At 38.9% G+C, this 116,070-nt stretch overlaps 2 protein-coding genes across 2 annotated transcripts; one reads left to right on the top strand and one right to left on the bottom strand.

Annotated features, from left to right (window-relative positions):
* Positions 1-6,454: 6,454 nt before the first annotated feature.
* SNX24 (sorting nexin 24) lies at positions 6,455-100,153 on the top strand. The gene is made up of 7 exons (XM_084305733.1): positions 6,455-6,611; positions 53,571-53,654; positions 58,930-59,034; positions 91,568-91,662; positions 93,407-93,439; positions 94,340-94,404; positions 99,121-100,153. The coding sequence occupies exons 1-7, from the start codon at positions 6,552-6,554 to the stop codon at positions 99,189-99,191; spliced, it is 513 nt and encodes a 170-aa protein (XP_084161859.1). The 5' UTR covers positions 6,455-6,551; the 3' UTR covers positions 99,192-100,153.
* Positions 100,154-101,792: 1,639 nt separating this feature from the next.
* On the bottom strand, positions 101,793-108,905 carry PPIC (peptidylprolyl isomerase C). The gene is made up of 5 exons (XM_084305431.1): positions 108,787-108,905; positions 106,031-106,144; positions 105,481-105,574; positions 103,675-103,859; positions 101,793-102,305 (listed from the first exon to the last, which is right to left on the bottom strand). Exons 1-5 carry the CDS (start codon positions 108,892-108,894, stop codon positions 102,177-102,179), a joined length of 630 nt encoding a protein of 209 aa, XP_084161557.1. The 5' UTR covers positions 108,895-108,905; the 3' UTR covers positions 101,793-102,176.
* Between the last annotated feature and the right edge of the window lie 7,165 nt (positions 108,906-116,070).

Below are 116,070 nucleotides of genomic sequence, written 5' to 3'. Positions count from 1 at the left end.
AATGAAATCTCATACAAAGTTTCTGAAAGATTAAGATCACCTGCATGGTCAAATGCTGATGTCCTACTCAACTGATAAATTACATCAATCTTAACCTTGTTGTTCATGGTCTCAGGATTAGTATAATATTAAAATCTTGCAAAAATTGTAATTAGGGGAGGAAGAAAAATCAGCCCTTCAGCTGAGAGTGTTGTAAGATAGTTGTAAGGGCTGCTATTCTACTTGTCTGTGTTTTCCTCAGTAGAAAATACATTTGCAGAGACTATTCATATCTTCTGTAAGACACTAGAACAGTTAAACATTTTTCTGAAATACAAAAGATTAACATTGGAGATGCTACTTTGTCCATTGTCATCTTAATGACATACTGATTTCATCAATGGCATGTATTAACAATATTAACAATTTAACTGATATTAACTGTTACCCGGGTAGTGAGAGGCTGTTGCTTTCAGCTAATCATAAGATGATAAGCACACAGATGTGTTTTGCTAATGGTCAAACATAAAGAACCAACCAGTACTATTTCTGAACAGATGGGAATATAACATCTTAACAGCAGCTGTAAGATCATATAGTCTGACATATGCAACAAAATTAGTGAATACTTTTAAGATTACCATCCTCCATTTTGTCTCTACAGAATTCTGATGACATAGTATTTCTGGGAATTTTCAAGAGAGGTTGGACAGACACAGTTATTTGAAAAAATATTTGTCAAGTTTTTAACAAGCATCTTAAAATGCTGAAGTACTAAAACCGTAAGCTTGTAGCAACCTGTGCATCAGTGCTAGTCATTTAGCTTGTAACTGATTATAAAAGCTCAAGTACATAGTAAGTTTATAGTGAAGAAACTGATCCACACATAACCCTACTACTTTAGCTTGCAGAGTGCTAATGAAAACTGACAAGCAGCTTGAAATTTGTTCCAAGGTGAATACTTCGAGAATTAGTCTACTACATTTGAATTGGATATGCAAGGCTCAAAATGGGTAAACGTACACATTCAGGATATTTTTTTCTTGAAGTATTTTCTCCAGCTTTCTTAGTGCTGAGTCTTCCCTTTACCACAGTATCAGAAATAGAATTCAGGATCCAGTTTCTTTTCTCTCTGATGGGAGAAGGAATAGCTTTCACATTAGTCTTCTAGCAGGGAATAGTATGACTATTTTATCCGCACTAGACAGCTGAAAACAAGAAGGAGATGTGTAGGCTTTTTTTCTGAAAACCAGAATCCTGTGGGAGAGCAAAAGTATAATAGCATTTCTGGAGTTCAGTGTCACAGAGGGTTACTAATACAAAAAATGTGTAGTCTTTTTTTGCATCACAATACACTAGTGAAATTTCACATGTGGCTTGCATAAAACTCTTGTGTTTCAACAATTTGATCATTTACTTTGTTTGTATTCCCCCCTTTAGTCCACTTATGAGACTCCACTTATAGTACTGCCTCTAGCAGTACTATAGTACTGCCAGCATGAGAGAGTCATGGACCTGTTGGAGTGGGTCCAGAGAAGGCCCACAAAGATGATCAGAGAAGGCTGTAGCACCTCTCCTGTGAGGAAAGGCTGAGAGAGCTGGGGATGTTCAGCCTGGAGAAGAGAGGCTCTGGGGAGACCCCATTGCAGCCTTCCAATACCTAGTGGGGGGCCTACTGGAAAGCTGGGGAGGGACTTGGGGGGTATGGTGATAGGACAAGGAGTAATGGTTTTAAACTAAAAGAGGGCAGATTTAGATTAGATATAAGGACAAAATCGTCTACTGTGAGGGTGGTGAGGCACTGGCACAGGTTGCCCAGAGAAGCTGTGGATGCCCCATCCCTGGGAGTGCCCAAAGCCAGGCTGGATGGGGCTTTGGGCAGCCTGGTCTGGTGGGAGGTGTCCCTGCCCATGGCAGGGGGGTAGAACTGGGTGGTCTTGAAGGTCTCTTCCAACCCAAACTATTCTGTGATTATGGAGATTAAAGACTTAACATCTTTCCTAGTATGATTAATGTCCTTATTAGCAGTTATTCGAACCAAGTGAATGGAGATATTGCTAAAATACATGTATTTTCCCTGAGGAACTCACCACACTATATTGTACGTGTTATAAGTGTTATTTCCCTGAATCTCCAAACCCAGGTACCACCATCATCAGTATGAATAAAACTAATGTGGATGAAATACTTGATTACTGCTGTAGAAGTAACTAACATTTGAAATGTTGAATAAAAGACAAAGCACTACATTTTTTTTTTATTTTTTTTTTTTTACAAATTTATTTTTTTTGGTCTAATTTAGTTTTTTAGATTACAACCACAAATTTTAAAACATGCCCATTCACATCTGTTGCTTTTTGAATTAAAAGTATATGGCCACTGAATGATGATGTGGTGGGGATTAAATCAAAGACATAGTTACCGTTCTTATACTTACATTCAGTCTACAGTAAGTCTCTAATTTAGTCACTGTTTATTTTAAAATTGAATATTCTGCTTTTTTATCAGTCAGTCTTCTACCTCTCCTGTATTATTTTTCTGTAAAGGCCGTATAAGGGATTTTGTGTTTTGGCATCTCTTGGGTTTGTGCTCCAGATACGTCATTTTCTTTCAAATTCTGGTGGAGATGAGCTGCTGGCTAGTATATTCTGTGCATTTAACTGAACAACCAGCATCCACTACAATTATGTCTACAGTGACAGGTTTCTCTTTAAATATATATACTATATGGTATTTCATTTGTAGGCTAGAACAGACTGTAATAATTTAAATCTTTGGCAAAATCTGAGTTTATTGCAACCATACGAGGAAAAGAAGTTCAATACTGAAACACGAGGAAATGAGGTTTCAGGGTTATTCAAAATGATATGCTGTAATACTAAGCCAATTCTTTGGTTTGTTTTTGTTTTTAGTCTCTAATCTTCTGCCTTCCATAGTTGAATGGGAATTGAAATTGCTAATAAGCAGAGTAACTTTTGACAAAGTGACTTCTGTCTGTATTACTAAAATAGCTCTTTTTTCGTTGTCGTTTCATTTTTTTGTTGTTGGTAGTGTTTTTGTTTTGTTTTGTTTTGTTTTGTTTCTTTTAGATTGTTTGTTTCTCCTTAAAATCAACAAGGAAATCACTAACATAGGGAAGGCAGGGAAAAAAAAATCAAGATCTGTCTGCTGTCATTAAGAAAACTGGGAAAAAGTGTCTCAGAAGAGGCAGCTCGGACAAAAAGATATTGTATGAAAACTAGGGTAAAAGAAATATGCAATGAGAATGGAAAGGCTTGAGGTAAACCACATGTCTGTGGTTTAGAGATACCAAGATAGGAAGAGCACAAGGAAGGAAGATGGCACAAATCACAAGAAAGGAAATGCTTTTATCTTAACTTTCACATCCGATGTGGTACTCTGGGGAAGGTCTCAGCAGGTTAGAGGAGCACTGCACCATGTGAAAGTCTGTCGTTACCTTACAGTAACTCAATTCCCCCCTGCCCCACCACCCTTCTCACACGTGCACTGATGCTGTTCAGAAAATTACTTTTTTGTTGGCTCCAAACGTTGTGGCCGTTTAGGAGGAGGAGCAAGTTTCTTGTTTGGTACAATGAGTTCGTGTGGAAAACTGTCTGACAGCTTTCCAGATTTAACCTTTACCACATCTTCGCCAGCATGGTCTGTACACTCACTGGCTGCTGAAAGTCCTTTGTAACTCTTTAGAAACAACTACACTGCCACCACAGCAAAGCTAGATCTTTTGAGAAGCAAGGAGGGTGTGAACTCCTTAAAAAGCAAATTTTGCTGTTCTACCCGAAGTTTTATGAAGTATGTTAAACTTTGCTACTATTCATGTAGGAGACCAGTATCAGTAGCACTACAGTGAGGTGCAGGCTTAAAAACGATCTTCCTGGTAGCAACTGAAAAATCAGTAAACTGATGTTCTGATCATATTAAGGACTGTCTTTTTAATCTGGTCTTTTGCTCTGACATGAACTTTACTTATCATTTTGATTAAAATTCGTACATACCTATTTCTAATCAGGAAACCAGTCGTTCAGAAAGTCCTTAAAAAGAGAGCATTGCTTAGTGGAAACAGATCTTTGAGAGGTGTCTGTGTCCATCCATCTCTCTCCCCCATGGATTCATTCCAGAGTAAGGAACGTGGAATTGCCTCTGTAGGAGGAATTGCACAAGAACAACTTTGGAGGAGAAAAAAAATAGTCCTTTTTTTTTTTTTTTCCAATTCAAAAATGTTTAGTTTTTACATACTGTGAAAAGATGATTGTAAAAATGCCACGTTTGCATTCATTTACTTACTGAAAGTGTGGCATGCTTCATTGGTTGGACATGCTAAATGATGATTCATAGCCTCTGTGATCATGGAAAAGTCTAGAGACAGGTAACAGTTGAAACAGTGGTGTATTTATCCATTTATTTTACATTCTGGATCAAGTTAGCTTAAGAATATAACCTAGGGCTGCAGCATGACCTGCAATCAAATGCAGTGTTAGTAATTCTGGGAATGCCAAAAGCTACAGTGGACCTCCTAGTGCCTGCTCCACAGTGGAATTTGAAGGCTGCCGGCATAATTGTTACCAGCAGAGCTCAACCATTTTTACAGTTTTCCTTTTAAGGTTACTGACATGATTTTAATAGAAGTTACCCCAGTTCAAATCCTGTTACATTTAGAATACATTCTCCTTTTGTGTGTGTGGGAGGGAAGAGGGGGATAATCACCATATATTGTTTGTGCAATTAACTTTCAAAAGCAAGAATTCTGGGTGGTTTTCAACACGTTGATAGCATTTTGTGAATTAATGTTTCTTAAATTTTTGTTCCTCAGCGTGTGAGACAAAGACAGTCCTTGGTCTGTCAGCCATGTGGAGAAATCCTATTTTTTCTTCAGCAGTAACTTTAGAGATTAACAAACTAATGATGATGTATCGTGCAAATTAAGTATTTAACATTCCAAAACATATTGATGTATTTGAATTCAGCTCACCATGTAATCTTCCTTGTTCCTCTTGGCTGATGCACAGTCAAAAGTTCCATTATGTACTATTGAATTTGAAGCCAGATTAATGTCTCAAACTTTTCTTCGTTAATAAGTTACATGGTATTAGGGCAAAAAGTAGCTTTTTGAAATTATTGGTTATTAGATGGCAAACAACCACAAGTATTTCCCCCGTGAAATTCTGCTAGCTTCGCATAAGTATCAGTGCATTACAGCATTCAAATGGTTCATCCATTTTGTACTTGGAGAACAGAAACTAAGATTAAAAGATTGGAGTTTTAACCAGAAACTAAAAATTATGATAGCATGGCAATTATACGTTAGCGTGCCCGTGTTTACTGGACTAATTAAACTATTAATATGTAACATATCTTCCCTTGGGATGATTATAATAATGTATTTGCCAGAGGTTGCTTTGGGGAAAAGTCAGATTCCTTGTTCAATGGCTTTACTCTCCGTTGTGGTCCAAGAATTTGACGCCTACAGCATGGGCAATGTCAAATGGCGCAATGGGACTGGGAATGAACATCTGTTTGCTTGTGTCACCTCTGCCTCAGAGCAGCACTAGGACTGTCTGCTGGTCATCAGCAGCTGAGGTCAGCAGCACAAGGAGCAGCATTGTGCAGAAACAAATGTCCAAGGACTGGCTAGCTTTGATTTCAGGACATTTTTTTATTATGTGTGGTTCTTCCTTTTTTACTTTTTTCCTTTTTTTCCTTTTTTTCCTTTTTTCCTTTTTTCCTTTTTTCCTTTTTTCCTTTTTTCCTTTTTTCCCTTCCCTTCCCTTCCCTTCCCTTCCCTTCCCTTCCCTTCCCTTCCCTTCCCTTCCCTTCCCTTCCCTTCCCTTCCCTTCCCTTCCCTTCCCTTCCCTTCCCTTCCCTTCCCTTCCCTTCCCCCCCGCTTGTTCCACTTGTTTTTAGTCAAAGCATTCTATTTTGCATTGAATTCTTCAGGTCGTAGGTCTTGCTTAGAGCAAAATACAATTAAATTTAGCTGGCAGTAAAACGAAGAGAAATGGAGGGAAAAGAGCTTGTAACTTTTTTTTTTTTCTTTCTCCTTAATGTTTCTAGTCCAGAATGAAGCCAATTAGTTCTCAGAAGATGCTTCTAAAAGCTGGTCCTAGAAACACCGAGCTAGTGTAGCCACAGATGTCAGGGAACAGCAATCGTTCATCATTTGCGCCCACTTTTAAGGTCGGTTTTTGGCTGCTTATGCAAAGGGGGAGCTGGGGGGCGGCCGCTTCTCGCAGGTAACTAGTGACGGGACCAGAGGGCACGGCCTCAGGTTGTGCCAGGAGAGGCTCGGGTTGGAAATAAGGAGACTATTTCTCCTCAGGGGGTGTGCGCGGTGCCGCAGCCCCGAGCTCCGCCTGTCCGACGCCCCCCCCCCGCCCCTTCTCCCCTCAGCGCCTCCAACGGCCGCGTCCCAACGGCCGCCCCGCCCCGCCCCGCGTCACGTGCGCGGCGTCACGTGCGGCGGGCCGATGGCGGCGGCGGCGCCGTTCAACGGCCGGCGGCGCCGGTGAGGCGGGAGGGCGGCGGCGTTGGCGCTGGCGTTGTCCGTGCTGCTGGTGATGGAGGTGTACATCCCCTCCTTCCGCCACGAGGAGAGCGAGCTGGAGCGGGGCTACACGGTGAGGGGGCCGGCGGGGCCCGCGGACCCCGGTTGGGCGTTTAAATCTCGCCGAGCCGTTAGCGCTAACGGCAGCGGGGGGGGGGGGGGGGTGTGTGTGTGTGGGGTGAGGGCGTTAACGGCCGCGCCGGCAAGGGGCGAGCTGCCTGAGCATCGGCCGGGGCCGCAGCGGGGCCGCGTCGCTGGAGCTCGCAGCGGTGACCGGGGAGCGGGCACGGGTCTGGCAGCGGCGAGGGGCGCGCAGCCGCCTGCAGCCTGCTGCGGCGCAGCCCAGACTTCGTAACTGAGGCGTTCCTCGTGTCGTTACTTGGCCTCTTCAGCCAGGGGTGTGAATTTCTGCGCTGCAGCCCGCTCAGAAGCGACCGCCGTGGGCAGCTGTACCAGAAGTCGTAGCTGAAGTTTCTCTGGGCCAGGCGCACTTGCGGGGAAGGCAGTAGAGGTCTGCTCTGAGCGTAGCACGGTGGTTTTCCGTTACGTCTCAAGGAGCTTGCTGACCGTACGTGAGCAGGGCTTACTCCCCTGTAATGGTAAATGTGCTGCTCTACTACGTAGTTTGGATAAGTGTTGTACCAGGGGCTGGAAATCACAGCCAGTGCAAGTGGGCATACCATAAGCCCTCCCTCCTGCAAAGCTGAGGTTGGTGAGACCTTACTGCTGCCCTGTGCTGTGCAGGAAGAGAAATTTACCTAAAAGGAAACAATAACAGCAATTATTTTGCATTGGAAAAAAAGGTGACTTCACTGGGAGACTTGGAAGCATGGGGTCAGTGTTCAGACCCCATCAGCTCTCATTTTTTGGGGGCCCGATGTAGGATTCATAGTCAGAGGCTATGGTTTTAGTAGATACTGTCCTAAAAAATGGGGGTTGCAGGGTATTGAAGACTTTCAGTGATGAAGTAGATGTTTCTCCAGTTCTGGGCTACCTGAGTCTGGTGAATTAGAAAAGATAGGTAAGAGGAGAAAGCGGCACTGTGAAGTGCTGACTCTCCTTGAAATGCAGCCTTCAAATTAAAGGGAATGGGTGACATTCTGGAGGATTACAAAGTTGATGAGTGAAGTACGTTTTTTCTATGAAATGAAATCATAGAATACCCCAAGTTGGAAGGGACCCATAAGGATCATCAAGTCCAACTCCTGGCACCATACAGGTCTACACAAAAATTTAGACCATATGACTGAGAGCACGGTCCAAACGCTTCTTGAACTTCTACGGACTTGGTGCCGTGACTACGTCCCTGAGGAGCCTGTTCCAGTGTGCAACCACCCTCTCAGTGAAGAACCTCTTCCTGATGTCCAGCCTGAACCTCCCCTGTCACAGCCTGACACCATTCCCGTGGGTCCTGTCACTGGTCACTAAAGAGAACAGATCGGCACCTGCCCCTCCACTCCCTCTCATGAGGAAGCTGCAGGTCGCTGTGAGGTCCCCCCTCAGCCTCCTCTTCTCCAGGCTGAACAGGCCCAGTGACCTCAGCCGCTCCTCATATGTCTTCCCCTCTAGGTCCCCAAGGGTATGGGTAATTCAATTGGTTGTCTTCCATCATCACCCTTATGTACAATATTAACCTCTAAAACAATATGGTGATGATCCTAGAAGTGCTTCTCAACCCAGTTGAACTTTTACCACTCTCTTTCCCACAAGTGCTGGTTTGCTCAGAATGACAGTGCTTTCAAACGTGGCTGAAACAAAGGGATGCCAGAGATGATGTGATTAATGCTGTAGAGGATGATGCAGGTTGGTGTGCATTGGTTCCCTGCCAGCCTGGTCATGTACCAGGAGGTCTCAGAGGGTGTCTTCTGTGCTGTGGTTGTCAGAGGCCATGACAGTGAAACGGTCTGAAAAGGTGTTTTCTTGAGGAGGGTGTTGTTGCTGGTTCTTGTTTCTAGAAGTGGTGATGGTGGTAACCTCCTGCGTGAAATGGCGGACTGTAAGGGACCCCTTTCTCTCTGCAGGTAACAGGACATGCTTCCTTGACATCTCCGGGCTTCTGGTTACTTCTTTGTCAGAACACAATGCGCTCATCCTGCCACCATCTCACTGCCTGGAAAGGAGAGATGGAAAGAGTGTTTGGCCTTTTCTGTAAGGAAGGTCGTTACCAACCGGCTGGCTTGCTTTCAGCTTGCTTTCCTGAAACCTGGTGGTTTTCTTTCTCTGCTTGGTACCACTAGGCAGCACTGGGAAGATGGCATAGTCAGAGACCTGTCAGGCACCAGCTGCAGGAGCAGAATGGAGTTCTGGAGAGGGTGAAGGTTACAGAAACTGGAAGCTGCTTCCCGGTTTCAAAGGGAAAACCAGGGAGAAATCAAGAAGTAGAAGGACCCAAGACCCAAGACCAAGTGGGGTCTTGGCCAATGAAAAGGTCAGGTCAGGAGAGAAAAGATTAGAAAGAAAAATGAGGTGAAATTCTGTAGTGCCACACTTCAGATAGTGCTCAGTCAACAAAGTAAATGGGGAGCTCACTCCCTTCTGTCTTTGTTTCAGGAGCTCAGCTTTACTAAAGTGCTCTTCTCAGATACAAAAGCCTAAAACTTTACACCTTCTCCTCCCCCTCAAAAAAATAATAAAAATAAAAAAAAAATCTTGAGTAAACTTGCACTTGTTCCAGTTTTGTTCAGGGCATATGTAAAACAGTGAAATACAGAATAAGGAAAATGTCTGTTTTCCTTGTGGACAACTAGATTTCATTGTCAGTTTAAATTGATGACACTACCTTCCAAACTATTGAGCCTGTGCTAATAAATGCAACAGTTGTTCATAATTTGGCAGTGAATGACCTTTAAATGTAGACGCTTACTAAGGATATCTCTAGGGAACAATTTAACTTCGAAATGACACCCATGTGTTCTTGTTATCATTTAAATATGCTCCCTTTGTCAATAACAGAATAATAAATACTAGTTAGATTTCTAACGTTGATTCTGATGCTAGGGAACTTGCTGAATAAATTAGTGTATGTTTGATTTATATTGACCAAAAATTTTTTACAGTGGTATATTGCAGGTCAAGGTGACATACATTTAAATGTGTTACAGAGCAGAGGGCATACTTGACTGACACATGTGCTTACTACGTTTTTAATTAACACTTCAATACTACTCCCAAAATTGCTCTTGGAGTTGCAAATGTTGTGGAAGCAAGATATGACCTGTAAGACAGTGAAGTGCCATAGATTTTTTTTTTTTGAAAGTATGTAGACTTTATCTTCACAGAAGCAGCAGTTTAATTACTAGGCTATACTCTTTGCTTATGAAGTATAAAATTGCACAGGCTTGAAGTTTGGTACAAATTATGTACTTCAGCATTCTTTCTTCTTAAAGCAGGTATGTACAGAGTCAAAAAGTGAAGCTGTTAGGTGTTCTTCCATAGGTAGCCCAAGACTAGGCCACTGTAGCAAGTGATAAAGGGGGAATATTTGTAAGTATTGTTGTTGTAAAGCGTGGAGTAATTATGTGAATGAGTTTACTTCAGAAACTTCAAGCATTACTATTCCAAGTCTTTTTCTGAACCTCTGGGCCATGTGAATTTGGTAGTTTAAAAAAATCAGAACTGGGTCTGCCTGCCTTGAGGAGGATACTGGTGAGGATGAAAACTTTGTTCTCACCGGTCTGGCTTGTGCAAGCTCACCAAGTGTTACTTTGAATCACAAATCCTTCTGAAAAGCAGCAACTCCAACCAAGTGCAAGGGAGATAAGTAGAAATGTTGGGTCTGTTGTTGCAAGTTAGATGCTCTTTTTGTCACAGTATCTAAACAAAGAGCTTTCAAATGTGGTGGTGTCTGTACAAGGGAGTCATGGCAGGTGTGTACACATATATTCTCTCTCCTACATCAGAAGAAGAGAATAAAGTTGATTTGAGAGATACCAATGATTCTGTAATGTCAGAAAAATGAGGTGGGAGACCATTGCTTTCTTCAGTTCCAGTGGAGGAGAATGAATTAGCAGATGATATAGAACCGATAATTTACGACAAAGATCAAAATTTATTTTTTGGTTAACTTGTGCATTTGGCAGAGCTGGTGATTAAATTTCTTTCCTCCAGTCAGTTTTCCTCTTGACAGACTTTGAGTCAGTGATATGAAACTGACTGCTTTGTGTGCAATGGGAACTTGAAGGGTATAAAGCAAGTCAAAAGATAATTTTGCAGTGCACTCAAAGGCAGCTAAGGCAGAAAAAAAAAGTAAAACCAAAGTGAAAAAACAGACCGATTGTGTACATAGCGATCAGTTAGAGTTGTTTCTGGTTTTGTGTTTGATCAGTTTGGGGATGTAGGCAGATATGACAGACATATAATTCCCATGATCTCTAATTGTTGTGCAATTGTTCAAAACCACTGATTCACAGTCACGAAAAGGGCCATGTCAGTGGAAAGGGCCGTGTAACATTTCTTAGAGCAAGAAATCACTCTCAATGTGCTCTTTAGGGAATTCAGCAGTAAAATAAAGAAGTAGCAGAATGATGACCTGTATCAATTTACCATCTGAAAGACCAAGAGTTGACACTTTCTGACAGGAAACCATAACTGCTAAGCATCCATTCCGCAGTTCTCTCACAAGATTACTAATTTGTGGTTTTGATGAGGAAGTTACATTTTCAGAAAGATAGGGGGTAGCAGAGCATTCAGACATGCGTCACAGTGAAGATGTATTTGAATTTCATTGAATCTCTGAGAGGTAGTAGTCACAAAACTTTGTTAATAACACAATGCTACCAGTGGAATTATTTCATCAGAGGGATTATTCATGCTTAACTGCTTGTGCTGGTGTTTTCTGTCTCTATAACATCAAGTTATGCTACTTGTAAAATCTTGTCAACAAAGATAGCGTTAATACGTTCTTCACTTCCCTGGAGGAGTGAGAATGTACCAGGCTTAGAAATCCAACATGAGGGAGGATGGAAATGGAATTACCATTTTTTATTATGGTAACACACATTTTAATTGGTCTTTGAACTTTTTAATGTCCAGTACAATTTATTTGAGGTTTAACTGTTAATTAGTTATCATTGTAATGTCATTTATTTTATTGGAATTTCAGTTTGTAATGATGCCATTTTTGGTAGGTGTCTGATGAGCCCTTAAAAAGTTGAAGATGTGGGTTTTTTTTTTTTTTTTTTTTTTGTCTAGAGCACTGACTAGGCTATTATATTAAGTAAGTTCATATTGAAGGAGCAGTTTTAGAAAACTGTATTTTTAATAATAGATATTTATTTTTACGATAACAGGAAATCCTACAAATTCTTCAAACCATTACAATTCAAAACTATCAGCTGGAAAACACTACCAGATAATCCATCCATTTATAAGTGATAATTTTTGCAGACTTTATGAGAATTTGAAAATAATTTGCATGAATACTTCGTTCTCAACCTATCTGTCTCCCTTTTTAAGTCCACTTTTGAAAGTTTAGTATAGTGGAATTTAAAGGGTAGCTTATGTGGAGGCTGAATATGCATTCAAATCTTAGTGGATCTTGAATAATGGTCTTTAAGTCTTGGTTGTTCTTGGAATACAGAAAAAAATAGGAAAGAAGTTGATGGAACTTTGTACTACAGCTTGGTGACCTGGTTGTGTTTCTTGCTCAATAGGCCACTGAGGACAAAGTTTAGCCAGCTTGGGCCCAGCTTTGCTGAGATGCAGAGAGGCGCGGAGAGGTGCATGTCCCCTGGCGTGCTGGGAAGGGGGAGACCCCAGCACAGGCAGCTGGCTGGCAGGGCGCTAGGAGGTGGGACCACAGTGCTGCCCCTCAGCCTGCTGGAAGTGCGCCTGTTCTGTGCCCCTGGGCAGGCTGCGAAGCAGTTACTGCATTTTGATCGTTCTTACTGTCAGCAGCCATCATTTTGCGTTATGGTTTTACAAGAATTGTAGGAGGATGTGTATCAACTTTTCATATTCACTTTTTGGTAAGCCTTAGATTTCTGTGGCTTGGGGCAGGCTAACATCGCGTTTTGTTAGGGTCCTCTGAAAGAGGATTTTGATGACAAAGCAGAAGTGTTGTCATCTACTTTGAAAGTGTCATTGCGTTCTTTATGGGAAATAAAAGGACTTCCTGATAACAAGTACCTTGTGGCTAAAACATGGATGCTCTCTTCCCTGGAATGGCATTTATTATTATTACTATTATTACTTCTACCTAAATACAATGCAACAAGCATTTCACATTTGGTAAACCAATAAATGTTGTGTGTTATGTTGTTTTAAATGAAGTTATATGGCACACTGCGGCAGTGCTTAGGTACCTCTGGGCGTTTGAATAAGATGGGAAAGAAAGAGCCTACAAGAAAGGGGCACCATCTGCGTTCCAGGTGCTCATCGAAACACCACTTTTCCTCCCATTCCTCCGCGGCAGGTGCGGTGAGAGCTCCCCCTCCTGTTCGTAACACTCTTCAGCCCTAGAAATGCATGTGTAGGAAATCTGTGAAGATGCTTTTGAGGCTGAAGCTGCCACCAGTGCGGGTAGGGTTGGTATTGTATCACAAATGACCCTCAAGCCTCCACAGCATCTTCCATTTAGTAGGTTATTTATTTGTGTATCACAGTGTTTGCAGGTCACAGTTAAGACCAGGGCCTCTAGGCAACAGTTAAACCGCGTGGTACAGAGAGTTTCAAAACTCATTCTTACCTAAACTGGTAATAGCTGATTCCTGATGAGATACTGTGAGAAGTAGCGTCTGTCCTTACCCTGCATCATTACTGCATTGCTATAGCATCGTTATTGCAAGACTACTCAATGCTTCAGTATAGTGAAAATGGTATGGGACTTCTGTGGTGGTCTTTTCTCCCACTAGTGTACCTTGAGAACTGTGAGATAAGAATTACTGATCTCCATTATTTTATTTTATGTATTCCTTGTCTCATCCTGCAATTGATTCACTTCTTAAAAATGGATTTTGTTTTTGTACAGGAGCAGAAGGTATTCATGTGTTGCAGTATTTCCAAACTGGAAAATAATGAAATCTAAAGTTTTCCTATCATCTCTTACATAAGGACAAAGAAAGTCTTGATTGTGGGGTGAAACAATCAATTGTTCAGCAGCAAATTTGTATTGATTACAGTGAACTGCTTTTATGAAAAGTGACCATACTTACCTCAGTGAACTGCCTTTACCTATGGCCTCACACTGGTCTCAGTTTCTTTGCATTTAGATTCCTGTCTTGTTACTTAGTGGTCAAGCTCTGTCCAGGAAGAGAACTACCTGGTCATGTGCCTTGCAGTCAAGCTGTGATGGTAATTACACTCTAACTTTCATGTTCTCTTGAGATGTGAAAACATAAGGAACATGTCTTCATTTTAATCATAAATTAAAGAACTAATAGATTTACAGGAATGTCAGAATGTTATAACAACATTTACTTTGCTTGAAACCTGTGAAGAAAAAACAAAATGTATTTGGAGTAGAATGCTATGTAACTGTAAAACAGATTTGGAGTTCAGTCCAATGCCATTATAGGATCAGAAAATGTATTAGCCTGTTGCTTTTCTTAGTTCTGCCAAATTTTAAGAAAAAATATGTTCTGCAGTGACATAAGCTACATGAAATTCCAAACTGTTCCATTTTTAAAAGTATGTTAGAGAACATTTAAAAGCTAAATTTTAATATATAAAAAAAAAATCCATTCTACCTCAAAAATACAAAGACCTAGCTTCTGTTTTTAAGTAATAATGAGAAAGTATAAAAGGACTGTAAAAAAAAAAAAAAATAAAAAGCATCCACTTTTGGTATTGAATAGAAAATATCAGAGGCTTTTCATTTTGCTGAGTGCTTAAAATATGGATGTGTGATGGGTAGCAAATCATTCTTTTTACCATTCACCGTGTTTTAAATCTGTTTTGACACAGATTACAAAACTCAAGTACAGATTACAAAGCTAAAGTGTGGCTGAGGATGCTATGTTTTTCCTGCTGTATTTTTCCTATACAGCACAATCTGGTTCTTTAATATTTTCAATTTTGCCTTCCCTTGGCAGAAATATTATGTCAGACTTGCAGGCTTTGTCATAAATTCTTCATACCAGTTAGGAAAAGGGAACAAATATTCTTCCCTTTTAAAACAGAACTTAATAAGAACTTACCAGGAGTGCTAGAAAGGGTAGTAATTGTCTTCTCTCAGATAAGACAATATTTATGTTGTCCTGAATTAGAGACAAAGTAGGATAATATATTTTAAGTTCATTGTTTTCAGTTAAGAAATCTTCTAACATTTTCTCTTTACCTTCCAGTGCATAATTTCTACCATATATGTATCCAAAAGTAAGTGTAAAGGGAGTATGTTGATAGGAATCATGAATAGTTTTAAGAATCGTTCTATTCCTACATGCATTTAATATTCATGTTTGAGTTTTTCCTTTACTACTAGATGGTTTGTGGCTAATTGCAGCTTTGGAAAATCTCTAAACCTAGTTCTAAGACTGAAAAGAAGGAGTAGCATCTGGTTTGTAACACAAAACCCTAAATTATAAGCCTGATTTTTGCACAGTCCATGGAAGAAGGAAGACGTTTTTTTCTGAAAGTTCAGTGTTCTGTAAACTAGGAAAAAGGTGACCAGATTTTAGTTGCCTAAGCCATGAATGCCACTGCTTCTCTGCTTCTTCTTCTGATCTTTTTTTTTTTTTTTTTTTTTTTGTGAATGCTATGAATGTCATTATTCTTCTTAAATTCAGTAGCCAAGATAATACTGCTAAAGCAAAACGTTTGATCTGCTTGAGTGTTTGAATAATACATTTTGTGAGCTGACACAGGAAAATACAGTTACTTTAGTTTAGAGATGCATTTGGTGTCTAGGTAAGAAGTGGCAATGTAGTGCACATTTAAAACTATTTTTTGCTACTCACCAACTAAATTGTCAAAAATTGCTGATTTGAAAGGGGGTAAAAACCTGCTTAAAGTAATCACAGATATAACTGTTATCTGTTAAGGGCTAAGAACTTAATGCCCCATTTCTCAAATGAGTTTTTGCAATAACGAGATAGCTGTATCACACTCCTAAGTGAAAAGCTCATGAACCTGCCTACATGGTTATTTCCAACCTCTACTGTGCTAACAAGCTCCCAAAGTTGTTGCTTATAAAAGTGGAAAATGGACCTGATAAAAATGTTTAGTCTGCAGGGCTGCATTTTATTTATCATATCGCAAAAGAACAATGTTTTGTTGCATCATGGTCAAAATAGAAGCGACCTTGCTTGTTCATGAGTGCTCAAAGCTTACAGATAAGAGGCAAAATAATAGAGTACAATAGAAAGAGTGTAGTGTAATTATTTGTGGCTTGTCAAGTGAAGCCCTCTCAGGCCCCAAGTGATTCAAATCTGGGAACTCTGCACAATTCTGTACACTAACCATAGCCAGCATCAGAGAAATCTAAGCCAGCTTCTCCGACAGTACTGAAATTGCATCAGTTTGTCATGCACTGAGCATGCCAGCTTCACACAATATCATTTGCTTGCAAATCGGCCTGGCCCCAACGCCCTGAGACACATTCTTTGGTATCTGACTCTTGGCCTGTGATTTGTCATGTCTCTAGTGCTATCGGCGTAAAGTAATTTTAATAGATTCTGATGGTTTGCCTGTGGAAGGTAAAGAATGCACTACAGATTGTGTCAGGTAGCTTTCTATGGCATGTAACGTGGCAGAGGCCCTCATGATGGTGATAGCCAAACGAAGAGTATGGAGAAATGAGAACCCTATTTTGAGTGGTATTTAATGCCCCCCTTCTCAACACCCTGCAGTGGACGTCTTTGCTAACTCAGCAGATACAAGAATTTGCAGCTTAACAATGCAACATTATTTGTGCTTAAGTGTTGTTTATGTGTCAAAGATACAGACAAAATTCAGTGGCTTTGTTTCTCCCTTTTGGGGAAAAAAGTGCTTCAAATGTAAAAATGTTAAGTGATTTCTATGGACTAAACTGTATATATTTGATTATTATTTTCTTGGTGTTTAACTCCGTTATTTGGAGCTTAAATACCCTCTAAATAAAATCACTGAATTTTTTAGCAATTATGTTCTTCAGTAGTGTTTTTTAAAAAAGAGAGAAAAACTTGTACAATTTCTGCCTAAATATATCTTATGTTAAATTACATAAATATACCTTTTAATATAGATTTCTGATTAATTTATTTGTAGATTTTAATTAGTTATCTGTGAATTGTTGGATAATTAGATCTTTGTTTACAGTAGTTTTCTTTCATTATGAAGTAAGTGTATGACATTTTTTTACTCTTTGTTTGACACCACTGAGATGAGATTATTTCACCATTGACAACTCTGATCTTTGCATCATTTTTTTTCAGCTGACTTCCTTAATTGATTACCACTTTGGTGTTGGAGCCTGCAGCATAGCTCTCCAGAATTCTGCTGACACCAATCGATTAATGTGAAGGTGTTAATGTTAGTGATTTCATCTAAGAAACATTCAAAACCATGTCAGTAATCTGTTCTTAAAAACTGCCAGATCATTGAATCTTGTTGTTTTGAACATGTTAGTTTGGGTTAACAAGAATTTCTCTGAAGTGTGGAAAAATATGTATTAGTTAGTCCTGTGGGAAGAGAAAATTTGTATTCCATTGTTGTACATCACTATGGCATACATGCACATACTTTAATATTTAACAGACTGTTTTAAAAAATGTTCTTATTAATATTCATGGTATCTCTGAGGAATTTATAAAAATGCCAGAGCACAATGCATTTCTTTTTCATTTTACCTAGGGAATTTCTGACAGCAATGTAACTCTGAGCACCCCGCTAGCAAGTCTATGCAAGTCAGCCACTTTCCTTTCCTCTTCAGCTTCCACATTTGCTTAGCAGTTTTGTTTAGCTAAGCTAAATGCTCAAATGAGCCTGCATTTTTTCACTCTCTGTTCTAAATATTTTCAGAAAAATACTATTGCATTATACAGTTCCTCAGAGAAACTCTGGGCTAGGGTCAGAACCCACTGTTGCTTTATTGTACATGAAAAGAAAGAAGGAAAAATTCTTTTCAAGCTTGAAGTAGACCAACTTTTGAAAATGTTTTGCTTTTATTCCTTGGTGGAGTTTTTTGTAGTATAGTTTCTATTGAAACTTACTGTACATTTTTGCATAGTGCTTAACTGAAGTGCTATACATGGATCACTAAAAGAGCTCTGCCATATTTTCTAGTTAAAAAATGCTGTCAGTTGTGGAAAGTACAAGTTAGTTGAGTCCAGTGCAGATGCTCTTAACATTTGAGTTTTATTTGTACTGTTGCAAGCTAAATGAGTTGTTGCTAAGCAAAGACCAAAGCCAAACCCCTTATATTTGCACAGGGGCAGAAGGTAGGCATGCATGCATACACACATGTTGTACATATGTGGCTACAGGTATTCAGAAGCACATGCGTATGCCAACACTGGAAAGATTTATTGAGCGTATTGCAGAGAGCTCTGTTTGTGGTCCTGTATGAGCTAATGTTTTAATGACATGGATGATGGGATAATGTCCGTATTTAAATTTGCCATCAACACAAAGGTGGAAGTAAGAGTGAACATGCTGGAGAACAAGAGTAGAATCAAAAATAAATTTGAATTGGAAATATTATTCAAGAAAGGAAAATAGGGTGCTAATTCAACAGGAACTGATGCCAACTGCTGATCTTAACAAATAATAATCAGTAACACAGCATAGGATCCAGCAGATCAGGTAACATGTCTTCTGAAGAGACGGGGTGCTTTTCCATCACAGGGTGGCCATGATGCTAATGTTAGCTGTACCCGCTGGGGTTTTGAAAGACGAATATGAGAAAGAGTAGTCCTTACCAATGCTGAGTGGAGTGTATACTAAGCTGGACACCCATGTCCAGACTTAAGTACTGCACTCTAAGAAGCATGGGAACTTGTGGGGAAGAGTGTCCATAAGAGAAAGCAATGTAGAAGGGCATATGACTATTACACTACTTTCTAGATTGATGATTGTTGTGAAGAATCAAATGCACCTTTTTTTTTTTTATGTGAAAGGAGAGAGCACTGGGCAGCAACTTTTTAGCAATCCTCAGTATAAAGGCTGTTAGAAAGACAAAGGAGGCAAATCAGCCTGCCTATTGAAGATGCTGTAATCCTCTGCTGGGCAGTTTCTTGTAATCTACAGCAGAAGTGAAAAAGATTTTTTTATGAAGTGGTGTTGAATAATGAAGGTACTGCAGCATGAGAGTAACTTTCAGAAGTAGAGTATGGAAACTCTGTCTGCATGAGGTTTAAATGTTTCTGTCAAGACTAAGAAGTATAGTTGGTCCTGCCTTGAGACAGCAGGGTGAGCTAGGTAACTCACAGAGATAGAGGACTAGAATAGATCTGCCTGAGGTTCTTCAGTATTGGGAGAGAATATGCAGAAAACTTGTGTAAGTAAATTCCTTGGAAGGTCTGAAGTAGAGCTGGCCATCTTCCAGCAAAGTCTTGTTAAAACTTATTTGTGTAAGCCTCTAGCAAAAACTCAGTAATTGTTCTTTGCATTATTTCAACAACTTTACCTCTATCCAGTCCCTAGCCTCTTATCACTTACAAATTCTGTGGCTTTCTACAGTTCCTGAGAGTTCACCTGGAGTAGCTCTGTTCTCTTCCCCTTGGAAATATTAGAGGTTCTCATAGTGGAATGGTCACTGAAAGAATCATGAGCTGCTGCCTCTCCAGGTAGAGAAGAAACATCTTTTATTTTCTTAGCCTTTTGCAAGGTCTTCCTGGAGGTAGTCATTCTTTCCGGTTCCCAAGTAGCATTAAATTTTGAGGCGAATGCAGTGATTGGGGCAGACTTGTCACACTAGATTATTTTTTGTGCATTGTTTAAACACTGCTAATACTCTTCAGTAAAGCATTTTGTTCAGTGTTTACACTGACCCCAGTGCTTATTTGTTTAGTACTTCAGCCTTATAAGCAGTGCAGAACTGGACCAAGTGTATCTCTTTCCATAACTGTACATGTACATAGCAATGAAGGGAGGTGCAGACTGGGGGGATCTGATTCTATAGGCTAGTGAAGAAGTGAAAAATATTTGGTTTGACTCTTACCTCGGTGTACCTCTTCCTGTATATAGTTTCTGCCATAAAATGCAAGCTCTTTAAATGTTTAAATTGCTAGATGGCTGGATTATGAAGAGATGCCTAGAGTGGTGTTTTACCTGTGAAGCAGAAAGCAGCACAGGGACAGGAATGGCAGGAGGGCTGATCAGAGCTCTAGTTGTCCATCCCTTTGTCCCTGCCCATGGCAGCGGGGTTGGAATTAGACAATCTTTAATGTCCCTTCCAACCCAAACCATTCTGTGATTCTCACCTGCCTGGTTTAAAAAAAAAAAAAAAAAAAAAGCATACAGGCAGGCTGTTATAAGAGGCGAAGGCCCTGCAGGAGCCTTTCCCAGAGTTAACACCTGAAAGCACAGATGTGTTCCACCCCAATCCTGTCTAATCTGAAGAGGCGTGAAGGCGGCTTATACGTTTCCTAATGACAGGAATCAAAGCACAAAGACCAAGCAGTTTGTGCCAGTTCCCATCAAGAGTTTTCAGGAGCTGATCAGAGACCTCTGTTTTAGAGACTAACAGAATATTCCAGGGGGATTTGTGTAGTGGCTGTTGTTGCTGTGTTACCTACCTGCAGAGTTTACTGAAGATAATGGCTAATCTTGTATTTAGTTAATGCATTAAGTACCTGTTTTTTGCTTTGTGGCTATGCTCTTCCTTGCCATTGTGGACTTTGGTGCTTAAAGATTAGTGCTATCGTCTTTGCCTGACATTTCTTACGTGGTGCCTGCTAGTGTATACCTTGCCTGTGGCCTAATGAAGGAGCCACTATGTAATGAATTTCTGGAAAGTTCTTATGTGCTTGGTCCTATGTTTGCTCTGTTGAGCCCTAACACTCTCTGTTGCATCTCAGACCATATGTTTTGCCAGAAGTCACAGGCAGAGCAAGGCAATAAAGCAGTGCTATGCCACCTGCCATTCCAGTTCCCTTCTGCTGCTCTTAGACACATCCACAGGTTGCTTAGCTTCATTTTATTCTCAATGTCTGTAATTCATTTATTGTTTATGTCTAGGTGTAGCTTTTTACCTTTAACACCAAGAAAACAACCAAAAATCTTCTGCAGTTCCTGCAAGACTAATACTTTAAAAAAGAAGTCTTGGTGCAAAATAGCTGTGCAGTAGTATGGCGATGTGCTTCTGGCCTGAGCACTAAATAAGCCCCTTGTGTTTCACTGCTGTCCTTGCATAGTGGGTGTTTGGTGCTGACTGAATTAGAAATCCTTAGTACACAAGGATCAGAGTTATTAACAAAGAAGGTGACTAAGATGAAAGATCTTTATTCCTGGTAGCTCATACAACCAATTTCTGTATTTCTCAAGGGAACAGGGTGAGATTATGGGGGACGGTGTGTTAAGTAGGCAATAAGAGTCAACGTTTACTCAGGTCCAGGTTGCGCAATTTTTATGACAGAAGCCCCTTTCTGCCTCCTGCATTATAACAGCTTTTAATTCTTATTCTGTAGACAGTGAAACATGATTCCATTTACAAATCATCAGCAGATTTGCGGAGGAGCATTGGGGACTGATTGATCAATTTATCAGGGGAGGCAAGTGAGTAGCCAGGCAATTTGTGTAGTGGCTGACAGCCTTTGACTGGAGGCCTCAACGCTGGATCATCGAGGCACTTAACTAGAATAATGAAGTATTAATTATTTTTTTCTTAAGAACAGTTTCAGCACAAGCTTATTTGGAGAGATCCTTTGGACACTCAAATCTGCACAAGAGACATTACGTTACTTTCTACTACCATAAAGAGGGAGTAATGGTTTTTAATAGGCTTATGCCCCTTCTGTTAGTGCAAACAGCTTGAAAACAGTCACTTTTCTGATGTAACACAAAGCTACAGACTCCCTGTTTCACCAAGAAGACTACAGGGGACAGAGGTTTTGAAAATTTAAGTTCTTCAACTTTTTGACAGGTTGTGGATAGTACCAGGCTCACCTCAGGCTAAACTTCTAACAGTGCTTGGCCCTCTTGAGATCCGTCTCTTAGGTTTATCTCAAAGCTGAGAACATGATTTTCTCCTGCCCTGGCAACTCCTCTGAACACTTTTGACACTCTTTTTGGAGACACCTGAATGGCAGAACTGCACAGGTTTGGTAAACCATTTCCTAGAGAAGCTTTCTGCCAGATTTACTTCTTGGTATCACAAATTGGATGTCTGGAATTAGCAGATGTTTCTGAAGTTTTTTGAATTAAGTGTTTCAGTGTTATTTCCACGTTCACAAAAGATGACTTTATTTTCAAATACAATTTCAAATCTCAATTTTATTTTCAAATACAAATTCAAATACAAGTAATATTACTTGTATTTGATTTCTGTGAAGAGTTGGCATAGTCCAGTAAGGATACAGTAGAAAAAATGGTGATAAGGAAGTTGGTAATGCTTGGTTCAATTCAGGTTTTACATGCCACTTGTCAGGCCTGGGATCAAATATGATGAGCAAGGCAGACCACGACAGCATTGGAGCACTTGCTCACTGAACGGCACCAAGATCATGAGAAATAAGTTTTTTAATTATCTCTGAGGCATTAAGCACTAAGGGATTGATTAAATTATACGTTATTTCTTGATGTTCATGTCTTTGGAGTGCATGGCTTTTAACCTCGGTGTTATTTTGTTTCTTTCAACATAATATTGTCTAAATTTTATACTTTCACAGGGGATGTTGTAGGACTCTGTGTATTTCAGTGGAAATAATTGCAAAGTTCACTGTTTGGTTTTGAAAAAAATGTCAAGTTACAGTTGTCTTAAATATTTCATAGCATGTCATTGTTGTTTTTTTCTTATATTCTTCTTTGTGTAACATTGTAAATATTTAAGTATGGCTCCCAAAAATAAAATCTCTATAACATGTGGAGATCCTGTTGAAGACCCTAGGGATTTGGTGTGCTAAATTAGCACTGGCTGAATGCATTTCAAAAACAACTTTGGACTGTAATTGTTCACTTCAACAGCCTTGAGTGGTCAGAAATGAAGAGTCAGGGTGTAGGCTAGACTGCACATGACCACTGAGAGTTCAGATGTCCAGACTTTGCCCCCAGGTTCCAGCTACCCCTGAGCATCTGGAACTAGTGGTGTTTTTTGTGAGCTCCTGGTATGAACAAGTCTTGTGCAGCTGTGGGCTGAGTTGGTTTAGATGCAGTAGAAATTTTCAGTAGCTACGGAATATCCCTCTTAATTTGCAGGGATTTTTAAGCAGGGAGAGAATGTTGAATTTTTGTCTGTTAAGCTTTCTGAGCAAAGGTTTCCTTTAGGAGTGGCAATTAACATTGCTTTCTAGAACTAGATTCTTGGAATGAATACTGGCTGAAATGAAGTCAAAAGCAAATGTTCCTCTTGTTTGGTCAATCTCCTGCATGCTTTATGTTGTAACTATATGTGTGTGTGTTATTAAAAAGCTTGATGGTCAAAGAAATGCACGGAGAATTCATGTTTAGTGTAAGCTTTACTGTTTCCAAGTTGGTTTTCAGCCTAGCTGGGTAATGACTTCACACAGTGTGTGTCTAATATAGAATTTGTTTTTTAAAAAGTGAACATTCAGCACTTCAATTAAACAAACATTTTAAGACTTCGTTTAAATTAATAAATGATATATATTAAGCGATACGTGTGCCGTTGATTAGGTGATCAATGTCAGAGCACGTTATTGGTCATCTGGCTTATTAGATAGTTGTGTATGAAACCAGATAGTATTTAGACTAATAATTAGATAATTCCATGAATTTGTGTGTTATGTATTATATAAACAGTAGCAAAATTAGTCTGATTCATGGGGGCTTATTGTAGTAATTACTATTCATGTGTAATTGGGAAAGCATGGTAAGTATATGTTTTTCTCATTTAAAAACTGGTAGACTGGAGTTTGTTTCTCCTAGATTTTTATAGAATTTTGGGGGGAAACATTTAAACTCTTAATAATAATGTCTGTCAGCCACAGAAACAGGTATATGGTAAGCATTCTTTACAAGCCCTCTGCTTGTTTATTTTGTTACTTATATTAAAAGGAGGAATTAATTTTTAAGAGTCCATAGGATGACTGGACTATTTTTGCCTCTGAATTATTACTATCACCCATTCTGTAACTTGAATGAAATATGTAAATTCTTTACCTGATGTTTGCCCCTGTAAATTAGGGCAGATTCATTCCCAGGAGTGATGGTTTCTTTCATTTTTTATCTTTGTTCGGGTGCCTAGCAGACCGGTAGGGGTCACTCTATGTATGCATTGAATATAGCAAGTATGTAAGTCACTTTAATTACTTTTTTTTTAATTGCATATGCTAACATACTTGAAAACAATAAATTCTAGAGAAGAATTGTACTTGTTATTTATTATATGATTCTATTATACTTGGGTTGGGACTGTCTGTACCAAACATAAAGAACATTTCATAACATTTCATGTCATAACATTCAAATGCAAGTCATGACATGCTTTTTAACACTTCATAAGCTAACTGCGAAATGTTGCACATGCCAGATACTGGATGTCTAACTTGATACAGCTTCAGAGTTGACTTTGAGAGTGTCAATCTTCACGTCTTGAAGAAAAGCTGAATAGTTTGAAAGCAGCTCTGCTTGGAGCTGCTGCACTTCCGTTCCCTAAAATTCTGAAAAGAGGCTGGTAAAGTCTGGTGAGACAGATCAATGGACTGCATAAATGCTTCAGTGATGTTTTCTTGTATTTCACTCAAAAAGTGAACTTTAAGGCCATTTTTGACAAGTTCTGTGGAAAGATACCAGGCACGTTTTTCCTTCTGAAGTGTGTATCTCTAAAGAGAAATAGATGGCTGATAATATCCTGCCCAAGTCTGGTGGTTAATCATGCAACTAGTTGATAATCAATGTGGTCACATCAAACCAATATATGAGATCCATCTGTTTCTAGTTTTTCTGTAATGGCAACATTGAGAAATATCCCTCTTCCTTCCATAAAATCTATATCTAAAGATTTGAAATATTTTCTGTATAAGGGTGAATAGGGATGAAATAATATGAACAACCTGATCTTCTCATAAATCAAGCGTTTATCAAGTTTTAAGTGAAATAGGAAGACTAAGATTTGTTGTTTGTATTACTTACTGGAATTTCTTAATGAGGGATACATTGTACATAATTATATGGAGCTAGCTTGTCTTTTAATTTTCATGTCCTCTACCTATTCTCTTTTTCCAGACTTATTGCAGTAGTTTCTGTACGTGCATTATTCTGTGCCACAGTCGTGCCAGTAGGTGCTTACATGTGTTATCTTGAGCCTTATCTCCGTGTTGAAGCCAGAAGGAATCTTCATCTTAAATGGTCTGTGAAGAAATTCTAGTTTTCCAGGAAAATCACCCCAGTGAGTTCCAAAACTCACTCTCAGTTCCTGGATTTGGGCAGGTCACAGTGGTCTGGCAATTTGCTTCACAAAAGCATAAAGAACCTCGTGGAGTTGGTAGAAATTGAGATAAAGAGTAAGAACATCTTTTTACTTTTCTCTGGAACAATAATCCTCGTAACTCCTGTCTGTCAGGATTAAACTGGTTAATTTCTGTAATACTTGTACAACAGGAGATGGGAGCAGAAAGAGATAGGAGAGTATGAAGGGGTAGCATTGCTTGTTTTTCTTTGCCTGATGAAGTATGTTTAAATTGATTGATAAGCAGTATCTGAAAACTTGTGCTGATCACTTTCAAATGCATTCCACCCTGACAACAGAACCAAAGGTCTGCATAAGCATCATCTCTTTCCATAATTTGGCTGAAATTTTAGTGCTTTTGGTAATTTGTGCATTACAATGAGGGATATCTTTGCTTCTTCCTTTCCTTAACTGTCTTCCCTTTTCCAGGCATTATATAGCATTGAGGCGTGGTGTAAACAAAGTGGTAGAAAAGAACATCATTCTTTACATTGCATTTTTATTCTACAAAACTGGTATTTTGGTTGATAAAGCATTCTAAGGAGTGATATCTCACAAGCACAGAAATATTTTCAAATGACTCATAAATATTTGATTAGCGTAGAATAAAAATGTATCAATTCTGTAACAAAATGCTATGACCAGCTTTTCAGCAACTGTTACTTGAATTAGTAAGACTAGTTCAACTTCACAGTAAGAATTTTGAAGTGTAGCATGAGATTGCTTTTTCCTTCTTGTAATGTTTGTTCACTGCATCTCCAGTGAAGCCATCATAGCTCAAAGGAATGACAGGTTTTCTTGTTTCCACCTGCCCCCAAGTATACTGGTTGTTCTGGTCATTTAAGCTTAACATTTTAACACCTTTACTCCATCAGAACTGGTCTTTGAAACAAAAACCCACTGTCATTTTCATTTCAAACACTATTGACTTTCATTATGTTTATCAAAAAATAAGAAGATTGAATATTTCTGCCTCTGCGGCATACATAGTGATATTCTGCAGTGGTTCATGTTAATGCTATGTTGATGGCATGCTGGAAACTGAGGTTATTAGTTTCAGTTACACAATTCTAACAGTTACAGTTGTACGTACTACTAAACCTGACTTACACATGATTTATACTGATGGTTAATGATAATTGAGTAGTGATAATTAGGAGAGTAATGTATGCTCTTTTAATAGGAATATTTTGTTAGAGCAAATGATTGATTATATTACTTCTTTCAGTTGCAATTCTTTCTCCAAAAAAACCTATCCATTCCAAGGATTGAAATAAGGTTTTCTTTAAGAGTTCAGGGGTCCAACAAAAATTAGTAGCATGACAAAATATCAGCATACTGAATTATACTTCAAACAACTTGATGAACCAGATAACCAGGAAAACAAAGTCATTTTGCTTCTTTATCCATGTTAGAAATATTATCATCTCTCTCTAAAATATACCCAAAGAATGTTTTTTGAAGTATTTTGACAAGAGCACCAAATGAGTGTGTTTGGAACCAGAAATTGTTTCCAGGATCCTGGAAGGATAAAAATCACACAGAATCACACAGAATTTCTAGGTTGGAGGAGACCTCAAGATCATCGAGTCCAACCTCTACCTAACGCTAACAATCCCCACTAAACCATATCCCTAAGCTCTACGTCTAAATATTTTTTTAATTATTTTATAAATAAATATTTTTAAAATATTTTACCACTTTACTGATTGCAGCAATGTTGCTATGGTTTTAAATGAATGTGTTATTCTTTTGCTTTACCTGGTTTTCTACACACATAAGTTTTGGTTATATTCAGGCTTTTTTTCTTCAGTCACAGCTGTCGTTATATGCCTTTTTTAAAAATTTGATTTGATTTTCAGGTGTATGTGTATACCCACTTAACTTAAAAAAAAATAAAAAAAAGTAAAAACAAACAAACAAACAAAACAAACAAAAAGAATCCCAAACAGTAATAGAACTGAGTGTTGACAACGTGGAAGCCACCCACCAGGGAGGAGAGATCTTCCTACATCATACAGTAGAAAATGTTATACTGGTGTTAGATGTTACTGCTTGTGCCCTGTACGGAAGACAAATCAGTAATTTTGGCAAGGAACAGAGTAATGTTGAAGCTGGAAGAAGGAGCGAAAAAAACAAACATGGAAGTACACCGCAGAAGCTGTTGCAGAGCCTCAAGAAATATGTGCCTTCAGTGTAAAGATGGGACCTTCTCTGAGTGGCATGTTTTGCAATGGAAAGATACGATTGTGATACATGTTGTAGTGACTAATGCTTTGGGATTCAAAACAGCAGAGAGAACTGTAAATTACTGTAAATTAGCAAACATTTTAAGTGTTTGTGACCACATGCACATGTTTTCTTAGTCTTTCAGGATTCCTTTTTAAAACGTTAGGTTCTTGGCTTATTGTAAACCTTTTTAAAGACAACAGCCTATGGCATTAAAATCTATACTTTTCCACTAACAAAGAAAGATGCCTCTGATGCATAATGAATCCAAGTATTAGTTTTTCCTTTGACTTTGACTTTAACTCTATTGAGTTTATCCAGGAAAACAAAAGTCATTGCTTCAGCTTAGTGTGCCTGTCTGGAAAGAAGTGATGATACTGCTACAGGCATGCTTTGAGCAATGGCTTGGGCATTTACCCAGTTCATATATCCCTGTCATAAAGAGTCAGTTTCTGTTCTTTTGAAGTCAGATGCAGTGATGTAGGCTTTCTGTGAATCATTCACGGGGAAGAAAAAGTCTTCTGTCTCTTCTGAAACAGAAACATGCCTGTGATGGATGTTTTCCTGTAATAAAATAAAGGAATATTAAAGTAATGTCCTAAATATGAACAAATCATTTAGATTATTGCATGCTGCAGTTAGGAGCTGGTAATTGCTTTAGAAAAATAAGAGCTGGATCTAAAAGGAATTAAGTTGTAGCTATCACATGTGAAAGTTGGTGTATGCTATCTAAAGACTGAAATAGCAAAGTGTGTTTATTGTAATTCTCTTTCAAATTCTGCATGTCCTCATGTATCCATATGTCAACAGCCTGTCATACAGTCTGTGTTTCCAGTCCTATTAGCTCCTACTCTATTACTGTAGAAATACATAGCTTCTTGCTTTTCCTGAGAGAACTCTCTCCAAGGTACGTCGAGCAAAAGTTGGGAATAAATACTAAGTAGTGTATCCCTGATTTTCAGGGCAACTCAAAGTAAATTACTGAATGAAAAGAGTTGTTTCTTGTGTTTTGTACAGATAGTTTGTACTTCAAATAAAACAGACAGTTCTAGATCCAGGGTTAATTTTCTTTTTTTTTATAATTGGTTATGAATTCCTGCCATCATCAGTATCAGTGTCAAGGCTTTGAGCCCAGATATTTATGTGTATCAGACAACTGAGATGAAGAGAATTTCCTGTTTTCTGTATAAGCACAATGTACAAGAACCAGACTTGGAAAGGACAAAATGTAATTTGTCTGCAACTTCTTGTCTAAAGATATTCTTCCTGATAATTTTAGACTTCTTATGAATAAAAGTTTATGTTGTAGAGGATTTTATGGCAGAAATGCAGAAAACGTCCTTGTCTCTTTTTTCTTTGTTTTAAAAAAAAAAAAAAAGGCACTGCTAAAATAAGCTTCTTAAATATACATAAAATATCATCCTATCTATGCTGTCCATTGTCTGAAATGCTTCCTCTTCCCAACAACTTCAAGAAGATTACAGAGTTTGCTTTTTAGACGTTTGGCATCACATATATTGACGGTGACTGTTTTTTTTTTTTCTTTCATTTTCCCCTTAGATCTATACATATTAAATATGTTTGGTTTTGTGTATGTGCAAACAAATGCTGACAGGTAACCATAGTATCTGAAATGGCGGAATTACTCTTAGGGCTATGCAGAACCAACTGTGTGAAGATGTTGAAGGTATATTTGAAAACCACTTGGTAAGATTAAGTCTTTGATTTCATTTTTCTGAGTCATTGTAAATATCAGCTTCAGGGATGAAATGTTCAGTTACAGGTAATGCACATTGAAATTCTTACTAATTTACAGTGAGATCAATTCACCTTCTTTGGGGTGGGGGGGGACACAGGCAAAAAAGGTATTGTGCCAGGGTTAATAGAATAAATTGTCTTGCAGTTGCTGGGGGGGGTGTTTATCCCCTTTTGAGAAGAAACTGGGAAGTTTCATTACAGCAGGACAAGTAGTTGCTTGCTACCTGAAATTTGATCCAAAATTAGCCAGTCTCCAAAAATCTTAGCTTACCCCAAGACTTTTTTCAGTATCAAAGCAAAATTCTTCTAGATTGTTTGCAGTAAGTGTGTTACAAGAACACCAAGAAAAGAAGACTCTTCTAACTGTTAGTATTTTTGTCTGACAAAAGTTTCAGTGATTCAACAGAGGTGAAAATAGCAGGACTGTTGCCATCTTTTCAGTTTGTTTATATGTGGCATATGGGATTGTCCATGTTGTTTCTACTAAGAAATAGCAGAAGATATACTAATTTACAATATTCAGTTGCATTTCTCTGATATTTTTAAAGCATAGATTTCTTTAGCTATGTAGGACATGGATTTAGTCAACCTTTGGTCTCATGCTGCTTGTCTAAGTCAAGGGAAATGCCTTCTCTGAGAGCTGAGTCTTTTATCTCTTCCCTTTTGAAATGGAAAGAATTTTATGAGTGTCTGAGGTGGCCAATAGTTTTGTTTTGAATCTGAAAACTGTTTTAAATTATAAGTAGCTAAATTATGTGCATGTCTTAACTCCTCAGGCTGAGCAACGCTTACTAGTCGTGAAGAGTGACTCTTGGACCATCTTTTTCCCCTCCGGATTTACTTCTATGTTTCAAAGGCTTACTTGCTTCTTTCTACTCTAACATGAAGAGCAAGATTTTCTGAGGTCTGTTCTGTTGTCAGTGCACCCCTAGAGTTTTATGATTTAAAGTTATTCAGTTAACATGCTGGCTTTTTTGAGTCTTTTCTGTTTACTTTGTGCTAAGACTACTTTGAATCTTTCATTTAGACTGCTAATATAAACATAGATTCTGTAAGGAATGGGTATGTAGTTACATCCTTGCAGGTTGCTATTTGGAAAATGAGCTTACACTGACATGGTTTTCTATTCAAGGTAACAAAAAGAGGAAAGTAATAAAATTAAGAAAATGAATGTTTTAGCTTTAGGACAGTGGGTATGGAGAGATGCTGCCCAAGAACTCTTCAGCATTAAAATCAATACAGTTTGAAAGACTCTCATACAAGTTGATATAATAACCTCTGAAATACTAATGATCAGTTATCACTTCCATTGGGAAGCTGTACCAGTCCCAAGCACAAAAATGGTCATTTAAAATGTCTTTACTAAGCAGTACAGAATTCTACAGAAGTAAATCTTGAGTAGTTCTAGCTCCCTAAATGGTAATTCCATCTTTTTTTAAAAGGTCAGCTCAATTAGATTTTGGCAAGATTGAGTCTTCAGTGTCTCTTAGTATATTCATCAGGACACATTGGCTGGTAGTTTGCAAGTGTTCATGAACAAATCAGGTTAGTAATACATTGGTACCAGTACAAATAGATTGTCCTCATCACCACATAGACGAAACACTCATGAGAACTGCAATTCTTTAAGCACTAGTGGCATGATATAATGAAGTTGTATTCCATTAAGCACTTGTATACAAGGGAGCAAAATGTCATCACCTGAGTGTGGCTGCATTTCTGTGATACAACCTCATCTGTTCCGTCAACTAGTTTTGCTCTGATCAATAAGCAGTTTTCTGTGGCCTTTCACTACTGTCAGATGTCATTGAATGATGTAAATGCACGTCAGAAACTAGAAACTTGACAGCTCACCTAGACTAAAGAGAGAAGTGCGGGAGGTGGTGTACTGAATAGACAGAAATGACAGCTGATGTCTGCTGTGTATAAATGATTTGGTATCGCTGCAGACAAGACTTTTCATTTTCCATAAGCATGCAACAAAATGCTTGTGGCTTGTACATGAGTCAATCATTCAAAAAGACTGAAGAGGAAAAAAAAGGGCTTTTTGTATCACAGGACACAATGTTTAAATGGTCCACTTACAAGTTACTTCTATTTTATTCTTGTCTTTTGACACTAAGTCTTGGGTCCTAACTCTGATAAAAGAAAGGAAGGTTAAATAAGTGATGAAATTTTTCTCCTGGACAGTATGCTGTGGAGAAAATCTCTAGTCACAGTGACATACTCTTCCGTCAAAGAATTCACTTCCATCAGAGAATTCAGGTTTTTGTTACTGAACTACAAGATCAAAAACTTGAGGGTGTTTTTGTGTTGTGTTGGGTTTTTGTTTGGTTGTTTTTATTTGGTGGTGGTGGTGTTTTGTTTTTGTTTAAATTTTGAAATGTTTTTGAAGTAGTTTTCAAAACTGACAGTAGAGTAGTAATGAAAATAGATATGTACCACCATGTTGAATTATAGATGAACTGTGCAATTTAATTCTTATTTGAAATTTTTGGTCATACTTCATGATTCCAACAAGAGATCAGCTGTTGTAGGTGTTAATAAAAAGAGAAATGCGCTTAGTGCTACTCTGTATTACATATATAATTCATGAATTGTGGGTTCATGGGTTGTTCCAATTTTAACATGAGAAATTTACAACACAAATTCTAGATCCCAGTTTTCTGGAAGGAGGGGAAGTTTTATGGTTGGAGCTAGATAGAAATTTAAGTAAGAGCACAGTATTTGACTTCTTGTCTTGAGCGTTGGTTTGATTATTCTTAAGTAGCATAGATGTCTTATTTTTACCATTTTTGCTTCTGCATAAAAAGGAAAACATCGAAGTTGTGATTTTAAAGGGAAAGCAAATTGAAAGTAAAATGAGATGTGCTGTAAAAAAAAAAAAAAAAAGAAAAAAGAAAGAAAAGAAAGAAAAGAAAAAAAAAAGAAAAAAAACCTTTGATGTAGTCTGAAATAACACAAAATCAGTACTCTAAGGTACTTGTAATACTAGTCTCACTGATGCATCCTTGTACTCTTCCTCTCCTGGCCACTGGCAAAACTGCGTAGAATACAAGGGTGTTTTGTTTTGTTTGTGTCATAGCATGCATGTGGACATGTGTCTGTAATGAAGTAGCTGTCCTATCTAGTTTAGACTTCACTGCCTGCATGGTATTGTAATTTTTTTAATGTTCAGTGTCTTACCCGTGACACTGAAGCATGAGTTGTGTGAAGAAAAGCTTGAGAATTCAGATTTGCAGCCAACTTTGAGTGTTTGTCATGTGGCCGGTTCTCTTACACTGGAGGTTTGGTCTTCACCAGTCACTAATTGTATTGCCCTGTGTCTACCATGTCCAGGCTGATACGAGTCAGAATTCCCATTGACTTCCAGAGTCCTTGGTTTAGGCCTTCAGGACATGTATCACCTCCACATCTCCAAGGGTTTTCTTACAGGACTTCCCAACAGTAGCTCTCCTCAGCTGGGAAACCTACACTAGGTCTTCTAAGGGAGGCGTGAATCTAGATTTTAAAATAGCCAACCCTGTAAATTAACTGCATCCCTATTTTCTCAGATGTCAGGTCTTACCTCTGCCTGTCCTTTATATTGTTAATTATTTGGTGTGATTTAGCCATTCCTTGCATGTAACAAAAAGCTATGTGCTCATCTTCCATTATGGATTATGTTTGCAACAAGTGCAATGGGAAGTAAAGTAGGCAATGCTAAATCAGTAATTGCTACCCTGCCAGCATGCCTAAATTCATTTGCTGAATATGACAAACCTATGAGTCTTGAGATGGAAGGGAGACTGCTAAAGGTTTTCTATGTGTAGGCTGTTTGTTTTAAATCAGAAAATGATTCTGATCTGACTTCTTATCTTGATCTGGCTCATCAACTCACTCAGGGGCAGTATTGTTGCTTTGGAAATGAGAAACATTCCTGTGTTTCCAGCACATAAAATGACCAAAATGATGTAAACAAATTTAGGGTGCATAGAACATTGCCACAAAAACGGAGTAGTGTCAAGGTATAGCTACTAAATGGGACTCTGTTGTCTGATCTCATAGTGGCCACTTTTTGTGGGGAAGAAAGGGAGAAGAGTGACTTGGGTGGGGGGAGGAAATCGTTACGTAGAAGGAAATTATTTTGGCTGCAGTCTTGTGTTTCTGGACACACATGTCTTGAGAATGGCTATTGACGATCTCAAGAAGTTAGCATGAGGTCTGTGATATATCGTAGTGCTTTCCTGTGCTTTAAGATACTTTTTAGTGACTTTAAATATATATATTTTGCTACTTTTTAGTAGATTTTAAATGAGTCTACTGTGTATTTTTTAAAATTTATTTTACAAAATCACTTTTATTTTATTTGGAATATTTGACTACCAGTACTGACAAGTAAGATTACAGATACCGTAATCCAGTATAACCTCTCTAAATATTGTAACCTCCAGAATACCTTGAAAATCTCCAAATGAAGATTGTAAAATTCCACTTTCCCATCGTTCACAATCTCACTCTCAATTTATTATGCTTTTAAATTTTTTTTTCTAGACCTTTTTCTGCAACGGTTCTGAAATACTCTTGCAATCCTAAATATACTGCAGTGATACAAAGATTTGGGATAACAGACAATCGTGTAGTTGCCCCGAATATGTTCTTATTATATCAATTTTCCATATCCATATTCTGTTTTTTCTCTGTGTATTGTATGTATCAAAATAAACAAATGGTCAGATATATATATTTTTTTTTATTTACAGATTTTGCAGTGTTTCTGTCACTTCAACTTCTTGTTCCTTATTAAGACTTCAGAGATACAAACCAGTAGCTCAGTAATTGCTTTCTTGAATCTGCCTTTAATAATTACATTTAGTAAAGCTGTATCGAAAATTAGAAAGGCAGAGACTAATGGAAAACTAGATTTTTCACTGAATTAGAAAGCAAGACAATCCATATATTGACAACATTTCAAGTTGAAACAGATCAGGAAAACTGTTTTGGACTGTCTGTGCAAAGAGGCAAACACAGGCCTGATGTGCAGTGGCATCTGCATTTTATACAGCCAGAGAAACTATAAGAGATTTCATGTAAATAGGTGTCTTGAGAGGGGACAGTACAAATCTGATTTGGAAGCAAGTCACTTGAGGTTTTTTTAGTCAAAGAAGTTCTTTTTTCTTAGCACTAACAAAAAGTCAAGAAAGTACAACTTTCCACTGATTAAAATACCTTGAAACGCGAATTAGGGGGCAGAGGAAACATGTTTGAAGTTCTTATTTTAGACTGGACCATAATCTGCAGAAGAATGTTTGTTGAGGTTGTTATGACAGCGCTATGAGCCAGTCTGTATGAAGGGGGTAGAAGAGAAAAGGTATTTGGTCATTGTTAGTTACTACTGAGACTTCTCACCAGAAATCTAAGGCATTTGAATTCCTATGTTAAGAAGAAGCAAAAACATTAAAACTGTTTTTAGGCTTCTATTCCTGATATGTTTAATATTTTAGATGCCTCTTATTATCACAAGCAAGCAATTTATTTACTTGTTTATTAAGCACAGTGTTTCCAGTAATGACTTGATGTTTGTGGTTATAGTGCTACTTTCAAATTTAAGAAGCAGGGGGGAACGCTCTTTACGTGTACAGATCTTGCACTGTAAATAGATCATCCATTATTAGTTGTATTTAAAAGCTTGTGGTTAGAAGATTTGTATTTTAAGAGAGGTTTCTTTTCTGCTCTGTCACCACAAGCTTTCCTTTTCCATGTAGGTATCTGAGCTGTTGTGTTGATAAAGGTCATTGAGGTGTCTTTGCATTTTCTGTGGTGTTTTGACCATGCATTACTTCTGGTGTCCTCTTAATAGACCCTGCCTAGCGAAGGTTATTTTTACATCTTCAGTGTTTCTGAAGACCGTTTTTGCGTTTAACTTTGCCTTAAATTCCAATCACATAATATAAAATATTATAATAAATAAATGAAATAAATAAAATATTTATTGAATAAAAACTGAATAAAAACTGTCATTGTATTGTCATGGAACTAGAACAGCTCAGGTTGGAAGAGAACTTGAAAGATCCATGGGTCCAGTCTTCTGTGGGGAAAGGGAGCCTGGATGAGATTATCTAACACCCTGCCTGGTCACATCTTGAAAACTGCCAGTGATGACTCCACAACATCCCTGAGGACTTTGTTCCAGTGATGGATTGTCCTCACTGTAGATAATTTCTTTCTTATATCAAGACAAAACCACTTCTGGTGCAGCTCACACTCAGTTTCCCTTGTCTTCTCAGCATAAATCCTTGTGAAGAGAAAGCCTCCGTCCTCTTTGTAGCCAACCTTTAAGTACTGAAACAGTGATGAGCTTCCCCCACACCGCCTCTTCTGCAGGGTGAAAAGACCTAACTCCTTCAGGCCTTTTTTTACAGAGCAGGTTCTGTGGTACTTTGCTCATCTTCGTGACTCTCCTTTGGAGCCTCCCCAGTCTGTCTGTTGAATTGTGGGGACCAGAGCTGGACGCAGTAGTCCAGGTGCTGCCTGACAAGCACTGAGCAGAGTGGGATGATCACATTTCTGTCTCTACCTGTAACACCTCTGCTGGTGCAGCCCAGCATCCAATTTGCCTTCGTTGCTGCAGCAGCGCGGTGCTGACTCATGTTCATCTTGCTGCCAGCCAGCATCGCCAGGTCCCTTTCATCTAGGCCACACAGCTCCTAGCCTGTACTGGGACCTTTGGTTGTGTCATCCCAGGTGAAGGAGGACCTTGCAGTTGTCTTTGGTAAGCTTCAGGCAGTTCTTGGTTGCCCACTTGTGGTTTAACCCAGAAGGCAGCTAAGCACCACACAGCCACTCACTCACCTGCACCCATAGTGGGATGGGGGAGAGGAAAAAAAGGGTAAAAGCTCATGGGTTGAGATAAAGACAGCTTAATAGGATAGAAAAGGAAGGGGGAATAATAATGATAAAAGAAAATGTAAAACAAGTTATGTTCAGTGCTGCAAGTGCTCATCACCTGCTGACCATTAGCCAGCCACAGGCCAAGCACTGGTGCTCCCTCTGCAGCCAGCTCTTCCAGTTTCATTATTCAGCATGACACCATGTAGCACACATCTACTGCCTACTGCAGCTGCCAGCCTGCAAAGATAATTCCTTCTAGCAGAATAGCTCTAGATTAGTGTAGGGAAATCAAATTTGCATTAAAGCATTTTATCTCTCCCCTTTTGTTCCATGTCAAAGGTACCAAACCTTCACTATCAGTTACTTTTTTACACCCCCAGCCTCCTCACTGGCAGGAGAGCACCAGAAGCTGACGGGTCCTCAGCTTAGTGCAAGCACTGCTCTGCAACAACTATAACATCAGTGTGTTAGCAGCAGCATTCTCATCCTAAATCCAAAATGCAGCACAATACCAGCTACTATGATAAAAATTAACTATCCCAGCTGAAACCAGGGCACCACTCTTTGAGCTCATCTGGGCCAAGGTGTAAGATGTCCTCTCCCTTGTGATGTGTTCACCTCACCACTCAGCTTGGTGTCATCAGCTGATTAAGACATATTGGTAATACAAGAAGCTTCTTAGCCCAGTAGCTTTTATAACACTGGGAATACCCTAACAAAGGTTCAGAAGGTAACTAGCAATAATTGGCAATGTGCTATACCGTTCAGTGATAACCATGCAATGGATGAACAGTTGGCTGGCAGGTTCTGATAAAAGGGGTTACATTAGGCTGGTGGCCACTCACTAGTGGGGTTCCCTAGGGCTCCATTTCAGGGCCAGTTCTCTTCCGTGTTCTTGTATGCAGGACTCAAATGCATACTGGGTGAGTTTGCAGATGACACTGGATCAGGAGGAGCTGTTGACTCCGTTGAGGGCAGAGAGGCTTTGCAGAGAAATCTTGGCAAATTAGAAAGCTGGACAATGCCCAACAATATGAAGTGTAACAAGAACAAATGCCAGATTCTTGGGCCAGCCCACCTTGTCTATACGTACAGACTGGGGGAGGAGAGCTGGAGAGCAGCCCTAAGGAACGGGCTCTGGGGGTTCTGGTTGACAGCAAGTTGACCATGAGCCATCAGCATGCCCTGGCAGCAAGGAGGCTGCTGAACCTTGGGGTGCATCAGGCCCAGTACTGCCAGCTGGTCGGGGGAAGGGGCTGTGCTGCTCTGCTCTGTGCTGCTGCAGCCTCACCTCCAGCACTGTGCGCAGTTCTGGGCACCGCGTAAAAATGTTGTAGAGCCTCCAAAGGAGGGCTGTGAAGTTGGTGAAGGGTCCAGAGGGTAAGGCATATGAGGAGTGGCTGAAGTCCCTTGATTTGTTTAACCTAGAGCAGAGCAGACTAAGGAGAGGTCTCATGGTGGTGTTAGGAAAAGGTTCTGCACCCAGAGGGTGGTCAGGCACTGGGACAGGCTCCCCAGGGCAGTGGTTGGGGCACCAAGCTGCCGGAGTTCAAGAAGTGTTTGGACAATGCTCTCAGACATAGGGTCTAATTTTGGGGTGGTGCTGTGTGGAGCCAGGACTTGGACTTGGTGATCCTTGTGGGCCCCTTCCAACTTCAGTGATTCTGTGAACAACAAAGAAAGTATTGTCAGATAACCACCAATCTGAGAAATTTCTCCCTTGTTTATAAGACGTATAAAAATGGTATGTTAATGTTATCCTCATTCAGAATGGAAATAATGAATGTGTAAGAAAGCAGTGCCAGTTACAGAAGAGATGGGAAGAACCACAAAAGTGAGGCATGTCTGCAATTTCCTTGTGATTGTTTTGAATTGCCATTTGAGCAAATCAGTGCTATTTGTAATTAAGAAAGGATTTTGTAGAATGTGAATAAGCTACTCTTTGAACAGTGACTTCTGGATGTGTCTGCTTTTTCTGTACCTAGTGGCAAAGATGAAAGGTTCTTAGAAAGAAAACTGATGTTGAAACGAATGGGAATATCTGTTGTCTCCATGATGTATCACCAGCAAACAGCTCAGCACCACCCAGCCGCTTGCTCACTCTCCCAGATGGCATGGGGGAGAGGATCAGAAAAGTGAAAGCACAAAAACTCCATGGTTGGGATAAAGACAGCTCACTGGGTAAAGCAATAGCCACACGTACAAATGAAGCAAAACAAGGAATTCATTCGCTGCTTCCCATCAGCAGGCAGGCATTCAGCCCCTCCCAGGAAAGCAGGGCCCAGCATGTGCAATGGTTCCTCAGGCAGACAAACGCCATCACTCTGAATGTTCCCCCTTTCCTCCTTCTTTACCCCAGCTTTTATTGCTGAGCATGACGGTACATGGTATGGAATATCCCCTTGGTGAGCCTGTGCCAGCAGTCCTGGCTGTGTCCCCTCCCAGCTCCCGGTGCACCCCCAGCCTCCTGCTGGCAGGACAGCACCAGGAGCTGAAACGTCCTTTGCTCTGTGTGAGCGCTGCTCTGCAACAACTGACAAATCCATGTGTTTTCAGCACTGTTTTTTTGATATGTGTGTGTGTGTTTTCCTGAAATAATTTTATAGCTATTATCTTCTTTTTGTAGACTACAGTAATACATCTTATCTTCCTTTAAGACCATTAGAAATGCTGCTGATCTTTACTGTCAGAAATATTATGTTCAGCTTCAGTAGGACATTGCACTTGTATGTGACGTTAATGGTCAAGATCTTGCAAAGCCAACACGTAATGAAGGAGTAAGAAAATGTCACCCTTTTAAAACTGCAGCAGGTTTTTTTACTTATACATCTTACTGAATTGGTTTTCATTATTTTCTCTGATCTTAAAGAATAATTAGAGGAGTTTGTTCTACTTAAAAATCTTCCACTGGGTTCATTCTGTATTTGTTAGTAATTGCAGTAATTCAGAAGTTTTGAGAAAAATAACTTTTTTTCTTTTATATACTTCAAGAATGTTGATTTGCCAGATATGTAGTGTCAACATATCCCAAAAACATTTGCTGCTGCAAAATACTGCATTGGTTCATTGTTCTGCAGGTTAATGTCTTTTTGAGACTTTTTTTCTCTCATGAGGTAGAGGAGCAAAGAGATACTTTTTCACTGAAGAGTCCCCTTCCTCAGGTAGAAAAATCAATACCACACTTTGTGGAATAGCTCTTCTATTACCTCCTCCTCCTCTGTAACATACCCTAGAAGGAGGAGTTGAGACGTGTGGAATCTATGTGTAGACTTGTAACATGAAATCAGCTAGATACCAGCACTGGCAGTGTGTGGAGGAGATGACTTCAGGGGATATTTGGGCTTGTATGTGCACTTGGAAGGGCCTTTTTTTTTTTTTTTTTTTTTTTTTTTTTTTTTTTTTTTTTTTTTTTTTTTTTTCCCCAGATTTTACATGCAATCCTTATTAAGTAGCCTTCCAGAATAATGTTGAAGTGACACAGTAAGAAGTGAGGAATTACAAGAGTTACAGTTTCTCATGTCCTGAAATAGGGACCAATGAAACGGTGTGCACAGTGGTCTGTTTTTGCTGTCTGCATCTGTGTAAGCTTATTGTCTGCATCTGTTCTGGGTCTGCTGCTTCTCTGAAGGCTTGAGCTTTTAACCTTGGGCCTCTGAATCATGCCCAAGTGGGATGCTTGAAGTAGATCTTACTAGAGAAAATCATAAATTGTTTAGCATTACAGAAGCACAATTCCCAAGCAGTCCATGGTGTTACCATTCACGTTAATCCTGAAGCCATACTATCCGTACATGCAGTTTTCATGTCTTTTCTTACATTTTTTTAGTTCTTGCTTGTGAAGAAGCCTGCAACACATTGTGCTCTGCTCACTTGTTCCCACAGCACCTCCAGTCCTGTGTGCGAGCAAAGTGGACATGCAGTGAAGAAAAGTAATGTGAAACTAAATGCAAATGTGTATGTTCAGAGAAGAAGGATTGCAGTTGTGTGGAAAGCTTAACAGACACCACTGGTGTTTGGGTGCTTAAATTTGCAAGCATAGTGTCTGAAGGGTTTCCCCTTTATGTACTTTTTTTTTTTTTACCCCTGAGAAGGCCACCAGTGTTGAAGGGGAGGGAATATATCATTTGGATAGGTACTGCCCCAGATATATGGCTGGTGGACATGGAGCTGTCAGGTCCCTAGTATAGACGCCTCATAAAATAGGTGCCTGAGGTTTTAATCCAAGCTGTGCTACCAGCAGAGAAGGGACGGAGAGGGATAACCATGTGTTACATTACCAGTAGGTTCTCACAGCAAGCAGATGCAGTGACTTACATTTCTGATTCAACAAAATCTCACGTTCCCATTGAGGGGATTTAATTTCAGATTAACTTCAGATTAAAAGCCCTTTTTCTTGCTATTCTTTGGTCTGTTTATTTTAACAGTAATGTACTGTGGTCTTTTCAGGTATTGTTCCCACATGCCATAGCATAAATCCCTGCCCAGCATCTCTTAAAAAAAATTAAAAACATCCTCCACTCTTTTTTTTTCCTGCTACCTAGTGGTAGCAGGAAATGTAGCAGGTAGTGGTTTCCTGCTACCTAGAGGCCAATAGAAAACCTGCATTATGTACATACTCTGTGTTTTGTAGGAGCTAGAGTTTTTTCAGAAAGGCATAGGTTGGCCAAAATTGCCTCCTAGCTGTATTCCTGGTCTTCTTGTCCACATCTTGGGGAACTTACTGTAAAATGGTTTGTTTTGTTGTTTTGTTTTGTTTCTTTTTTATTTATTTTTTTATAAATAAATAAAACATGCCTTTCTCTAAATAAAGGACTTAGAGAAACTGTACTGTGTTAGTTGAAACTTTCTAAAAATATTTTCTGTCTGAATCACGTACCTGGTATGGAAAATCTAAACCCAAAAATTAAAAGTTGGCAAAAGTATAAGTAACTGAGAACAGTCTTGTAATGGAAAGTATTAGATTGTTCTAACTGCTTTTAGCACTGCCAGTAACTCCTGTAATATATTTTATTAAATAAATTCCATCTCACGCCCTCTTGATGTTATTGAGCTGCTAATTAAAAATAGCACTATTTTGTGTGAACTGCTGTATGAAACAGGAAGGTGAGGAATCAGCTGATGCAAGGTGAATGTCCCTTCTTTACCTCTCCATATTTCTTATGTGTGAAAAACGTAGGTGGAAGAAAAGCTAAGCAGGGACAGAGGCTGTACAGAATGATGAGCAGTTGCTGCCTGGGGCAGTTGGAGATACAATGGCACCTCATATAAAGTGAGGTAGGTTGCATTTTCTCTGCCCCATAAGTAGAGAAGTGGAACTTCCTGTAAATATGTAGAAAAAACAACTTTCACTGCAACTAAAAACTGTAAGTAAACCAAGCAAAGTTTACATTCTTTCTGCAAGGAGGCACCAGATAACTCAAAGCAACACAGCCTTTGAACCAAAAAAAGCACTTGAAGTTATTTATGGCAATGTTTTATGTGGACAGAAAATGCAGAAGTTTTTCTATTCTTTACAAAAGGTGATAACCAGGAAAATAACAAAATTCAATGAGTTTTACACAGGGGGACAGTTTGTGATTGAGTTCATAATAAGGCAAAAAGAATATTTGAAGCCTCAGAATGAGGGAATGAATGATATCTGAACCACATCGGGTCTGTGTAATGCCTTCTTATTGTTATTTGTCCTTATTTTTTTCCTGACAGTACTTCTGAATTTGTGCAACAGGATTTAGGGGCTGTATTTAATTTCAGTAGGTGACTTGGTATCCGGAGGTGGTGAACATCCAGATTTTTCTAGAAGAGTGAAACAAAGATGTCTTTCACACCCAAGAGTCAGTGCTTGAAAGGTGACTCACATTTCAGCTTAAAGTTAGTTTGTGGGCATCGTTTTCTCGTAGTCCTGTGTTTAGAAATCTTCTGGCTTTTATTGCTGAAATATTCAAGCCAAGTTAGATCTTAAGTCTATGTATGCATGGTTATGTCATCTTTTTTTTTTTTTTCTTTTTTTTTGAGAAAAAGTTACCAATTTTTAGACCCATGAATGATACTTTATGACCAATGCTGCTATGTTGTATTATCTTCAGTTCAAACAACAGTCAGCAATGAAACACGTAGCACAACTTTCAGTCATCTGTTGCTTGTCACTTTGTTCACGGTGTGCAGTATTTGCACGTTTCCAGTATCAGACTCAATTTATAACTTACTTAAAATCTTTCTGAAATTTGTTGTAAACATTATACTTTATCTGGCTGATACATGTGCAGGCATGTAATTACTCAACGTTTGCTTTACTATCTTTCAAGTGATTGAGAGGCTAGTTACAAATTAACATAATCCTGACTGAATCAATTTTCATTGTCTTTGGAATTATAAATATTTAATTGTACAACCAGTGTTCACTGATAGGTTGTTCAATCTTATACTGCAAAATTGCTGAGAGGATACTTTAATTTTATATATTGTCCTGAATATTGGTTTGTATTAGTATTTCCACTGCCTTTGAATTTATACAATACATTGACATAATTGCACTGGATGTAGTCTCTGTAAGTGGTTCAGATGTTGTCTTTTCTCAGACATCAATGTTTGAGTCAAATTGTGCGCTACCTTAACTCTTCCTCTAATGCCAATGCAGTTCTGTCTGAAGAGTCTGTGATTCAGCTACTTGCTGTGTTTATGCTATAATTCCAAGGAAAGCAGATTAGGAAATGCTTTTCTTTCTTCTCTGTGTTCTTGCAATGTATGCAGGTCAAGATCTGTGCCTGCATCAAGTCTAGAGGGATGTGCTTGCGTCCCTCTGAACTTTACACTCATACTGCTCCTTTTTGTGGGATTCCTACACTTCACAAACTACAGCTCCTGCAGACATACTTGGGACAGAGCTAGCCTGGTCCCCGTGGCACTGAGTTTTGTCCAGACTTTGCCAGGAGTTTTGCAGATTGTGCAGTCCTGACTGCTGCTACCATTCTGTTGCCAGCAGTACCTGAGCTCAGTCTGACTCAGGAATATCTGTATTCATTGTGACCACAAGGCTCACGGCAACATAAATGCTATTAGCCCCAGCATGTAAGTTCAGAAGCTTAATAATTTGAATTTTAGTTTGGTCCAAGTTTTATTATTTGTTTGGCACTGTTTGTGATGGCTTTTGCCATTTCTTAAGTAGTTGTGCCAGGTTTTTCATTTCCATTCTCTCCACTTTCCTTACACTTGAGGAACTGTCTTTTTTCTGTAGTTGGATGCATTGATAACCACATCCTGGTAGCTGGTTTCACATCTTTTCTCAGCAGCAGCAGGCTCAGTCCAGTGAGAAATGAAACTGTCTGGCAACTTTTTGAGCTATGTCTTCATCCCACTTTGAATTGCTGTTCAAAAAAGATTTAACTTAGCAAAGGAAACCCTTGATGAGCAGGGTGGCATTCTTTGATAAATTGACTCCAGAAGTGAATGCTGATGTTTGAAATAGAGTTGTCAGTTGTATGTAAGAATAATACAGATAGCACATCGTAGTGTAAATAATTAGGGCTCTATTTTGCGAGGCAGAACAATGCTAGTTTAGTTAAAGTTCGGGTGACTTAGCTTCTTGAAAGGAAGTACATGAAAACGTTGCATACATCCTGTCTGCTCTTCTTTGTTATAGACAGAACAGCACAGGACTCCTCCATTTTGCAGCTGAAGATAGGCAAATCGCAGTAGTTAAACATAGTATATGGAGGATCTTTGCTAAGCTGCACAAAAACGTAGAAAAGCAACCTCCTTTGATGACTTCAGCTGCTGCTCTTGAAAAAAGAAATATTTGGATGAGCTACTTATGCTGTCAGATAAACAGTAGAGAATTCAGAGATGGATTACTGCAGAGATCTGAATAAGAAAAGAGGCAAGGTCTGGGTGTACAGTATTTCTTTGCCCTGGTATTTACTTGCCATGAAGCCTGTGGGGTTGATTTTTAATAGATCGTGCATACTGGGTCTTGTCTTGTTTCTAACTTCATGAAAAAAATAATAGTCGCCTTTCCTGATTCCTGCAAAATGGGGCCTGATGCCTTGCATCCCAGGGTCCTGAAGGAACTGGCTGATGTAGTTACCAAGCCACTCCATCATATTTGAAAAGTCCTGGCAGTCAGGTGAAGTCCATGGTGTCTGGGAAAAGAGAAATACCACTCCCATTTTTAAAAAGGGTAGAAAGGAGGACTGGGAAACTACAGACTGGTGAGCCCCACCTCTGTGCCTAGCAAGACCGTGGAACAGATCCTCCTGGAAGCAATGACAAGCCACAGGCAGGACAAGGAGGTGATCTGACACAGCCAGCATTGCTTTCACCCAGGGCACATTGTGCCTGACGAGTCTGGTGGCCTTCTATGGTGGTGTGACTGCCTCAGTCGACAAGAGAAGACCAACTGATGTCAGCTGTGTGGACTTGTGGACTATGTGGACCATTGTGGCCTTTGACACAGTCCCACATGACATCCTCATCTCCAAATTGGAAAGAGACGGATTTGAAGGGTGGATCACTCAGTGGATAAGGAATTGGCTTGAAAGCTGCACCCAGAGAGTTGTGGTCAATGTCTCTGTGTGGAGGCTGGTGACAAGCGGTGTCCCTCAGGGATCTGTACCCTCTGGAACCAGTACTGTTTAATATCTTTATCAGTGACATAAACAGTGAGGTTGAGTGCACCCTCAGCAAGTTTGCAGATGACACCAAGCTGAGTGGTGCAGCTGATACACCAGAAGGAAGGGATGCCATCTAAAGGGACCTGGACAAGTGGGCCCATGTGAACCTAATGAGGTTCAACAAGTCCAAGTGCAAGGTGCTGCGCCTAGTTTGGGGCAATCCCAGGCAAGAGCACAGACTGGGAGAAGAACTCATTGAGAACAGCTCTGCGGAGAAGGACCTGGGATCCTATGGATGAAAAGCTTGACACAGGTGTTTCTCTAGAGAAGAGAAGACTGAGGTAGGATCTTGTCAATGTGTATAAGTATCTGAAGGGAGGATGCCAAGAGGACAGGCCCAGACTGTTTTCAGTGGTGCCCGGTGACAGGACAAGAGACAACGGGCATAAATTGAAGCACAGAAGTTCCGGCTGAATATGAGGAAACACTTCTTTACTGTGAGGGTGGCGGAGCATTGGCACAGGTTGCCCAGAGAGGCTGTGCCATCTCCTGCTCTGGAGATACTCAAAACCTGCCTGGGTGTGGGCCTGTGCAACATACTCTGGGTGACCCTGCTTGGAAGGGGGGTTGTACCAGATGATCTCCAGAGGTCTCTGACAACCTCAGCCATACTGTGATTCTGTGTGTACGGTCTGTTAGAAGAACTCACTGAGAGCAGCCCTGCAGAGAAAGACTTGGGGGTTCTGGTGGATGAAAAGCTCAACATGAGCCAGCAGGGTGTGCTTGCAGCCCAGAAGGCCAACTGTGTCCTGGGCTGCATCAACAGAGGGTGAGGAAGGGGACTGTCACCCTCCTTTGCCTTCATGAGGCCACACCTAGAGTGCTGCATCCAGGTCTGGAGCCCTCAGCACAAGAAGGATGTGGGGCTGTTAGAGCAGGTCCAGAGGAGGGCCACAAAGATGATCAGGGGGCTGGGGCACCTCTCCCATGAAGGCAGGCTGAGAGAGCTGGGGATGTTCAGAAGAGAAAGCTCCAGGGACACCTCACTGCGGCCTTTCAGTACTTAAAGAACACTTTAAGTACTGAAGAGCAACTTTTTGTATGGGCAGATGGTGATAGGAGAAGGGGGACTGGTTTTAAATTGAAAGAGATTTAGATCAGATGTTAGGAGGAAATTCTTCCCTCAGAGGGTGGTGAGGCCCTGGCACAGGCTGCCCAGAGAAGCTGTGGATGCCCCATCCCTGGAGGTGTTCAAGGCCAGGCTGGATGGGCCTTTGGGCAACTTGTTCTGGTGGGAAGTCTCCCTGCCCATGGCAAGGGGGTTGGAACTGGGTGGTGTTTTAGGTCTCTTCTGATCCAAACCGTTCTGTGATTGTATGAAAATCGAGTTTCTTGCAGCTAGTTGGCTGCAAAGGAGGGACATTTTCATTGTAGTTAGCAGCTCTGTTTTTCCTTGAAAAGTATGAGGATTCTTTATAGAATCTATAGATAAAATGGCAAAGTATTTTGTGACATAATAGAAGAGTCCTTATATTTAATTAATCTTTGAGTTCTTCTGTTTTATGTATATATATTTTTGTCATCAGGGTGGCTTTTTTCAATATTCAAATATTTTATCCCAATGTATTACTTCTACTAGAAAGTTAATCTCTCTTCCATAAAAAGGCTCATGGTTGTTCTATTAGTAGAATGCTTCTGATAAGAGACATTGAGATGATCCAGATGAACAAATGGAGCAGAGCAGGCTAATTTTTGTCTGTGTAACTGTAAACATTAGAATATGTTAGCAACTTTTTCCTTTTTCAGTAAAAGATCAGGATATTTTTCCTGAAGTTTGATTCAAAGAAAGTTAGTTAAATAGGTGACCGCAATGACTAGATTTTAAAAGGATGTCATCTGCATAACAGTTGTGCTCTGTAGGACTAATAAAGAAAAATATTAAAAGCAAGTCAGATCTTGTGGCTTCTTGGTTTGGTTACAAATTAGATTTCCATAGTCAGTGTTTCACTGGCAAGGGAGAGGCTTTTTAGCTTGGAAAGCCAAGTAAGTTATTTTTCAGGAAATGACAGAGAAGTTCCTATGGGATTTTATGAACCATGTGTTTGGAAAAGATTGGTTTAAAGTGGGTTGAAAAAATCAGAAAACTACTTACTCTTGTATGTCAGCTACTCTTTCATTCAACAGTGACAGTTCTGCAGAGGCCTCCCTTGAGCTTCCCATTCTGTAGGAGTTAGTTGCACTGGGTCTTGGTATAAATTGTTTTACTACCTCTACCTCTAAACTCTAAGAAATATGACATAAACTTCCTAAAGGCCATCTTCAGAAAGAATACCCCCGAGTCCTACCTATTTATTTATTTATTTCATGTAATTTGTACCAGCAGTGTGCCATTTTGTGAGGGGGGGGGAGGCCCGTACTGCAAAAGTGGGTAGAATAGGGAGTATAGTTATTTTTTAGCATTAGTGGGAAAGACAAGCTAAATGCTAAAGGTTGTTGAAGACACTGCAGTCTGGTTTAGGTAGGGTACGGTAATGCTGGTAAGTGTTAGTGAAGAGAAAATTTTTTCAGTAAACATCAAGATTTAACAGGTGTTGTAATTCAGTAACATACTTACCTTCTCAGCATGTTTATGTAACAGGAGGAAATCTCTTTATTGAATTATGATAGCAATAAGGCTGCTTCCCCAGACCAGATGGGGACAGTTAACTTCTTCATATAGTTGTGTGGAATGCACACCTGAAATACTTTAGTGATCGTTTGCTTCTCCGCGATGGTCTTCCTCTGTCACACTCTGGACAAGGAGTGTCTTAATTGCATAATACCCCAGGCCTTGATTTCTGTAGTTAATAAAACCAGTTACTTCTTTCTTGGACTGTAAGTAATACTTCACATTGTAATTGGGTCTGAAACAGTTTGATTTCAGGTTAACAGGCATCACAGTGTTCAGGGTGCAGGAAAGGGGCAGTCTGTAGGTCTAATACAGTTTTGAGCAGAGCTGGGGTAAAATTGCTATCTGGAAATGAGATGGCTCTGAATCTCATGGGGCCCTTCCCTGTCAGTGGAACAGCTATGCCGTGTCGAGCTGTGCCAGTGAAGATGGGCGCAGGGCACGAGGAGCAGTTACCTGGGTCAGCAGAGAGGGGAGGTGCCTGTGAGCCCATTACCTACTGGTGAGGACCAGTGCTTCCAGCATCTGTGCAGGTGAACTGCCGCTCATCAGCTGCTGCTTTCTGCCTGCTGGTGGCTGTCAGGAAAACATGGTCTGCATGTGTGAGGGCTGCTGCTGGGCAGGAGAGATGATCGCTCCCTCTTCCCCAGCACTCTGGCTACTCTCAGTTGCTACTATCTGATCAGTCTCTCCTTTTCCTTTACTTCCTCCAGCAGGTATCTTCATCCATCCTTAGGGCCCCAGCAGAACCAGCAAGAGCAAACTTCAGGGCTGTTCTGCTTCTTTCTTTACTGTCCCAGCTGGTTTCCCAGTTCTGCAGCAGGAAGAAGACCCTTTCCCGACGGGAGAACAGTGCAGGAGCTTCAGTACGGGCTGCTTCTTTAGGATGGGAGCAGCAGTTATTACAGGGAGAAGGAGGAGTTGTGTCTGTAAGCAACTTACCTAAGGCACATAAAGTCTTAAGTCTCAAAAAGTGAGAGTGGAGGGGATAACCAAAGGTTAGACAGTGGATGTGGGAAGGAAGGAAACTACAGTTGGGGGATTGTGGCTGGAGAGGAAAAAGAAATCTCCCTATCCTCAGGTCTTAGTGACCCATGCCAGCCTGACTGCGTGTCCTACAGCTGCCCAGCACCCACCACAGAATTGGATTTTGCTGCCCCTCCCTCCCTCCTGAGGATGAAGTCAGAATAAGTTCATTTGTTTTCATTTTGGGGATAGCGAGGTTCGGCTTTATCAAGGCTGCTATGAAGTTTGAGTTGGCTCTGCACACAGTCCTCATCTCCGCCTCTGTGCTGGAGGCATTCAGGGCGTATGGAGCATTGCCACGAGGTGCTTGCACCCATGAGATACCGAACTGCTGCTCCAGCAACATGCAGCTGTGGTCACGGCTGTCACCCAGCTGCTCTTACTGGTACCAAGGACCATCAGCTGGCCCTTGATCAGTAGGTGGAAAGAGGTTTAAAGTCATCTTTTGATCTTTACTATATGCTGTGGTCTTGTTCTAATCATAGCACAGCAGAGAATGAAAACGTGCCATTGTCTAACAGTGATGAAACATTAAACATGTGGAAATCCTATTAGTGTTTCATGAACCGTAGCTGTCATTTCATTTGTCCTGGAATTCCTTCCATATGGCCATGACAAAGGTTTGAGGCTGAGTTTCTTGACACTTTGAATGCATTAGCTGTTCCTCAGACAAAAGTCTGTCAGGCATACTGAAACATCTAAAGGGATGTATTTATTTCTGTAAGCAATATATTAAAAAGAATTAGTGTTGGTAAGCTTGGTATTGAGAAGGAAAGGCACAGTACTAGAATTTTCTGGGTTATTCTTTTCCAGTGAACATTAGACGAACGTATCTGTTTTCTGTAAACTTCTCTTTTTCTGCTTCTGGTTTTTGTATCTCCTCATTCTAAAGAAGATTGCCCCCAAACTCTCTCAGCTGTAATCTTTCAGAAATTTATATAACTTCTATATAACTATTTTTCCATATACGTACACATTATGATAGTGTTAATTTGCAATAAACTATTTCGATAATCTGATTTCCTTGAGTGAACATAAAGATATCATCTGTGTATTTCTTATGTAATAGAAAAAACAATGAGGTATTGCCATGCTAGTTAATTTTCCTCCCTAATTCTGGACATATTTGTCATTCCTGTCTGTTTTTTGTTAAACTGATCTATGTTTGTTTGTTTGGACTTTTTTTTTTTTTTTTTTGAGATAAAGTTACTTGGACTGCATATTTTTGCATCAAATTATAAGAGATGGCCATTTATATCATGTAAGCATTTAACGTACATAAAAGCTGAAGGAAGGTAGTATCAGCTTGGTTATATGCAGTTCTCTACATGCTTTTAGAATACCTAAGGACTTACAGGAAGGCATGAATGGCTCTTGTATGTTTTATTTGCTCCTATTTTGTTCCATTTAAGATATCTCAGAAATTCACAGTGATGCAATACCAATTATTTGCTCTTATAAATAGATTTTTGTTACTATGTGATACTGCTGTTCAAGTGCTGCAGTTTTTGCATCAAGAAGAGAAATGTAAGTTATTCCTCATGAAAACAATGGAAAAGGATCATTCACTTGGAGGTTTGTTAATGATCAAAACCTGATAAATACAGGAAAATGGCAAAATCAGGCATATTTGCTGCCAATAAGAAATGAAGTAAATGATTTCCAGTATCTGAATATATTCCATTTAATTGGAACAAAGCGGAGGCAAAGAAGAGAGCCAAAATAGTTCTACCTCCTCCTCCTGCCTAGTCATATTTAAATCTGTTTTGTAGTTGGACCTGAACATTTTGACTATCTTATTAAAAAACAAAACAAAACAAAAACTTAAGAGTTCTTCTCCAGGAGTTTCCTTCATGGTTTTGATGATTATGAATTTTAATGGCAGTTCTGCAATGTTGGTAAGCAGAAGATCAGCATTATTCAAACTGATTTCTAGCCTAAAGATGCTAACCCTGAAAATCATTTGTGTAGGTTAAATTCTGTAAGAGGATTTTGTGCCTTTGTGCAAACATTATTAATAGTTGTTGTGGGAATAACCAAGAAAGATGTTTACAAACAACATTTCTTGTTTTAGCATACTTGTAAAAGAGTTTTCTAATTGATATATTCATGTCTATGGACTTTTGTGTCCTAGTTGGGATGAACTGCAAATCTTTCAGTGCAGTGTAATTTCTGGTATTTCACTGACTATGGGAAAACCATTTTACTTGTCTTATTCAGTGATTAATTATTGCATTTTTCATTTAAGAAACTGTCACTTATAAAACGTCATATGTCTTTTCAGAGTTATCTGTTCACAGAACATGGACATTTTTACAAGAAAAGTAATTTCCTTGCAGTGTTGCATTTTTTTCCCATAGTTCTTCCGTCTTTATTTTGGCACTTTCATCTATGTTCACCCGTTTCCTTACATTGTTTTTCTGTCAGGGCCTGCAATTGCTCAATTAAATTTGTGAGATTTGTCTATAGCTATTTTGAATCCATGAAGAGATTCTCTCTCTGTTGCAAACAAATGTATCTTGCTGCCTCTCACACACTTGTCTGTGTCCGCAATATGAAATTGCGACACTAACTTAATTCTGTGCATTTAGTTTACTCTTGTGAATTGAAACCTGGTAAACAGTGAGGAGGCAAAACCAGAATTTATGCAGTCTAAATGCAGTCATTTAATAATATAAAGTTCTTAAGCACATACTGTGCTTAAGTTTCTTTGTAAATCAGTTTAGTATTTAAATTCATCTTAAATTGAAAGATTTACAGATTGTCCACTTGATCACATTTATTGCTAATTGCTTTACATTTCTGAAACTTAGGTGCCACCATGAGTAAATTAGAAGCATAATTTGCAGGGTAGTTTTTTGTTTTTGAAACAGCAATTTTCGATTCATGATAGATCTGTTGTCTATCTTCGTAAGTTTTGGGTGGCTGCTAAAGCTGAATCCAAGGGCTGTGTGCTCTTGGAGGCAAAGGTAAAGCCTCATAAAGTTGACAGAACCAACTGAGGGTATAAAGGTAGTAGATTTGTGTTTGTAAAGGTGGCATCTTGGAGAAAAAGCATGTCTTCTATGAAAATGACCAGCAAATATGTATGTCTTCTTTCTGGCAAAAAATATTGCAAGCAGTACTTGAAACATTGCTAAGATATAAAAGGAAGCTGAATAAATGCTGCATACTTTTTGCTGTTTTGAAACCATTCCTTTATTTCATTAACCAGTGGTGACACACAGGACACAATAGGTACATGCTTTGAAAAGAAGGCCAACTAGGGAATTTTTATTTCCCTTTTACCCCATATTCCAACTATTCTCCCTTATAAAATGACAGATTGATTGTCTCCAGATGGAATGACAATTCTCTAAAGTTGCACACACATAGCTAAAATCAGAATGGGGCTGCACAAGACAGACTGATTCACAAGGCAGTTACCTGCCAAGGGAGTACTTACAGCTGAGGCAGGAGCCTCTTAGACTTCTTCAGGTTGCTCAGCAAGCCCGGTAGCCAATGGAAGTGCTTAAATAACATTGGTGCTGAGGTTCTTAGCTGACTGAGGTGTGATCGGGTGTTATGAGTTGCTAACAATTGCCAGAGTTTTAGTATCAGGTTAATACAAAACCAATGTGACACCTTAACTAGGCATTTGCTCATGACTATTTAACTGTTCATATTCTGTCATCCATTCTTCCCACAAATTATCCTTGAAATTCTTTCAATGCAATATATTTCCTGTGCAATGGAAAGCATTTTGTTCCTTGTGGAACTATTTCTTTCATGCAATGTGTAGAATATAAGATGTAAATAATGTTTTCTTCTTATATAATTAGGGTATTAAGTCTGAACTAAATAAAAAAGTTTGCATTGATTTTTCTTTACGTGTGATTCTCTTTACAACTCTGAACTTACAATGTATTCCTAAGGGTGCCTTGGAGTTTTTTCACGTGTAGAGGAAAATTGTTAAATAGCCAATAGCTGTTCTCCCAAAATAGTCTAAATAGATAAGGAAAAAAAAATCAATGCACCCAAATAAGGTCATTTGCTCGCAGTGATTAGGACACAGAAATAGTCCTTTTCAAGGAGGTAGAATGTAGCACAAGCTATTTTGATGGATTACAAAGATCTGAACTAATTTTGGTAATGTAAACATTGGTGTGAAATGACTCCAGTCCCATCCATATCATGTTCAAACAAAGGTAGATGCATTTCAGTCTGGATTAAATAAAGTGCTGTCTGTTTCTAATATGGTTTGGCTGGCCTGTGAGAACCATAGCATTTTGACCTGTGTTTGAAAGGCAGGTTCTGGTGGACAACAGAAAGTGTTTATCCAGCATGATTTCTGTGCATTTGCTCTGATCAATGCTAGTTGGACATATTGTGACAGAGCCCCCCTTTTTTTTCTGCATTCAGGCATAAACACTGTTTGCAAATTCATTTCAAAGTACTTTCATTTGGCCTAAGTCTTGGGTCTTGATGTAATCATCTGTCCTGAACATTGTCTCTAATTTCTCCTGGAAATCATTATTTCCATCATTTTCTGAGCAAAAATGAAAACAACAAGAAAAAAACACAAACTCCTGGATAGACTAGGCACTTTTTTTGTATTGCTTTTCTGCTGATCTTGTCTTCATTTAATAGACCATGTTTTCCTGAGTACTTCAAAATATTTCTCATCACTTGCCCTCAGAAATGACCTTGTGGCCTGAGAATCAAGAAAATGTCATGTTAGTGACTACTAATTAGTGGATCCAGGGAGCTTCTTCTCCTGGCCTTTCAACCTTCCAGAAGCAGCAACAAAAGCTGTCACATGTATCATACAAAGAAAACAAGCATTTTCCGTGGTTTTTTGTATGTGCTTTTTTTTTTTTTTTTTTCCCTCTAGGTTATATAGATAGTAGCACAAGCTCAATTGAGGCTATATCTGAATTTGTAGGTTAGGAGACAATTAACTTACAGTATAATGTTTGCATTATATCTCTTAAACATACAGCTTCTGTTACCTGGCTCTTACTGAATATGTGTTAGCATAGTAGTAGTAGGGAAAGAGAATGAATCGTTATTTCATTTCATTCTATTTTGTTGTTCTTACCATCTTTTAATTTATTTTTCATACTTCCAATTGCATTAAATATTTCTAAAAGGAAATATTTGAACATTTAGTTTTTTATATACAATATAAAGTCCAAACGGAACTGTCTTTTATCTGTGTTTGTTGAACAACTTGTTAATAGCAAATTAAGGCAGAATATCCCTTAAACATTGTTGTACTTCTGCACCTCTTAACATCATGTGTTTTTGGAACCACTATGTTTTGGGCATAATGCGCAGTCACAACCACATCATAGATCTGTTTGTGCAAACATTAATTTCCTAATTTCCTTTTTATTATTTGTATTTTTTCAGGTCTTTAAAATAGAGGTACTAGTGAGTGGAAGGAAACATTTTGTGGAGAAGAGGTATAGTGAATTCCATGCCCTTCATAAAAAGGTAATTATCTCTTTCTCTATAAAATGTGTCTGTATTTTGCCTTAGTTATGTTTCCCCTCACTTGAAATTGTTAACATTCATGCCTTAAATACATCTTGTGATTTGTGTCCTGGAAAAGAGTTCTCAATCTACTCAGTTTCTTTTCTACTTCTTGGAAGCCAGAGAGGAGGGAGAAGAAAGAGCGGGGCTCAGAGATGACTTCTGAGATGTTTCTAACTCTCTGTTTTTATTATTGTTTACATTCTGTATTGATAAAATACTCTCTAGTATTTTTTTCTTCTTGCAAAGTCATGAAATACAGCATATTCCCATAGCAAATGGGAACTATGGTTTTGTTTTTTATCCTATTATGCGAATAATTTATATTAGATCTATAAACTGAATTGTTAACATGCTATGCTAGGGAAACTATTAGTATACACCAGCAAATGAAGCATGAAAAAGACTGAATAGACTGTCTCACTCTGTTGTTCTTCATACAATTAATATAATATAAAATGCCAGCTAAGCTTGCCTACTGTGTCTTCTCAATAATATATAGAATGGAACTCAGTGCTTTCAAGAGTGGGTATCCAGTAATTGTTCTTAAAATTGTTAAGATCACCATTAAAGGGAAGGTACAATTTCTCCTCTCCAGGCTGAACCGGATGCTTCTATTACAGTTGTGCTGCTCAAAGGCAAGTTTTGATTTTTTCTGCCTTGTGGAAGACACTTACTGTGAAGGAGAATTCTGGAAAAGCAGTAGCCTACTAGTCATGGGGCTGCAGCCCTTTCCTGAGACCTGGGTCAACTGAACTTTCATTGGTTTATAGCTCTCAGCAGCAATGGATTATGTGCCAGCTTTATGGTGTATAGATGTAAGCCACTTTGGGGCCACAAAAAGAAACTATGGAGCCATTTGCGTGTTGGCCCTCAAAAGTCTGAAGAGCCAGAATATATTTTGCTTTATTGCACAAGTAGTTGATATGTGCTAGTATTTCTTTACAGAGAGAGACATATTTTCTCCCTTGTGTTCCCATTGAATATGATACAACATGAGCAACAGTGGCAGAATCAGAAGTACAACTCACTGTGCTACCACCAAGTCCTGCAGTACATGTGCTTTACTTTATGCAAGAATAATCATACAACTGAAAGTAGAACAGCATAGATTGAGTAGAGATTGCATGACTAATTAAGCTAGGAAACATTAAGAGGGGAAGAAGGGGTTTTATTTGCTTAAAATGCATCTTCCCAAGTAGGCTGTGTCCTGTAGTTGATGTCTAATTCCACTGTAATTTCTGGAGTTGCACAGTTTATTTTTGGTTTGTCTCTTGATTTACTTGTACATTTCCCCTCATTGCTCTACACAAGTGTCTTGAATGACTCAATCTCTTGAACGAGTCTTACTCTCAGCTTTGTCTCCTTGCACACCAATTCCTCTGCAGTAACTTGCTTTCTAGAGAATTATTATTAGAACACCAGAAAACTCATACATGATAGTCCTTTTCTCTCAAACCAAATGTAGCAGCGAAATAAACACACCTGTAAAACAGGTATTCAGACAAGACACCTTGCACCACCTTTCAGTTTGTTACTTCCTACTCCTCGTCTGCTTGCTGTCTGTATAAATTACTCTGCAAACTTGATAGTTGCTTTCATATTTTTTTTCTGTCCAGATGCAAATCACCCAGCATATTTTGGCACAACATACATTTTCTTAAATATATATATTTATATACATATATATTTTTTCTTTTCAGTTATGCTTAAATTTGTCATAAACAGAGTAGTTGAGTAGCTCCTGCTATGAGCCTGCTTCAGTGCTTTCAGTATTGCAGAAATCGTGGAGAAAGTGTTCTCTAGCAATACATTACATGGATGTAACGTCACCCGTTCTTCCTGTCCATTTTGTGCTAAAAAAAGCAGAAAACCTCAGAGCTCTTAAGAAAGTACACTTACGTTTTCTTCAGTTGTGTGGGGTGTGTATTTGAAAAGGTTTTACAAAGAAGAGTATTTTGAACTTGTATCTCATTCTTTGTGAAGTTTGTTTGCGTCCTACGATTATTTACACACACATCAAGTTACCAGTTCGCTTTCAGCATACAAATAGCATTTTATTTTTGGTTCTTTTCATCCCCTTTAATTTAAAGGCAAGTTCCACTCTAAACTGCTGTAAGTGCATGACAACTGGAAAGGTACCTTCAAAGGTACTGCATATTCAAGGTGCCCTCAGTGCTGGAGATGTCTGTAGTGAGCAGTAGAAATAGCAGTAGAAATAAAGCTCCTGTTGGGAACAACCAGGGTAGAAAATGGGAATAGATGCTTAAGGGGGGAGATTCTCATCCTGAGAAGGACATGCTGCACTAGAATCATGAGGAGGAAGGACTCCTTTGCTTCACAATTTAAGTAATTCATTCAGCAAAATACCAATTAATGTTTTGATTCTATTAATCTTATTATTAATATTTTTATTATTATTTTGTAAAAATAGTGAAACCCCACTTCCTCTGCAATCTGGCTGTAATGGACAAAATTATGGAAAAAAAAAAAAAAAAAAGCAAACTTACAAAAAAATTAGTCTTTTCAAGCCTGCTGTGATACACCAGGAATACAAATTATTTCTTTGATGGGAAACTTGAACTACTTTTGGCTTTTTTGAAATCATTTGCATTGACCATTATAATTTGACCAGAGTATGAATGACAAGCTAGGCCTTTCAGGCTACGTACCATTCACATTAAAGAATTGACTTAAGTCTGAACAAAAGTTTTGTTATTTTCACATCAAGAGATTTTTATAAGGAATTAACATCTTTCTGCACATATAACATTAAAAATACAACCATATTCTCATATTTATTCCCTATTTCCTTTTTATTCTCTTTTTTCTTAAAATCCTTGATAGTTCTTTTTTAGTAGGAAAATGTTAGGAATTGACAACGTTGCAACCACTGCAGTGAAATCTGCAAAAATCTTAAGTTCTACACATGCACTTTTGTAAATTGTTTATAATTCTAGAATAGTTCTGACTTTCCATACTTGGACAAATAATTCTTTAATTGATTATCTGAGACATCTTTTAGTCTTGAGGCAAACTGGGACTGTAAGGCAAACAGTATGTGAAATCAGCACTAGACCAGTGTTGCGAACAGAAAGATATTACAGACACTAATTGTCCTCAGATAAATATTACTTGTGTAGGGGTCAGGTCTGAAGCAACATAACTAATAATAGGTAGAAGTGCTTAACATTCTTTGTCATAGTAATCATTATTTGTTACAATATGTTAATGGATTATTCTAAGCATATGAGCATGAGCTTATCATTTATCCTTTGTACCTCTGCATGTACTTTATACCTACACAGTGTACCTGTGCTTTCACATTTTAGCAATTGTTTATTGGATGCTTTATGTAACACGAGCACAGAGCAAAAACGGATTGTTAATCACTAGCAGAGATACCAGCCAGAGTTTATTTATCTTGTAAGCAGCTAAGCTTTAGTGGAATCTTGTACTGTTTCCTATTTGTCTCTCCTCATCTGGAGCATTCTCCTCATTTGTTACTCATCTGCAAGTGTTATCAGAGTTTGCTCCAGCTGTGATCATAGCCTCTTCAACACTCTTGAACAATTTAGAGGAAAAAATCAGGTTTTATATTTTGCCTTTAAGATCAGTCAGTAAAAGTGCATGGGCTTGGACAGGGTTTCTTTTTCATTTCATGTTTAATTGTAATCTAGCAGTGTTAAGAAACCAGAAAGTTGCAGAATGTTTCCAGAGCAATTGAGGTTTCTGTGCTGGAGCTTCGTTACTTGTGATTGTAGAGACGTTGATATGTTGGCACTGCTTTTTCCTATAGTGACATCTCAGCAAGCTTGAAGATGAAATGTAAATTCTCAGTCTCCCATGGGTATGCATGTCAAAGTCAATTTTGAGTTTCTTTCCTTGCATTCCTTGCCTCAGATTTACTCAAAGGCAATATCCAACAGAAAGAATGTCTAATGTCACCTTCTATTAAAATGCAGTGGCGCCTATTCCAGTTATTGGTTTTGGTCTGTAGTTTTGAAGAAAATGTTAATATTGGTTGGTTTTGGAAAACAAAACAAAAAAAAAAAAAAAAAAAGAAAAACAAAACAAAACAAAACAAAAAAAAAAAAAACAAAACAAACAAACAAACAAACAAACGAAAAAACAAACAAACAAACAAAAAAACATTGCTCCAGAAAGACAATTCTTAGTGTTATCAGAATAGATTATTTATCTGTCTATGCAGTTGTGTATGCATACAGACAGACATGTGTATGTACATATCTATAAAAGATTTCCTGTGGGAATCTTCAGAGGAACAGTTACAGAGCTCTCTTGAAAATCTGTTCAGTGGCAGTTTTGCTGTTTCTTTGTATAAGCTATTAAACACAGCTGTCCATCAGTTGGTACAATTTGAGGGCACAGATAATGTGCTCTCTTGATTCCAGAAAAATGGTTCTCTCCTCCTTTTACTTCTCCCACCTGTTCATAAACGCCTAAATCTAGAGTTAGAAATTATTGTGGTGTTTTGTCACCATATGTAGCAAGGCAAACCTGTGTATGTTGCTGTGAGGTTGTAAGGTGTCATGCCAGATTAACTAATGGGGAAACGAAGCACAAGAGAGGCTTATGTTGTGTCTCCTGATGTCTTCCCTTGTGTCTCTACTGTTGTGTGGGGCTAACGTTGGGTGTTTAAGGCCGAGCTGGTTACTGAATCCATCTCTTGGGTGCTTTAGAAGCAACTTCCTCCTCAGCTGTAAATGCAGTGGGGCTGTGAGCTAAGTTAAGCCCTTGCTCCATGGTTTCTGGACCTCTTGAATGGTTTCCTGAGGCTCAGATTTGTCAGTCATTGGGAGTTTGAGATTGTCACTGCTTTACTTCAGTTATCATTGAGCCCCCTCTTGTACACTGCTCAGCTGACTGACTCAGGTATGCGATCAAGGGTGACACGGATCCTCATTCCAAGTATTCTCATGTAGTTGCTGCTCTTTTGTTGTACTAGTTAGTGCTTTATTAGTGACAAAAAATTGATAGTGTTTCTGTTCACTGAGAAGGGCTGTGCATAGAGTTTTTTTACCCTGCAGCCTATAGATGTGAAGAGTTTTTAAAAAGTCAATTGTCATTTCAGTGAGTTGATGATGAGACACTTAGTTGCCATGCTATTTTCCTTTGTTTATGGTTATTTTACCTGTACTCTCATCTCTAATGTGCATACTTTAAAGGGTCACTATTATCCTTCCTTTTTTTTCTGAATTTCTTTTTGTTTCAGCTCAAGAAGTTCATAAGGACTCCAGAGATCCCTTCAAAGCATGTGAGGAACTGGGTCCCAAAGGTCCTGGAGCAGAGGCGGCAAGGCTTAGAGTTGTACTTGCAGGTAAGTCTTCTCTCATTGGTGTGAAAGTAAAAGCAGCATACCTTTTCAGAGTGGTAGTATCCAAAACTTTTGTAGACATTGCAGGCACAAAGGGGGCTGTTTTACTGAGAGGCAATTTTAAATGTGGGAAATGAGTTGCATCCTTACTAGCAGTGATGATTTATGCTCAGTTAGCATGACTAGCAGCTGGAAATCTGGACTGTTTGCATTTTGTTTCTTATTCTGACATAGGCTTCTGACTGACTTTGGGTAACCTACTAGTACCACATTTTCCTGTGTGTAAAATAATAATCATTTTTTACAAAGATGTTTTTGTTGTACCAATGAAAAATACTGTGGGGAAAAAAAAAAAAAAAAAGAGTCTTTATCTAAACCAACCTCTGCTTAGATGGACTAGGGAAGAAGCAGCTCATCAAATTTATATTGTCTACTGTACATGCATGTATCTGTATTGTTCATCTAGTTGAAATAGGCACATCATCTCATATTCATTTCACTCTGGGCAGTTGCATTTAGAGACCTAGTTTATACCTACATGTACTTGGACATTGATTTTGCTACATACTATAAAGAGAGTCTTGAGGAATGATTCGGACATACAGACATCTAAATATATGGGTGATAAATATTGTCTTTTTTAAATAGATGGAATTTCTACACATGCCACGATTGCTTCAAAGGTTATTCTCTTTTAAATTGAAAATGCCCAATGGTGTAATTCCACAGCCATTTCTATGGTGACAAAACCAGATTAAGCTGTTCTTCAACATGTCATCCCAGTTCACTGCACCTTCAGCTCTTTTATTAAAGGTGACCATAGAAATAATCTGAGTGAAAAGATAACATTTTTGTGAGGATGGCTAGAGTGACATATTCTATTTTTACTCAGATAATTTCAGAGATCTGATTTATGTCATCATCCGCAGTTGCACTGGCACAACTGGAAGAGTGGTGAACTGCAACATAATGTACAGTGAGCTGCCATCAAAGAAAATGGATGTTAACCTGCGCTGCTCAGGAACCTGCCTGATTTTCAGGAAGGTTTGTAAGAGAAAACTCCTTAAGGAGGAGGAAATAATTACTGTGTGATGCAAGAGAGTATTACTTCTGACATTACACTTTCAAAAGCAAGTTTGGAAAGGAGGAACATACAACTTAAAATTATTCTGAGATGTTGGAAGAGTTTCAGGCAACATAGTTTATTTTTTAATTTAGGTATTTAGTTATTAATTGCTGAATAGGAATATGTAATCCCTTTTTTCTTACTGCTCTATGTGATTTATAGTATCATCAGCATGTAAAAATTAATTTTATTTAATCTGCATCTATAATTTATTGTTATGGGTGAAAAAACATTGCTGTTGGAGAGACTTTAATTTTGAAAAATAAAAGGGTCTTTTTGTTTTCAGTGGCTATCATCACAGCCTGTGCAATCATCAGTGTGCCTTTCTTCTGTGGATATTTGCTATGACTTGCTTTTTTTTTATTATTTTCATGAAGATGTCTTTTGTAGAACACCACTACTAAGGCACATGTACCCATTCCTCTTATGAAGTTGATTTTGTTAAAAAGATACAGGGGTAAATTGCTTCGCACTTTTAATTGCTGATAAACTTTAGAAGAACATCTCCCCCTACTGGAAGAGTTAGTCAACTCTTGCTCTTCTACATTCCTGTACATGTAATTGACTTTTCCCCTCATCTGCTGCTAGTGGCTATCACAGGAACACACAGGGTAAGGTTGAAGTGGACAACTGATGAAAACAAGGCCAACCATATTAATGTGCATACCAAAATAAAATAATTAATAATAAATATTTTAGTAAACTAAACTAAATAAACTAATTAAAATAATAATTCTATAATTGAAATCTGGATAAAAATGAGGTGAAATTTGACTATTTGAATTGGTTTGTATCATGTAGTAAGGAAAGCAAAAAAATTCCATTGTCTGAGGTTGAATGTTTACACTCTTACTTCTTTGTGATCTTTTGTATTGGCTTTACATGGCAAAGTTTTGGTGGCACGAGGGTTTGCAGGGGTGACCTCTGTGAGCACAGCCCAGCAGCTGCCCCATGACAGAGCAGAGCCAGCCCCAGCTGCTCCAGAAGGGACCTGCTGCTGGCCAGAGCCGAGCCATGAGCGACACTGGGTGGGCCTCTGGAAGAGCAGAGTTAAGAGGGGGAAAAGAACTGCTGGGCAACAGCAGCTGGGAGAGAGGGCTGAGAGCCAGCCCTGCAGCCCCCAGGTGAGTGCAGCAGGAGGGCAGGAGGTGCTGCAGGCAGGCAGCAGCAGTTCCCCTGCGGGCTGTGCAGGGAGAGGCCCCTGGTGGAGCAGGCTGTCCCCCTGCAGCCCATGGGTCCCACATGGAGCAGATCTCCACGCTGCAGCCCCCCCATGGGTGGAGGAGCCCCCGGTGGAGCAGGTGGCTGTGGCCTGGAGGAGGCTGTGGCCCATGGAGAGCCCCCGCAGGAGCAGGCCCCGGGCCGGAGCTGCAGCCCGTGGAGAGGAGCCCCCGCAGGAGCAGGGGGTCTGGGGGGAGCTGCCGCCCACCCGTGGGGGACCCGTGCTGGAGCAGTTTGCTCCTGGGGGATGGATGGATGGACCCTGTGGGACGGAGCCGTGTGGAGCAGTGCTTGAGGAGCTGCTGCCTGTGGGCAGCCCCTCAGGATCAGTTCGGGAAGGACGGCATCCCTGGGAGGGACCCCACGGGGGGCAGGGACAGAGAGGGACCGTGAGGGAGCCGCAGATCCAAAGCATCAGGGACTGACCACAGCCTCCACTACCCATTCCTCTGTGCCAGGCAGGGGGAGGAGGTAGAGAAGTGTTCGAAGGTAGGAAGGTGTTTTTAGTTCTCACTGCTCTAGTCCTTTATTAAATGGCAATAAATTACATTAATCTTCCTTACCTTGAGTCTGTTTTGCCTGTGATGGTAATTGGTGAGTTATCTCCCTGTCCTTATCTCAACCCCTGAGCTTTTTCTGTTATATTTTCTCCCTCTGTCCATCTGAATAAGGGTGGTGAGAGAGCAGCCTGGTGGTGCTTAGCTACCTAATAGCATTAAACCACCACATCTTTTCATGATGGAACCTCCCTTTTAAATCATTTCAGTGTATGCTGTTTTTTTTCTTGGAGTAGATGGACAGAAGCTCACTAGATTTTTCTGAAGAATAGCAAAATCGTGAATAAACCAAATATTCTGAGATTGTGATATCCAAATGTTTATTTTCTTAAATTTAACAACATCCAATGTCAGCTAATATTCATTAGCTGTCTTGTTCTCCTTGGTTTTGAAAGCTAGGTGAGGGTTTGCGCTTATTATAATGGTCTGATTTTCATGGAGTCCTGAAAGATTGATTTATGTCAGTTGTTTTAACTGGCTTTCACATTCAACAAGCTTGCCTGGAATTTACAACTTTTTTCTTTTTAGTACTGTGGAACAACTGACTGGTAAATACTAATGTATTTATTCAAGAGTACGTATAGTAATTCATCAATATGCATAATAATAATTGAGAGCCTTTGTGAATGCTGAGAACAGTCAACTGACTGACAAGTGAAAGGAAGGATTATATTTACTCTGTTAATGAGGGAACAGATGCAAAGATAAGTGAATAACAGAACATGGCCCTAAACAGTCAAGCAAATTAGTACAAAGCAATAAGCAAATGCTCCTCTGCTGATCCGTGATAACTGTCGGTGTGCATGAGCTTAGACTACAGCATGCAGAATTTACATTGAGCTGGTTTTGTCTTTGCTAAAATAGAAAGTGCATGTTACTGACAGTGAAAGAGGACTAAACCAGCTCTAACTACCTTGTGTTGGCTATCAACTAAGAACATTCTGACAATTACCACAAATCAATTAGTGTGTGATATAAATTCTGACTTGATGGTAAATTATATAGGTATCTGAGCTTGTAGCTTTCAATACAGCAGAGATTAGAATCCAGTTGTTTAAATTTAAAATTTATAAAATAAATCATTGGATTACATTATTGCTGACAAAAATTTCTCTGAAAGTACTGTTAGATTGCACAAAGATTTGCACTTCGCTAAATGCAGATGTTAATATGTCTTCTCTTGAGACATTTCCAGAAGAGTCTGATATTGAGACAAGGTAGAACATAAAATTAATGTAGCTGGTTATGTAGTCTCTCATTTGAGAGCGGCAGCCAGTCGGACTTTCATAAAAAGTCCATGACTGCTGATAGTTTGAAGAAATACTTGCTTGAACATATCAGAAGTTAAAGGTAAGTGTTGAAGATAATGGGGCAGACAGCTAATTGGCATTGTAGCTTCTGGGTGTTTTTAATTTTTATTTTTCGTCTGCTCTATAACCTTGGACTGACCACTTATCACAAAGCAATACAGAAATATGTTATGCTTTGATAGTGTATTTAAAGGAAATACAGACTGCTTGAAATGCTCCCTTTTGCACAGTATTGTTTGTGTATGAGTTCAGTAAGTCATCTTTTGGATGGGCCAACTGCACCAGTAGTTGGGTTTTTATTTTGGAGACATTGAAGACATTGTTGAGATTCCTAAGGGCAGCACTTAGGGACCTTATCTAATTGGTTATTGAAGCAACTGCAGCTGTGTTGTCAATCTGATCGGTATTTGTTACAATTAGATTTTGTATGATGTACTCTTGGAGGAGCAGTTTTTATGGAGCTTATTTCCAGTGAATTGGTAATGGGGAAGAATTTGATCTAACCACCTGCCCTCTACTGATTTGGAGTTAGGTCATATCCTTGTCCCAGTAAGCTGACACTAGATGTTATTGCCATCCAGTCTCTCTGCCCTAGGGACTTGCCCTTTGACAGACCTTCCTTTTAAAGTTCAATGGAATAGATACTTTTTAACCCCCTTGGGCAGAAGAAATCTCATCATTTGCTGATATCATCAGCCCAACAAGATAACAGACATTGTTAACAGAATTGACTGTGAAGTGGCACCCACATCTCAACATGAGAAGATGTAGCTGCCAGTCTTCACTGAAATGATTTGGTTATGGAGATTTTGAAGAAGGCTCATATTTGTGATGAGCTTGAGGATAGTAACTTGGGGTCTAAGTGACCTGAGGAGATTCTTCTTGTGACTGGCAGGAATCTAATATAAAACTGAAGACTAAACCTTCTGAACTAGTCTATATGTATGTAAGGTCTTTATGCACATACATTTCCAACCAGAGATAGTACATAGAGCTAATATTTCTCTCTCAGTTGAGGTCAAGAAAGCGTACTTGCCTTTTACTTACTCTTGAACTTCGTAAGAAGAGAACAGTCCTGATTCCTGGAGATAAGATTGGTTAAAGTGCTGCTTGGCTGTGAGACTTGAAGACTTGATGAACTTCAACATTCCAGAGTTTCAGGAGTCCAAATCTGCAAAATGAATTATGGAGTTTATGAAACTGGACTAGAGATTTGTTTTCCATTTAAGGAAATAATCTGGAGATCTGAGAAGCACTTTGACCTATATTTCAGTATTCTTCAAAATGCAGTGCTCTTAAAAAATATTTTAACTACCAATCTTTCCTGAAAAAGATAAGTAAAACCGAATCTGTTATGATTTTGCTTTTCAAAAGTAAAACGCAATCCTATCCTCCTTAACTGTGTTAGCTTACAGCAGGGTGGAGCTAGGAAAACCATGGCTATAGTGATGAATAATGTCTAATTGCTTTATGTGTAAGTTCATCAGAAATATAAAGGAGAAAATCACTCATTATTACATTGCATTTTTTTACTCTGTTTTGGGGAACTGTTCAATAGCATACACAACAACAAAAAACAAAACAAAAAAAAAAAAAAAAAAAAAAAAAGAAGATGAACATTTCTGCAGTTGATGACTGCAGAAGAAAAAACCTACCTTATGGAGTATTTTTCCTAAAATGTCATTTCTTCAAAAACAAACGAACAAACAAAAAAAAACACCTCTGACTTTAGTCACCAATCTCAATTGTTCATATTCTGAAGCTGTTGAGATATCCTCAGTTATGTTGATCTACTTCTGTACTGTTGCATCATAAAAGTTTTAGATTCAGTTAAAAGAAATTAAAGTATTGAAAATACCTTTTTGATGACTTGGAAACTGTTGCAGAGTGTTGCTCATCTAATACAGTGTTTCATAACATAAGTAGGGTTCAGCTTTCTCAGTCTTTTCCCCTTTTCACTATCCTTCTGAGGAGTTAGATGATCTTACAGTGTTGAAGAAATAGAGTTTTACATCACCTAGTGGGGAGTTTCATTAGTTTCTCACTGCTTAATTTGATTCAATTTCTGTTGGCCTTTTGCTGTTCTAACAAGGAGGAGTGTGAATCCCATCACTTATAATCTTGTCCATCTTCAAGAAGATTGGAGAGGTCTCTTCTCTAAGAAAAGCCATCTAGATTCTTGATGCCAGTCTGCAAGTGCTCCACAGTGTACTTGAGCTAGAATTTTGCCTTTTAATAGCTAAATAACACTTCTCTGTAACTATAGCTGAAATACTGCTTCAGAGCTGTCTTGGTTGGAGGAGGATCAGAAGATGTGTGAAAGTGATGAACATAAGCTTTTAATGATGCACAAGACTTTTCACTACTTAATCTTTGTAAAGTGGGGAAAAAAAATGTCTTACAATAGTACATAAAAGTCAGCCTGAGCTGTGCTAGGCAGAATAAAAGCTAGGCTGTCGTATGAAGAGAGGAGATCTTGGTTTGTGGGTTGCTTGAAGCTGACAAAGAAAACTAGAATCAGAAGCATTCTGTAAGTGTTTAATAACTGAAACAGTTCTTGACTTTGCATTATCAGTATTAAAGGAGAAAGAAAGGTAATGTCTGTAGATGCAGATGGCTTTGAACCTGTGCTGTTGGAGCTTTTTAGAAATATTGAGATATCCGTATATAGTGTGCGCGCTTCTATGAGACGTTCTGTTGCTTTTGCCGAATGAAGATAAATCATTGGCTACTAATTAATTCTGTAAGGGTAATGGCAGAAGGATCATAGAACTACTCAATGATCATTCAGCTATTTAAATTTTAACTCTGTATACTTCATTTATGGCATTTATCCATTCTGTCAATGTTAATATTCATGATAATTGTCCTTTCTTTGTATTCTCAGAAATGTGCTCTGTATCAAGAGTTAAGTTATTCCTGAATACCTGTGTGTTGTTACCAAAGCGTATGGTGAATGCCAAAAGTCTGAACTGTTTCAAGGGAAGACTGGAAAAGCTCATGGAAGAGTTCGCATTTGCATAGAAAGTCTGTAGAAATAACTTTTGAGGCTGCTGAAGTATCGAAGGAAGTATTTAATATGTTAGTCCTGGTCATTTATACTCTTTCTTGATATCTGTTTATCACAGCCATTTTTGGAGACAGACATTTTTGGAGCAGTGCTAAATGGACCTTTGCTAACACGTTATTATTTTTTAGCTTGTTATTGAATTTGATGAAACATCGCTGTGTTTTCATGAATTAAACCTTGCCTGTATCATGAACACTAGTCTTAAAAGAAAGAAATGCTGAATCATATGGCTGGTAAGATATGGTTGAATCATACTGATATATTGAAGAGGAAAAGACTAATGCCTTTTGGGATTAAATGATTTACTTTACACATGTGAGGTAATTGGCATTGTATTTAAAAGCTGAACTCATGAACGTCATGAAAAATGAACTCACTGAAAGAATTTTTAAAATTAAAGCTTCTGTGCAAAATGTGGGTTGAATTTTGTTCTTCTCCACCTAATTCTGTGCATGCCTTACGTGTGGGCTTTTTCTCACTAGACTTTTCTTTAACTATGCACCATATCTGAGAGCAAGAGCTGCATAGAATTCACTTTGACTTCCTTGTGTCATTCATTAGCCACCACAAAGCTTTCTGTACCAGCGATCCTTCCCTTTGACCTTTGTACACGTTCTCTGTTGGGATCTATTTCTAACTAATTTAACACCAAATTGGCTTATTTGCAGAAAAATAAAAATAAAAAATCCTATCAAGTCGAGAACAGATACTTATCTTCCTGATTGCTGTTTCTGGAAAGCAGTGTTGTTTTAAAAGCAGATGAATACACCAGGAGGAAAGAACCTAGTTTTAGAAAGTTGCAAGTAGAAGTTAGAAACAATGAAATAAGATTTAACCGATGTCCTGCTGCAGAGGCTGTTGAATCACCCCCATCCATTAATCACATTGAAAATTCTCTCCATTATCCAAAATTAATCAGTGTCTTGCTTCTCTAATGCCATTTAGTCGGCAGTAATCAAGGTTGAACTCTACCTGTAAGAAGCTATAAAAGCAATGGTATAAAGTATAAAAAGGCAAAATGTTCTTTGTCCTTATTAAAGATTGTGAGCAGAGTGTTAAATAATATTAATGGCTGGGATTGTCAGTACTTAACAGTACTTTCCTAGTACAAGTGATTTTATTGATCGATACAGTCTCAATGTAACAGGGCAGATTATTCTACTGATTTTATCGAAACCTTAACTAAGTTTGTTAGTGTACCACATATCTTTAAATAGATCTAGATGATGATGTAGATTAAGAAAAGCAGACCACCATCCATCTTTTTTTGATCGGTTAATAACTTAAATCCATCATTGCTAAGACCAGCTCTTTTAAGGTTCTGTTGTGCATACATGTTTTTTTTGGTGGTATGGATACTTAGCTGTTTTTAGATGGCTGTGGGTTTCAAAGAAGTGTGCTTGACACGCATACTTGCATATTGGCTAAGAAGAGGTGTAAAATAAGAGAAAAGCAAAATAATTTTGCAGATAATTTAAAGGAGAGCTTTTTAATAACACCTTCTGCTTGCAAATGTGTTTCCTACAGAAATGTTCCAAGCTTTTTCAAACATGCTTGGGAAAATTACCTGATTTATGTTTTAAAAGTACGTATTTTTTCCTTCAGTAATCTGTGTTTGTTGTTGATGGTGGTGTAGGTTTTTTTTCTGTATAGAACTCTGCTGCATGAATTTATCTCTCATTTTGCTCTTACATGTCAGAGCTGATCAAAGTAAATTTTACTCAGTTAAAAGCAAAATTTGTATTAGAAGTCGTGACGGGTTTAGAAACCATGTCTAAATATTCATTCTCTTTTCACTGTGCTGTATATTATCATGCTACAGTATCACTGTCACCCAAATTAAGATGAACATCAAATTGTAGGTATTGCATATTATACACAGAGTGAGAAATGGTCTCCATCATGGCCCAAACAGACCTCGTGAGAACTGAAAGACCTGCCCAGACCTTCAGTTTCAGGGAGGGAACTCCAGAATCTGGAAGTCCCCTGAAGGCCGAGGTGAGTGTTGTGGGTGCAAGCGTGCCCAGATGGACGAACTTTTTGAGCAATTTGCAAGAGGAGCTCAGCAGCCAGCATAGGATCCAGGAATTAGAGTGAGAGATTGAAGGATGGCATTGGGAACTGGCATGGACTGAGCAACAGCCCTGCCTTAAGTCCTTGCATGGGGCAGATAAACTGGCTTCCAACCCTGATCTGATGTACTTGACTGACAAGACAAGGGAGACTGAACCCTTGTCTCCTTTCAGAGCAGAAGGAGGAGTGTTCCCCATCCACTCAAAAGTGTCCCTAAACAACAGATACGGCGCTCTGGGGCTGGAACAGGGAGAGTGTGTGAGTAATTGTCAAGACCCAGAAAGGGATAACCATACAAAGTCTGTCCAACCAACCACCTGTGCTAGAACCAGTGCCACTATAAAAGCACAAAGGTTGTTAGTAATTGGCAGTTTCTCACTGAGAGGCACTGAGGCTCCCATTTGCCATCCAGACAATCTCTCTAGAGAGGTTTACCTGCCAGAGGCACCACATACACAATATTACAAAGATTTTACTGAGCCTGGTAAAGCCAGAGGACTAACTCCCATTCCTACTCTTTCATTTAGGGTCAAAGAAGGATGCAACAAGGAGATTCTGAAATATTAAAAGGGTCTTTTTGCCCCTCAGAAAGATGTGGAAGCGGTCAGGAGCACAGGTAGTGTTCTCCACTGTCCTCCAGTTGGAAACTGGGACCCAAGAAGAAGGTGAATGGTAGATGAGGTGAATGGTAGGCTGTGTGGCTGGGGTTTTGGATTCTGTGATCTCAGACAAAATGAGCATGTTGACACTGGATGGGGTGCACCTGACCCCAGAGTGCTGCAGACAGCAAGCTGGCTGGATTTGTTAGCCAAGCTCTAAACTGGGTTCAGTGGGGAAGGGGATATACCTCTGAGTAACAGAGAAGAACCAGGAAGTGCCAACACTTCAGGAAGCAACAGGGAAATACCTGTCAGTTGTCCCAGAGGAATTAGGAGGGCTCCTCTAAAAAGGTGATGCTGCTGATAGCCCAGGTGAAGTGCCTCTGCACCAATGCACACAGCACAGGAAATAAACAGGACAAATTGGAAACCACGGTGCAATTAGAAAACTAGGACCTGACTGCTGTCATGGAGATGTGGTGGGATGAATCACAAAACTGGAACACTACAGTCAAGGACTAGTACTGAGAACTAGTAACCAAGAACTGGTAAATAAAGACATGGAGAAGGCTGAGGTACTCAACTAATTCCTTCCTTTAGTCTTCACTGCCAGTCAGGCTTCCCACATCTCTCATTTCCCTGAACCTCTAGGCAGGGGCTTGGGGAGCAAAATCCTTCCCAGTGTAAGTGGAGAGCAGGTTTGAGATCACCTGATGGAACTGAAGAGGTACAAATTTATGGGGCCCGATGCCACACATCCCAGGGGCCTGAGGGAACTGGCTGATGGAGTTGCCAAGCCTCTCTCCATCATATTTGAGAAGTCCTGGCAGTCAGGTGAACTCCATGGTGAAAAAGGGAAACACCACTCCCATTTTTGAAAAGGGTAGAAAGGAGGACCAGGAGGACCAACGTATGTGCCTGGCAAGATCATGGAATAGGTCCTCCTGAAAGCAATGTCAAGACACAGGCAGGACAAGGAGGTGATCTGAGACAGCCAGCATGGCTTCAGTAAGGGTAAATTGTGCCTGACCAGTCTGGTGGCCTTCTGTGATGGAATGTCTGCCTCAGTTGACAAGGGAAGACCAACTGATGTCAGCTGTGTGGACTTGTGTAAGGCCTTTGACATGGTCCCACATGACATCCTGATCTCCAAATTGGAGAGAGATGGATTTGAAGGGTGGATGAAGATGATAGAAAAAATATTTTCTAGTGTTTTATTATTGCGTGTGTAATGCAATAGCCTATGCTCTGTTGCAACTGTTCAGTAGTATATAACATAAAACTAACAGGTAGTTTAGACCTACATTCGACAAATCACTGCCTTTATTCAATTCAATAGTATTATTTAGCCTACGCTATTTGTGTGACTGAAGACTATTTATTAAATTTCTTCAGGTATTTGTAAACTGTATGTGAGCATTGAGTAGAAGTACATGGAGTAGTGAACAAATCTATCTTTATAGCAGGATTTGTATTTTTCACATAAGAGACAGGCCATATTTGGAGGTGAGAGGAAGAAAACAAAATAGTGAATACATGATGAATACCTGAATATGATCAATTCTGTGCTTTGGATGAAGAACTGGCTCTTGGGTTCAAAAAGTAGGATGGGGTCGTGTAAGCAAGAGCTAATACATCTTTACATACAAGGAAGCTGAATCAAAGTTTGATTGATAAAGTTAATCTGACAGTTCTTCACCTCAAAGTGTGTAATAACTTCCAAATTTTTGTCTAACATTGTTTGTATCTGGTAAAGGGACTGGAAAACAAGACATATGAAGAGCAGCCGAGAGAACTGGGGTTGGTTAGTCTTGAGAAAAAGAGGCCTCATGGCTCTCCATGGCTACCTGAGAAAAGGCTGCAGCGAGGAGAGTGTCAGTCTCTTTTCTCAGGTGAGAAGTGATAGGGCACAAGGGAACAGCCTCAGGTTGTGGCAGGGGAGGTTTTGATTGGTCATCAGGAAGAATTTCTTCATGGAAAGGGAGGTTAGGCACTGGAGCAGGCTGCCCAGGGAAGTGGTGGAGTTGCCATCCCTGAAGGTGTTTGAGAGCATGGGTATGACATGTAGGGACATGGTTTAGAGATGGATTTGGTCATGTTAGGTGATGGTTGGACTTGATCTGATGGGTCTTTTCCAACCTGAATCATTCAATGATTCCAAGACTCAGTGTAGACCATTCTGAAGGAAAAACCAAACAAACATCCATGGCTATAGAACTAAGTGCAAGGTTTTACTGGAAATATGCTGAATTAAGTGAGCAGGAGTTCTTGAGCTTCTGTTTTAAGGATGGTGTATGGAAAGAGCACAGGCACACACAAAAAAGAAAAATTTTTGCAAGAAGGGCATGAAAGCAAGAGATTGGAACTGGTCTGGCAGAAGTGAGCAGAGCAGGACACAATTAGAATTCCTCAGTTAGGTTTTGGGATGGTGATCAGTGAGCCTTCCAGTTTGGTCCTGCAGTAAACTGCACTCTCCTACCTCAGAAAAAATCCTGTTTTAAGTGTTGTCTTTTTGTGTCTTTTATAGTATCTTGCATGTCTCCTTCTGAAGGGCATGTTGAAGGATGTCTCCTTCTGAAGGGCATGTTGAAGGATTTCAGAGTGAGCTAAGGGGGAGAAGGGGTAGCCTAGTAGAATAACAAATGTCTGTTATCTTCTGCTAACACTATCTCCACGCACGTCAGCATTGCTTGCCTTTATTTTTTCTTTTCACCAGCTCATTGTCTCTGTAATCAGAATATAATATGGATTTAGTTAAGAGTAAAAAAGCTCATTTTATTGAAGCTGTTGGCTGTAGAATATCTTGACCGAAACAGACTTGAATTTAAGTGCATGTGCAAATAAATCTGCATTACTAAATAATGGTAAATTTATAATTCTGTTACAGATTTTTCCCAATTTACATTACTGACAGAAACTTTCATAGAGTTTCTAGTTGTGATAAATACTATGAATTCTACATTAAAAACAAATCAAAAATATTGATATAAAATTGAGGTTTGCAATGCAGTTTCTTTTTTAAAAATTGTTCATAACTATTGTTGTCTTTATCTAATATACTTTTTCTTCTGTAGGTGAAAAAGTTTAGAGAAACAAAGCGTGGAGTAGAAGTAGAACCTTAATTTCATTAGGCACGTTGTAACTGGTGAAGATTAATGCATATATCTCTTGCTAATTCTTTTCAATTACTCAGTTCATATAAATTCCCAAACCTTGTTAATTATTCTGAAGTCAAGTGGTAATTTTTAACAGTATTTCCACAGCAAGGGAATTTTCCTGGTGTAACCTTGCCCTCTGGTAGAAACTCTCAGCAGATTAAGCATTCTGACTCTAGTCCATTCATTTTCAGCACAAGCCTAATTGCTGCCGACTGCCTGCCACAGGTACCCTGGTTATCGTACATTTAAGGGATGCAGGTTCTTCTGAGAACAAATAAGGAAAGATTAATTGTTTGTTTTGTTTCATCCCAAGAGAAATGTGGGAGCTTAATCAAGAAAAATAATTTCTTCTGTTGATTTGGCTTATTTGTGGAAAGGAGTAATTGTATAGAGGCAGGCATAGAGCTATGCATTTTGAAAGAAATGTTGCCGTTTACCTACATGGGAAGCAAAGATACAGCAAAATGAATGTAACACAGCATTGGAATTGATGGGGATGGTTCACATTTCTCATAGTAAGTAATTTGGCTGCTGGGCTTTTATTTGAACCAATATTGCTAGGTGGTATTGTCATTTGTTTTGTCTGCTTCTTTGGAAATCTAATCAAGGAGACAATAGTAGGGGGAAAAACGCTTTTCCAAATTGTCCTTAATTGCTAGAGCACAAAGTGAACTAAACACTCTGGTATTTCCAATTAAAGAACTTGTTTCCAGCAAGGACCATTAAATCTATCTTTCCCAATCTGATAAATAAGCTATCAAAGAGTGGAACAGATTAATTGAGAGCAATTAGTTCAAAGCTCAGTATAAAAGTCAGAGTAAACCAACGTTATCAATGAATGCAAATTTCAAATAAAGCACTAAGAAACACTGTTGCAGCAAAATGGAGTTGAGAGTAACCACTGAACACAAAAGAAAATTTCATCTGTGATACAGCAATTAGCCTTGCTTCTCCTCACAGCAGAAGCATTAATTGCCATTTATTTTGAAGACCTCTGTTAATGGGCTGTCAAATTGTATTTGACACATTTGCTACATACATTTCTCTTACAACGTGGTGCAAGAAATAAAGGCAGAGGGAAATCACAGATCCCACGGTTCAGAGCTGATCACTGGGCTTATTCTGATTATACTTAAAACTCATGAAAGCTCTGCTTATGCTACCACTGTTGTGTTTGTAACTGTCTGGTAGACAAGGGAATGTCTTAAGTGTGGTTTGTTAATGTCAATAACCAGTAGCACTTGTGTCTGGTAGAGACTTAAGCCTAGCACGTTAGAGTTTGATGCCTCTTTAATGCAGGTGGGTCTCCCTGCTGATGCATACTGATGCATACCTACACAGTGTTGAACGGTGGCTCTTTCTTCCAGATATCTGTGCATGCCAGTTCGTATTGGCCCACATGCTGTAAGCCGCTTTCTGTACGTGGTCTGGGTATTTCCTTTAATGATAAACTGTAGGAGAGCTGCCTGGATGTTCAACTGAAGGGCCAGCCTTTTGATTTTTGAGAAAGAGTGCATTTGCTTGTGAAGAGAGCCTCCCTGTCATCTTAGAAATAAACTTATTGACTTTGAGTGTTAGTATACTCCAAGCAAGTATTGAAAGTTGGTTCAGTTGATGGTGTTAGCTGTATATGTAAGGCTTTAGAGTCACATGCTCCCAGGTTTATTCCACCAAGAAGAAAGAGTTCGGCTATGCACGTAGTCTGTTCCACACTAATCAGTCTTAATTTCCAAGACAGTTTTAGAGAACTACTTTAGCCTTGGTCAGTGGTATCGCTGCCCTTCGTGTTGGAGTGACTCATGTAAACTGATAAGCACAAACATACCAACTGCCAGAGCTCGTAAGGCTGCTCTCCCAGACCAGCAGATTCAGGGGTGCATCCGTGGCCTTTAAAGCAGCTGTGTGGCTGGAACCTGCTTTTGCGGAACTACAGTTTTAAAATGGTTGGATAAAAATCTTATTTCTTATGCTGTTGCAACCCACTGGGCATGTCTATTCTAGGAAAATGAAAAGGTCAGTGGTAACTTTCCTGATAAACATTCTGAGAAAATGTCACTCCAGTTACATGTAGCTGTAGTAGTGGGCGAGTTCATCCTCCATTTTTAGGGTCTTTTTAGTTATTACTTCTAGAATATCATCATCATTAGGAAAATACAGTATTTATAATTGTGATAGTGTGGTGTCATATCAGCTCATGTATTGGTAATAACTAGCATGCAGCAACAGACATAGTGCCTTGAACCAGGTATTTCCAGTATTTTTCTTTAATATCTTCTCTGGCAAGTCACTAAGTGATCACAGTTGTGTTTTTTATTCGGAGTAACTGGGTTTATGAGCAGTTGGCTGTAACATTGGTTTCTGCAAAATTCTTAGAATGTCCCTAAAAAAAGCATGAGGAATTTAGAAGAATGAAAGCTCTCCCAGTTTCCCCAGATGCCAGGACATCCAGATTTCCAAGTGTGCTTTTCAGCATGGGATCCAGCTCTCAGACGAATTTCAGGGGTGAAGATTACCAATTTAGCATTTAAAAAACACTTATTAAGCAACAAGACGTCATGGTAAAGCTGCAGTGAAGCAAAGTCTATGCACAGAATTCACAATCAGCAGTCCTGTAGCCATCAGGATTTTAGCAATTGTCTCTATGTTATCCCATCAAATGCTCCTCTCTGTATTTGGACTCTTAACCAAGGTCATGCAGCAATACACGCTAATACTTTTGAGCAGCAGCAGTTACATAACTTCATGATTAGGAAGCAGGTTTTTTTTGTTTGTTTGTTTGTTTGTTTTTTAATAAGGTCATTGTACTTATATGCTGTGCAGTGATGCTTATTGGCTTTACAGGTAGATATCTTTATTACTAACTTGCATTCAGAGCCATGCCAGTTTAATCATGCAACTTTAATTAGTTATCCAACTTTAAGCACTGGAATGATGAGGATGTGTACTGGAAGAGTAAGTTACCACAGCGTATATTGGGGTCTTTTTTAGTATCAGAAATAAAGGCTACTGGGTTTTATGATGAATTTATGCTCTTAGTGATGCAGGTGGCTGTCAACAATTGTGCTCAAATGCAAGTAGTCAGGAACAGTCTTAATCATGTAAAAGTAGAAACAATATTTCAGTCTGGTCTAGCAGCCACGCTTGGCATTTCAAAACAGATTGACAGTGGACAATGAATAAATAAATAAATAGATCCCAATTGCTCTAGTTTGGGCAATTATTTTTGCCTAGTTTTTACAGAGGGGTGATATTCACCAAAGAAATCAGAGAGGAGTCCAGCATCAAACCACGTAGATGATGCTGTGGAAGTGGGTGGGTGGAGAAGACAAGCTCATTAATGTGTGGATGGAGACATCTAAATTATTTTTCCTGCATGCATTTGCCATTTTTCTCAACCATCGTGTTACCATTTTTGTACGTGTATCAGAGTCATTTGGCTTCATGTCACTACCCAGTTTTTATGGGTTGTTGTTTTTTATTTCATTTTTTAATTTCATTTCATTACATTTCATTAAAGTTGTGTAAATTCACTTCCGTGACAGTCTCCATGACTGGTTCATTCAGTCTAAGTATCGGTCATAGTGTTGTCTTCTAATGATCAAGTGCAGATCACTTCTGTGTCCCGCAGAAAATTGTAGAGATAAATTCTACTATTAACCCTCTCTGAACTCTTGTACTGTATCCACATCCCACTTTGATTTCTGGGCACCAGTTCTCCCAACATACTTACACTGATGGCATACTCCACTTTTATTTGATTATTGTGGAGTCCAGAGTCTAATTAAGTTCTCTGTGCCATAGTATTTTAGCATGCTCTTGTCCCTTAATTGAGGCAGTAGGAAAGGTGATTTAAAATATCAGTGAAACCTTAGCTTCAGATGACAAGTCTTTATTGTAGGGTAAGCAAGAGCCTACAGGGGCAGAGTAACCACTAGGAAGGGTGCAACACAGCCTTTCTTGCAAGTTATTCTTGCATGGGAAACTCAGAGAACAAAAAAAAAAATGGGCCAAAAATGAGTAATAGTGGTAAAGAAGGTTTCTGAAAATACAGAATATGTGATTCATGAGCTCATGAGTCCCAGTTTCCAACTCATTGGCCAAAATTACTGGCCAAAATTAAGTAGTCCTCTGGTTGCTGGTTAAGGAACTTAAAGCAGTTGTAAAATGTAGAGATAACAGCAAAACCATGAGATTATAAAGAGCAGCTTGTCATCCTCACACTGTTAATGTTCTGGGAATTTTTAACAGAAATCCAGATAGTTATGTTACTTCTGTTAGGGGGCTCGCTTGCAATCTTATTTCTCCTTTTGGGAGAACTTGTTCCTCTTTCAAGAATGTGGAGAGCTTTAGCAAAATCAGAACATTATCTGTAGAGTTGCTACACTCTGATAAATGCAGCCTTCTGCTGATGCTGCTCATCTTCCATCAGCACAGGAGAGGTAAATAAACATTCACTGACCAAGTTAGGATCGTCTCTTTTCACAAGTAATTGCATAGTTCTTCACCTTTATCAAGGAATCCCTTGCTGGTGAGTTTTGGGAGGGACAAGTGTCAAGGCACAGAACCATAATGAAGTACCTGTGATTGAGCAAGGATTACATTGCTCCGTTAATTCTGTAAAAACTTGTCAGTTTGCCACCCAAATAAATGCCTAGAGTGCGTAAAACACGGAACAGAGTGACCTCTAGAAGAAAAATCAATGGCAATTCATATTTCATATGTCTATAATTGCTTGTGAGAGCATGGCAGCAGTTTGTTTATAGAGCAGCTCATTCTACCAGGGATTGTTTCCTGACTTTTTCTTCTTTTCAGTGGTGATGCCTCTCATGGATTGTGAATTACAGCCAGATGCAGCAGTAGACAAGTTTTATTGGTGGCAATTTTTTATTATTGTTTTCACATTACTGTCTTCAGAATTGCTGCGCCGTGCTGTGTTTGAACCAGTGCACTAATCTGTAGTCACAAGTAAATTGCGTTCACAACTATTTCCTTGGAAGAATCCTGATGCTGTTTTTTACTTTCCTTTCAGTACAAAAGGCATTTTCCTCTGTGAAGTTATCCATTTGCTTGTATTTTAACCATCAAACTCAACACATTGTGAGGCCTTCATTTTTAAGCAATTTCTCAGAGAGACAAGGAATTGTCACTCTGCTAATTTAAAGACAGAATTTTTGAAATACCTCCTCCCTCCCCCCCTCCTTGCTTTGCTTTGTTGTTTTTTGTTTTTTTTTTTTTTCATTTTTTTAAGATGCTGTTGTAAGATTTGTATCCCCACTGAGGACCAAGATGTCATAGGGATAGAGAAAATGCCGCTCACTTTATGGATTACTGTTAGGTCAACAAAACTTTGGCAGCATTGATTAACTTGACAGTGAGTACAGCAGTACATTTATCACTTATGGCTGTGCTGTAGAAAATCTAATAAGAGGCAAACAATTCCCTTTAGAGCAGTAACAGGTTCACTGTGGCTAACGGTGCATGCACTGGAAATTTCTGACTTTAAATTATACCCTTGCTGCTAGTTGGGTCATTGACTCAAAGCTACTGCAGTTTCACTGCTATGTTCTGTGTTATTAATTTGATCAAAATTGTTTGGGTTTCTATAAATGTGATCAAACCATATATTGGAGTGCATACGAACTCATATGCATTTTTGAAGAAGACATGCAGAACGAGCTTGTTCCAAGCTTGTAGAAGGGACAGCTCGTATGTAGGAGAGTTAGCTGTCTGTTAAAACTAAATGTTTGGGCTCTTACAAGATTATAAAAGAAAAAAAAAAAAAGTGTAGCGCTGCTTATAAATTATCCTCTTGTTCACAGGTATAAATAAACCCAAACGTCAAATGCATCTTATTTTAAAAGTTTCATTGGTTGGTCAGAAGGACTTTTTTCATATGTGTGAATGTATGCTTTATTAATTACCAGTAATTGTCTTAAAAATTCTATATAAGTTGATTTACAGATATGTTTATGCAGTTGTCTTGTTTTTTAAGAGCTATGAGAAGTGAACAATGAACAAGTGATTTTTTTCTCTCCAGTGTACAAGTGCTGCTGCTTGACTGCAAGTTACTGTTTGGTACTGATACTTTATTTTTGGTCATAAATTCATTTTTATGCAGACTTGTTTGGATTCATTTTTAATAATGACCAGTGCACTGGGAAGCGCCTGCACTGCAAATATGTAGAAAATATTTTTTTGCTTTTTTGTTGTTGTGATTGTTTTTAAGATTTGTACTCAGTTGTTCTTTTAAATGGAAGATGTTCTTTCATAGAAGTGTACCCAAGCTGTTGAAATAAGCAAAAGTAAGTAAAGACTGTGCACGTGAATAATTGTGTTCCTATACACGTTTTCTTCGTTACTCTTTTCTGTTTGTAATAATAAGTGCTGATCTGAACATGCAGTGAGGAATTGAATTTGTGGCTTTATCTTTGTGACATATTCTGCAAAATTACTGTTCAAATGAAAGAGTGCTTAATTTTTTTAATGTTAGGGTATATAGCTCACTAGAGAAGAGCCTTTGTGAGTAGCAACTGTTATTTCAAGTACTTTATGTTATTTTAGGAAACAGTCTAAATTGGAGAGTTTGTTCTGCAATATCTGTAAAAATGATGTCGTTTTCTTTGTTGGGAGAGAAGTATTCTACTTGAATCAATTGTCAGGAGGCTTAATGTAATAAGGCAGTTTGTGGTCTGACTAAAAGAAACACTGTGCAAAAGAAATTCCCATAGCAGTTTGTTTTTAACAGAAAAACTGAGTTCACCTGAAACATAAATACATTGAAAACCAAGACTTAATAAGGCAGAGCAGCTTTAGAAGGAAGCAGAGTGGGTTGCTGTCCAAAGCACATCTTGCAATGTCTGTGATTTAACCAAATATCTATGTTAATCATAGTATAGCTCTATTAACAGCATAACAGCAGGTTCTTTGCAACAAATCATCAGGCAGGCTGACATAAGCAACCTTTACATAGTAGGGCGAAAAATTAAAATTAAAATAGTGCTTCCTGTTTCATTCTTCTTTTTTTTCTTTTTTTTTTTTTTTTTTTTAATTTGCCAGGTAGAAGTTGTGTTTCTCCCTCTTACTGTATATTAGCGGCAACATGACATATTTCCACACATTTTCCTGGGTTCATACAATAAAGGAGTTACCCTACTGCCTGCCTTACTGAACAGAGACCTGATATTGATTAACTATCACAGTGGCATCAGAACTACTCTTAGGATTCAATTTTTTTGTTGTTTTGCATATTTTATTGATCAGAAGTGGTAAATGAGCATCAAGCGTGCAAGAAGACGATGAATTGTTTACTTGCATAAAATAACCTTTCAATAAGGGAAGATGCATTGCTCACACTTTTGGTGCTGTTCTGCTGCCCGAAGCAGATGGCATTCAGCTGCTATTGATTTGCTCCTATAGTTACAGAGCAGCATGTAACAAGGCATGCTCATTTCACTGAAAGAGAGGTGAGGGTTTTTTTTTTTGCCAGGGTGGTGGGAATGAAAAAGGGAGGACAGTTTTTTTTTTTTTTTCCTTTTTTTTTTTTTTTTCCCTTGGCTTTTTTTTCTTCTTTTTTTTTTTTTTTTCCAAGTTTTTTCTTAAGGGGGTGCTAAGTGAATAAGAAAAATCAGAAAACCTTGCAACTTTGTTAGCAGCTCTACAAAAACAAAAAGCAAGGTTTGCATGGTTGCAGAAAAAGGGGGAGTTACTTCCTAGTTCTAGCACTTCTAATAATACTAATTTCTGCTAAGGGCTATACCCCACAGCAGATCGAATCCATGAGCAAGTACCTAAAATTGTGAAAAGCATGCAGAATTTAGCATCATAAAATCTACACCTAACTTCTTTGCTGGTGTATTTTTATTTATATGTTTTACCCTACTTGCGTAAAGACTTAACTCCCTCACAACACAAAATCACTCTGCAATACGCTGGGCTTGATTCTGAGAACAGTTGATTGCACAAATGAGAAAGGAATTTGATAACTTGCTGTCAGATCTCTCCTGTAACGGTGGTGGTGGGAGAGAAATAGGGAATGGGGACAAAATGAGGTTTTTCTGAAAGTTTATTTGAAAGGGTTTTTAATCCAGCATTTTGGCACTAATGTATTAACAAGCAAGATCTATGTTTGACAGATTTTAATGAAATACAGATATATACTCATAAAACAGAGTAAATAGAGCACAGGAATGGTTGTTCTGGAACAAAACATTGTGTGTAATTGAGAGGCTTGTTTCAGGAAGAGTACTATGGTGGGTGCTGCTGAGAACAGGGATGCAGTCCCCAGTCTTTCAACATAGAAGGAACCCAGCTGTCAAGATCCACAAGTGTGTTAGTAGGAGGATTAACAAACTTAGCCTCTTGATGGACCAGTTAAATATTATGAGAACATGACTGCCATACAGTAAGCTCTTCCTTGCATGCCTGTTCTGCAGTGACTCTTACTGCTGGAAGTGCTTACTGTTTATTTTTGAAGTCCTAAGCATCAACCTGCTCTGGTGTTGTTTGGAAAAATAAAATAATTTACTCAGTTCTGACAGCCCTGCTGTCATTCATGTCATTTACATTGTCTTTCATTTTTAATGAAAATAATTAATCAGTTTTGACCCCTGACAAAAAATAAAAAAAATAAAAAAAATCTCACAGCATAATTAGTGCTAGTTATTTACCAATAATTTAATTTCAATAAACTTATTAGTGGCTGTTAAAAAAATGTCCTCCTTATCTGTTCAAACTTCTGTTGTTCTCTGACATAGATTCCAACTTGCTTGTGTCATTTATGAAATGCTGTTTTGCTGTTTTTCTAGTGTCCATATGGTTAGGTGTGACTAAATCTTGACCATTGTTTCAGAATACTTCTGTAGTATAAAGAGGTAAGAAGATGTTGTCTGAATCTTCCACTTTAACCTGTTGGTTTGAACCCAGATTAGAAAACTCTTTGAGAATTTTTTTTCAAAGACAACAAACTTTCATGAGGGTTTTTGTTTTGTTTTGTTTCCAGAAAACATATGTTTTTGAATCAATGACTATCATTGTCAGCACAGCATTTACCTCAATTGTAAGTTGATTGTATCTTGCTCTCCTATGGCGCTAGGGAAATGTTTTAAACATAAGAATTATTACAAACAGAAGTTTACTTAATGTGATCTGGAAAAGCTGTGTGTTTTTAAATGGAATTTCCTGTGTACAGTGGTTCTAAGTGAAACCGAGTTGCTGTCACAAATTAAAACAAATATATCATTATATTCCTGTGATACCTATTCATGCTGTCAGTGCTGACTTCTGTTTTAGTTTTTTTTTTCTTTCTGTTTTTCTCTTTCTTTCATTTCTCAGTTTATAAGTGGTCAACATTTGCTTTGTGCTTCTTTGCTCTTGTATAAGCAACCACTTCATTAGCTCCAGTATTAGGGAATCAAAGTAAATTGTTGTGTTAAATATTCAGCAAAAGATTTTTACCTTGTGTTTACTGCTGAAGATGAGTAAATGTCTTGCAAATGCAACATGGTATTTTCTTTTTAAGCTGATTAAAATTTAATGCATGCATCTGATATTTTAAAGCTTAGTTTAACATTCTTCCTACAGTTACTCTTCCAACATTGCGAACTCTAACAAAATAGCTTAGGGTCTTTATTTAACACCACATTTTCTGCTGAAAAGACTACCAACTCTCAAAACTATATATATATATATATATATAAATGCATAACTTGGTCATTTATGTTACCCCTTCTTTACCTCTGCAAAAATGACACAATGAGTTCATTAACCCCAAGTGCAGTGAATTCCCTGTGCTTTCTACATTCTCTTGTTTGGACTTTGGAGTGGGTACCTGCTGCTTAGTCTAATTAGTTTCAAAGGGAATGTCGAATCATTTCTCAAGAGTTTTCTCTGACCCAAAACCTGTGACAAGAAAATATCAGGGAGACAAAATAAGAAGTTACCTTAGAGTTGAATAGCGTTTTTGTTACACCACCTTGTGCAGTTTAAGTGGGGGAGTTTTCCTCTGGTGATTTCTAGATTTTTGATGACATTTACATGAAATTGTCGGTTTTGTGGAGTGCAAGACTTGTTTTCATAGCTAACTTCATCAGTTTTAATCAACCACCTCGTTTCCCAGCAAAGCCAATATTATGAATTAGTGTTTCTTATGAGGCAAAAAGCAAAGAAGAATACTGTTTAAAGTCTTTTGAGGCGTTTTAGGGGTTTCAGTGGTTTTTAGGCTTTTTCAGTTGATTCAAAGCTGTGTTATTTGATCAAAACCATATTATCTGACCAAAAAACTCTAAGATCCAATCCAACATCTGCATCTTAATAGAATAGTCTGTAACACATTCAGATAGGGCTCATCCAGAGGGTGTTCATGGGGAGATTAAGAAAAACTCATGCTGCAGGGCTGCCTCTCTGTTTCTGTGATTGCTGTCTTATCATTCTGTTGCATTTGTCTCTGAAGAATGAAGTATGGCTTAATTTTTTAATTGTGGCCTTTTTTTCTGACTTGCTCATAGGTTTCCTCCTTATTAATGAGTATTTACTACATAGTAAATGTAGTATATAGAAAATAGGAAAAAAGAAAACCTATTCTGTGCAGAAATTGGTGACAATTTTTAACTCCCTTTAGAAATGGAACATGTTAACAAGAGAAAAAAAAAACAACACATTTTGATGTAATTTGTTATGTCTAAAAATTAACCATGAAAATACTTACAGATACTGCAGCTACTCTGCAGCTAAAATTATATTTTCTTTCAAAGTATTTTTAATAAAGTATGAATTGTTTTCAATATATTGTACAGCCTATGTAAAACTTCGAGTTAATTGAAATAGTGTTCATTTAACTTTCACTTCACATTCAGAAATGTTTGTATTTAATACAGGAAAAGAAAGCAAGCAGCATTTGGTTCAAGGTGATCTTTTGAGATTTCTTAAACCATTTGTTGTGTTCCATTAACTCCTTTCTGTTTTATCTTTGCTTTGCCCTAGTGTTATATGGCTTTTCACATCTTTAAGTAATGTGCACATTTCTGAAACAAAACTAACTACTCACAGTTGAGAGGAGAAAGAAGTGTTAGATTATTGTTCCAAAATCACCTCATCGTCTTCTCTTCCTGCAAGTGGGGGACAGTGTCCACCCACTGCATCAGCCTCCAACTTGGTCTTTTGTCCACGGCAGCCCTTCACGTAGGATCTGCAATGCAGAGCAGAGCTCTCGTATCTCCTCAGCAAATCTGCACCCTCTCTAAAGCTGGGAGAGGAAGGAGGTAGAGGGCTTGTGGATGCGAAAAGCCAAGAAACTACTTTTCACCATGGGGATTTGCTGGTGGGGGCTGGCAGGTGGAAGCAGCCTCTTGCCACCACCTGAGTGGTGGTGGTTGAGTGAAAGAAGGTAGAAGAGCGAGCTGTCCCCCAGCCATGCTCCATCTTCCTTCTCTGACAGGGCCATCCACTACTGCTGACAAGTACACTTGACTGTAACTCAGCTGGTGTAGCAAGAAGTAGTATTTGGAGCAGACTCGACCACAGGTTCCTCTGGGAGAGCAGGCTGCTTCTGATAGTGGTCAAAAGCAGAAGCATGAGGGAGAATACAGAGAACACGCTTTGACACCTCCCCCTTATTACACTCTCAATTTCCATGCATTTTCAGTTCACTGAATTCCTCTTCCATCAATCTATTTAGTCTCTCCTTAAATACATAAAATTTCAGCATCTGTAACATCCTGTGGCACAAGGTTTAACTACTCGTCCCACGAAGAAGTACCTCCTTTTTTTTTGCTAACAATATTATATAGTAATAATTAATAACACTTCTTTTTCTTCTAATACTCTTTAATAATCTTTTAATTTGCCTTTTATAATTGCTGCAGGATAGTGAGCTTACCTTCTGAGGGACATATTGTAGTCCCCAGCATCTCATTCCTCTGGTCACAAATGTTCAGCCTAAAGCCCATCACACTTTGGTATTTTTTCCCTATACACCTCGCTATGGGCTGTATTCTCCTAGCCTCTGTTTGATGACATTTAACTAATTATTTACCTTTGCAAGGATTGCAGGTTTGGGTTTGGGGTTTGCCTTAAAGCCTTAGGTAGGATTCTTTGCCAATAATCTTTTGGAAATGAAATGAGGTTCAATCGATATGGCCACCTCTGTCTCTGCGGTTTTTGATCCTTTCAGGAGTTGCAGTAAGTTTTGAAATGGGATCTCCCTTTACTGCATTACCATCGTCCTTCTGCATTCAGACGTCTTTATCCACGTGCCCACTAACTCTATTCCATATTGTAATTATATTGTAATTGTTTCTAACTTGCCTGTTACTTGTGACTTTATAAGTCTTCAGATCTCTCCTGGTACTTTTGTATTTTGTTTAATCTTGCCTTAGATTGTATGCCATTTTTCAGTCCTCACGTGCGAAGCAGCCATAAACTATGCATAAACACCTTGTTAATTCAGAAATTTCATCCAGTAGTTCCCATAGGTGTTTTGGTGGAATACTGTGTGTTCCTGATGACTTTTTATTACAACAAGCAAATACTCTTCTGTGCATTTTATGACATCAATTAGAGACATACTTTGATGAGGATCCCTACCCTCTTCCCCCCCCCCCCCCAAACCACAGATGTTTGCTATTTAATGCTGAGGTTTCATTGTTTAAATTTGGCAGTGATGAATTCTGGAAGGGTTATCACATATGAAGAAGAAACAAAAAGGTCCTAAACTCAAAATGTAGAGGAATGGTGTTATAATTGACAAAAGCATTGCAAATTTGGAATATCTGGAACTGACATTTTCAGTACCAGCCTTATTCACTCCTAGAGGATGTATTTATGACAGTCTTTACGTGTCCAGATACTGCTGTAGGTTTTGGTGCAAGGTTTTCTCTCAGACTTCCTTCTCATGAGGGCACAAAGATCAACGTAGTAGAACAGCATATGGTTATGCAAGGAAAACAAAACCAAAAAAAAATGTAATTTCCAAACTTTCCAGGTGTTGCGGCTTGAATTTTTTTTTTATTCATTGCAACTTGTTTGTATTTAGTTTCTTTAAGCTTTCATTATACACTCTCGTAAGTGTAAACATCTTCTGCTTTTAACAACTCTGGTGTTGTAGCATTTGTATTATGCATCATTAATGCAGCATTGCTTTTCCTGAGCCTTCTATCCCTGTGGTCTTAAGAAGTCTCTTAAGATGACTTTTCAAGCAAAAATACCTAAATTCTCTAGCATCCTGGAACGTGTGTTTTCTGGATATGCTGATTGATATATATATTATTGTCTAAAGTATTCCTGCATCTGTTTGTTTTCAGCAGCATTATTGACATGGTGTTAATTACTTGTTAATTGTTCATTGTCTTAGTGGTCCGTTGACTTTTAAAAAACACTTTGGTTCAGCCATTTTAAAATCAACATTTATTTTGGTGTCTTTCTTTGTCATTATGGATCTGCTTTCTCTTTTGTACTACCTTTTGCTTTTACTTGTTTTTAAAAGCCTTTCTTGTTCCTACTACCTTTTTTGAATATCAACCTGCCTTTCAGCTTCTTTTCCTTTTGCTCTGTTGATTTCTTCATTTCTCATCCAGCTTTGTCTTAACCTCCGATCCTTTGAGCAGTGTCTCAGGAAATAATATTGACTGCTTCCTTTCATTTTTATTTTTCAAAGGAACTGTAGTCTGTTGCACTTTGTTTCTAATCATTCAAGGGCTAGCCTTCTATTTTGCCGTGAAGAGAAATTCACTGTATGTGCTTACTACATTATGTTTGCAGTCTTCAAAAAAAAAAATAATTTCAATATTGTTTTTTTCACATCAAACAGATTGTATTTATACACTTAACCTCATCAGTCTGTTCTCCACTTAGTAGTTAAGCATTAATTGGAACTGTAAATGTGCAATTAACTACCCGTTTAACTGAAGTACTCATTAACTTAAAACTTATTTGGTAGTATTTTTAATCAAAATGAGTAAAGTGTGTTAAAATTAGGTAAGACATAAGTGAAAATGTTAATAGCCTATAGACTCTTATGAAGCTTTCTGCATATAGATCTTCAATGATGACCCAGCAGTTGTTTAACCTATTGCTTCTATGTAGTTCCTTTTTCCTCTCTGAAGCATGAAAGCATAGATGCTTTCATAGATGATTTTGTCACTCAGGAGATACCTGGTGAGTTTTAAATTCCTCAGCAGTATAGTAAATAGATCTGAAAAGTTGGTGCAGGAATTTATTTTTTTTTTTTACTCTTCTCCAATCTTGAGGTTCAGAGGTGCAATTTCTCCCAGTGCTTTTTTCATTTATTCTTTCCTTCATTCTTTTGTTTGTTCTTTTGTTCATTCTTTATAAAATAACAAACTTTTGCTGTAAAACCTTTTACATTAACTTTCAGATATTATTTTGTGGGTCTTTGTTGGCATATAATACCTACGGTCAACATCTTGTTTGCTTTCACGCTCTCCTGTGTAGATTGCACACCTCTGCTGTTGATTTCCATTTGATAGGCAGTCTAGGAGTGTTGGCTAGATGGTGCTTTGTTGCTGTTATAAGCATCACTTCAGTGTTGTTGTGTTTGTGGTTTTGTGTTTATGTCTTTATACAGAATTTTAAGCATGGTTGATACCTCCTGCTCTAACAAAACTGCCCATCAGTGGTATCACCATTTCTGGTGGTATTGAAAAGCAGTAATTACTAACTATGATAACTTAAGTGATATACTTACAGATAATTCTTGTTGATATTATACAATATTCTCACTGAAGAAAGAAGTAAATTTTTTCGTAGGTCTTCACAATGGGTAATACAAAGCACTATTGTATCTGCTATTTAAAAAAAAAAAAAAAAGAAAGAAAAAAGAAAAGGAACATTTCTCTTAGAAGTCTGGTTCCTCTGTCTACTTGGTTTTTAGTTAATATGTTTTTTTGGTAACCTTTTTATCATTTCATGGGACTGTATAAAGCAGTTCAGGAAAAGGAGGTTAATAGAAGAATATAGACTCTAAAGTGTTCTAAAAGATGTGGGTTTTGGTCCCAGTGGAGACTGACACTCCAGCCTACTTACTGTAGCTGGAAAGTATTGATTTTCTTCTCCCCCTTTTTAGCTGCACCACTGAATTAGGTATTGTGAAGCATCTTTCCCTGTGAAGAGAGGAAAAACTGTCATGAACTTTTTCACCCTAACAGCACAGCATTTCAAACTAAACCCGATTGAACGGAAAAGTCTGTAAGGACTCTTAAAAACCTTGTAACTCAGCTCCCCATTCTTATTTCTCCCTCTCTAATGGCTGTTCCAGCAACCTTGAGGAAGTATGAGACATGATTGTAAGAAATTATTTTTAAGTCTTTTTCATTAAAAACAAAACCAATAATAATAACAATAATAATAAAATCTGTGAAAACAGTTCATTCCTGGCGTATGATCTCCTAAGGTTAGCAAAGTGGTCTTGTTCAGGTTTTCAGCAGGCTGTTCAGTTACTGTTATAATTGGCTGATGAGTAGGTTTGGACCTAACTAGAATGCCAGTGTTCGATTTCAGTGTCCTCTGTGAAGATATGTCACCATTTACCCTGGCTTTAGTGACAATTTTCTAAAAAGAAAACTCGTGGGAAATCATTATGCTGTTTATACGTCTCCCTTGTTGGAGAGCATTATCCTGTGATATTTTAGCACTGTTTTCCACTGCATGATGGCATCTAGCTAAGGTTAAGGCAGAACAAGTCCCTTTGCAATTTTGTGACTATATTTTACTTGCTGAAGGAGAAAAGATAACTGACAATTAAGTATTTTGGATGTCACTGAAAGAACATGTGCAACTAATCAATGACATCCTCAGGGAACATGATTTTATAAAACTGATAAGGTAGAAAAATTGGGATTTTTGTGATTTGTGTTACATAATAATAATTACACCCTTTCGATGAAAAAAGACATTTCTGCTGATATAAACATCAAGCTTTCCCTTGTGTGAGTGTGATTTTTTGTTGTTGTTGTTTTCCTGGAGCATGGAATAGTTCATTAAAGTATGACAGTAACGGATAAACACCCTTTACGTTTTTTTAAGAATATATGGCATTTATGCGCTTAGTTCAGCTGAAATCAATGAGTTTGAAAAATGTATTTTGGAGTCACTTCCCAAAACTGCCAGAGGTTGTTTGTGTTAGGTGTTTTAGTTCTTTGTGTTATTTTTTTTTCCCCTTCTTGTTGTTTTTGTTTAGTTTTTAATAAGGAATTACACATTTTGATTTTTGTTCAAGTCAGTCTAATTAAGTTACTGGGGTCCATATGTGAAAATCATTACTATGATCTTGGTAGAATTCAGATGTATTGGAAATCCACATTACTAATAAAATAATTGTAAAGTTTTGTTTCTTTGAAAATATATATCTTTAACTTTTTGATTGCAGAGCAAATGAGATGTAGTCATGTTTATAAGCCACTGTCATATATTCACTTGAATGCAAGCAACATTTGGGCATTTTACATCACAAATATAGATTGTGGTTTAGAGATTTTACTTACCAGAAACTTTTCTGCTCAGCTCTTATCCAAAGATCAAGTTTGCAAAACAGTTTTCAATCAGAAGTCCAAAATCTGTTGTATTATGGGTTATTCCAGGTATATTAAGCCAATTACAAAAACACTTATTTTGGATTTAGGAATAGTTTTGAGCAACTTAAATACAAAGTTAGGAATACACTTATATTTTTCTCTGAATATCCACTTTGGGCCACCACCAGTTACAGAAAATACAGATAAAGAGATGCACCTAATTCAGCATGTCTAGTTTTTTTTTTTTTTTTCCCCAAGGTCTTTTGTGAAGGCGTAGTACTTTCTGAAAGCACAGTTTCTACCATGTATATTAAATAGCTGGATTGTGTGCTGTCCATTTTTGGCATTAAAGTCAAACCAGAAGATAATTTGCTCACTTGCTGGTCATTATTTAAATAAGTAAATATTACATTATTTTGTGATTCCTTAAAATGTCTGTGGCATTATATTAATTGGAAATCCCTTATTTTATTTTTTCTCAATACAGTCTTATTTTTCTTCATAAAATTCTGGAAATGATAAAATTCCCAGTCAGCAGAGATGGCATCCAAATACAGTACGGTGCAAAATTGCCTTTGTTTCTCTACAAATTCTGCTTCTTGAAGTTTATTGAAGAGCTTATTGAAAAGTAGAGTTACTGACCGTTAACAAACTTTTTGGGAAAAGACACTAAAACATGCTATTTACTCACATCTCTTTTGTGAATTACATTTGGTTGGGGCAGTTTATCAGGGTTTGGGTTGACTTGATGTATGTTGTGAAAAAAAAAATTGAAGAAACAGAATGAGATTAATCTGGAGTGATTGGGAATAGCATCAAATAGTTTTGTAAGAGCTGTTGAGAGCTTTTATGTTCATACAACAGCATATCCCTAACAATCACTGCTCTGTTCAGCAGCCTCAGCAGGCAACTCTTCTTTTGGAAAAAGCTGGGAACAGGAAGTGCAAGCACGAGGTTGCATGGAAGCACTGGATGCCCTTAAGCATCTTTACACAACTTCTTGTAGTTCTCCATTGCGTCTAGTTAGTAAGATGGTTTTATTGGAGCACATCATACACATTGTTATGCAATTCACACAGTCTCTGAATATGCATCCACCTCCACTCCTCCTTCTGTGCATAACCTGAATGCAGAACAAGATAAATTTTGCAGCAGTGTAGTGCTGATTTTACAGAATGCAAATGGAGTGGCATTTTTTAATGCAGCATCTTCCTATAGAGGTGAACTGAAAGGCTTAACACTTGTCAACATTTCAGATCCTTCTGTTTCTTCTGTAGAAGTTGTTATATCCATCACAATCTAGGACAGAAAAGTTCAAAAGCTGTATTTTTCCTTGTTATTTTTTAACTTCTTTGTGATGGCTTCAACTGTGGAAGAAATATAGACTCTGAATTCAGATTTGCAAAAGTAACCTAAAAAGAACCATTTACCAAATGTCGTTGTTGTTAAATGTGTTTCTCTAAGGCTTTGTACACTGTATGTAGTTTTTACATGAACTGGATTTCATTACACAAATATTTGCTATAAAACCTTAGGCCAAACTGCTCTGAGTCTGGAGTAGGTGACCTCTAGATGTCTTTTCCAACCTGTTTTTTTAAAAACGCGTGTGTGTGCCTGTTCTTCTCTGCATGCTATTGTGTCTTCCTACTAATACTGCAATATAGAAGAATACATACACAGAAATAAGTTATACCTGTGTATAAGCTGAGTTTTTTTTTTCTTCCATCACCATTGTTATTTCTTCTCTAGTTTTGTTTCTTCTAATGCAGCATGTGAAAGTGGATAGCTTTACTTGCACAAGTGACTTTATTTAACCGTTTATTTATAAATCTGTTTAAGTTTCCTAATAAGTTTAAATAAGTTTAAAATAAGTTTCTTCCGTGCATGTGTTCGCTCTGGGTCAGGCCTTTATGAGGCAAAGCTTGTGACTTTCATTTGTATGTGAAGTACTGGACTCTGACATCTATATAGATGTGTGGCAGTGTGAACAGTAAATAAATAAGGATTAATCTTTCAGATGAGACATTGGTTGAATATATGAACTGTTTTGTTTATCTTGTGGAAATCAACATTTTATTTTATTTTTTTGTCTGCATTTGTGAAACTGGCAGAGGTCTTTTGTTTTCTTTAAAAGTCATTCCTTCATTATGAATATGCATGTTAAGCATTTCATTTATTTTCTATGTATTTTCAAGTGTACTTTTAATTCATTTACTAAAAATTTTAAATCATCTCATCTGTGCAAAAACAAGGGATGGAGTCCGTCCAGCCATTATGTCGTTGCCATAAAAGAACGTGGCAGGTCTTTGGTGAGAGACCAGCAGGTCTTTGGTCAGAGCTTTGTCTTTAGGAACCACAGCGCAAATATGAGGAATATGCTGTAAGCTTATCTGTCAAGAAAAGCGGAGAGTTTACCTTGTTTGCATGCATTAATTAGTAAGGCATGCATTAATAAAATTCAACAAAGTTGAGACTTCCTTTTTCCACTGTTTTGCCAGGCAGTGTGCTTCAGGGAGGTGAGCATGGAAGCACTGAGCTGTAGCTGCTTTATTTTATGTTTTAAATAAATAGAGTTTTATTCAAAAATGAATGTGCCTGTTACTTAGTTTCAGAATTGGACATCTGTGTTTGAGACACTTCTAGCTTGGCACCAGTGGTGGCAAGTGAAAAAGAATTGTAGTAGCAGAAGCTGAATGTATTTATATGTGATTCATTAAAAACTTTGTGTTTCCTATTGAAATGAAGCACACCAAAATAAGTGCTAAAAAGTGGAGAAGAATTGAACAGTGTTGCAAATGGAAAATGTTTTTGTAGTTTGAATAAAAGTGTGCAATATTTAAATAGATATATAAATCTTGGTTTTCTATTGTACTTTTATTTATTTATTTATTTATTACAGACAGTCATTTTAGAAAATGAAGAGCTTCCTAAAATATTTCTTGATTTCCTGAATGTTCGACATGTACCTACCCTGCCAAAAGCAGAAAGTTGTGGGTAAGCTCTCATTTACTGAAAAATACATGGAGGCCAGAAGGCCCATATCCACTCAGTGCTGATGCAATTCCGTTGACTTAAAATGGTCTTGCTGCCAACTCTAACACTGTAAAATAAATGGGCATTAGGTTCATGTTAAGTATGTTTATATATCCCCAAAAGGTGGTAAAATAAATCCAGCCTGTTCAAAGACAGAAATGAAGTTAAATGTAATATTCTTGGAAAGCAAAGGAGAGTTTGGATGAGAAAAATATGATTTTCTCATAGATCTTGAAGTATCTAGTGAAAAGAATATTAGAATATATTCATAAACACTCACTGCATAGAAAGAATTTGTATGTGTATGATTTATGGTTATTATTAATATTTGGACAAAGCAGAAATTTATTCTGTGATCATTTTTATGTTCACCCTGTCTGTGTTTGAAAATGGGGTCTTTCATCTCTCTGATGACGTCTACTCCAATAGCCCCATTGCCCTCCTCTTGGGAAGGGTTTTTGACCAGTGTAGAAAAAGAGACTCTCAGTATGATTATGGTGAATGTAATGGCTATGGAATCCGAGAACAGCGTAGCTGGAAGTTCTTTTATTGTCTGTAGGGAGAATAATTTCTTTCACTATGCTGCCTGACGTGGTTGGAAGGTCCAGCAGCATTGTTTGAACTTGCTCCATAGGAAGCTGAGTCCCTGCTGCACTTCAGAGGACATCCTGTGCATCTGCAGTAGAGAGGGATGGGTTGAAAAGCATATGGATAAATTTGAGGGCCTCTTAGACTCAGAGGTGTCAACGGCCCTGAGTGGTCTCCAGCATTCAATTGTCTAAACCCTGATAACCTTGTTGTCTCCGTGAAAGCAGACAGGTTGTCCAGCCAACTACACTGTTGAGTTGTGGAGCCAAACCCAAATCACGGTTGGCAAATGGAGATCCAAAATGGAGCTGGAGAGAAAGGCATGGTCCCTAGCTTCTTCTGCATGGTAGTAAATCTGCTGTTGCTTTTCAGTAAAATGTTAAAACTCAAAGTGAAACCTCAAAGCAGAGCTTTAGATTAGTATCTACCTCCCTAAATGGGCATTTGTATGAAAATTAATTTAGGTGTACATCACAAGCCATGATTTTCCCAGAGAATAATGGAATTGTCACTCCAAAAGTGTAAAATTTGCAATTATGGTTCACCAATGGTGCACCTAATATTGAAGATCCACAGGGATTATTCAGCTACAACACATACAGTGGTTTTGAGGGTGATTGTGTCATAGCAAATATGCTCCATATGCAGTCAGTGTGGTATTAACAGTCATGCTACCCACAGCAGATATATAAAACCATGTAAGTTCCAAAAATGTTGTCCAGAAAACAATAAATAAGCAGCCTTCAGTGATGCAGACACAAGCCAGCAGACTTGCAGTTTTCACTTGTAGTTAATGACATCAGCCAACACCGAGAGCGGGACAGTGCACCCATCACTGTATAGATAGGTGTGCTTGTGAATCTGTTGGAGTAAAGTGGATTCTGTGATTTCCAGGCAGTAGTGGTTGTGAAATAATACTGCCTCCCTTGCAGCTACTGACCAGACAAATGCTGCTCCCTTTTATGGTTCTTGAAGGATTTGGTTGTGGTTTATTTTTATGGTTGGTTGATTGGTGGGGTTTGTGTGCGTGTGTGCATGTTGTTGTGTTGTTGATTTTTTTTTTTTTATTGTGGCTTAATTTTATTTTAACTAAAGTTTCCTCTAACTTTAATTGCAGCTCTTTCGATGAAACAGAATCTGAAGAATCAAGGTGAGCTCGATTTCTAATCTTTCTAGGATGTCAGATTAATAAACTACTTGCAATTATTGGCATTTCCTGAATTTTCCTTGCAGTTGTCAAAATAAAAGTAGTTTAGCACTGAAATTATATTTATTTGTTAAATGTCACAGCTAATTTCATCAGCTGTGTTAGCTCCATCTCTTTGTGCTGTGAATTGAGCATGCCTTATGCTTATATATAGAAATTCCTTACAGAACCCTAACAGAATCCAGTTAGCAGTGAAATATTTCTAGGAGTGTTTTTACCCATTGAAGTGTATTTTTCTGTAGCAAGAAGATTTAACATAAGTTAATTAGAGGCTTGGGTTCTTCCCTAAGCATTTGATAGAGCTTTGTGAATCTGGTTGCTCTGCCTTGCAAGTGTATGCACAGAGCAGACCAGAGAGGGCTGGCACTGGCTGGAGAAGGTTGTGGGTTGTGTGGGCAGGGTGGGAGACAGTCCTGGGACACTGGTAACTCTACCCAGGTAAGGCATACAGCAGCCTCGAAGAAGGCTGGAAAAACACAGTGAAATTTCGAGCCTGCTTAGTGGCCAGGAGAGCCTACAGGCAGCGGTACCTGGCTGAGTTGTTCTTGTCTGCGTTACAGCGAGCAGAGCAGGATCGGGAAGACTCAGGCTGGCTGCACGCCACCCCTCCTGGGTGTGACCTGTTCACCCCCAATTTCAAATTAATGGTTTCACTTTGTGGCGGCGGAGCGGCGAGCCTTGCTCCTGGGAGATGGCGTCTGCCCCCCTGGACAGCAGTGGTGTGCAGAAACGCTCCGGCACGAGTCCTGAGCAGCTTGATCACCTCACTTTATCAAAGCTAGTTTGTAGAATATTCTGTTTACTGTCCCTTGATACTGACATCCCTGTTCTTGACCTTTCCAGCAAACTGTCCCACCAGCCTGTGCTGCTGTTCCTGAGGGATCCATATGTCTTGCCTAAAGCCAACGGTAATCAAACCTGTCATCTGCTAACAGTGCTTTACTGATCTGACCCCGCGCCGCATAAACCACATTATTATTAATACAGGCATAGTCAAACGACACGGGTCCAAAATCTAATAACCTGCCAATAAAACAATAGTTCTTGTGTAGGAAACCATTAGAGCACTGAGTGGGGTGGGTGATTTATAAAAGGGTGGATTTTTCTCTCCTAGTTGTTCTCTGAGACAAATCTACTGAGAATTCAAATCAGGAGACTAAGAACATTGTTTTTCTTTTTTTTTTTCTTTTTTTTTTTCTTTTTTTTTTCTTTTTTCTTTTTTTTGTTGACCCTTTGGGCTGTTTTGCCTGAAGGATTTGAACTTAGAGGCCTGGTCCTTTATAAGTGCTTTTTCCCTAAACACCAGTCGATCTACTGTGAGCATGTTTGTGTTTCCATTTGGATTATTACTATTTCTTATCATTTATAACCTCTAGAGCTCTTTAGGGGAAGAAAAAAGAAAAAAGAATGTATACTTTTAAGCATAATTGATGTGTTCACAGGACATTTATGTTAGCCTTCATCTCTTAATACATGGTTCAAAAGAGTGTTTGAAATAACTTGTTATAAACCTTTTTCCCTTTCATTTTTTTAAAGTTCTTTGCATTATTAATTTAGATAGCTTATCCTCTGTCTTCTTTCTAGAATTATATATGTGCAGGGAAAAAAACGATATTTTTAGTACTCTGTTACACCTGGATTTGTCATTTTACTTGTTAGAAGTGTTATTTCTACTAAATTTTGTATTAAAATACATGTTTTGACTTTTCATCCTTTTTCATTATGGGTATGAATATACTTTCAAGGAAGAACTTTCTCCCTGAGCTCTAAATTAAGATTATTTTAAACATGGTATTCTCTTTGATTGTATAAAATACCATCTATTGAAATCAAAAGTCAGGTTCTTGAGCTACCCTGAAAATCATGAAATTTTAAAGAGTAAGTATAGAAGAAAACAAGTGTTTGCTTGTAGTTTCTCAGCCAGTCAAGTGTGAGATTTTCTCCTGAGATTTTCTCTTTATTTTCTTGAGATTTTCTCAAGATACGCATATAAATACCTGACAGCAAGGTATAAAGAAGACAGAGCCAGACTCTAGTCAGTGGTGCCCAGTGCCTCTCATGCTCCTGCACACAGGAGGCTGCAAGTGACCAAGCACTGGCACAGGCTGCCCAGAGGCTGTGGGGTCACTGTCCTTGGGGACCTCCAAAAGCCCCCTGGACGTGGTGCTGTGCACAATGCTTGGCTTGGACCCAGCACCTCCAGAGGTCCCCCTCAGCCTCAGCCATGCTGTCATTCTGTTGATTTTTCAAGCTATCCTTCAAAACCACTGGGTCGAGGCTCATGTATTTTGGGCAGTTACCAGTTATACGCGTCGTTACATAGTTAGCAGTCTGTTTTGCAGCCTGTGTCCACTTAAGCAAGTAGCATGGCCCAACAGGACTGACCCCTGGAGTCTTCATATAAAGCCACAGCTCCAGAGTGAAAGAGCGGGTGCAGAAATCCTGTGTCACTGAGGTGCACAGCAGACACATTGTAGGGTGGTTTTGTTTCCTCTTGGGTTTGTGCTGCCTGATTACAGGTACTGAATGGCAATTTGAGGCTGGAGTACGGAGCACAAAACTGAAGAACCAACATCAAGTGGAAATGGTTAGAAGAGTCATTTGGCAGAGTCATTCCTGACCCAAAATGACAGCACTAATGCAGAGGCACCCACAGAGTTACCTCTGTCTAAAATTGTTTCAGATGCTACTTAGGCTAATATTTAGAGAGAGCTGCAGTGCTTATCGTAATCTTACTGTTTAACACTCTGCTTAATTGCAGACTTGGACTCGTCTAGAACAGTGTGTAAATTATGAATGTCATTTAATTCCAAGTTATTCCCAAGGGAGAAAATGGGCTTTACGTACAGTTATCTTGAAACATTAAGATAGCGCTTAGTGTTTCCAGCCCACATGTAAGGGTTTGCTCTAAGACTTGTGCTCAAGATTTTGTAGTTCTGTGAGGGTATTTATCTTCCTTTCCTAAAGTGTACTATGAGTAAGGCTGAACTTGCTTTTCTTGAAATCGTCAGTAGCTTTACAGTGAATTTTGTAACTACATTTTTTAAGTATTGCTCTATTTTGGATGAAGATAAATGTCTCTTCTGTTGCATGATGTGTTTAAATATTAACTAGACCTTGTTAATGACAGCTGAGACAAAGGACTTTTAAGGCTTTTGCCAACGCAGCCTTTTTTTGTCATTAACATACAATATTTAGAATTTTATATGGCAGGTTTGCCATATCTGAAGACCCTAAAATATCAAATTCACTTGCAAATTATTCTTTACCTTAATATTTAATGAATTAAAACACAAAGTAGAATATGAGCTCTAGTTTTAAAAGAGGGGAGGAAAAAAACAACCACTAGGTAGGTCTAGAGGCTCCTCTGAGTTGACTCAGCCTAGTCAGAAAGAAAACAGTTTTTACACAACTACTGTTGCCTTTAAATCGACTTTCTTTGTACCACAGAGAAAATACAGAATGAGCTTTCTAAAGTTTTGTCTCTGCTCAGTTCCCACTTTGATAGATTCCTTTGTAAAAAGCAGCCAAGGTTCTTCTATGACGAAAAGTAAGTGTCCATTAGCAAATAACTATTCATTGCATTCACTCTTTGAAGAAGGTCAGCTATGACAGTTGTTTAGATCAGAAGTGGAGTTAGTCTTTCCTGGGTACAGAAATGCCTGTGCTAACATCTTTTGATAAAATAGGAAATTGTGTATTTGTGGGTTTTAAATGAAATAAATAGCTGTTTCTGGAACATAATAATCTGTTTTTCCCCGTTGTACTGTTATTTGTCTTTATAAAGGACAATGTTGCTATTATCTTAATGACTGGATTTTAGGCATTGTTATGTTCCTAGACAACTTTCCAAAAATTAGATTTACAATTACAAACATCACTGGTTTTCAGACTGACTTTTTCATGACGTACCTAACACAGCACCTATATAAGCATAACATAAGCACCTATTCTGAAGGACAACGGAGGAAAAAATCTAAAATGCTGAAAAATGGAATCTCAGATTTAGTGTCACTTGCTTGAAAATTGTTCTGACAGTTCCTGAAGTTACCTACATATCATAGAACTGCAAGACTGTGTTTCAGTGTCCTGTTGTGTTTAACAGAATTAATATGCTTGATTTTTAAAGCAACAAGGCCTCACAGTAGATTCAATGCTGTAAAGTTGTATCTCTTTTTATTAAATACTTATTTTGCTGTACATCCTGTAGTACATGCCGTAACAGAACGAGGAAATGCAGGTTACTGCAACTTCAGCATTTAATTTAGAAGGAAAATGTCAAACTGCTCTTACTGGTTTATTTTTTAATAACATTAATGGTAACAGTGTAGAGTTACCCTATCAGGGTGATCTGGGATAGCTGAGCTTGCACAACCCGAGAGATCATTATTGGATTCAAAACACTAACAGGAAATGTATAATGACGACTTACTATGAGAAGTTAGGAAAAATTATGCCTGTATTGTTTAAGATGGAGGTTGCAGTTCATGTCAACATCCTAAAATACCTGTTTGTAAAGCCTGTAGTACATTTGAATTACCTTGTTAATACCTGATGAGTTAACTCCTTTAAGCTAATAAGGATTTTTTTTTAACTCAGTCCAAATCTACGTTTTGCTCACTGCTTTTAGCTCTAAAATGATATTAGCAGCAGGACTAGGGGGCAAAACCTAATTCCCACCCACATTAGTAATTTAATTTATCGAGTGTCTGATGATTTTTATGAAAGCTGCATCTGCCCATTTTTGAATATCCTTCAGGCTCATTGCTGAAGTAAAAAAAATTAATTAGGGTGGAAAGTTCTATATTAGAACCATTCTTTCAATTTTGGGATCACAAAATGTGATCAGAAATTCTTACTTCCAATGCCCGGTGATTTAAGTCAACCCTTCATTAAGAAGGCAGGAGCTGGCTGAAAAATGTTTTCACTTCAGTAATGTACATGCTGCCATTCCTCTGTGCGGATATATTGTCTTTCATCAGGTAATTCCTTCACGATAAATTTAACATGAAAATTTAAGTGCCTGTTTCCTCTGCAGCTGTGGTGAGTTTTTTGTTTTGTTTTGTTTTGTTTTTTCTCCTTCATATAATATAGGATGACTTTTTCTAACATGTGACATTTCATGCTGATTAGTCAGCCTGAAATTTTTCTGCCTCAAATAATCATCTCTGATGGTATAGGCATCCCCAAGTCTTCTCAGTCTAAACATTGCTGTAAACCACAATGGAAAAACAGCTTTGAAGTATTCCCAGTAGCAATCTTGGAATTCCTTCAAGTATATTGAGATTTTGTTAGAAATTGAATTGCCAGTGTAATCCATCTTCCTTGTGAGAAAAGATTCAGATAAAGAGCTGGAGCCTAGCAGCATTAAGTATTAGAACATCCCTTTAAATCAATAAGCTACAAATCTGGCAGCGCATTCATGCAATACCCAGTGCTACACTAAAGTGGCTTTAGTGCTGAAACAGCATTACTAATAGCACATCCCCAACACGGATAAACAGTTGAGTGATGTAGTAACCCAGCTTATACTAGGCTTTACCTAGTGAAGTTTCACAGGAATGCCTATTGCACTGACATAGATAATAAAGCATGGTATTTTCTTTTCTTTTCTTTTCTTTCAGATGACTTTCCTAATGTAGTTATAGAAGGCATCCTACATGGAATATTTTATCCTCATTTACTGCCAAGGTAGAAGGGATACGTGGCTAGAAGAAGCTGAATCAAGTCTCCGAGTCATGCTTAATGATACTAGTAAGAATAAGGTTCTGTAATGTGATAATTACATTCAAAATCAAGAGGCACAACCTCAGCTTCAGTTCAAGCATAATATCTTTTAAAATAAAATCAGTCACTACAGTTGCTGCTTTTAAGGAAAAAAAAAAGATATGGAAACAACAGTATAGAAGTTATTTATACTTTATATATAGACGTGCTCTAACTATTTAACACTAAAAGCTGAAAGTCATACACTGAATTACACTACCCTTTGAAAATAATTAAAATAATTACTTTTTAATCATTTCTATCATAAGTTACGCTAAACTTTTTTGTACCTGGATTTTTCCCAGCACATGTACCCATTGCTGGCAGTGGATAGATTGAAAGTGCTGGCACTGAAGAGAGAGCGTGAGAAATTGGAGGGGAAAAAAAAGGCAAGAAAAAATTGAAAATATCTTAAAGCATTTTGTTAATTTTTCTTAATTTATTTTGAGTCTGCTCCTTAATATTAGATTGGAAAAGAGACAACGCAGGTGTATGGAGAGTTCCTCTTAGAAAACATGCTTCCAATTCTGTAATGCATAGCTTTCTTTCAGAAAATTGTCTAGATTTTAGTCAAAATGATTTTTGATCGACCAGGCGATTTTACATGGCATTTACATGTATGCATCTAATTTTGTTGTGACAAATAATCTGTATGTGTATGTATGTTTACTCTGAGTTGACTTGCAGACTGTATTCCATATCTTAACATTTTATGAGTCACAGAGCACGCAGCTTTGTGGTAAGCAAATGCAAGATGATGATTAATTAGTAACATGATAAAACATATACATGTATATACATGTACTTGTGTATATATGTATTTGTTCAGATTTAACTGGAAACTGTATGTGTGATACTGGAGTTTACAAAATAAATTACTTGGAACTTGAATGTACTGCTTCAGTGTATTTTCTGTGCATTTGTGTTCAAACAGCACATTTCTGAACTTATCAGAGATGGTTCTGACATCGCCACACAAAGCACGATAAAATACTTGGCTGCCTGTTCATCTAATATTCCCAGCACCACACTATCCGAATATGCTGCACTTATAAAACAGTGTGACTGAACAGCCGCTACATCCTTGGCCTAATCAGAGAAATAGTGTTGCACAAAAGCAGTAGCGGCTAAGCTAGGCACTAACAGAAGTCGATCCTGGAGACGTGGGTTGCCTGCTGCTGCCTACTGCATGTTTTAAAGCTGCTTGCAAATGGTGAAAAGTCAGGACTTGCTTAAGAGGTAAGCCTGTGACTGCAGAACTTGTTCAGGTGGTAGAGCTCTCTTTCCTGTCTGAGGGATCAACCTCCACGAAAGGCAGCAGCAGAAAGCTGCTTGGCTAAGGGGGTACAAAATGTTCTTGCTCTTACTTCCAAACACTGCTTCCTAGTGATGCTTTCTTGAGTCTTACCTGGAACATTTTAGTAGAAAAAAAACAAATCCACAGCACAAACTGAACAGCGTTAAGAGGGAAGTCTGATTGCCTAATACTAGGCAAATCTGGAGGTCCTGATCAAGCTTTCCTCTAGTGATGTTTTAGAAAAAGCAATGCTTCACAGATCTCCAAAGAGAGCATCAGTATTTACGTTCAGGAAAGGCCTCACAACTGTGGATGATGAACCAGCAGAATTATCCTTGCAACTGCAATTGACATTAGGAGGACCTTTGGTAAGTCCCTGCACAGTTTTCCTGATTACTTGCAAGCACAGAGGGTACCAGTAGGCAGCTCTACAAGCATAGTGTTCACTTCTACCCTACACCATGCAAAGTCAGAACACGTCGCGTGGGCTGCAGGACATCTTCCAGGAGACCAGGCACTTCTAGTGGTGTGCTGCCTTGGGTGCAGGTGGATGAATCCTTCACCAGATCTTGGAGCCAGCTCTTACGTCTCAAGTAAGTTCTAAAATACTGCAAACCTCATGAGAAAAGAAGTCCGTATCTCTGATAGAAAACACTAACTCATTAAAGAGCCTAACACAACTGTCCCAAAGTGGAACCTTATGCTAACCTTGTTTAAAAGCTACCAGTTAAGCTGTCAGCTTGTAAGAGTATTTAAGAACCGTTACAAAAATAATGAATCTGAAGTTTCATCTCTAACATACAGCAAAACTGAAAGAAAGTGTCTGAGCCTTACCATAGATAACATGATTAGCCATGATACAAAATCCACCATGCTGTAGAACCAAGGACTCTTCTGTTTTTATCAGTGTTTAACTGATGATCTTATTTAACAATAGAAAGAACTGCTCTTCCTTGAGTATAGGATTGTATCTGAATACAGTACTTTTTTGAAAGACAGCAGGAACACTATCTGACAAGTTAAGATTAGAGAAATTTACCACCCAGCTCAAATCTTACAACCTCATCTGAGAAGCAGCACCTCTTCACAGTTTGTAGAATCAACTGAAGTGAAAAAAAAAAAATGGTGGAAAACAAACAACATAAAAAAAAAACACACACCAAAACCCTCTTCAGTATTTATTTGAAATCCAAGTTTATTTATTCAAAACATTTGTTTTATTGCCCCCCCGAGAAACGTATTTAAAAGAAGCTGATACTTTTACAGAAAGTAACATTCTCAGTTGAAAAGTTGAAAACAAAAATTGCAAAGATTTCCAGAGAAAACAACACGACTGTTTCAAATGTTGAAAAAAAAACAGAGGTACTTCTAAAATTTTTCATGAGAGACCTTTTCTGCAAGATTTAGGATTTAGCTGGGTATGTCTTGATTTTCAAGGTGTAACAGGTCCATCAAATTATTACAGAAACAGCCCTACCTACTATGTACGTGGCAAATGATAAGCATTGTCTACACATAGCCTCGTGTTTTAAGGAGAAAACACGATGGATAATCGAGGTCAGTCAAAAATCTGGGCCCCAAAGAATTAGATTTTACTTTCCATTTCAACTGCTGGTCTCACCAGCCATCTACTTCAACTACAAATGGCTCTTTCACAGCTATTTTGCCACTGTTCACAATCACACAGTCTTGAAGGGGGCGGTCATGTTCATCTGTCTGCTGAAGTTCTATCGAGTGCACCACAGACTGCGTAAAACATAAAAATAAGAAGTTCTGTTTAGTCACAGAAATGCCAATAACTTGAGCCTGGCACCAGGTAAGCACCCAGGTGCTCCTAGCATTACAGGTTATTAAGCAACATCTGAACTGAGACCTTTCCCCTGTTCAGTTCCCACAGACACCTTTTTACACGGTACCAGTGGTGCCACTCTGGAACCCACACAAAGTTGGCAGAAGCACATGGCTGGCTGTTTGCCCTTCTATAAAAACAATTTAAGCCAACAAAATATTACCAAGGAGCAACTAAAAATATCCTATTAGCTGATCAGCCTAGCGCATACAGAGTCTTATCTGAGGTCTTTTAGCAGAAACTGAATCCAGAGACCATAAGGGATGAGCAGTAAATGTTTTTCTAATCCTACATCACAACTGGGCTTACAGAAATCTGATGACTACTTTCACCTTCAGTATAATTGACACACAGATTTTAAGTGCAGTACCATGCCTGCCAGTCAGACAGGCAGAGGCCTCATGGTAGGCAACTAATTAAAGTAGTATTTTTAAAGGACAAAATTCAGTTAGAAATATTGACTATCTGTCTTTGGATATCTGCCCATTAATCTAACGAAACTAAAACTTAGTCTAAATCTCTCAAAATTTTTCAGCTACTACTGTAGCTCACAAGAACTGCATTCAATATGCTGGAGGGGACGGGGAGGAAAGTGTTCTGATGAGATTTTCAAACTTCCCACGGAACTGATCGGTGCAGCACATCATGTTTCCCCATTTATTTCAAAACATAGATTAAATGGAATGATTTAAAAGGAGAAGTATGATCTGTTGGGAAAAACATTTTTGAACTTAAATATTCCATTTGCAATCATATATTTGATCAGTTTTGCTGCTGTGCACATTTTGAGGAGATTAACCATAGATTTCTTCCTTTTTAAATGATTTGAATATGTTTGTATACTTTACGTTCACATGCTTCTAAAAACCCGGCCAACGAAAGTCTTATCTATGATTAGCATGTGCTACAAAGTTAGATTTTCACTTGTAGAAATACAATTATTTCATGGTTAACAGCAGTACTACAAGGGGAACCTGAGCTTTGTCTATTTGTAATCTGCAAAGGTATCGGTGCTGATTTCAGTGGTAAGTGGTCTGAAACAGGAGGTGTGAAAGCCAAAGGATGATTTAAGTTTCCATTTCTGTAATCATCATCAGCTATTTCTTTCAATTCTAAATCTTCCAGCTTCAAGCTCTTCACGTTGTTTTTCTACCATATGCACATTAGATTAACACCAAGTTGTCTTGAACAATTGAGGGCAAATTACACTAACACAGATACTGTGCAAATTTTCCTCAATTAATCTTACCATTACTTTTAACTTACCATTCCGTCAAGGACTTTGCCAAATACTACATGCTTTCCATCTAACCAGGAAGGCTTTGTCACACTGATGAAAAACTGGGATCCGTTGGTATCTGGGCCAGAATTAGCCATGCTAACCCAACCAATTCCATAGTGTTTGAGCTTGAAGTTCTCATCAGGAAATTTTTCTCCGTAGATGCTTCTTCCTACGATAAAAAAAAATATATAAATATATCAAATAATAATAAAAAACATCTTCAAAAATGGGAAAAGCAAAGTACAAATTCAAGATCTAAAGATTAAAAGATCTAAGATACTAAATATAAAGATTAATGAATTAGAGTAAGCTCAGCAACATCACTGTTGCATCATCAGTGACTCTGCAAACTGATAACATTTTATGTGTAAAAAGTAAGGTAAGATAAAACACCAGATATAAGGAGAGAATATTTTAAGCTGACCATGCTTTAGCCTCTGAATTTAACAAGCAAACTCAGTATCTTCAAAGGTTCTGCTAACATACAGCACTGAACAACAGTATACTTCGACGTCTTCCACAAATTTAAATTACATAATAATATCCCCTAAAAATAAAGTAGCCATATTTTGTGACAATTTTAGTATTTCCTTGTATAATATTTTCCTCCTAGTATACAAAATTACTTTAGACGTTTGGGAATGTATGGAGACCAGAGGGAAGCTAGCCCAAAAGACTCAGTGTGTACTGGTGCAAACATTACATGAGGATTTTGGTGTTTTAAAATAGTTTAGAAGAAAAAGCGTTAGTCATGTTTAAGCCACCACTGCTTTGAAAAGAGAACGCTGTCGCATTCTTTATTTGTACAGTGCCTTGCACAGTAGGGGAACTGCTCCCAACACACTGCCAGATGCTATCCCAATAAACAGTATTAGCAGGCAAACAAACATTGCCTACCTTTAATGCTAAAACTGTGTCTTTGGTATTTTAGCCTTCCCCATTGTTCGCTGCAAGGAAAATGAATGTGTGTTTTCCATTCTGTCCCAGCGGGGAAATCACTAACACTGTATGCAGACAGTTCAAATCGGAGCGCCTGAAGAATATGTGTGTAAAGGAAGAGAAGAAATCAGAAGCCAGAATGCATGCAATGCAAGAGATGCTGCACTAGGGCTGCCCTCAGTGGGCTGGCTGAACTGCCCTTCCAGAGGCTCGGGAGGCAGAAGTTTTAAATTCACAAGAAGAAAAAAAAGAGAGGGCAACACCCTCATTTTTCTAATTTCTCTATCCCTGGTTTGAAATTCCCTCCCACAGGACATTTCAGAAAGTTCCACCGAAATGGCTGAGCTGAGGACAGAGAGCACGGACTATGCCTCACCTACCTGCCTTCACTCTCTGCACTTCCACTCGTTCATCGCGGATTAGTTTTCTGTAGGTTGACTTAAACTGGTTTGTGTATACATGCAGTGACTGCCTCGGGGAAGAAGCACTGCTGCAAAGCCAGCGCAGGGGAAGGTAGAGATGTCCATCTTTTGGAGACAGGATGCCGTGAGAGCTGCTCAGCTGCTCAGCGGGCTCCAACCCACCACACAAAGCCATGCTGCTTGAACAAGTCAGACAGAAAAGAGCTATCCGCAACAGTTTAGGACAAAGGAAGCTCTATGTGTACTCTGGTAATCCAAACAGTCTCAGTTTATGCTCCAAGATGCTTGGAAAAGTACTAGATGCTTCCAAAACAAATGTTTTCTTCATTTATGGGAGTTGAAAGAAAGAAAGAAAATGTTGTTTTGCCCATCTTTTCTGTAGGCATTTGAGGAAAGGAGAGGGAAACTGACAGATACTGAGTATGTTACCTCCTGATCCATCTCCAGCTGTGAAGTCCCCTCCTTGAATCATGAAGTCTTTGATCACGCGATGAAATTTACTTCCTTTGTATCCATATCCTCTCTAAGAAAATAAAATACATCTTTAAATGAATAAAACATGTAGTTGTATGTGATCTTATGGACGTAAGCCCATGGTGGATCACCACATGTCAGAGAATACACCACCGCCTGAGAGAAATACTGGCAAGAAACAAACTAAAGTGAGATGCAGGTGAATGCAGTTGGGGTGCAGAGTCACAGAGCAGGTAGCTTCACCCAACCACAGTGCCTCCCCATGCTAGATCTGCACGGTAGGGACAGACTGAGATGCTGATACCCAACTTCCCATAATTACATCCTGTGAACCATCCTGCGGGGACTTCTGTGCCTTACACAGCAGAGCACAGCCTGAGGGATGGCTCTCCTGCACTGACCCGCTGAGTTAAGATGGACAGTTCACGGCTGAACTGGCATTTAATGAGTGTTTATTTCCCATATCCAAACTTTAGCACATGGTGAAAGAAAACTGCAAACCTACTTCTCCAGTTGCCAGTGCGATGAAGTTCTCCACAGTTTTGGGGACAACCTTTCCAAACAATCCAATTGTAATTCTGCCAACATCTCTGTCTCCAATCTTCACGTCAAAGAACACCTAGACGTTTTTGTGAAGAGAATACAAGAGATACCAACATGAGTGCAGCAAAAAGACCAAGCTTTTCAAAGTGCGCAACAGTAAGAAACAGCCTCTGGCGGATCTATATTAATAGCATCCTTCAGTCCCTGAGGGTGCTGTTTTCCTTCCACCCATCAAAACCAGATTAGGCAAACTGTCCGAGAACGGGTGGCTACACATTTCGTTTCTAATTGTTCTTAAGGGCTGAATGGCACTGTTATATCACCGGTCTGAAGGCAAGGTTCAGGAAGCTTTTTCCCAGACATGCATGTGTTTAAAGCCATATGGAAAACGTGAAATAAGAAAGGAAGTAAGGAAGAAAAATGCTGCCATTCCAGTGTCATGGGCAACGACAAAGAACTACAGTGCTGATGCATCCCACAGACGACAGCTTGCCATCCACTCGCAATCTTTACTGTTTTAGGCATTTGTATGTATGTGATTAAGTAGAGGGGAGAGCCTACAATTCATTAAATTGACAAACAGTGGGAAGAAAACCCTCCTGCTGCAGCAACATGTCACTTTCCCACATAAGAATTCAAAGCTGCCCAGAGAAATAACCAGGCTGCTCTAGGTAGCTGACTGCCCACAGTCTTCTATGTACGTGTCGCTAAAAATGCGTACTTGGAACAGACAAAAGGCTTAAAAGGCATTTTAATATAGTTCAGAATATCTGAAGGCATCGCTGAACATGCAAAAATGTTTCAACAATTACTGAAAACAGGAACAGCTGTCAGGAAATGAGGCATTTTGAAGTTCTGAAAAAGTTACATAAAAACTATTACAACTTCTAGGAAACAGCAATGTGTATTCCTATGATGTGGTATTTGCTGTTCCTTGTGGCACTCAACCAAATATTACTTGTCTGCAACTCTAAGAAATTAGTCCAATAATGATAATAAATGACCACAGGCTCTCCAATGTGAATGTCCCTTTCATGTTCCCCTACTAAACATTTCTACCGTTTCTTGATCTTCCATGTGGTTTTGACTGTTTAACTTTTGGCTAACATTATAAAAGCTGCATACAGAAATAAAATAAAATTCCTTTTGGTTCACCTCATTCATTTCCTTGGCACTTGGCACTCAATAACATAATTCTTAGATGTGTGGCTCCCCAAGTATTAACAACAAACTTTCACTGATTTCTTGACATCCTAATAAATACATCCCTCTGAGTCCTGCCCTCAGGACTCCCTAGCTATGGGCTATCTATCGTCGGTGTAGGTGTTCCCAACACACCTCAATTTCCATGGAAATGTTGTCCAGGTACAAGGCTGCCTGAAATACGTGAGCATCTGGCAACACAACCAAGGCCACGGAACAATGCCTTCAGGTAGGAGCAATGTCAAACGCTTCCACGGAGCCCAAAGATGCCTCTGAAACCTACCCCAGGCAGGAGGCCCCACAGATGGCAGAGCTGCTCAGCCAAGCAGCAAGCCCCGTACTTCCACGTTGTGTTGCTTGGGCTTACATTTGTGAACAAAGAGCAAGCTCCTGGCTTCCCACCTGCACCCCACACACCTGTCCTACCTGTTTGGTGTTGGGAAAGCACTGCGCTTCCCAGTTACACACTGCAAAATGTGCCTGTGCACATCTCCGGCGTGTCACGCCTGCGCCGACAAGCTGTGCTCTCCTCAGCAAGTCTCTGAAAAACCAGTGGCACGCTTAGTGAGCTAGCACAGCAGTCCCAAATTTCCAAAAACATGTGGCCAGGATCTTCACTGCAAACTCTCAGAAAACAAACATGAGGTGTCTGATTAATATTTATGTAAATGTTTAATATTATTTTCAATTTGCAGTAAGCGTGTCATGCCTGAAATGACAGAGTCCAGGACACCAGTCAGGGAGGCTGGTTATGGTGAACGTACCTGTACGTGACTGGGAGAAAAGGGTTTACATCAAAAGGAAAAAATGACGAATAGTATTAAATCAGAGGGGGAGAAAAAAAAAAAAAAAAAAAAAAAAAGGTTGATTGCTGAAGAAAGGTCTCGTGATTTCTGCTGACCAGGTAACACGATGATACATGAAACGAGCTCCTGATAAACGCAGCATATTGCACGTGGAAAAACGACTGTAGGGCTGCACTGAGGGGCACCAAAAGGGCTTGTTATAAATTATTAAGGGCTGAGGAGGGCCAGGGAAGGGCAGGATGGTGGCACGGCACCCTGGGCACTGCACTGCACATACTGCCGCAGGGTGACCCCAGCGACCCCGAGGAGGCTCTCGGGGAGCAGCAGGGATGCCCGCAGATCTGCAATGATTTCCACGGGGGGAACAGCAAATAAACCCCTAGAAAAAGAGAGAGACCGGGCACGGTGCGAGGGGCTCCGTGAGGCTCTGCGGGCGCCGGGCACGGCATCCTCCAGGTCCCGAGGGCGACATCCCAGCGGGTGGAGGAGGAGCAGAGCACTGCTCGACGTGAGACCAACCAAACCGTGCCATTAATCGCAGATAATTTTTCAGGGCAGCCGGGGGAAGCAGCCCCGCCAGTGCGACCCCCCCCGGCCCCCACCCGCCGGGGAAGGGGGAAGGACGGAGGGGAGGAGAAGGGAGGGGGGCGCCGCCCGATGGAATCGGGTGGGATCGGGCTCGCCGGTGGCCGCCCGGCTGCTCGCTCACCTTGGCTGTCACGCTGGGCCCCCTCCTCTTGAATCCCGCAGCCGCCGGGGCCAGGAAGCAGAGGCAGGCGATGGCGCCGAGCAGCGCCGCCGGCCCCCCGCCGGCCATGGCGCTGCTGAGGGGAGCGCCGCGGCGCCTGCGCCCGCCGCCGGGCGGCTCCTCCTAGCGCCATGTGGCGGGGGGGCGAGGGTCACCCATCCGCCGCGCGGCCGGCGCGGGCCCTGCTTAGCTTGTGGGGGGGGGTGCAGGGGAGGGGCGAGGCGGCGGTGGCGGCTTTGGGGTTAGGGGAAGCGCTGGGCGCCCCTGTGGGCAGCCCCCTGGCTGAGGAGCGGCACCCAAAAGAGTTCAGCAAGCTGGTGGCTGCGACCCCGATGCCTCGCCCGCCGAGATGGGGAGCAGGGAGCCCGGTGTAGCAAGCTGCTTTAGCTTTGGTGCAGCCCTGTCACCTTCTCTGCTCAAAAGTCTTTCACATTTGGGATCTGTCCTAAAAAAAAAGTAACGTGCTGACAGTCCCGGAAAAATGTGCAAGCTGTAACACGGTGAAATCTGTGGCCTCCGAAATTCCAGCATATGAAGGAAAAATAATTAACAGATACTAACACGCTGCAGTCAAGAGGTTGACGGTGGCATATGTGAGCGTATTCAGGATCAAACTGGGTAGCTGTGCAAAAAAAAACCCTGCATGGCACAGCCCCACGACAGAGCCTGGCGCTGGTTCAGAGCTGTCCCGGAGCTGGGGAGCAGTGCTGCAGGAGCAGTGCAGGCTCTGCACCGCTGCGGCCGCGCTGCCGTCGCCACCCAGCCCTGCAGCTTGGGGCTAGGCCTGCATGAGCAAGCAGCCGTGGTGGGTGTGTGGGGCACCATGCTTGGTGCTGAGCAGCTGATGTGTGCTTTTCGGGTGGTCTGTCCGGCTGACTGAACGCTGACTCACGGCTGAAGAGCGTGGGGCAACATGTCTTATAAATTAGTGTAGTTTCATCTGAAGGGAATCCAGCTGGTTGTGCCAAGGCCTCTCTGCAGTGGGAGCGAAGCACGGTAAATGGAGACACTGGAAAGATCCACTGCAAAAGTGTTCACCTGGTCCCTCCTACAGAGTGCCACAGACGTACCCTAATGCACACCTCTGATTTCCACATCTGTCACTGACACATTTTTCAGTTTTGCCCCGTGTGTAACTGCACTAGTACTCCTGAGTGCAATAAGACTTCTCATAAGGTGACTCCACCAAAAACTCAGTTATCAGGAGCAGCAAAGAGGGGTTTTCAGTGGTCCCACATTGTATAGCACTGAGTGATCATCTGGTGTAACCGGTGCCTGACTCAGATAGACCCCCTGCTCTCAACAGATGTAAAATATCTATGACTGGAACTCATGGGTCAAAAACTAGCCTGGACCAGACTAATCTGGGCCTCAGTTTTTGCACCTCACCTATACAGTGAGTGCTCTCCTTCTGTAAAACTGAGGGCTTTCCTGAAACCCTGCCTGCACTGATTAACTTTCAGCACTGGCGTATATGGGGCTTCAGGGTATGGTTCAAGACATTTACCCAGTCTCTCTTTACCTAATTACCTGTTTGGCTTAGTGCTAAAACAAAACTAATTCATATGTAAATAGGTGATGGAAGTGCTTTGGTCCTGTTGCTAATGGCTGCTGTACATCACATATTCTTTAAATCTGAAAGCAGACCTGGAAATATACTGTTTTATGCAAGATTATTCTGTACATTAGTGCACTTCCAAAGAATATGTGAATGTGAGAGTTTACTCAGAGTAAACTGAGTGTTTTCTCTGCCAGTATGATAAGGTACTGAGAATTTAGCATTATGATTCCGTTTCATTGCACCATCACATGATGGTGTTTGACTTTCTCTGGATCAAAGATTTACAACAGAAATATAACAAAATCCAAAGATTTACTGAAATTTGCAGTAGCTGGGTATAAACTTTATTTGTCTGATAACATATTTCTTTAGATAACAAAGTACTTAAGGATTTTAACTAAATAGTTTGCAACCCACATACGTATCTAATCACATACATCTCAAATCATTAAAATTCAGAAGATGAAATCTTACCATTTTCCTCTCACCACAATCCACTGTTATTACCGTTGCCTATTTAGTATTTATCTGCTCTGAAGATGTATCTTTATACCAACAAACAAAAGTTACAGACTGTGGCATGTTCTGAGGAGTATGATGAAAATGGAAAAAGCTTCCTCTTAGAACATACAGGAGGGCATGTTAATATTATTCAATAATTTGAAGGTAATGGTTAGAAGGTGGGTAAGGAAAGACCTACATGGAACAGAGCATTTCTGATAGCACAGATTCATGCAAGTCATGAGGAAAATATTGACAGAAAGGTGGGAAAAACTGGAGCATTTACTAATTCTATATCTTGAATCTAAAAGAAGTAATAGCTGATGGGACGTTCTCAGAACTATTCAGTCTTATTAGTAGACTGGTTCAAATCTCAACATGCAGGGGAACAAGCAATGAGCTAGAGAAGAGATGGTCTGGCTAGGAAGCTCCATCTAATACTTCTAATATGGAAAGGTGCAAGTATGCTAAACAGTGCTATCCAGAGTACTACCCAAAGTTCCCTTTTACTCCCTCTCACTACAAATATTAGTGTTTGCAAGAATGGCTTCCCTGTTTATTGAGGTGTAAATATGTTTTATTTTGTACAAGATTGTATGTGGGATGGGAAGAATGAGATGAGTGCTTCATAGCACTGAAAAGATTTGAAAATAGCAAGATCAGGCAGTATCTGGTTTACATTATTTTGGAAAGTTTATGCACAATAATGATAATTTTGGGAAGAAGATACAACTGTTGAAATGGGAAATCTATAAAAAAGACAGAAACTTAATATGTTCAATGAATACTCAATATTACATGTACATGGAAAATCTTCTTCTGAGGCTAAAATGAGAACTACACGTTCTTTTTTAAGGAATTTGATGTTGTGATTACCAAACTGAAGGTAGACAAAATTCTGACAAACAGTAGGGTTTGTAGTAACTGGAAAGAAAAAAAGAAAGAATTACATAGAATTAAACTAAGGAAACCTTCCCTCAGAGGAGGTTTCGGCTAAATATTAGGAAAAATTTCTTAACTGTGAGAATGGCCAGTCTTCCTGGAGACATAGAGCCTGCCTGGAAAATGAAACGGTCTTCCTGGAGAGGTGCTCCATGCCTGCCAGTGTTCAGAAGGCATTTGGATGGTGCCTTCAATGACATGCTTTAACTTTTGGTTAAACCTGAAGTGGTCAGGCAGTTGGACTCAATGATCTTTGTTCAGATAGAACAAACAGAACTATTCTAATTCTAATTCCTTCAAACTGAACTATTCTAATTCTAATGGCCCAGATGAAACTGGGAAATAATATATTTAAAAAATATGATTTCTCTATTTCTCTGATTTATTACTCACAACTATCTTCAAGATTTTGCAAACTCTTTGCAAAAGCAGACAGTACAGTGTGTTGAGAACTACACTGAACTCGTGGTGGATATGCACAAGCACTATCTGTAAAGTACAAAATCAGAGGAGTATCTACAACAGGAGACCATTCTATCCTCTTCCGTCCTCCCTAGGCTTGAACAATTTGTTCACCTCTTTGGTGCAGCTGATTTGAAGACTGTTATCATTTCTCCCCTCAGTTTTCTTTTCTGTAGACTAAACAACCCCAATTCATTCAATCTTTTCACATGGGTCAAATACTGAAGCAGGCGTCATCTGGCTGTGTAGCTTTTAGTTGAAATATTACCTCTATCCTTAAATTGGAGTGGAAGTTACAGATAAGTGCATTTTGTGTTTTTTCTTTTCCTTTTTTTTTTTTTTTTTTTTTTTTACTAAGTGACAAAAGGTTGTTGTAGCAAAAAATTACATTGCCCATTAAAAGAATGTGTTAAAACTGTCTTGTGCTTGTAATATTGTTCACAGGATGTTCTATATTTTAGTGCTAGCAGACATGCACTATTTAGGAGCTTGTTGTCTTCTGAAGTAATCAAGCCTTTAAAAGAGTAAATGGTTACTGGCTGACAACCTTCAATTTAAGTAGTAGTATTTGTAATGAGGTGGTTCATTGCTTCTGAGGGGGTCTTTACCGTTTTAAATGGGTACAGAAGAGAGATATATTAAGCGTATAGCATCTGACAGCTTTTGATTTCTAGTGTTAGTAGCATTGGCAGTAATTCTAGCACTTCCTTTCAGCTCTATGGCATTTTAGTGCACTATGATTTATGGTAGTGATACAGAAATATTTCATATCCAAACTGCTCTACTATATCATGTTATACAGGTAGAAAGAATTCAGGGCATGACATACGTAATAATAATGCTTTATGGTTCTGTAGGCACTTTCATCAATGTTAACTGCTTGACAGCTGCCAGGATAAAACTTGGAGTAAGCACTGTGTTCGGTAAGGCTGCTGTAACTGAGCTTTTATGTTTATTCCCTCGCTCTGAAATAGGTTTTTGATTCTCTGACCTGAATCATTGAAAGCATGTCATCATTACCAGCCTCAGTCTGGGGCCATGTTGTTTCAGAATGCCACTGTATTACTTGTCATGGGTTTTTAGTGCATCACTGGTAGAGTCATACGTTTAAAGACAAACTTTAATCCCATAAAGACTTAAGAAGTGACAGCACTTCATCTTATGCATTGTCTGTTTTATAATTAAGTTAAAAGCTATGAAGTATCAGGGCCAACGTGGTGGTACATAATTCTAGGAGACCACAGTTTAAAAAAAAAAAAACATCTTAAGGTCCACAAATTTTAAGTCACTATATCTGTCCTTCATGAATAATGAAGGAAGAAGTTTATGGGGAGTTTTGTTTGTATTTTTTGGTCTTTTCCTTTATGTAACTTCAGAAAGATGTAGTGTATCATATGTGCTGTCTCTTCTATTAAATCACTTGTAAAATGGCTTAGACTTCCCCTGTCATCTGGTGCACTTATGCAAAATAAATGCGTCCTATGCTCCGGATAAGTGTCTTCCTTTTGGTGAATAGTTTTTAAGCTTTTTAAATTTCATATCCAAGCACAATTTGAAGTGTCACCCTTTCCACTCTAATGGCCAAAGCATTTATTTAGGTGATACCAGCAATGTGTTTTCAAAATATTACAGCTGGAGCCAAAACCATTTTTGCTTTGAGCCCATTTGTTTACAGGATATCAGAGCTATCTGTAATTGCACATCTCACTGCAGTGAGCATTTAGCACATAGTCATTCATTTGAGTTCTGTTTTTCACACAGTCTGCAGTTGCATAAGATTCCTAGGGAAAAAGAAAGTAAGTGTAGCAGTAAAGCCTAGCTATAAGGAAGTGTTCAGTCAGATTTCTTTGTTTTCAAGGGAAAAAAAAAAAAAAAAAAAAAAAAGTTAAAACATCTTCATAACATCTTAAAATTATGTTTTGTCTTTTTGTTTGTTTTGTTTGTGTTTTGTTTTGCTTCTTCTTTCACTTATCATTAGTTACAATAAAGATCCCAGTTCTCCAAACACTTTTGCACATCCACTGTGCAGTATGACTCTGGTCTCACTGCCATGGAAGTACTTGCATCTAAAGTTAAGTACACAAGTGTCTGAAAATTGGGTCTTTGTCAATAACTTTAAGTTCCAGTAATCATTATTTCTAGCCTGATAATGCCCAAAGGTGAAAATCAGGATTGCAGCTTGTGCCTCTGAGATTGGGCTTTAAGAGAAATGATGAGAGAATCCTTCCATAAAATCCAAATGGGAGGTTGAAAAAGTTGTAAAACAACATCACATCGCATGACTGTTGTGAAGAATTGATCCATATTCACTCGATGTTTGTGAGATATTATTATTATTATTATTATTATTATTATTATTATTATTATTATTATTATTATTATTATTATTATTATTATTATTATTTAGATAAAGGTGGAGGCAGGAGAATGTACTCAAGTGCGTTGGAATGAGGTGGGTTCCTTAATTGTTTAGGAAGTAAATAGCAACTCAGGTATATCAGTCAGAAGAGGAATAGCATAATCAGCAGTGAGAAGCCATGCGAATGTGAATGGGGTTGGTGACCACCATCCAAATACCAGAGAAGACTGTAGTAGTCAAGGGGAAAATTGGGGCTTGCAACTGTTTAAGGTGGAAGTGACGATGCCTTGTATAACACTTTTTCCTTTATGAGTAATGAAGGAAATAGTCAGATGTTTAGAGAACTTTTATATGAAAAATGATAATGCTTAGAAAAGACCTGACTATCTAGGAACAAAGGAGAAGGGTCCTTCAAAATGGTTTAAAATTGACAAAAAGATGTAGCTGACTTGTTTAAAGATGAGTGAAGAGTGAGGATAAATAATACTTCTCTCTTCTACTTGCTCTGAAACCTGCTGTGCTGACAGAAGTACAATGTTAGCTTCATTAGTACAGGAAATATGGCTCAGAAGGTACATTGAGAACAGATACATGTAATTTCAGTGTCTCTAAAGTTCAGCAGTGTTATTACCATGCTAACAGTGGTATCTGATCAAGGACCCCATCTATCTAGCAGGTTTCTAATCAGTAAGATGCAGTGTTACTGTAAAGATGAATTCATTTACTATCTTACAGAGCACGTTAAGAAAGCTATCTTCAGCTGCCTATGAGGATTTGAGGGCAGTTCCTCTGCTGTGTATTTCCTTTTAACTTTGAAAGGGATTTCGTACTTATGCCTAAATAGTTCCCTGCATACCCTGGGCTTAGATATAATCCTATTTGTTGTGTGCTTCGGGCCATTGTGAAAATACACATTGTGGTAAAGAAAATACTTTTCTATAGCCGTAATATTCTTCCTGGAGGGGTTGCCAATCAGAGATCAAATTTCTGAGAAATGCATTCCGGGATCCTTTGTCTATATGAAACTGTGATGTATACATTTTTGTACATTAAATGTGTGCAGTAGCTATAGGAATTCTGCCAGGGTTAAAGACCAGGGAAGGGCCTCTAGTGCTGCTTACAAGATGAGCAGTAAGTGCCCAGCTGCAGGCGAGCGTATGGAGTTGGTGTTTTCCTTAGTGCCTTAAGTGAGAAGAGTCTTACACTTAGTGGTATGTAAACAGCAGCACAGTGATCCTCATTAAGAATAGATACATCACAATATCTAGACAAGTCTGATGGTTTCTCTCATCAGGAAAGAAGTATTCTGACTGGTGTGGTACAAAAACTCTGTGTATACGGGCATTTTAGTGGTGTCAGTTTGCAGGGGGTTGTGATATGCAAATGAATGCCATTTAAACTATTCCTCTTTTCCTACCCA

The sequence above is a fragment of the Netta rufina genome, assembly GCF_964035555.1.
Source record: "Netta rufina genome assembly, chromosome: Z".
Lineage (NCBI taxonomy): Eukaryota > Metazoa > Chordata > Aves > Anseriformes > Anatidae > Netta > Netta rufina.
This window is presented reverse-complemented; position numbering and strand designations above follow the sequence as displayed.

Bases quoted from the DNA above. Each gene is read 5' to 3' on its own strand.
- SNX24 (XM_084305733.1), top strand. From the start codon at position 6,552: ATGGAGGTGTACATCCCCTCCTTCCGCCACGAGGAGAGCGAGCTGGAG. The intron at 6,612-53,570 runs GTGAGGGGGCCG...GTATTTTTTCAG, and splicing joins AGCTGGAGCGGGGCTACACG to GTCTTTAAAATAGAGGTACT. The intron at 59,035-91,567 runs GTAAGTCTTCTC...TATTTATTACAG, and splicing joins GCTTAGAGTTGTACTTGCAG to ACAGTCATTTTAGAAAATGA.
- PPIC (XM_084305431.1), bottom strand. From the start codon at position 108,894: ATGGCCGGCGGGGGGCCGGCGGCGCTGCTCGGCGCCATCGCCTGCCTC. The intron at 105,575-106,030 runs GTAGGTTTGCAG...TTATTTTCTTAG, and splicing joins TCGCACTGGCAACTGGAGAA to AGAGGATATGGATACAAAGG. The intron at 103,860-105,480 runs GTAACATACTCA...TTTTTATCGTAG, and splicing joins AGCTGGAGATGGATCAGGAG to GAAGAAGCATCTACGGAGAA.